The 111632-nt window shown below is 40.7% G+C and overlaps 9 protein-coding genes and 1 pseudogene across 13 annotated transcripts; 7 read left to right on the plus strand and 3 right to left on the minus strand.

The window, feature by feature from the left end:
* Nucleotides 1–24874: 24874 nt before the first annotated feature.
* On the minus strand, nucleotides 24875–27994 carry cenpx (centromere protein X). Its single transcript, XM_085352472.1, has 5 exons — nucleotides 27959–27994; nucleotides 26915–26966; nucleotides 26781–26834; nucleotides 26601–26689; nucleotides 24875–24911 (listed from the first exon to the last, which is right to left on the minus strand). The coding sequence occupies exons 1-5, from the start codon at nucleotides 27992–27994 to the stop codon at nucleotides 24897–24899; spliced, it is 246 nt and encodes an 81-aa protein (XP_085208598.1). The 3' UTR covers nucleotides 24875–24896.
* Nucleotides 27995–28715: 721 nt separating this feature from the next.
* On the minus strand, nucleotides 28716–29586 carry LOC146633757 (heterogeneous nuclear ribonucleoprotein A2 homolog 1). The gene is made up of 5 exons (XM_085352473.1): nucleotides 29577–29586; nucleotides 29366–29451; nucleotides 29158–29253; nucleotides 28922–29068; nucleotides 28716–28832 (listed from the first exon to the last, which is right to left on the minus strand). Exons 1-5 carry the CDS (start codon nucleotides 29584–29586, stop codon nucleotides 28716–28718), a joined length of 456 nt encoding a protein of 151 aa, XP_085208599.1.
* A 1285-nt stretch (nucleotides 29587–30871) lies between these two features.
* Nucleotides 30872–43477, minus strand: tmc6a (transmembrane channel-like 6a). The gene is made up of 20 exons (XM_085352474.1): nucleotides 43434–43477; nucleotides 39639–39757; nucleotides 39389–39520; nucleotides 39171–39287; nucleotides 38944–39073; nucleotides 38719–38806; nucleotides 38390–38641; nucleotides 38158–38297; nucleotides 37924–38068; nucleotides 37421–37582; nucleotides 36314–36465; nucleotides 36085–36163; nucleotides 35817–35914; nucleotides 35642–35737; nucleotides 35484–35559; nucleotides 35265–35398; nucleotides 34449–34625; nucleotides 34169–34247; nucleotides 31016–31090; nucleotides 30872–30896 (listed from the first exon to the last, which is right to left on the minus strand). The coding sequence occupies exons 1-19, from the start codon at nucleotides 43475–43477 to the stop codon at nucleotides 31037–31039; spliced, it is 2274 nt and encodes a 757-aa protein (XP_085208600.1). The 3' UTR covers nucleotides 30872–30896; nucleotides 31016–31036.
* On the plus strand, nucleotides 41009–42626 carry LOC146633759 (synaptogyrin-2-like). The gene is made up of 4 exons (XM_085352475.1): nucleotides 41009–41101; nucleotides 41916–42153; nucleotides 42303–42436; nucleotides 42519–42626. Exons 1-4 carry the CDS (start codon nucleotides 41009–41011, stop codon nucleotides 42624–42626), a joined length of 573 nt encoding a protein of 190 aa, XP_085208601.1.
* A 2570-nt stretch (nucleotides 43478–46047) lies between the features above and the next one.
* Nucleotides 46048–49457, plus strand: syngr2a (synaptogyrin 2a). Its single transcript, XM_085352476.1, has 4 exons — nucleotides 46048–46216; nucleotides 47638–47875; nucleotides 47996–48129; nucleotides 48212–49457. Exons 1-4 carry the CDS (start codon nucleotides 46118–46120, stop codon nucleotides 48413–48415), a joined length of 675 nt encoding a protein of 224 aa, XP_085208602.1. The 5' UTR covers nucleotides 46048–46117; the 3' UTR covers nucleotides 48416–49457.
* Nucleotides 49458–50571: 1114 nt separating this feature from the next.
* cant1a (calcium activated nucleotidase 1a) lies at nucleotides 50572–56418 on the plus strand. Of its 3 annotated transcripts, none has more exons than XM_085352478.1 (4): nucleotides 50572–50692; nucleotides 54452–55120; nucleotides 55197–55400; nucleotides 55490–56418. In XM_085352478.1, the coding sequence occupies exons 2-4, from the start codon at nucleotides 54475–54477 to the stop codon at nucleotides 55858–55860; spliced, it is 1221 nt and encodes a 406-aa protein (XP_085208604.1). In that variant the 5' UTR covers nucleotides 50572–50692; nucleotides 54452–54474; the 3' UTR covers nucleotides 55861–56418. The 3 variants fall into 3 exon arrangements, with proteins under 3 accessions (XP_085208604.1, XP_085208605.1, XP_085208603.1); XM_085352479.1 differs by lacking the exon at nucleotides 50572–50692 and adding an exon at nucleotides 51432–51488; XM_085352477.1 differs by lacking the exon at nucleotides 50572–50692 and adding an exon at nucleotides 52743–52859.
* A 172-nt stretch (nucleotides 56419–56590) lies between these two features.
* Nucleotides 56591–61090, plus strand: LOC146633762 (galectin-3-binding protein A-like; annotated as a pseudogene). Its single transcript, XR_014906142.1, has 6 exons — nucleotides 56591–56656; nucleotides 56873–56971; nucleotides 57879–58082; nucleotides 58860–58994; nucleotides 59093–59384; nucleotides 59510–61090. The product of XR_014906142.1 is annotated as a galectin-3-binding protein A-like (transcript).
* A 3182-nt stretch (nucleotides 61091–64272) lies between these two features.
* LOC146633763 (galectin-3-binding protein A-like) lies at nucleotides 64273–66985 on the plus strand. The gene is made up of 6 exons (XM_085352480.1): nucleotides 64273–64310; nucleotides 64488–64592; nucleotides 64809–65012; nucleotides 65178–65312; nucleotides 65434–65725; nucleotides 65851–66985. Exons 2-6 carry the CDS (start codon nucleotides 64508–64510, stop codon nucleotides 66905–66907), a joined length of 1773 nt encoding a protein of 590 aa, XP_085208606.1. The 5' UTR covers nucleotides 64273–64310; nucleotides 64488–64507; the 3' UTR covers nucleotides 66908–66985.
* Nucleotides 66986–73286: 6301 nt separating this feature from the next.
* timp2b (TIMP metallopeptidase inhibitor 2b) lies at nucleotides 73287–80156 on the plus strand. Its single transcript, XM_085352481.1, has 5 exons — nucleotides 73287–73602; nucleotides 78654–78754; nucleotides 78844–78952; nucleotides 79076–79200; nucleotides 79341–80156. Exons 1-5 carry the CDS (start codon nucleotides 73473–73475, stop codon nucleotides 79536–79538), a joined length of 663 nt encoding a protein of 220 aa, XP_085208607.1. The 5' UTR covers nucleotides 73287–73472; the 3' UTR covers nucleotides 79539–80156.
* A 1296-nt stretch (nucleotides 80157–81452) lies between these two features.
* On the plus strand, nucleotides 81453–101533 carry usp36 (ubiquitin specific peptidase 36). Of its 2 annotated transcripts, none has more exons than XM_085351641.1 (20): nucleotides 81453–81541; nucleotides 85186–85451; nucleotides 85606–85827; nucleotides 86276–86386; nucleotides 88723–88825; nucleotides 88903–88970; nucleotides 89564–89634; nucleotides 89742–89824; nucleotides 90376–90487; nucleotides 90585–90725; nucleotides 91246–91346; nucleotides 91444–91582; nucleotides 91692–92054; nucleotides 92346–92570; nucleotides 93033–93148; nucleotides 93310–94005; nucleotides 99539–99750; nucleotides 99982–100167; nucleotides 100264–100379; nucleotides 100847–101533. In XM_085351641.1, the coding sequence occupies exons 2-20, from the start codon at nucleotides 85199–85201 to the stop codon at nucleotides 100976–100978; spliced, it is 3450 nt and encodes a 1149-aa protein (XP_085207767.1). In that variant the 5' UTR covers nucleotides 81453–81541; nucleotides 85186–85198; the 3' UTR covers nucleotides 100979–101533. The 2 variants fall into 2 exon arrangements, with proteins under 2 accessions (XP_085207767.1, XP_085207768.1); XM_085351642.1 differs by having other exon boundaries at nucleotides 99542–99750.
* The last annotated feature ends 10099 nt before the right edge of the window (nucleotides 101534–111632 follow it).

Raw genomic sequence — 111632 nt, forward strand, 5'->3', positions numbered from 1 at the left:
ACAGCAGAGCAGGAGAATTACACTTGAAAATGCAGTTCTGTCTAACAGGTGTTTGAACAAATCTGTTGACTTATCCCAGATGACAAGAAGAAGATTACAAGAGATATGTTTGACACTTACTGTAAAGTATATTTTATCCTTAGAGGAACTTTAAAGGAAGAGTTAATGAATAAATCTATGTGCATACAGACGTATTCACGTAACAGTGTCTCTGTTCTGAATGCTTGCAACGCTTTGAACACTAGTTGTCTTGTATATGTGAAAAATGTGTCGACTTTAAACCTTCCCTGTTTTTTGGCATAGAATATTCATGTTAGAGTTGTTTTCTAATTTAGCATGAGCATCAGATATTTTAACTGGCTAACCTCCTGTTGCCTAATGACATAATCTAAAAGGACTGTTAAGCTGCTCCAGACTAGAATTTAAAACTCAGAAGATACTTAATTCATCCAGTTCATTGGATGAATTTGCAGCATTTCTTTTTTTGGAACCAAGTAAGAATTTTTCAGATGTTTTGGATGCGAATGAACAGATCTGACCAATCAGACCAGGGGATTTGGTAACAAATACATCGTAGCTCATAATGCACACCTTTACAGCATATAGAAATAGTAAACTTACACTGTTTTACTTCAGAGACACAGCTAGAGGCTGCCCTGGGTCAGTCGGCTCTGTGAAATTATTTCTCAGACTTCTCAAATGTGGTCGCATCTCCGCTAACGAGAACTCAAACTGCCCCACACAACATGCTGAAATGCATGCACAAAAGCATTTGTAATACAGCACCAACTCCTGGATGAAACCCAGAAATACACTCAGTGTGTAATGGCCTTTACCGACAGCTGCTAGCCACTAATTTAACAGCTAATGTGGCATTCGGGTACTTGCTAATCGTTAAACGGCTAACAGTAATGGGCGTGCCATCGTTGATGAAAGAATTAATAAATGATAAATGAACAGAGTTTTACTGTCGTCTTTGTTCCGTCTTCCTTCCCTCAGCCCCAACTGTTCGCAGCAGATATCTGCCCCTCGCTGAGCCTGGTTCTGATGGAGGTTTATTCCTGTTAAAAGGGGGTTTTTCCTTCCCACTGTTGCCAAGTGCTTGTTCAAAGCAGGTCACTTGATTGTTGTTTTTCCTCTCTATTATTATAGCGTCTTTACCGTACAATATAAAGCATGTTGAGACAACAGTTGTTGATATTCAGCGCTATATAAATAATCTGTCCATCCGTTTATTACCAACTTCTTTTCAGTGTTGTGAAAGTCAGCTACTTCAGCTGCTACTAAGAGGGGGGGGGGGGGCGCTGCCTGTGTGCAGCTGTGCTGTGTGAAGTTGTATCTCAGCTGGAGAAAGTAAATGGTAAATAAATGGCCTGTATTTATATAGCGCTTTACTAGTCCCTAAGGACCCCAAAGCGCTTTACATATCCAGTCATCCACCCATTCACACACTGGTGATGGCAAGCTACATTGTAGCCACAGCCACCCTGGGGCGCACTGACAGAGGCGAGGCTGCCGGACACTGGCGCCACCGGGCCCTCTGACCACCACCAGTAGGCAACGGGTGAAGTGTCTTGCCCAAGGACACAACGACCGAGACTGTCCAAGCCGGGGCTCGAACCGGCAACCTTCCGATTACGAGGCGAACTCCCAACTCTTGAGCCACGATCGCCCCAGTGAAGACAACACTTTTGAAGATGGTTATCTAATCCAACATGAATTCTTAGCACCGATTTGTATCTGAGTATCCTTTTTTTGACAACCCTACTCCTGATTCAATGACTGTGTGTGGTGAAAATGGTTTTAGAGCAGGGCTAGGCAATTCATTTTCCCAGGGGGGGCATATGAGAAACTGGCTGTTGTGGAAGGTTGCAAAAATAAACTGAACTAAAACAGTGAAACAGACATTGTAGAAACACTAACATTTTTATCACTATTTAATCAACAATTCCAGTCTGTTCCATTTCAGCCCCAGTCTATCAAAGCATGCACTTACCTCCATGAACAAATCACTCTCTGTCACAGGCCCTTTCACTGAGTGTATTACTGCTATGTCCTGCGTAATTTCAAACTATTTTGTTACTCACACAGATGAGTAACTGGGCTGTGTCAAAGACATCGCAGCTGTTGCCCAGAGCCAAGGAGAAAAATTCAAAACGATCCCCTTTGTCTTTATACTGAAGGTCCAAATTTCCCACAATGCACTCAATACATCTTGTTACTGTTCACCCGAAGAGGGGCACATTCTCAAGTCTTTGTGTGTTTAGTTAATGGTGATAGAAACTGTAATCCTTAAACACAGAAACTGTATTATGATTTTCCACAAAATGGAAAACAGTAAGCTATTCCCTGATGAGGACTTTATGAAATAGTGTTTGGTGGGCACTTCAAGTTATAATTGGATTGTTGGATGTTGGATTCCCATGATGCTTTGAGTATTTCTTCTTCAGTCACCTTTCTCACTCACTATGTGTTAATAGACCTCTGTGCATTGAATCATACCTGTTATTAATCTCTGGCTCTCTTCCACAGCATGTCTTTATCCCGTCTTCCTTCTCTCACCCTAACCAGTCACCCCCCCTCCCTGAGCCTGGTTCTGCCGTAGGTTTCTTCCTATTAAAAGGGAGTTTTTCCTTCCCACTGCTTCCCAAGTGCTTGCTCATAGGGGGTCATATGATTGGTGTCTTTTATTGTAGGGTCTACCTTACAATATAAAGCGCCTTGAGGCGACTGTTGTTGTGATTTGACGCTCTCTAAATAAAGTTGAATTGAATTGAATTAATAAATTCATTCATTGCTCTTACATTTCCAAAGACTTGAAGAAGGAGCCATCATATATACTTTCCCTTCCTTTCTCTTCTTTAAACTGAGAGTACAGCTAAATTATGCCCAAGACGTCCGAAGCCTCACACTAACAAAACTGCCCCCTCTTCAAAGTCACTGACCAGACCATAATCGTTGTATCTTTCTTCACTTTTGTCATGCATGCCTTCATGCTGCTCTAGCCAGTGCTTCATTATGTTTTTATGGCCTATTCCGGTCAAACTTGCACTGTGGTCGCACATTTCAAATTGTTCTCCTGACAGCTGTCTGCGCCTTTATAATAGCTACTTGAAAAGGAGGAAGGTTTTTATTTTCCTTCTGAGCATTATTTTTACTGATTCATGTGTCTTTTTTATGATGTTATTTCAGCTCCAAGCTGGTTTAAAAATACACCAAAAGCCCTATTCCCAAGCATTTATGTACCTAACATTTTTATTGCTCAATTGTAATTTTGTGGGCAGAAATAAGAAGGGAAGACAAAAAAGACACACATTTTTTGATTTCCTTCCAATAAATGTTTGGAATTGTAATAACTTCTGGGACAGACAGCCTGTTGCTGTCTCATGTGGCTACAGGATCCGGGTTGCGCTCTCTCTCGCTCTCTCTCTCTCTGTGGTATGCGTGTCCAAGGGGCTTGTTACTCTTTGAGGTCTTCGTTTGTTTAATGAAGTGGTAATCTGTCTACACAGAGGTTCACCCTCAAATGTGAAGTTCACTGTGTCAAGTGGCTCAGTTTATAATCTCCTTTGTATCTCTAATAAAAACAGCTTCTACTATGCCCATGTTTAGGAATTGTGTGTCAAACGATGTGATGTGTTTCAGCAGCATCGACTTTTCTCTCTCCTCCGTGATGGTACCTCGGTGATGGGTTCGCGTGCATGTGCGTTTGACCTGCTGCTGATACTGAACCCTATGTTTGTGGCTCTACTGTGCCGAGGGCCAAATGCAAATTGTATCCTAGAGGGCAGCTGGCAGGGAAGCTCGGGTGTTTGTGCAGCCATTTTTCAAGGATGCTGAGGACTTTCCAGCTGTGGCACCGCAGTTTGCCCTAGGACCATCACAAAAACAACATCAACATTCAAGTTACTGGGAGGGGGACTGAAAACATGATCCACTCCGCAGTGTGTTTGAAATGTTAACTAAAGAAAACAAGCCGGCTAATGGTTTTGTATTTATATATTTTCTTTGGAGGCTTTGAAGTCACGGCCCAAGTTGCATGTCAGCCCCGGGCAACTCGGAAAAGTAGCCTATACATGCATGCAATGAAAACAAAAAATAGCTTGATTTCAACCTCTGACTCGGTGGACTTAGTGATTTCACAAACACAAAAATTTTTTATATTCATGTATTTCTTTCCTCAGAGTATCAAGTTATATAGATTCTAGATTTGTTCATTTTAGAGGTGTTGCTCTAAATGTCCCATAAGGATCAAATAAAAAGGCAAACTTTATAGAGATACACCACTGACAAACGTTCTGTCCAAAACCACCCATGCGAAAACTCTATCTCTAAAGTGATTTACTCTTACGTAGTAAAAAAAGGCCTGACTTTATTTCACAGCTCACATATCTGGCTTTTATAATGGGTACATGTGTGTTTAATCCAAAGAACATAAGGTGGGAGAACACTAAATCTATAAATTAGCCTGAGCAAGTCACTAAAGTTTTTATGTATTATATGTAGCACAGTTTTATGTTCGTAGGTTTGTTACAACTGATTGTTATTCAAAGTATACAGAAAAGCAAAATATAATGGATTTAAATAGATCCTATGTACAGTCAAAAAGGCAAAAATATAGATCATATTAGCACCTTTATTCTTCAACACATCCCTTGAGTTAGGTGGGGGAAAATTAGTCAGTGTCCAGCAAAAAACTTTGAAAGACCTTCAGGTTTGAAGGACTGTTGGTCAAATTCACTTTAAAAACAATTACAAGAAAGTCTGCATCCTTGGAAGCAAACTTCTTCCAAGGTTTCCGGGTTCGTAAAGAAATGAAGGGTGTTTCAGGACAGTTTTTAGCTTAACTTTGAGATATTCTCCTTTATTTCAAATTTCAACATTACTGTTTAGTGATCTCTTCAACATTTATTTAGTTATATTTATTTATTATTGAATAAATAAATAATTCCTTAATTTCCTTTTACCCATTTCTGTTGATATTCACACCCTTGATATTTGACAGTTTTAATTGCTTTCTGCAGACGAGGTAGTCCCTGTGAAAACCTGTTCTGCAGATTACGTGATGTAATGGGGGTGTGTCATATACTACTCAAGTTTCAGTCACCTTTATTGTATTAAAGTGACTTATTATTATGAACACCAAACTGTACTTATAGATAAATACCACAACATTTTTATAAAGAAATGCTTTTACTTATCTGCTTTTGTTTTTGTTTTGTTTTTTACCAAACTTAAAGCCCAGTAGACCCCCGTGTTTCGGAGTATGTGTTTGTTTGCTTGTGTGCATGCTTGTGTGTGTATGTGTGCTCCGATTGGAGGTGGGGGGGGGTTATTACTGCTTCTTGTTGGTTGCGGCACAGTCCTGTCTGTTCTGTGGGACATCTGTGGGTTGCGTGATGGGCTTTGTGGAATGGTGCTCTGTTAGTGGAGTTAAACAGGCACAGTCACGAGCTCTACCGCACGCCATGGGCACAAGTGGCCTTGTCTCTTTGAGGCTTCATATACACGCACATCTGACAAGTACCTACAGCCTAAAAACACACAACGGCACAGATAAACAAACATGAAGCCGGTCTAGCTATGAAGTCAGGCAGATATCCAGATAAAATTTCAGTAATACTGAATGCAGGGAAATGTTTCACGAGAGGAAGCCAACCTGGCCAAATCTCAGAAAGCTATGATTGAGTTGTCTCGCAGCTGCCAGTGCTGTATATTTATTTTTTATTGGCCTAACAGCATGTTTGATACATTCTGACCACAATAGTGTGGCCGTTTCTGACTTTGCACAGCAGCCAACATCTTAGTTTTATTCCCAATGCGATGCTGTCCAACACTTTAATAGCTGCCTTTTTATAGTTATTGATTTAGTTTATTTGAGGATGGAGTCTGTGTGTAAGCATTTTATCTCCCTCCTGACCGTTTGTCAAAAAACAAGCCATAAACGTCCCTGGAGGCGGAGAACAGAACAGAGAAGCTACCTAACTGCTCTATTAAAAGTGACACCGTACCTTAGATAAGATATCCAGTTTGGTGGGAGATGGCTGCTAAATGCTTTGTACTCTGTACAGTTCTCTTTTATTCTATATCTGAAAAGCTGTGATTACCCATCACACCATATGTCAGACCCAGATAGATTTTAAATGATTTTTAAGGGCATATGAGGATAATGAAGACCAGAGTGTAAACAGGCCAGAGTGAAGTTAAAAAGGGAGGAAAAACTTGAGATCAAACAGTCAGTCATTTGACTTTGATGTTCATGTCTTTCGTTGTGAGTTGCAGTAGTTTCAGACTTTTTATTAGTCTTTCACAAAGACGCTGCACATCTTCTCTCTGCCACCTATTTTTCAGGTGCGCATTTCATGTTTTACTGGCACGAATGCTCACGGTCTTCCCTAACTTTTACCCATATATTGCTGCACGTGATGTCACCCGTTGGTTTCTGGACTTCACATTTTGAAGCTTCAGTGTCAGCGTTTTAGCCACTGCCATGTTTTTCAGAGCCATAACTTACCATACTATGGAAAAATTATGGTTACACAAAGGTAGTGTGTTAGCAGTTGTTGTTGCTCCATCAGCTAGCCATGAACGGCAAAGTTAAAGACTACAAAGTGAAACCGAGCCTTAAATACTATCTGTACTTCTCTTTTTTTTTGCATCTGTCCCAATACCACTGTTGGTTAATTTCCTGTTTCAGCTAATCTGTTATCCAATCAGCATTCGCCAAACAAACAGTAAAACCTACGGTGATCACACTGGATTTTGGAAGACTCTATGTAGCATTTTGCCACGGTCGCAGTGCCCTAAATTAATCATTAGGGTGGGGTGCTAAGGTAGCTTATCCTGGATAGCATCTACAAATTATATAGATACCATGCCCAGGCACAGTTACCTGCTACTTTGTGCTACAACTCTACTAAGTAGAACATTAGCACAAACTTTATGGATGGGCTGTACCACAAGGATGGCTATATTATTTGTAAGTTAATTCCATTAAAAATGGTGCGGAAGTACAGTGACTTCAATTAGTGGAGGTTAAACCAAACAGTAAGTCGGGGGTGTTATAATGGAAAATCATGGACAATGGTCTATCCGATTTTACTTAGGGCACCTCCTCCTTAACATGAGTCTAACATGAGCACCAAACCATCTGAACTATACCCACTTTGGTGCTGAGTATGGGAGGCCCAGCTGGCTTCGCAGGCAGGTTGTGTCCATCAGAGCTCTCGGCCTTTTATGAGATTACATGAAAGTGTGGGAAATACAACAAGCGTTTGATCAGCGTAGACCATGCTGATTTACTGGTGAACCCAACACCTCAGCTTGTACCTGGCAGAGCATCACCTACAGCTGCCTGAGAGAAAGATGAGAGTGAAACACACACAGCCCCCAGCATGTCTCTTTCACGTTCTGGCAGTTCACTACAATGGCTTTAAGTGGAGTTTTAATGCCAGATCTGCTGTTGCTATCCAACCACAGGGCCTTCTGCTTTATCTTTAATGCTAGAAACTAGTGAGCTAATGAAGAGGAAATCTTTAACTTGTGCGAGACATTCACATACAACAGTTTTCTTGTCAAACAAAATGGAAAAGTCTGTTTTTTATTTTTGGGTTATTACATCATGGTATTACACTTCACCTTTGAAGTTGTCTTATTTAAGCACAGTTTTATGACTTCCCACATGTTTGTGCAGAGTAAATAGTTGATGGATGATTGCAATACTTGCACTGGCAGTCGGCAACTTAGAGCAGTTTGTAAAGAAGCACCTGGGTAATCACCAGGGTAATATTTGAAAACACCATAGCTTTGTAAGAAAGCCAGCGAAAAGCTAAAAGGGACTCGCCATGCTTTTTGATATTTTCAGTAATGTACTGTCATGCTAAAAGGAAGTAGGAGATTTTACATATGAGAGCATTATACAAAAAAAATCATCTGGTTCTTACTAGGTCTTAAAATCATTAAATTAAGAGTTTCAGTAGGTTGTAGAATCATTAAATAATTGCTAACATGCTAACTGAGCCCTGTAGCCCTGTAGAGATGCAGCTCTTGCAGCTCTGACCTTGGGGGGGGGGGGGGGGGGGGATTTTCTGGGACGTCCACTCCTGAGAGGATTGACAGCTGTTTTGAATATTTGACACTTTGGATGTCTTACACTGTTGAATGATGGACTTCAAATTGTATGGAAATGGCCAATCAGAATATAGCTTAAAGAGAGATTGAAGAGCTAAAATGATTTGTTGTACATGCAGGACACACTGAAGGGCTGCATGAAGGCCAACTGTAAGATAAAGATGATCTATTACATTCACTTGAGATTTTTTTTCCCTATACTTCTTCACTCAGTCAATACCAAGGCTACTAAAAAAACTAAAACAGATTCATATGATTGTTTTCCACAAAAGCAGTTCGTTTTGTTTTGTTTTTTCATTGATTGCTAAAATTTAGCTTCTTTCCAAGTCTGGTGTTAATAATTGATTACATAAAAATGTGCCCAAAAGCCACATAGTAATTTGTTATATTCGTGCCCTCTGCTTTGTGTCCAAAAGATGTGCCTTTGATGAGTGAATGCCTGACAAAGATGGAGACAGACGAGAAAAGACAGAGACCCACTAGAAACCACAGTAGTCAATGGCATGCTTTACAAGAGACAAAACATCGAACAAAAGGAAAATAGGATAAAGGATGTAGTTGCTTCAAAGGTCTTACTGTAAGTGTAATTTTCAAAAGGGCTGGGTTGCCCCCGTTCTGTAATTAAGTTCTACACACTGGGTTTGTCTGGAATTAAAAGGACTATTGCCACTTTTCAACATGGATGTTTTTATGTGTCTATGTTTGTCTGTGGTGAAGGATGAAAGGGAGATGCCGTTCCCTGTCTCCTGAAAACTCTTTACACCAGTGGAAAGTAGACGAGGAAGAGACTCTGTGGTGTTTGAACTTGTGTCTCGTGCCGTCCTAGTCTTCAACAAGTCAACAGAGGTGGTTTCATTTTTATTGTGTTCTTGACACTATGATGCTTTTGTTTTCTGTCCGTAATACTGGCCAGATTGCCCTAGATCCCAGCACTGTCGAGAGGTCTTAATATCTTCTCTTCGCTCTCATGTCCATATAATTTGATCATATTATATCATGGAGAACTCGACTTTCATGTTGCAAGTTAAATAAAGTGTCTTACATGTTCCTATATTGCGCAGTTTCCAAGCATTTATACATATAATTCATTGTCTTTGCATAAATCTCATGCTCTGGGATGTATGTCTTCACTTTAACAGTAGTGCAGTGTCCTTTGCTCTGGAGGAACCAAGAATGACAATCTTTTTCAAGTCTCTTACAAAGTGAAAATCTGATGACAGTAGTTGAGACTAGCGGACTGTGAAGCATTATCTGTGGTTCCGTGGTTTCTTCCTCAAAGTACAGCTCCGGGGCAGATCTCAGAGTTCAATCACAACCCCTGCTCTGCTTCCAGACTACTCTTGAAATGACAATGATACACTAACGTCAGACACGGGTGTTTTGCTTGAAAAACCAAGGAAGAAAAATAATAATGATACAATAAGACGGGGCCTGCTGATTTTCCTGGAAGCCGAGATTCCCTGGAGCCGATGGAGGGAAGCTTCGTTGCTTTTCTAAGTCTTTCATACATGCACCAGACATTATGTCTTCCTCGTGAAGGATAGTCTGCAGCATTCTTCACAGGCGCTTAAGATGTATAATTAATAACAGAAATCAGTAATTTGAAATTACAGCAGAGGACACTCAGGTTTCTTTGAACCCATCAAAAATTGGATGAGTTGTGGTCCTTTAATTAGTCAGGACTAAGGAAACTGGGTTGGGTCTGTCTATCCTCTACCCAGCACATACCGCAAGCACCTCCACCCAACACCCCAGACTTAGAGGAAAATGAGCGTTACTCCTAATATGCAATCATTTTCCTATTATTTAACCCCATAAAATGTGAAGTGAAGTCATCATTTGACACACTGATCCTTAAAAAGATCTCCTCAATCAGAGTTGGCCTGTGATGAAAATAACATCACCGGCAATCCTGAACAGCAAAGACTGCTGGTCTGTCGTGGGGTTTTTCTGTCTGTCGGAGCTCTAAGATGAACCGCAAACCTCAACCAGCAGCTCACGTATCCCCCCCACCCTCACCACCGCCCGTCTCTGATTCCGGCCTTCGTGGTTTGTATATCAGGCAGCACAGATCAGCCATCGCATGCTCGTCTGAGCTCTGCCAGCTTTGTTTACATCTCTCCCTTCCAGCTACGACAGTCAGAGGTCTTTCAGAGAGACAAGCACTAAATATAGACCAGACCTGTCATTATCAGGATCATTTGAGAGAAAAGCTGCTGTTTTGCTCGGAGCTACTTTTTCCAATTATGCGATAAGCCTGCAACACAAACAATGACATGGAGTAGATTGTGGTAGCGTGACCTAAGTATTACGTCGGGCGAATTATCTGTGATGTGGCAGTTAAATTGGGATCTTCGATCCATAAAAAGAACTAAGAACTTGTACTTGTGGTGCAGATGCTTCCATCACTTAACGCCAAACAAAGCAACACAATGTCAGTCAAGTCAGGGACAGATTTTGAAAGTGAGTGTCCTTCTTTCATTTCTGTATTTGCTCTTCCTTTGAGTTTTCGCTGAGAAGCAGAACATGCAGCAGAACGTGCGACCAGTCTCACGTTCCTCTCTAGACTCTGTGGGTGGTCCTATTGGGTGGGTAAGGGGGGTTGATTATTCTGGGTTAATCTTTTGATTACAATTCAGTATGGTCCTCTTGAGAGAGCTTGAATGAACTAATTACACGAGCGAAGGCAGACAACTTCTCAGTACTTGCTTGGCACTGCTTTCTCAACATCTGTGGACATCCCATCGAAAAGATAAAAATACAATTAAAACTGTTTTGTCTTGTATTTATGTAACAATGCTTTTAAAATAATATGTAGATGGCAATGAATAACTGTATTCATACTTGGCAAGCCCAGCTGTTTGATTGTTTGATGTGTGGGTCTGGGAAGAGTCTGCGAAGGGTTAGGGTGATTTATAGAAGAAATGACATAAGAGCTTTGGAAAAAAGTTTAAAAAGATTAATAAAAAACCACCATATACGCAAATGTTTGGGCTGTGTGACGCAATCATCTTTTCAGGGAAATCCAAAAAAAGAGAAAAGAATGGAGGGTTGCATATGTATCATTTTTTGCAGGAGTGTGCAGCCAAGTTGTCGCTCCAACTACGAGCAGCCAAGATGATTTTTACAATTTGGGGGGATTGGAGGGATTCACCGTCTGTTGCTGTTGATGTGTGGCGATGAACAGGTGCGCACGGCTGCACGAAAGGCAGGAATGTTGTTTTTCCTGTGAGGATAAGGGTACAATTCATGGGGGATACTTGCTTCCAAACCCATTTCCATTCTTTTCTCCTCCCTCTTCACTGTCCCCTTTTGTGCCCATTTCCATATGACCTCATCTGTGTTTGATTTTTGCCTACTTGAAATTGGCCATGGGGTTAACATTGAGTCTTTTGATCAGTCCTGCCAGGAATTAGACTTGTTTATCTTGTTTATCTGATGATGGCCCCTTAATAGGGGGGCACACATTTGGCAGGGGCATGCCTTGATGTGGGCTTTGATAGCTGCAGGACACAGAGAGAAGAGAGGACCAGGACTCTGTAATGGTCGGAGGTGAACGAAAGACGATTGCAGATGTGGCTCAAGGGCATCTGAACCTTGTCTCTCTCAGCTTCTTGCCTCCAAAACTTATCTGACCCCTTACAGATGGTCCCTCATCATCATCAAAAGGCGCAGCTATGCAACGTTCTTCCTCTCCGCTTTTCAACCTAAAGAGCGCCTCTCTGTAGCTCTCAGAGATTGACAGTTATTAATCTGCACCCTGACGGCGTTTCTAGGCAATCTGTAAGGGCAGGAAATGGCACATAAGCAATGGGCTCCTTAAGCGAGATGTTTCCCTGTTGCTCTGTTCATTGACTTGCTGATGGAGATGGTGTGGGTAGATGGTCAGGCCCCATCCTATCACTTGCGTGGCTCGACCTCAGCCCCTTGAAATGAAAGCTTTCCTCTCCTGCACCACAGCTGGGCTCCAGGGAGCCTGCAGAGGGCCTGTTTATTTGTGCAACAATGTAATCAAGGGGTCTGTCGTTACAAGACCTAGCCTTTGCACCTTTCCTCTCTCCACCAGTTTCATTCTTCCTTTGGTTTCCCATCAGCTCCCCTCCCCTTCTTTTACCATCTCTCTTTCACCACCCTCAGTCTTTTTCTCTGAGCCTCATCATTATCCAAATCCTTTTGCTGACCCTTGTTGACCTTAGGATTTGTTTGATGTGGTCCTGGCAAGGAGAGAGATGAAGTAGTTGGAAGTTTATTGTTTAAAGGGGAGATTTCCATGATTGCGGTTTATAAAATAAACATATCTTTGCTTAAGAGGCTGTTGAAGTTTGCGTGTTTCTGTGTGTGTGTGGAAGCAGGAGACACATCGCTTGTGTCCGTCTTCCTGTAGGCGTTCTAGCTGACGCGGGTCGACGCATAGGCACTTTCTCCCGTTCCAATCAAACGCAGAGCGCCTCACATGCCAATAATTTTTCATGCCGCTGTTTAGATCACGAGATTCCTGCAGTTAAAAGGCAAGCGTAAGTAAACAAGATTACACATGTGGCCACAACATTGCCGTTCTTCTGTCCACTCAAGTTCCCTCTGTGGGAAAAGGGCGTGTTATCCATCCTTTTCATGTCGCGTTTCTCACGGATGTACAAGAGAACCTGCGAGGGCATTGAGGTTTTGTCCAAATACATAGAAATATTAAGCCAAACACAAGGCTTGAGAAGAATTCCGTCTCCTGTTATGCAAAACTATGTACACGAAGCCATTTTTTGCAACATCAACATTTTTATATTAAATGCATCAGCACTGAGTGACGGGCAAAAGGTGAAGCTGCTTTTTGAAATGATATTGATATGTCTACATCTAAAATTCTATCAACTGGGTGTTTTGAGAGAAAGTTCACAAGTTATGGCATGTCCTGATTTAAATTCATGTATGTTTACATCCTTAAGTTTCACTTTGCTTAAAGCCTGTGCTTCGTCCTGCTCTCTCATTGAGAACAAATTCCTGGTGCTCTGCAAACCTATGCCTCTTATTTCCCTGTTTGTCTCAAAAGACAGACAGGCGGGTTAGTTTTGGGCTGGGCTGCCTTCTGAACAGCATCTCCAGTCTGCGCTGCTCTGCACTGAAGAAGCAACTTGTTTTTCAACTGGTGGTTTTCTTGAGCCACAATGTTTGATGTGGGCTTCCCTTAATCACACAACATGCTCTCTAAACATGAACTACATTCATCTTTGCTCCGCGACTTCTGGTTTCCCCCCACCACCACCACCATCCTCGCTCCCTCCCCTGGTTTTCCGCTGCTTTTGTTGAGTTATTGTGCAACAGAGTAGCGAGACAAGAAGAAGACAGTGGCCTTGATCTCGATGAAGTGATTTTGATCCGGCCAATCCAGCAATTAGCCTACTGAGGGAAGAGTGAACCTCTAATCCTTGATGGGACACATGTTCTTTGTAGTCCTAATGTCTCCCTTCCTACTATGTCCTCATCCCTATCTGATGGGACGCAGAGTAAGTATTAAACCAATACCTCAGATTGAAGCCTACCATTAAGATGGAGATGCTGTGCTCTTTGAGGCTAAGGACTTTTAATTATAAGCTGCGGGCCCGATCTAGTTGTGTTTCCTCCATCTTGCTGAATAGAGGGTTTGCTCAGCGCTGACTGAAGACCTGGTGCCAAGCTCTGGAGTCAGTGTGTCACTGGCGGGCACTTTGTGGGTACGAGACAAGGCTTGATGCCACGCCGAGCGAGACTCTACAGGGCTCCCACATGGGGGCAGAGATGAAAGACTTTTATCTCCCCTTACCCCTCCCACTGTCCCCTTTCCCTTGGAGCTCCGACTGGCAGGGAAGTAGGTGAAGAATCAAACTAGAGTAACCAGACAGGTTGTTAACATATCATCCCGTGATGAAGCTTCAAGGGCATCCCGCGAGATCAAAGCAAAGCATTCAGTCCAAAAGCATGACATTGTCTTGCACAACAATCCAACTATCCTCCAATTCAGCTGTCACTGAATGAGGAAGTGGTCACGAACAGCAGTGGAGGCCCTCTCTCTGTCCCCTAATGGGCTTTGATGATCCAACACAAAGAAAGTGTCATTAAGGTCTTATGCAAAGTATAATGTCTTTTTTTCATTTGTTTATTGTTGTCATCAAACTGAGAATGACCCAACCCACACCTTTGTGTATTCACTTAATGATGACGGATATCCGACAGCTTTCTTTCTCTTTCTTTCTTTTTGCTTTCTTTCTTTCTCTCCTGCTGTATATGTAGTTTTCGCTTCCCTTTCCGGGGTGCTGAATATCTCCATTCCCTCGAGGATTTCTTTAGTTTTTAGTTTAGTTTTGTTTTTCAGTCAGCCAGCAGCTCTTTGATGTTGTTGCCTGGGTGCTGCTTGACAAAAGAGCCTCCATCAGCTGGACTTAAGGATGGGGAGGTGGGGGTTAAAAGAGGGGATTGGTGAATAAAGAATCAAAGTAACTGGAATGGGGTCTGAAGGCGGAGGACTCCATGTGAAACTGTGAACCATGTAGCCCTCTAAAATTTGGGCCCAGAGTTCACACTTGTTACTGCTTTTTCTTTCTTTCTTTCTTTCTTTTTGGCTCTGTTCTCTTTTGTGTAGCATGTCAGTGTCTCCATAAGTCTGTTTGTGCCTGGCACTGTATGTTCTCATTCTTTAATTCTGCCAATGGGACAAAATGGCCCATATATTTTACTCTTTGGAATCAGGTGTTGTGCACGACCACCAGCTGCTCCTGGACCTCATAAAAGTTTCTTCTCTCCGTGCGCTGATCGTCTTAATGCCACATCACTCTCTTTTGCTGCTCTCTCTGTCCGCATATCCACGCACAGCAAGGGCTGCTGGTGCCACTGCGGCCGCTGACACCCCCACAATGAAAGGGGGGACAGTCTGTGCTCCCTGAGCCCATCAAATCCCCACAGGACCACTCTGGTCCACTGGAGGCGAATTCAGGCAGCAGCCTTTGGTGGTGCCGACACAGCAGACCTCATTCACCAAGGGTCTCATTAAACCTGACAACATCCCCGCAGCCTGGGTTTTATTGTTCAGCCAGCTTAATGCTAAATGGCAATTAAAGGCATCACCAAGGCGCAGGTATTAATGCCTTTGAGGAGTGTACAATCTTTGGAAGATAAAAATGACAGCTCAACAATAATCAAATGTTTTCTTTTGCCACTGGAAGAAAAATTCACGAGTATAAGATATTGACCCTGTTTAATCATTATTCAGAATTTACACCCTACATATAATATACACAAACGCAGATTTAAAATTCTAGTACTTTATCAGTCTCCTCCTTAGAGTTGCAGCTCTCTGTGTCTGTGCATAGCAGCCCTGCAGCTTATGGATGAACTTTGATAAACAATCCTCCCTCTTGCGTACATGTGGCTACTTTTCGGTCCCACAAAAATGTTAACATTGACACTTCAAAAATGAGAGTCCAGAAAGTTTATCTTTTGCAAGGGAGTCTCAGCTTACTCCTAACTTTTAAACTTGTTATTTGAAGTGATATCAGTAAAGCTGACAGGAAATAAAAAAATTTCCCAAAACACAATCAGTGATAGCTGGCGCCCACAGCTGAGTCAATAAAAACTAAAGAGCCAGAACCTTCTATCAGCAGTTAGTTAAGGCTAAGAACAGAGCTAAAACTCATTGATTTCTCCGTACAGTCCTCATGTGGCCAGCAACACTTATCCGTAACTGCTGGATGTGTAATTAAGCCAGCACATTCATTACATGCCAGTGTTGCACTCACAGCTTGTTTGCTGCCCTCGAGTGGCAAAGAAAAATCCACAGTCTTGAAACTGTTAAGGGACGTTTTCAAGAATCATTAGTTTGTTTGTGAATCTGTAACTGCTGTAATAGAAAAATCAAAAAGAACAAAGAGCATAAGCTGCTGAACCTCAACATTTATGTCTTGGATATTTTCAGTGTGTGCAATGTGGAAAATGCAGGTAATGCGGTCAATCAGATCCCGGCGGCTTTGTTTCCAGGTTGTTTTCTGCTATAATTAGCAGATCAAAGTATAATGTTCTGTGTCACTTGTTTAACTCATTCCACATATACAGTCTTCATAGTCTGTTTAGATCCCATGCCCGCGAGGCCCACTCCTCTGTGGATTACTTTTGAACATACATCTTCACTTTGTATTTATTTGCTCGCGTGCAGTCACGAAACAAGCAGAGGGTAAAGAGCATGGGCTCCACATGCTGGAGGGGCTCAGCTATGTAAACCACTAAACTTGGGTTTGCAAACAGCTACAACTGGGAATGGTCATAGCACAGATGAATGAGAAGCGTGTAAACAGTCTGTGAACCATCAACATGTACCTCGGCAAGGAGCAGGGATGCAACTGTAACATCTGTCCCAACAATTCCACTGGAGAGTAATTAGGCCATATTTATCGGCAGCACAGGAAACAAGACCCAGAGGTTACCTTATTGCTGTCAGGTTTAACACAGCTGATTTGAGATTTGATTTGGACAGTAAGAGATGTTAGAGGCCTGGCTGCCTGTAGACGTATTTGTGAATCTCATGCAGCAGATTTTTATCGCTGGTTTTTGATTCAGAGAAAGTGCAGCAATGTACGATTTCACTAACTCTCCCCAGACTTCGAACACACTGCGAAATCACAAAAGGAAGTCTGGCAATCAACCGTGTCTATGTTTATATATCCCTTTCATTACCATGTTTTGAGGTTTTTCCATTAAAGAAATCACGTCTGTAGTCATATAAGATAGACTTAAGTAGTTTATTTAGCTGTGGATGAACAAGGTCTGCTTCCCTTCTCAGCATCAGCAGTGGCTGTGGTTTTACATTGCTGCTAAGCATTTAACCTTCCTTTTCATATTGTGACAATATTTCTTCAGCTAAGAAAGATGAAGGAAGGAGATACGGGTGCCGTCAGCAAATACAAGGTTTCATAACCTCAGAAGCACAGCGAACGGCACGTCCAGTTCTCTCTGTGTTTTGACTAGCTGGGTCAGCAGCACCGCACCGTAAGACTCCACTGTAAACATGTTACCCATGACCTCAGCGGAGTGAAAATGTATCCTATGAGGGCTACAAGTCGTCTGATTGATGCTAATTTATATCTAGAAGGAGTAGTTTTATCATTATTCACAGGCAACAGTTTTGTACACTCTGCTTTATTTTAATATTAAGTCATACAATTGCAGTTTTTTGTAATCTGTAGTCCACTCATTTAAAGTGCAAAAACGGCAAACATTTATCTTCAGTTTTTTTTATCACTGTGGTTCATTAACTAAAACAACAAATTGTCGGCTTTCCTTACACATTTGAACAGACATTTCACTTGATCCTCTTGTACTTGGTTTTAAAGATAGTGTAGTAGTTTTGTAATGATTTATCATTCATGTATTCAATTAAATATCCTATAAGTCTAACATTCAGTAGCATCTAGCTTCAGAAGCTTATGGCAGTAACAACTCTTTGACTGTTTGATTGCATGCAAAATTAACTTTCTGCTTCATTTTGCTGCCTGTTCAAGTTCAACTTTCACATAGATGCCCTAATATTGTATATTGTCTCTGCAAGATGTGTTAAACAATGATTGCACAATGCCCAGACCCAGAGACCCCCAAACCCTATGATTTACACCACCATGCTTGGTGTGAATTTCTTCTCAAAGAACTTTAGCCTGTCCTGATGACCAAAGGATTTTTTCCCGGCCTTTGCAACCTCTTCCTGTTACTGCATCCATTTCAAAAGTCACCTGCAGAGCCTGGCTTTACTGAAGTGGTATTGGACAAACTGACCGTTTAAAATTGACGGCACTCAATATATTTCAAATAATTTCGGGATCTTTTTAAATTCATTCTTAGTCTTACTGAAGGCCTTAGAGAGCTCTTTGGCCCTATCCCCCAAAAACACATAACAAAGGCTTTAAAAAAAGAAAGCTTTTAAAGACAGTATCTCTCTCTGCAGCGATCGTAATGTTTGGCACCAAATCTGGAGCCTGTGATTCTTTATAGACTTGCACGTGTGATAACAAAGTGGTATATTTACCTTTTTTGCAAGTCTGAGCTGCGTCCGTTCATTTTTATTTAAATCTTTTAATATAAAATATAAGTTACTATAAATATATTTTTTCTGCTGTGCTTTAATTCCATGTTTCAAAGAGGATCAATCCTCTTGAAGTATTTCTTCAAATAAATTAAGTCAACATCTTCCTTGAGATTTGATTTTTCACATTTTAGATTGAGTCAGTCGTTGTGCGCCTCTGCAATTTCATCGGCTAATAATTCAATTAGTTATTGATAATAATAACAAAATACTGAATCAGTCAATACCAATTTGCAGAGCTAGTGTTTTAAGTCAACTTGGATACTTTTCTTTTCTCACTAAAATTTAATAAATTTCATATTATATCATCGACGTCCCTATGTGACACTTTTTCTTTGTCAAAGGTCTTTACCCAAACCAGAAAACTGAAAAAAAAAATATATATATATTTATATATATATCAGCTAACCCAAATCAAAGCACATTCCTGATGAATTGTTGTTGCTGCACACTGCAGTTCAGCTTATTTAAACATTTAAATGTCAAATGGGAGACAGGCATTAGTGTGCACTGTATAGTTACATGGTTAGAGCCGGAGTGTTGGGAATCTGGAACATCTAACATCCTGCTGTAACACTGAAATGCCACATTAAAGCGCCTGTTTTCTTCTTTCAGCCTTTTTTTTCCTTTTTTTTGTCTTTTGCCAGGGAGCAATTGAAAGTAATCTAATTCCTCATTTCCACGCAGCTCCACAGCTCAGTGATTCAGGTTCCTGTGCCAGGGGTGGTAGATCCCTGGTGCTGTTAGTTAGTAAGATCAGCTTTAGATTGGACGAAATGGAAGAGGACCCGGGGACACCTGGCCTTTTCTCTTTGGGCACTCACACATGTCATGGCTGTGCCTCTTGACAGAATCAGAATGCAGGATATTGCCCTCCCATTGATGTGCGTCCTGAAACTCCTCCGCCTGTGGAGTGTATCCAACTGCTCCTCCAGGATATCTGGTTGCAGTAGTCTATGCTTTTATATGACAGAATCTTAGCTGTTAGAACAAATGGGGAACCTACAGATTTTAAGCATGCAGACAAATAGGGAGCTTTCTTGGCCACTTCTGTCCTTTGCAGCAAAATATCACCATATTAAGAATGACTGCAAACAAAGTCATATAAAAGAGAAAGGAGTCCTCTAGTCAGAAACCATAAAAACCTTTACACAGAAAGTCAAATTCAAAGAAATCTCTCTCCTCGTCTCCTTCCACCTCTCTCTGTCTCTCTCAGTGTTTCGCAAGATATTTGTTTCACGATGGGCTGAACATTTGAGTGGTTTTTGAACTTGCCGGTGCTTTTGTTTTATGTACAGAAAAGTTAGAGCACCAGCTCTTTGAAGCCCTTTCAAATTTATTGTTGTTTTTCCAGGAGAGCTACTTTTTCTTTTTTTTAATACAGCTCATTGTGAGTGGATCTGCTCTTTTGCTGTTTTTGGAGAGGGCTTATATTTTATGTCTGGGGAAATAAAAGCATTACCCTGTCTGTCGGATAAAGAGAACATACTTGCCTTCAAAGATGAGGCCACTTAAGTTAGTACCTTATTAGAAATTGCCACTGAGCCAAGAAAAGAAAAAAAAACGGGCGATTTGCCGGCATCGCAGAGCCCTACAGTATCAAACATCACTGCACACCCGACAGTTTGAGCTTCTCTGCAGTCTTACAGAACACGTTCAGAAATAGGTGTCAAAGAAACGCATTTTTAAAAGCAAAGCTTGCAGTTTTGAATTTGCTTGAAGTGAAATGCTGCTATATATACACCACGAAGGATATGTAACAGCATATGTAAACATTTCAAGTTGTCTTTTTCATATATTTTTTGGCTTTATTGGACAGATACAGTGAAGACAAGACTGACAGAAAGAGAGAGAGGGAGACATGCGCCAAAGGGCCGTGGGTCGGATTCAAACCCAGGCCGGCCGCTCTCAGCCATGCAGCATACGATTGCCTGCTCATCCAGCTGAGCTAAACCTGCACCCTGCTTTTTGTTTTTTTAATATGTGACAACAATAAAGACTACAATATGTATTTAATCTATTTTATTTTAGGAGTGTATCATGATTTATCTGTACCTATAAACAGTAACCACCAGCAGTAACTGTCCTGAGTTGGGATTTCAAGTTTTTTCACCTTTAGGACCCCCATTTATGTGAGCACTTGTACTTTAACATTTGCAGTCTGCAAATGTTAGCAGCACTAGCACTCCTCAACTGATCGAGTCAGATTGTTGATGCCCAGTTCCAATCTAACACCCTTTTTTTTTTTACAGCTTTAAGCTGACAAGCATTATTCTTACACTTACACTAGAACTAGTTACACTAGTCAATCACAGAGTTTTACTACTGTGTGATTCTTCTTCTTGGGGTGCTCTTTTAAATCATGTGACTAAAATTAATGTTGTTGCCAGCATGCTGTGTTACAGCAGCCTGATAAAGAATAAAAATAGAACCGTCTACAATAAACAACACATTTAAAATAAAAGTGCCACACACCTGGTAAAGGCCTTATACAATGAATATAAAATTAAAATGTATGAAATTTTATGCAACTCTATCTATAAGTTAGTCACTTACTAAGACTCACTCCACTGTTAATGCAGAAAAAACTACCTGGGCGTCAGTGTAATACCAAGATAGATCTCCCTACTTTGAACCTGTATCAAGGGATTACTGCCCAAGTTTGCACAACATGGCAGACAGGAAGCTGTTAAAGACAGGGACCAACACTGCATCCTGACCTCTAACCCTTAGATCCTGACCTCTCCTGCAATCTGACATGATCCCTTGTCTACATGAAAGCTGTCCTGTTGACTCACCAGGGCTAATTTAGAGTTCCGGTGCCCCCGACCACTGTGAGGACAGACAGTCGACACGCTGGCCTCTGGAGGAAACTTTAGACGGACTATTTTGACCCAACACAAACACACACACACAAAAAAAGCTAACGTACGCTTGACTTTTCGTTACGCTGTCCTCTCTCAATTTTGAGCTTTTTGAGAGCCAGGCGCATGTGAAGAAGCGCAATGCTAACACCGTCAGTTCGACTGTCTGTTATTCGTCTTTGTTTTAATTTGGACGTCAGAGTCGGGCAGCGGTTCACCAGTTTTGCCCACATTTTTGGTGTTATCGTAGCGAATATTAGCCCTTTGCCAAGGGCTTCACATGTCAGCTGATGAAGTCTTTTAACAAGTCTAACAAAGGCCAACCTCACACTGTGCCACCTGCCACCAGCTAAAGAGATTTTGGTCATTACTTGGCTTCTTTTTAAATATCATCAAACATCGGCCCTTTCATCATTCCAAGTGCGTGACCTTCAGGTTTACTGCTTCTCTAAGCATGACTGACACATATTGTGAAGCTCAGTTCTGGAGTATTTTTATATCACCACTTTTGATGGGACCTAAAAATAGAGTTCTCTGCTGACCTCTGCTCCTCAGCAGCTCATTTGGGGTATGAGTCCACCTCCCGCACGTCACCTCAAACGAACTGCTTCTTTATTTTTAGATGCTCCCAAAATTAATTAAATGGTCTTGTTTCGCTGAGTTTGTGCAGTGTTATGTAAGGGGATTACTTTGTTGTTATTTCATATCCAGAGACCAAATAGGCCACCACACAGAGGAGGGAGGTGGACACAGACAGTAAAGGACTTAGGGTGGAAGAGGAGGGTGATGTAGTTAAGGTAGTAGCGCAGGGCTCCAGAAATAACCCTGCCGCCGGCCTAATTGTACATCTCTCTTGCTCCCTATTCCCTGTCCAGCTGCGTGCCAAGGTCTTTGACCTCATCATCCACCTCACTGGTTCCGGAAGAATCCTTTCCGTCCCCTAGGGCCCCTGTGGCTACCAAAGCTCCAGCCGATACACGGAGCACAGCAGCAAACCATCTTCTGCCTCAGACTAACAGCCAAGCGCCACAACCATTTAGGAGTGATCCCAGCAGAGCGCCCAAGTGGCTCAACCCGCCAGGTATGTTCTTATCATCCCCAGCACGGGCCCGTGGCCGCTTAGTGGGGCCCGGGGCCTCCCAGATACCCACATGTCACAGCAGTATGTACAGTCAGCAGAGCTGCTGCCTCAAAACACACATGAGTTTCCTGTAAAACACACACGCAGTAATCGTCTGCTACCATATTTTGTCTTTTTCAGACAGCACCATAAACACTGGTAACTTTTCACGAGTGTGAGAGTTACCCATGGGGTATCTGAAAGGAATGCTCCCACTCTGTCCTCTGAAGCATTCCTCCATGGTTAGGCAGTTTCATGCCCACGAGGGGGCCACAAGGGCCTCTTGTCTCCTAATTTATCACAGCCTCCGATGAAGCACAACATCCATGCAAGCACATAGAATAAACGAACGCACAGACATCTAGGAACAGACGCCATGCGTTACATGTTTATTTATGCAAGTGCCTCCCAACATGCATAGATTAAATAAAATGGCAACAGGCCGATAACACCTGTCGCCACATTTGGATTATGATTCTCGACTTTCAGAATGGCTTTTTTCAGAACTAAATGTTTAAAGAAGCTGAAGGACTGCTGCCTGAAAAGGGTTCAGACTTGCAGCATTAGTAATGGCAATGTTCTACTTGGCACTTTAAATGGTTTTTAACACATAATCATGGTAAAGCTAAATATTTTATGGGCCATGTAAGCCCTTGACTTTGATGTAAGCTCATACTCTTTGACTGGTTGAATGTTGCCATTGCAAAAAAGCCAGCAATCAGGGAGAAAAGGGCGTATTATGATGACATGTCATAACCTTTTGCTTTGGGCCTCAGAGGAAAGGAGCTTTGAGATGTCAGAAATTTGGAGACAGAGACTCTAACAGAAGAAAAACACCACCGAGTTGTAAATGGAGAATTAAGGAGAAAAATCTGACATAATCCTGACATACTCTCGCAGGGACACTTTAGACAAATGCAGACAACTCCACCCCAGACAAACATTACCATGAACCACAAACTTATCAGAGCTATGTAAACATCCAGCTCTCTTTAAAGTAGACAGCCACATAGATCAGGCATTCCTAGAATGACAATAACCTCAGTTATATTTAATCATAATGGGTCAGTTTTGTCATTGACAGTCCCACTGATTATTAATTAATTTGCCAAATTTAACAAAAAAGATGAAGATCCATCATGGCAGTCACAGGTGCTTCTACTGACATTGACTGTGGATGTATTGAAGCCATGCCGAGTGCCCGATCCCACGTGCGGCGCTGTCCAAAGACCAGGCAGGAGCTGGAGACAGATCAGTCTCCGTCTCCTGGGAAAAGCTTCTCACTGCGGAGCTTCTCCAAAGCGTCTGGACTGGCTGTCGACACTCCCTGCCTTTAATGTATGATCAAGAAAAGCTTTAACTCATTACTCTCTACAATGCCCCTCCCCATTCTTGTCCTAACTGCTTTCGTATGTTTAATAATACCGACTTCAGATGAATTTTTTCCACTAACACGCATAAGGAGGGGAGGAAAAAAAAAACAGTGACAGATCCAAGATAATAATCTTTTTTATTTTGTGCACAAGAATCAACTGTTGGGAAAGATCCATTTCAATTTGAGTTAATCTCCACAAAGGCTACGCACAAAACGAAACCCTTTACAATTTTTTTTCTTCCTCTGGTGATGACTTAAGCTGTGCTCAAGTTTTTTTCTTTTTTTACAAGAAAGTGTGGTCTGGAAGTTACCCCTGGGAAACACAAATCCAGCGTGAGCCTTACTAAAAAGATGCTGGGTCAAATTCCAGGTGTCGTGTCCTTGAACACCTATTCAGGGCTGGATTCTTGGTTTTAGCCTAAGTTGGTTCCAGGTGTAAACGTGAGTAGCATTCGTAAGTCACCCAAGAGCCCCACAAATAAGTACTGCGAGGTGTTGCACAGCGATGCTGACTCACAGCGAGGACGCGTTGGTCAAACACACCGCTGGTGGAAAACCATCAGAGCCGCTCAGGTTAGAAAACCCCACATTACCCTCTTCCTTGTAGGCCCAGCTTCACCCCCCGCCCTCTCCCTCCCTGTGCTGTGATGAAAGTAGAGAGAGCACCTCCACTACTCGCCTCTTTTGTTTATTTACCTTCAGAATTACAGCCTGCTCTTCTTGGACCATGTTCCAATGTGTTTTGTTATGTTTCCCTTCAAATAGAATATCTACGCGTGTGGTCTCTGGCCGTGTTTGGCTAACACACGCACACATACGTGCACACACACTCCCATTCAACTTTCCCTCTGTGCCAGAGGTCCCCTTTGCCCTCCCCCCCTCCTCTAACTAAACATCGCAGGACAGCAAAAGGGAACTTCAAAGTGGCCGGAGGGGGTACTCCTTTTTTCCTGGCACTTGTCATCATCTAAGGGACTGGCTGCTCCCCTTATTACTCTAATTGCTTCCAACTGCTCCGGGAGGCTTTGATGAAGGGCGCCACGGAGCATGCTGGAAGCACCTGTTGTTGCACACAGGAGCACAGGTGGCCCTTATTGGTGGTGGCGTGGTAGCGTGCGGATTGCAATGGGGCTTCCTGCTAAAATCGTGCAGCTCCAATAAAAACATAATCTCAACGTTATCTCAGATTTGGGGATTTATGAAACTGCAGTCATACTAAAAAATGAAAAGTTTTAGCTGGTGGAACTGTGGAAGGGGGGACTGTTGATCGAGAGACATCTCAGCAGCACTCTGGCTCCATCTTGTGGTATCACTGTGCTAGAAGTCCAGAAGCTGTGTTGGAGAAAATTGAAGAAATTTGAGATTGTCAGACAGCAGACATAAAAGTCTTTTGCAGAAAGGTTAAATACATTTGAGATTAATGATAGCTCTCATAGCATCTACACATTTAAGGTTTTCGTTTACGTATCCCCAGAAAAAATTTGCATTACCACTCCATTTCAAATCATCACATTTTCTACTCAACCATCTCCAATGTGCCTAAAAGTGTGAACATATATAATGAGTGCTGCAACATTTCAGCTTCATATATCAAATATCTTTCCGGATTTTTTTCTTTTCTAAAAGGCCATTCCACCTACTTTCAGGCCTTTTTTTTAATGGATTAAAATCAGAAGCAGTCATTGAGCATAAAGACCTCAAAACCTATTAAAGATAAAAGCTAGAATTTTTCACCGCCTTCTTTAACCATCAAAACAAAGCAGGATCTGTAATTTGGGACTGATACATGAAGAAAATCTCAGAGTATTTGGCTGTTAAAACATCAACAAAAAAAATCAAGCTCTCCTATAAAGTTCCATATTTGAGCACACGCTAATAACAAATGCACATTGCAAAAGATTAGTATACAGATGTTTTTATCAATACTGCAAAAACACTTTATAACATTCTACGTCTTAAAAATGGCATTTGATAAAAAAGCTTTGTTGGATTGAGAAAAATAAGTTAAAAACATCAGCAGATAGTCTGCTCTGAACAGAACACAGTTTTGTAATTTACAGATGGTACAGAGATTAGATTAGAAAATGATTTGTCAAATATGTGCATATCTTTCATTTTAAAGGCCTACTCTAGCTACTGTTTCAAGACTTGCTACCCTGGAAGAGTTTTATAATTCAGTTTAATTACAAGACACCAAGTTTAAAATATACTTAGAGTTACTGAAAGCTAAACAATGTAGGATTTTCATATATATTACAATTCTTGTAGCATTCATTCTGGTAGTCAGTACCAGAATACTACCCATGTGACATGAGCTACTAATCCCTTTTTAATTAATCTTAATTGTTTTACTATAAATACTTAAGAATGATATTACAATACTTGTTGAGCTTTTCATAACTTAGTGTATTTTAAACTCCAGGGCAAAGTGCATGCTTACAAAGTTATTTTCTCAGTTATAATTAGATTACCATCTGGAAATTACAGAATGTTCTTGCATTTGGATGAGGCCATTTACTGATATTTTTGTTTTTGTTGTACAATATTGCCATATTGGATCATTACTGCATGAAAGGTGAATGAAAACAGCATTTTTGCAACTAAAAATTTTATGTTAAAAAGTACTCTAAATACTGTGCTTTGCATCACTGTGAAATATGCCTAAATACCAGTCAGACATAGTCACTAGCTGTCTATTGCAGTGTCTACTGCCTTAGATTTCAAAGTGAGAAACAAAAAGCATGAAGGAAGTGAGTAGATGGACCATTTAAATATAGATAATATTAGATAGTTCAGCAGAAGACCCATGATGATTTTGATTTGTAGAAGCTGTTCCCGAACCATACACAAAGTGCAAAAGCTAATGCAACAAATATATTTTACTGCAAAGAAAAATAAAAACTTGCCCAGTAATCCCATTATTTTTAAGTATTAGCTGTAATCTGGGCTAAAGATAAGACTATGCAAACAAGCGGAAATAAGTGAAACGAAAACATTTCTTGAGCCTGTTGAGCCACATACCAGCTGAGGCAGGATCTTTTCAAAATGTTCAATGTCTACTTGGTCACAGTCCTCAGATTCGGCTTGTTTCTGTGATCTCACAGCAGCCTCTGAAAAAGGAGATAACAGCTTCAGAGTGTTATCATTAGCCAGTCTGTTATTGTGTCTCAAATGTTGTGCAACTGTGTCAAAGCTCCTTACCTTGCACGAACACTTTAAGCATCTCTACCATGAGCAGTGTGGCATCTCCGCTTACTGCAACACAGTGGCATTTCATCAGCACGGTCACATAGAGAGCAAGACGTCACTGATAACAGCATAGTTATCCCACTCACGTTTTGTTTTGTCTTCTTTGAAGAAACTAGACAAAAGTTTGCTTACTGTATCCTGTGTGCAGAACAGAGCACATAAAGTGGGAGAGTGTATTAGTCATAAGGTTTTCCACTGAGTAGCTGGCCAAAGAAAGTACACTCAACAAAAATATAAACGCAACACCTTTGTTACTGCTCCCATCCCCCATGGGATGGACGTAGAGACCTAAAATTCATCCCAGATACACAATATAACCATCCCTCCCAAACAGTGGTCACCAATAGCGCAAAAAACTGCACATTCCAGGGTGGCCTTTTGTTGTGGGCAGTCTGAGGTACACCTGTGCACTACTCATGATGTCAGATCAGCATCCTGATGTGGCACACCTGTGAGGTGGGATGGATTATCTCAATATTGCAGATGTGCCCACTACCACACATTTGGACTGATTTGTGACCACTGTTTGGGAGGGATGGTTATATTGTGTATCTGGAATGAATTTTAGGTCTCTACGTCCATCCCATGGGGAATGGGAGCAGTAACAAAGGTGTTGCGTTTATATTTTTGTTGAGTGTATTAGTAAAGCACTAACAAAGCAAAACAGACACGATTTAGTAAAAATAACAAATGAACGCAACACAGACACAACAAAACCTGCCTGCGTATCCACTTTTGAAAAAACCCGTATTTGGCTTTCAAGCTAAGTTTGTCCGTCGAATTCCTTCTCGAGTTTTCGCCAACCAAACGTCTTTGGTGAATTTGGCGATTTAAAGGGCTCTCCGCTGTCCGCGCAAAAAACGGAAGTTGTCCTGGAAAGTGTGGTCTTAAAGCAATCGCTAGGACCCAGTCTTTTATTCGGCGTGGTAGTTACAATGTTATTCCCCGCAATATCTGAATATCTTAACAAGATGTAAAGTGTTAGCTGTCGTCTGACAAAACATGTTGTGTTTATATGGTGGGCGTGGAAACACACAAGTCGGCGACAAAGAAGTTCGCTTTTTTTATTAAAACACGAGGGGGGACAAGCAGGCATAAACACTTAAAAACAAACGGCTGATTGCTCCTACCTTTTTAAAGGAAATTTCTACGTCCTTTTCCGCCATGTTGTTTTTACGCTGTAGAAGAAACTTGGCGCTCTACGTAGCGATTGGCTGTTGACCCGTGACGCAAAACTCATGTAGACGGTACAGTACACAGGACTTTTACAGAAAGATTTGAAATTTTATATATATATATACATACATATATATTAGATGTATTTATAAATATTTTTCTTGCTATATATAATACACAACAAAATAATATAAACGAACAAAAATATTTTGGTTTTCGCAAATAGTATTTCAAATAAAACATTTACCATGGGAGGAAAAACAGAAAAACAGCAACACAGAAGAGCACGAATCCTTTGACTTCTTTGTATTTATTCCTGAGCAAAGAAAACCAACAATAACTAATATTTTCTTACAACTTCACAATTTTGTCTTGTTACCATAAAGTCAACAATCATGTCACATTCACCAACAGTGGCTGGACAAAGGAATACATGACTAACTTCACTTATAGTGTGACATCTGTAGGTCCTTTACAAACATTTAACTAAAATGTCATAAACACAATACATTTCCAAAATATACAATAAACAAAAAAATATTGTTTAGCCAGAAATTCACAGTTATGGGTAAGTAAGTAAAACTTATTAGTAAAACTAAGAGAAATACATACATAAATACATGTGCATTAGGTTGTATGTTCTCATGTATGGTACTGACATAACAACCAATGCCCTCAAGCTGGTCAACTTTGGATCAAAGCTTTGTTTATTCATTCATCTTCGTCTAACCACTGAGCATCTTCGAGTAGGTAGCCAAGACCCATTGAAGGCCGTGGTCGAGGTTTAACTGTGGCTCCATCAACCCCTTGCTCTGAATCCTCCTCACCCTGCAAGACATTTTTAAAAAAATATTATTTAATTATGATAGGCTGTGATTGGAAAAGTCCCTAACATAAAATAGTTGTCATTTGCTCACCTTGAAAGTAACAAAGCGCCTCACTTTAACTTCTGTTCCACCGATATTGTGAGGACCGACCCAGTCTGCCATGTCTGCTTCTTCCTCACAAGAAAACTTCACAAAGGCCAACGATTTTTGTTTCCCAGAGTTGGGATTCTTCCTAATCTAAGATCCAGTATAAAACAGAAAGTATTTATCGCAGGTCTCTTGTAGGAAAAAAAAGCAAACCAATAGTTTTTTTCTTTAGTCTTTACTTTGCATGATTTGACGGTGCCCCATTCTCGGAAGTAAGCTTGTATATATCCTTCATTTATATAGGGATTCAGATCTTCTACAAGCAGTCCATGTTCCTGTTAAATAGCAGAAATTCAAGAGCTTCATGAAACATTTAAACATAAAAAGATAAAAGGAAATAAAATGATAGCTTTGCTCAAAGATATGGGAATGAGAAAAGTTGTTTACAAGTTCATATTGCTCGGCCAAAAGATCTATGAGTTTTTTCGGAATACAGATGTACGGCCTTTTGTTAGGCGCTGTCTTCATGCCGCCTGGGGGAAAGATGAGCAAGAAAATTATAACATAGAAGGGTGATGCATCTAAAGCAGTCGCACAACAATTTGTAATTTCATTTTCTTTAAAGATGAGACATGAAATCAAGAAAGCCCTTACTTACCAGAAGTCATTGTTGAGAGTCGGATGTGAGACAAACCTGCACTTCAGATTAGACCAAGGTAAAGAATGAAATAACCTGCTGCAAAGTGGGTTAATATGTAAGGTAGGAAAACTCCTCCCACTTTCATTCTTGTGTTTTCATGAAGGAAAGTCAGGAAGAATTTTTGAATAACTGTTCAGAGTTACCTAACTTGTTTAGCAGCTAGGGGGAAACTGTATGGTGGCTAGGGACGGCTGGCATTACTGAAAACTTGTTAATGTAGCAATGTGCTAGTTAACTTACTGTATTTGGACATGGTGGTACGCAGGAGCAAGTTGTCATATTTTTAGACCGTTGGTTCATCCAGCTGGACTTTTCTCATTGAAACAGTAAAAAAAATGTAAATAAAATAATTATAATATTTTTATTTCTTTTGATGAAACATATTCCTTCAGATTTGGCAAATGTTCTTCAATTGTTCACTTGAACTCAAGGATGAACTGACTAGAACTTGGTGGTCTATACCATGAATATGACTCAATTTGTTTGTACTGGAAAAGAAGAACAACAAAAAGATCAAAGAACAACTTCAAGTCAGCTCAGGTAAGTTTTTACTCACATAACCTTTATGTGTTCTCAAAAGGTTTTACAGTCAGGCAAAAGTCGTTCTTCACTGACAACATATCCAACAGGACCCCACTTTACTTTTTCTTTCGCACTTCTGCATATTTTACCGGTTAAACAATGTCACGTGGAATGTGTTCTTAAGAAATCCATTGTGAAGGTATTCATGATGACTGATTTTAAAGAATCTTGGGTTGTGTGTTGTGTGCTAAGGTCTCCATATCCGGATATGTAAAATAAAGATCATTTTTTAAAGTAAAAAGACCACTTTTGAGCCGTGTCTTTTTGGCCGTAAAGAATCCGAAAGAACCGGAATTTAACACTTGCCATCAGATAAAAGAAACAACAGGGACAAAAACAAAGAAGAAATTTTATTTTGTCTTGTCATAAAATACATCGAAGATCATTGTACACTGTGATAATAAAAGCCTATAAATAAATATTAATAACCCTGCTGAGGTGCCAACTGTCAGTGATTCAGTTTTCAGAGATGACCAAGATTAACATATATTTAAAAACAGCAAACTTCACGGTTACTGATTTTACTTTTATTTTGTTCATGTTTGTAGCATGTTTTAGACGTTCCTGTTTATCTGGACAATCAACTCAGCTTTGAGATAATATCGAAGCCAAAATACTTCTCAGTGAGCCAAACTGCTGCGTAGTGAGAGATGTGTAGTGAGAGAGTGCACTTTGTTCACAGTGTTCAGCCAGAGACTGGGGAAGAAAAGAAAGTTCATCTTTTGACTTGAAATACCAGTGCAAAGCAAAAAAAACCTAAACAAAACAAAAATTATGTAGCCTCAGTGAAGAGCTGCAGTATTGAGAATACTCACCCTTGAGGGGAAGTGGGATGATTATTTGCATAAATCCTGTAATTTGGCGATGAGGAACTTTTTGTCCTTACCCTCCTTTGAACAGCATTAAAACAAAACACAATGCATTGACATTAATAATGACAAAAACTTGATTTCAGCAGTTATTAAAAAATAAATTGATTCAATAAATTAAAAACTGTAATAAAATACTGACTGAGCCAACCAGATGAGCTGAGAAAGGCTGTTTCAAAGTTTTAGAGCTACTGCGTGAAAAGCGTGGTCACCTCTGGTTATAAATAGTGTGGAACTATAAACCGACGATCAGAGAAGCTGACTGCTGTTATAAGCTCTGCTATGTAGGCAGGAGCCTACCCACGTCGGGTCTTTTTGATAGGTTTATGTTTGTGGCTAGCTTGATGTTGGTTGTTAACTCTGACTGATCTGTCCTGTTCTCAACCAAACACTAGATAGTGAAAGTTATATGTTATGTTTCTTATCTTATCTTATGTTTTTGGTGACTGTTAACAGGACTGAGTATGGCAGCTGTTGCTTCTGACTTAAGTTTCTGAAGGAAGCTTCATGGACGGAATTGTATTTGTGTAGAAAAGATGATTTGTCGTCCATAGCATAACACTTTGAATTAAATGTGAGCAAGCAAATGCTTATGAGAGATCTGAAAAATGTGGTCTCAAACAAACTTTTGGGCTCGGTTCATCTTGTCCTCCAGTTTTACCTAATAGATCTACACAAGCAAAATTTGCTCTGCCAGTGGATGATGGGGAATTGGCTGCTATCGAGACACACCCAAAATTGCAAAAATAACCACTTGACCTAGCTCAATTAGTTCTTTTCACTTCCTGGAATAAAGGAAGAAGCATTTCTCAAGGAATGTTTAGCAGGATTACAGTTGGAGGCTCAGGATAAAGCCCAAACCATCAGACAGAGTTTGAACTTTGGAAGTTGGAGCCGGGGTGGGGTTAATTAAAACAATTCAAACCCAGAGCCTGATCCATGTTTTGAACAATTTATCTTTCAGGGATCTTTGCCTTTAACAAGCAAACCAGAGGTTGAGCAAACTATAAAAGTCCTGAGGGATACTGGTAGATCTCGGTCACTGATAGTCACTGATTTGTTGCCCTTGAGTGAGTCAGCTCCTCTAATCATAAAGGCTTTTTTACCATCTTTGGCCTCCCAAAATCCAAAGTAGTTCAGACAGACAAAGGCATAAATTTCCTATCAAAACACACTCAAAAAGATGAAATTGGGTGGTTGTTACATGTACAACTTGTAATTTGAACTAAATAATTTCATGTTTCTATGGTGAACGTAATTAAATCATGTAGCATCTGCATGAAATTCAGCAACTTAATTTGTTCTTGTTGAGATGACATGATACAATCTAGTAAGAGTGGTTCGTTGCCTGGACTCACGAAAATCACATTAGATGTCAAACTGCAGGAAAATCGCTGGAGTTTTAAGAGGCAGACAACTACACCCACACCACGTGTATGGCATTGCTATTTATTGCGGTTTAACCTGTCAAGGACAAAAACGTACAGAAAATGCTGCATCAAGCCTTGTAATCATAGCTTTCCTAGTTTGTTAAGCCTGGGTTGACAGCTTGGTGGTGTGATGGTTAATGCTGTTACCTCAAAGCAAGAAGGACCTGGGTTCAAATCCACAATCTGGCTAGTTTGCTGTGTGTAATTAGAGTTAGGTTAATTGGTGATTCTGCATTACCCATGAATCTAAGTGTAAATGGTTGTTTTTCTCTATAAAATCATCAACCCCTGTATTGGTTCATTACGCAAGACTAGCAGTAATTGTTTTGCTTAACAAAGTAGTTATTCAAGCAACAAGATTTCTTTGCGTTTTCCTTAACTTGTGTAGAATGAATTAAAACAGATTTCATACTTAAATAAATCACTTCAACTCAATGTAAGTATACTACGTTGATCCAATGTAATCTGATTACGTTAAACCACCAAATGCCAAATGTGTTGGTTTGACATGGTCAAAAATTGGTTATTGTACTTGGTTAAATCACGTGGAAATAGGTGCCATGATTAAATTGTGTTCATCCAACAACAGATTCTTTTGAGTGCTCTTTAACTAGGTCATGCAGACTATTAGTAGTTAAACATGTGGTCTCTAGTGCCTGTCATCCTGAGTCCTAGGGAGCTCTGGAAAGGTGGCACCAGACTATTAAATCTATGCTGCAGAAGTGCTGTTTGGCTATTGGTAATGACTGGGATGAAGGAGTTCCACTAATGGTATGTGCAATACGGGAAGCTAAACAAGGATCCCTGTGTCTTAGCCCAGCTGAAGTTGTTTTTGGTTATTCAGTGCAGGGGTCTTTTAAAACTATTTAAATAACAACTTCTGCACAATCCAATAAAACTAATGTTTTGGACTATGTTTCACAGATCTTTGAACGCTTGTAGCAAGCCCTTTCAGTAGCACTGGAAGCTCTTTTGTCTGTTCAGATCACCATGAAGCGGCATTATAAAAAGCACATGAAAAGTCAGTTACAATGATCAAGACAGGAAAAGAATTAAAGCGTGTATTAAATGTCCAAATGATTGGGTGTCGGTAAAACAGGAGGAAGAGAGAGTGGAAATGTGGAGGCATGCATTGGAGAGAAGAGAAAGGAAAATCAGTACAAGTAAGACAGAGTATATGTGTATGAATGAGACGGAAGCAGGTGGAAAGGTGAAGATGAGGGGAGTAGAAGTGCTGAAGATGGATGAGTTTAAATACCTGGGTCAACCATCCAAAGCAAAGGACAGTATAAAAGGGAGGTGAAGAAGAGACCGTAGGCTGCAAGCTTTAGAGATGATGTCACAGACAAAAAGACAGGAGGAAGAAGTGAAAACCAGGAGGGAAGAGACGAAAGAAGAATTTTAACATAACCATATATACTCAGATGATGAATTCAAACTAGGATGCTGAATTCGTTTTTGTCATTTCTGTCTCTCAACTCAGAAGGAATTTTCACATCTTTAGCGATGCCTTTTTTTTCTCCGCTGCCATCATCAGGGGAAATGCTAAAAGCGGTTCAAATGCTACTTGTACATTTTAAAAGTACGCCATCAGTGTCAGCCTTAACATGGTGCGAGTGTTAGCGCTTAAACTCACAAATGCCGCTAACATAGACAAACTCATGCATACATTTTCAATCTGCTTTTCTAACCGGCTGATGATTTTCCTCTGGCCATCAACAACTTGAGCCTGAAAGTATATCACCATTCTGCAAAAACAAAAGCAAAAATAGCAATGGATCATTTCAAAATTTTAAGAGCGTAAAACCATTTCTGTAAGTCACGAACATTAAATGTTTCAATGGAGGAGATGCTTGCTGCTACGAATTGCTACCAACAAACAACGCTGACTTGCTAATTAATGAAATGAAATACATAGCGGAAACAGGAGCGTAATCATTACCACTCACAGAAAGACTCCACTGGCGAGGAATAGAAACACTGGATTCTCTACCAAACAGTCGTAGACCCAACTGAGCCACTTCAGGATTGGATGAGCATCCTCCAGGTGCCTGGTCGACATCTGCCCTCCCTCAAACATTGTTGTGAGATTCCTGAAAGGGCCGCACTTTTCCGAGGGTTTGATTCTGTGCATGACAGGCAGATGCATTTAAGGGGATACAGTAAAGAGTGTGTGTATATATATATATATCATCTTTTTTTAGCCTGATCCTTTATGTCTCGTGTTTTTTTGTTTACTCTGATCTGAATCAGTTGATGAGTTTGTAAACTCATTGTCTTTTCCTGTAGTTTTGAATTCGCAGAGAGAAAACTCCAAGTGAACTCAAGATGAATCACGTGGGAACCTTCAGCCTGCTTATCTACCAGATGTCTCTTGTCCTACTCTTATTTCCTGTTTTTGTTTTCTTCCTGTGTGATTGCAGCTCAGTGTTGATTCATTACAGCAGGTCTGAAGGCAAAAGAGTGTCCAGCCTGTTACTTCACAGTAGCAAGTGAATATAGAAAGATTTGAATACATAGATTGTAATCGTTAAGTTGAAACTATTGGTTTTGGTCTTTCTTGAGAAAATGTCATTTCCAGGCCATTTACCTTCAGGGTAAAAATATTCCAGTTGTAGTTTTAGTTTGTACTTAAGAGATTGTTATTTTACTTAAGGTTTGTTTTTAGCGAGCTGCGTGTTTGTGGTTTTGAAACGCTCACAAGCATTTTCATGCTATAAGCATGAAAACGCTTACGTGCATTCCAAGAAGATTGTTATACTTACGTCCATACTGTATAAATGATAGTCACGACAGTGCCAAGAAATGAGGGGAACCACAGTATGCAAATGAACAGCGTTGTCATTTGAGTGGCCCTCCAGGGCTTTCTCGAGGCCTGACAGTTGAGAATGAGACTTCTCTGGAAAACAAAGAGGAAGAGTCATCTTTGCAATGCAGTCTTGGCATACGGTACTACAGCCCCACTGCATACACACTCTACCAACCTTCTTCATGTAAAACAACACAATCAGTTTTATTAGTTGGACTCCAGGAAGAAGTGGTGCAAACAGAACTCCGATCCTACAAGAAGAAATGCAACACATGACCACTGATTTTCCTTTTTAACGCTGATATTAAAGCTGTGTTTTTACTGAATAATCACCATGTAAGAGTTTGCCCATATATGAGCTCCAACACATTACGAGCAATGTCGAACACTGGCTTTCTTTTCTTTTGCAGGATTGTCTGGGAAAAGACCCTAGAAGGGAAGAATTAGGTTTTGGCTTAAAACAGAAGTAAAACCAATCACCCGATCTTGCTCTAACTGGTAAACTTGCCTCCATAGGAACTCTCCCAAAAAAGTGTAAAGCACCGTAACGATGAAGTCCATCACAAGGAGCCGGTACAGTTCTTGGCCAACTGAACTCTCCCAACACTGAAAAAATGTAAAAATGTGGATGTTAAATGCTTTCAGATTCCAAAACTGTAGCTATAATATCGCATGTGTTAAACATCTGCGTGCAAAAAGCTTTCTTTAAGGAATAAAAACGATTGCATACAGTAACTGAGTGCTGAATCATGTAAGAGCGTGAGGATGTTACTAACCTCCAGACCATTGGCTGGAATGCTCTCCAGCCAGCGATAACATAGAACTCCAATAACACTGACCTTCAACAGCAGGTTCCTGAAAAATAAATGATCAAATACTTTATTATAAATATTTAAACTTTATAAAAATCAAATCACATAACAAAGACAATAATTTTACATCGTGTTGAACTATGTTATTCATTTGAAAACTTCTTTTGCGTGTTTTCCTTTTTTTTTTCCTTACCTGAAGACAGAGACATAGACACGTGTGCCAGGTGATTCATATTGCTCTGCCCAAACGCACAGGTTGAAGAAGCCAGGGAGTAACAGGTTAATGCCCGACACCACTGCTGACAAGACCAGCAACTCAGTGTCTTTGGGCAGATTTAAAGTGGTCTAAATCACAATGAAAAATGCAGACCGACAAGTTATAATCAAAACAGGAAATGAAGTTCCGCTTAAACATTATATGCAACTGAAGTGAGATCGTCTTGACAACCATGATATTTAAAAATGAAGTATTGCTATAGTATCAGTAATCCTCTTACACCATCTACCTGCAGTTGTGTTTGACATCATGGGGACGTGTCCAGGTTATACTGGAAGTCAATCTGCAGTTCTCTAACGTTGACTGATTCTGCGTTATTACTAAAGAACTGTCTTTAGACTTATTCAGAAAGAGAAGAGTGAAATTGGCGACACCGCTTTGAGTATGTACAGTGCTGTGAAAAAGTAGTTGCCCTGTCTTGTTAAATCGTGAATTAACTGTGATGAACCGAATGTTTTAGAAAGCTGAGCCAAGGGTGATATGATCAGCTGTTAGGTTTAGGGGCAATTACTTTTTCACACATTGTCAGGTAGGTTTTGGCAGCTTTTTTCCCCTAATAAATGAAATAATGTCAAAACTGCATGTTGCATTTACTTTGAAGGTCTGAAACGTGTGCAATATGCAAAAATCTACGAAATAAGGAAGAGGGCAAGTACTTTTTCACCGCGCTGTATATGCAGGTTTTCAGGACCATCTTGAGCCTTGTGAGTCGTGAGATGATAACACAAAAGTTTATTACTTCTATATTATTCCTGTTATTTCTATTATTATTTGTCCTTGCACAGAAAAGCTTTGAAACACCAGTATCTTTTTGGGGGGGGGTTGTGTGTGTGTGTGTGTGCGTGTGTGCGTGTGGGGTGGGGGGCGCTTATTATCACACAAAGTAGACAGACAAAGATATCAAAAGGTCTAGCAGAAAAGAAGAAGTAGCTAACCACAGTGGGTGGGGAATTAAAATTTACATACTTAAAGTGGTGCTTGACTGTGCATGAATGCTACCATTTCCTTTTCCCAACAATGTACCTTGATGTTGATTTTTTTTCCTGACAGGTTGTGCACTCCTATGGTGCCCAAGAAAATGCTTATTAAGCATGCGGTCCACGCCAACAGATGAACAATAAGGCGGTGAAGTTGTTGCATGCAGGTCTTTTTGTCTTCTCCCTTGATCATCTCAGACAGCTGCTCCTGTTGGAAAAGCACCATTTGTAAACTAAGCCTTTCAAATAGGGTGCTTGTTCTTTTTAAACTAAGGACATGGCCCCGAGGGTGACATAACACGTGAACATGTGATCAGGTTCCTGTGAGCAAACGATAACCACAAACACTACTATGTGTGATGTCAAACTGACAAAGACTGCTGCAAAAACTGAAATACTTGTTGCTAAGAATCATCAAGAGAGCATTCAGTGTAAAGAAACCCTTTTTAAATAACTTGGTTGGTTTGGTCTATTTTAAAAATAATTTCAACAAAACAAGAACCAAAAGAAACGTTTCACGCTTCAGTGAGTATTCATATAAAGTCGTACTTTGAGCTGAGTGCTGATTTTCTCAGACTGGAGTCTGACAGATATCTTCTTGCTCACTTTAAAGTCCCAGCAAGAAAAAACTTTCACAGCCAGATTCTTGTTAGATTTGAGGACTTGAAAGTTTTTTCCGAAGGATTTGGACAACCTGTCAAAAAACCCCCAAAAAAAACAGTATTAAAAAAAAGACACAACAAAAATAGAATTAAAGCATAAGTAATTGAGTTAGAGTTCAACCTGTACACAAGGATGATGCAGATAATGAAGAGGGTGAAGCCGATGGTAAAGAAATAGGCTGCTGGCATTCGGTATTGGTCTCCAGGTAACGTTTCACTGGAGTAATAGCCATAAAACATCAAGCTGTCAGAAAAGTAGCCCTGTCAACGAAAACATTAAAGATAGCTCTGGTTTCTTTGTCGCTGAAATAAGCTTGTAAATACAGCTGGGATATGATGTACAGCCATCTCACCGTGCCCGTGAGAAGCTCAATACCACTGAAGTCTGCTTTAGGACTAGGAGGAGGGTTGATGCCTTGTGGGATGATTAGGAACAAGCCAGTGATGACAAAGAGGAGAAGGTTAAGGAACAGGAGTGTTCTCAGAAAAAGGAAGTAGGACAGCACACCGGTTCCGTAACGTCCGCTCAGTGTCTTCAAGGCTGAATGCCACAATTTGAACGAACTGAAGACGGGCAGGCAGCTAAAGAGGCAGTGGCGCCAAGTCTGAGGGGAAAGGAACATGAGCGTGTCGCCTACACACATGGTGAAATCTTATCACTGTGTACGCTGTTTGCACTTACCATTGAAATGTACATGCTTAGATGAGTGTAGCAGGGTATATTTCTGCCGATGAATGAACTTTCAGTTTTTAAACTGAAAGCAACTTTTCTAGAAGAAGATAGGGAGAAAAATGGTGAGACGCCATCCAAATAGATTCTAAGATTCTTGAAGATGACGTAAAGTACTGATTGTGATTTCCATTGCACGACTCCTCTGGTCACGCCAGTGGTTTGTGTCTCACATACCGGATTTCGATCTTATCTGCCAAGCTAAGTGGCATTGCTCGCAGCTTGCGGGTGCCTTCACTCACTGAGAGGCCTTGGAGGCTGGACACCAGCTGGTCCATATTATTTTCAGCGGCGCACAAATTGGAATCTGTGGAATAAGAGAGGTCAGATCTCACTGTAGTGAGAGGGTTAAAAGTAGAACGAAAACACTTGTTAACACCTGTCAAAAAAATAGCAAATGGCACCTTCAGTGTTGATTTCCTCCGCCTCTGCCAGAACAGAGGCACCCTGGACTGGTCTGGAGAGGTGAGGAGATTCATGGGATGAGGCCTGATATCGCACTCGCCGGGATTTATTTAATTCTGTGTGGATGAGGAATTTCGTTTTGAACAAATGTTGCAGTTAACACGTGTGAATAAATCCTAGCAAACATTTAGACAGCACGGAGAGATTTTCCCCTCACCTGCAGTGCGACTAGGCATCGAGGCGAGCACCTTTACCGTTGCAGCCGACCAGCCGTGTCTCTGCAGATGGCTGATCTCTTCTCTGTCGTGTGATTCGTCACTCGTGTAACTGCTTCTGTTTGACTGTACATCTACGAAATGATAGGTTTTATAGGTTTTATAATCTGTAGATCAAAAATAAAACTACAGATAGAAATTGGATTCTAACATTTCGCTGGGGTGTAAACAGCAAACACTGAGTCATTGTACCTGTGCATTCTTTAAAGACTTCCATCTCCAGTATTTCAGGGCAATTTTGGGTGCTGGTTTCTGGCTCATTGATGGGATTGAAGGAGAAATCCTGAGCTGGTTCTCCATCTGCCAGATTCCTACAACAATGAACAGAATAATGACCAAAAGTCCCCAAAACCTTTGACCAACATGAAGAGGACTTATAGCTCATGTTGTTTTATATGAATAGCTTTTGGAGTTTTTCTTTGGACATTGGCTGCTTTTTCACTTATTTTCAGGGGAGTGCTTTTTTCATCTGTTACGCCGCCTAACTCTTAACTTTGCATCATTTATGCATAAAAATGGCCCCTAACTCAAGTGAGGAAACAGCGTTATGTCTACACATCAAAGACAACTCAGAAAACAACCACGACTGACCATTTTAAATTGTATCTTTAGGCTCTTGTATATTTTAGCTCAAACAGCTATTAGCTGAAAACTTAAAAAAGCATATCTTTGCATGTTGGTCAGTGAGTCCTTACGAATTTGAGGAAATTAAACAAGTGGACCACAAAAGAAGAAGCAGCGAGCGTAAAAGGAAAAGGAAATAATATATACAGCAAATGGACAGGATCTGAAAATCCATAAAAAATAGAAAAAAATTTCGAAGTAAGACCAAAAACAGGACCTAAAAGATGCATTCGAAACTTTATTTAATCCATCTTCTATTCACTGAAACCTCATCAGAAATGTTTTCAGTGTTTGTCCGAGATATGCCAAGTTGCACAAGAAGTGGAGTGAAAATCAGTGGCAGCAGGTCTGATGGAGCGATGAACCCAGATTGGAAAGTTTTTGGTTCAAATCATGGTTAACATGTACGCAAGACGTAACGACAGAGGTGCAGATATGAGTGTTTAGAGTTCTAAAACACAGTGGCGGCTCGACCATAGGTTACATTTTTTGTGTTGGGCATTTTGCTAGAATTGATGGAATTACGAACACAGTGTCGTCAGGTTTTGATCACCATGCAAAACTGCAATCTGGAAAACCTGTGATTGGCAATGGCTTCATTTTTAAGCACAACAATGCAGTAAAAGCAGATGTGGATAAAAAAAAGAATAAAAACACAGTAGAAACACTGTCAGTTATAGCCTGGCATCTCCCCATGAGTGTGCGCGTCGTGTTCATCATTTTCACAACTTTTCATCCACTTGGCAGATGCATTGCAAACGAGATTAACCTGTTCTTTTTTTCACACTAATGCATAGCATGTTGTAAGGCCAGTTTCCACGGCACCTACGAGGTGCTTTTCAGCAAGATTGTTCAACAAATCGAAAGTACCCAACTGTAATAGGAAGGCTTTTCTTTTTAACTTAAAACTGTCTGATAGGCAATTTTTGTGGAGTAAAATGGAAAACACTGGCAATCTACCCTCATTGGATAATGATTCTTTTGATTGGAGGAGATTTATAAAACAGACTGTTTTGCGCACCCTGTGCTGGGTGAGTGAAATTATATTAGTATCAGAGTTAGCCAGCCACATTACTCACTGCAAAGTAGTGACTAATGCGGGCTTTTAGATATATGTGCTTAAACCTGTCTACATGAGGCATGAACACCCAGTGTAGACAGGTTTAAACATTTTAATTAAATGTAAATTAAATGTAAACTATGCAACGACCGATAGTAGCAAATAACCCTGTGTCACCACACTGCCACCTGATGATGAGTGACATGTCTTAAAGGCTTTAAAGTTTTTTGCTCCTGTAGTTGAAATTTACATTTAAAAGTCAGAGAAGGTGCGCTTCCTTTTTCATAGCACAAAATTTTAAGCAGCATTTTCTCTTAATCATGCAATACTAAGCGTAGCTAATTGACTATATAAAAATAACTTGACAACTAAAGATGCAAATCAACACTATCACAAACGAGGAAGTCAATGCTTTAAAGTATTTATATTCATATATTTATTTAGTGTTTGCCGTGGCTGCAGCAGGAGGAGGTAAAACAGGTGGAAGGTTAGTAGTTTGATTTCTCTCTGCAATCACCGATCTGTAGTCCAGAGCAGTGCCCCACCTACAGGACTATGTGAATATCTTTTTTCCGGACAAATGTCAAACATGTTTATTTTATGTTTGATATTCTGTGTAGGCAAGCAAGTTGATGTTGACAGAGCTCTACTTCTTCAGAAAGGCGTCTCTATTTTGTTTTCTTTTTTTAGACTGCTTTCTTGCAATTTCATAATCTTGCAATGTTGCAATGTCATGATCTTGCAACTTCACCCGGGACTGAACCCTGAGTGTCTCCACTTTGCAGGTATTCGCCATTGTTGTTTTTGGAACCATCTCAGACCAAGGCTACTATAGCCCCACGAGTAAAACAAATGGCACCTGTATGTTTAACAACAATGAATGCGCATGCAGCTATGCGGTGGGAGTTGGAGTCCTGGCCTTTGTGGCTTGTGTTGTGTTCCCCATCCTGGACGTCATCATTTCAAAGATCTCTAGTGCCACAGCGAAAGATCGCATTGTCAAAGGAGATCTGGCCTTCTCCGGTAAGTCAGCTTTAACTGCTATGCCATATAGTTCATTAAAGGAACAAAAGAGTACAAAAGAAGGAAGTGCAGCCTGTCATAACTTGAAGCTTTCATCAGCTGTAATCTTTTCCCCTGAATTTGTTTCTCTGCTTTGAATCACCTGACAGCAGCTATGACCTTCCTGTGGTTCATCTGTTTCTGTGTCTTGCTCAACCAGTGGACCAGAACTAACTCCGAATATGTCATGGCCGATGCTGCCCGAGCTGCCGTTGCTTTCTCCTTCTTCTCAATCATCACCTGGGTATGTCTGACATACAACTCACAGTTGGTTTGGAATCTCTTGTGCGAACAATTAATGTACTAATTCAAATTTCTCTCAACAGGCTGTTTTGGCGTACGTTGCATACGGAAGGTATAATGTAAACCTGAACACCTGTGAGTGGCTGACTGCTTTATTTCCCAGAATCATTGGAAATGGAAATTCTGAATAGATGTTCTCTCTCCCACGGTGCCCTCTGTACAGCATAGACTTTGATTGTTCAAACCCCACACAGGTGAGATTTGGATTCGAGGCAGCAAATATTAACTTTGAGACTGACTTTCAGCAGCCAAACAGATTGGACATGTAGGCTACTAAAAGTAAAACAAAAGGAGCCTGTATGTGTTTGTTGTTTATTTACAGTTTACTTCAACCATTTTCAACCAATGAGAAGCTACGTCTGTAAAAGACTTTCCATTTGATTATTTAAAAAATGTTCGGATTAGAAAAAGCTCTGCTCCTCAGGCTCGTATTTTTAAATTGTACTAGAGAAAATGTGTGTTCCTCGTTAGTCATGGTTAAAACAGACACTCGGCACTCCTCTGGCATTAAACGCATCACCTATTATCCCAGGCCTTGAACATGTGAATTATGTGTTTTTATAGGCAAACTAGTGCATAAATAACATGTTTACAGGAAATACCCTAATCTAATTAATGTTGATTTGTGGTAACAGTTTCATTATATTTTTTCTCTGACAAACCAAATTAATAAACTGCAAACTAGCGTTTAGGTAGCATGTTATTGTGTCTCATTGTCTATTCCCCCTTTTTGCTATTTTTATTTGATGTGAAGCACTTTGTAATTTTACCTGGAAAGGTGCTATAGAAATACATCTTTATTACTTACTTACGTCACAGAAAAATATTTTAAAAAAACTATATATATATATATATATATATATATATATATATATATATATATATATATATATATATACATATATATATATAGTTTTTTTTTTTTTAAAGAGACTTACTCGTAGTCGATATCTGTTTCACAAATGTTCACATTGTAATCCATGGTTTTTGATGATCACCGTTTATCTCAAACACGACGTCCAAGTCTGCTGTGTAGTGGAGCAGTGCTGTGTTGCACTTCTGAAAATAAACTATCTGCAAATGAGTATGATGCTTTATTTTGTCACACTGTCTAACTACTTCTCTGATAACCTCACAGTGTTGCTTTGCTACTTGTGACATCCTGCCACAACCTTTATCATAGCCGCTGGGGTATTAACAACTTCCTGATTTACGATCTCTTTTTTTTTCTTTAATCATTTGAATATGAATACAGAGCAAAGAGGAGGAGGTTAGGTTAGTCTTTCTTGACTCTTTAAACACATAAATGTTTCCTTTCAGTTGTTTGCTATACCATTTCATGACCATTCTTTGTATGGGGACAAAGTATATGAATAACTGTAACACAATCACAACAGCAATAATAGAAAATACGTCTAATTCATTTTTTTCCACTGGAAACATTTGTATTTGCATTCAAGACATCTGGAAGAATAAGATGAGCATTTTGAGTTATGGTTGACCCTCCAGTGGTCATAATAACAAACTACAACATTATATTAGGAAGCTAAATGAGTTGCAGGAAAAAATATACAGGCTTTTGAAATAAAGGCAAAACCAATGTATTGTAGTACTGTATTTCATGCATTTGAGAGTATATGTCATTGTTTCTTGTATAATTATTTTTGTACCATTGTTGGCAAATAGTTTGTGCTTTGTAATTTGTTTCAATGTGCGTGACCTTTTGGTTACCTATGAGTGGGTGAGTGAATAGTATTATGATTGGTTACTTCATGGTTAAATGGCTATTTCCAGCCCTGTGCTTGTTTTAGAAATGACCGTTCTCACTCTGGTGTAGTGAATTTGAGGGACTAGCACAAACCTTGCAAAAATAAGCTAATTATCGAAAGGAAGAGATCAGATGAGAACTGAATGCAGAAGGACAATAAACACACAGCACTGAGGTAATAATGTAATGCTGTACTAAATTCAGTAACCACTTTAAAGTGATGTCATTACTTCCGTTACAAAGGCGCAAAGGAATAAAACATAAAAATCAAACATGCCTTTTTCTCCTTGTGCGCTTGCACTACAGTCAACGGATGGCAAAGGGGAGGAGTGGAGATGTGAACAGTATCTTTATTTTTATTGCACAAAAGCGCAGGAGTATGCATTCGTTTTTGAGTTAAGACCCCAGCACTGTTCGTTGATGCCAAAGAAGAATATCCAGGCTGCTTGGAGCTGATAGGCAGATAGACTCCTGGTGGTGCTCAAATACTTGCCCTTTTGTTCTCTTAAGTTCAATTCAGTTTTATTTATATAGCACCAAATCATGACAATTGCCTTTATATTGTAAGGTAAAGACCTGCAATAATAGAGAGAACCCCAAAACAATCAGGTGTCTTCTGTCTATTATTATATAACAATCAAAATAGCTAATGATTAAATGCAAAGAGGTGCATGGGTGACTGAAAACGGAAAACTAATTGCATCGTAGAAAGCCCCCAGCACCCTAGCACTATTGCAGTAGAACTAAGGAAGGGTTCAGGGACACTTGATCCTGCCCTTTCTGCAAAACAGTTTCTTTTTTCATCTCAGTGTGAAGTGATAATTTAGTAGAAATCTGTTGATTATGAGTGTTTGTGTGAAATGAAAAAAAAAATCAGCATGTAACAGATATGCAGCTGTGTAAAAATTTATTAGATTTTTTTTTTGATGAGGGATTTTTTTTTGTGCTCATCTGTGGCAAACGTTATTCAAATAACCATTTGTTACAACTAAGGTATATAGAAGAGCACGCAACACTTTGAACCTTGGCATAGATGGGCTACAGTAGGAGAAGACCCCATGGGCATACTGCCAGCTCAGCTAAGAACGTGAGGATGAGGCTACAATTTACACAGGCTCAAGAAAACGAGACAGCTGTTACCTGGACTGATGATTCTTGATTTCTGAACATGAAAGCGTCTACCCAGACTGTCTTGTATCAGTGGTATAGGCTACTGCCGGTGGTGTAATGGTGTGGGGATATTATTATTTATTTTATTTTTTGTGCAGATTTAGGGCCCCTTAGCAGCAGCTGAGCATCATTTAAATGCCATAACCTTGCTGACCATGTCCATCCCTTTATGACTACCATCTTCTGACAGGTAAAGGTCAGAAACATCTTAAACTGCTTTCTTTACCTCACATTCAGTGCTCGACAGTCATTAGATCTTAGCTCAATGAGCACCTTTGGGATGTGTTCGAATCGTTCACATGATTGGTTAATCCGAATCATGGATGTGCAGCTTGCAAATCTGGAGCCACTGTGTGATGCTATCATGTCAATATGCACTAAAATCTTTTCAGCACCTTGTTGAATCTGCACCATGAAGAATTAAAGCAGTTCTGGGTGGGAAAAGGGGCCTTGAACACCAAACACGGTAAAAGCAAGGTTTACATAATAACACGGCCTCCGTAAGATCCACGGCGTTGAGGAATTAAACTTCCGGGAGTCCCGTGAACGCATCGCCGCAGGGGCGGCGTTAAAAAAGTTTTGAGGAAGTTTTTTTGACAAATCGAAACTGCCGCAGTCGTGACAGGAAGACTTGTCAGTTTGTCCTTAAACTGTCTGACTGTCGGGGTTTTCTTCACGGGGAAAATGCAGAACAGTGCTTACGGGGCCTCTTTGGCCGGTGGCGCCTTTGATTTAGCGAACTTTCTAAAACAGCCTCAAACTATTTTGCGCTTCCTGAGCTGGGTGAGTGACTTCACGGAAACGTTAGCATCACAGTTAGCCAGCTGTCACTGCACCTAGTTTAGCTTAACAGATGTGCGCTGCCAGCGCCCACCCAAATTAGTGAAAATTTTGTTTTTTTAGCTTTTTGTGCGGTCAACGCGGGACATTATCTGAGTGTCACGTTTAAACATTTTAATGAGCTTTCAGTAAAGTGTAAAAAATGGTGTTTCTGTGGCTCTGGTTGATGGTAGCTAATAATAACTAGCAACTGACCAGTGCTGTGTCACTACACTAACTGCCACATGATGATAAGCGATCTGCAGACTTTTAATTTAAAGTTTCTGTGTTCCCGTGGTTTAAAAACGAGACAGGTTAAAACAACAGGAGTTGTTTGCTTTTTTCTTGCAGTTTTATAGTTTAGATAATTGTCAGAAATTGAAGCTTCCGCCGTCATCTGTTGTCAAGTCAACTCCAGTTGTCAGGTGATTGGAAATGCTTAATGTGCAGGCACTGCAGTGGAAGCTTAAGTATGCAGTGTTACTAAAGCATACCTTCACAGTGCTTTGCAAGAAAAAAAAAGCAATACTAACAGAAAACAGACAAGTAAAAGTTATGCTACAGTATTTGCTTTCCGGTAAGTGCATTTAAGTTCAGTGGGCCTATTAGTGAAAACCTACATCTGTGAACAAGACGGGTAGAAAACAAGGATATTTTATTTAACTAAAACTATGAATCAACTGTTTTCAAAAGGTTCCTGCACTGATTTTCCTAAATCTCGCTTCTGACATACACCCTCCATACAATAATAATCAAAACAAAGGCTAAAACTAGCACTGAAATTTATAAATATTAAACTAAAACCTTTTCAAACAATATAAAGTAAACTGCAATAAGTCAATCCAGTCTGGAAACCGAAAGAAAAATGAAAAGTCACTATGTAATACAATTCAAAAGAATGCAAAACTATAATAACTAATGTAGGAAAGTTTAAGTGTTCAAATGTTATAAATAAAACCAACATGGTTTTGCAGGCAAATGGTTGTCCATAAGTTCATATTCTCTTCAGATGTCTTCATGTAGAGTATTTATAAGAATGCTTAAAACCTGTTCAAAATCATACAAAATGCATGAAGTCTTCATGAATTAAGAAGCTAGAACGTGAGTGAACAGTGACTCGGTGATTCGGTTGCCTTTTAAAAGTAGTATTTTCATTTTGTGTCACGTAATTGTGTAATGTTTTTCATGTTAGCTGTGTTATGAAAAAGGGGATGTGGGTCACGAATAGCTGAAAAGGTGGCGTTATACTTGTTTAGATTGGATTGACAGATATTATTTTTTTGATTAAAGAAGCTTTCTTGTAATGTGAGTCATGGTAATTTCGCAAACTCCATAGCTGCGTGGCTTAAACTTGGCCTTGACCTTTTTGTGTCCCGTCTTTGCAGATATTCTCTATCGTGGTTTTTGCAACCATCACAGCCGAAGGCTACACCAACACGAAGGAAAAAGCTGAAAACGAGTGCATGTTCCACAACTCTGACAGTGCTTGCAGTTACGGGGTGGGAGTCGGAGTCTTGGCCTTCTTGGCTTGTGTTTTGTTCCTCATGCTAGATGCCTACTTCCCGAACATCAGCAATGCCAAAGACCGAAAATACATTGTAATAAGTGATCTTGCTTTCTCTGGTAAGAGTTGGTTTTCATTTTTTCACCACATAGTTTAATGAAGGAACTGTGCCATAAATCAGGAAGTGAGACTTAAAGTTAACACATGAAACATGTTTCTCTCCTGTGAACACCTGACAGCGGTGTGGACGTTCCTGTGGTTCATCTGCTTCTGCGTCCTGACGAGCCTGTGGTCCAAGACGACAAACGAACAAGTCGTGGCCGACGCTGCCCGAGGTGTCATTGCCTTCTCCTTCTTCTCGATCATCACCTGGGTGAGGCTGAGGCAGAGTTCGCATTAGCTTTGAATTTGCTGTGATAAAAGATCCTAGCACTAATTCAAAGTTCTCTCTACAGAGCCTCTTGACCTACTTTGCACTTGCAAGGTATCGCCAAGGAGTGAATGAATTCGAGCAGGAATACAGAGACCCAGCCAATGACCACAATGCTCCTTACCAGAGCAGCCCCTACTCCAGCACCAGCGGGCCCTCTGGCTATCAGCAGTCACCTTTCTCCAACACCCAGGAGACTCCAGGAGCGTATCAGCCTCCATCTTATTGAAAGACTAAGATTCAAAGGCAGGAATCAAATGAGGAAGTTTTTCTTTTTAAATATGTGTGCCAGTTGTTTCTTTTACAGAGCCGGACCGTTCTGTGCACTCCCCCTTCTGTTCCTGCTGAACGCGTTTGGTTTTCTGGGTGCACTGATATCTTTTTAGTTTCCTGCAATGGTGGAAGTTTTGCTGTGTTGTTCACAGCGGGTAAAGTCTAAAGATGTTCTTTTATTTGCTAGCGGGTGATTGTCTTGGTTTAAAAAAAAAAAAAAAAAAAAAATGAGAGAGAGAGCATGGCCACGCCTGAGTTGCCTTTGTACCAAAACCGCTGCAGATTTTTCAGTGCCTCCTTTAGTTACTATTGCGAGTGCAGTTTGCTGCTGTTCCTATCAAAGCACTAATTATCAGAAAGGTTAGACTTAGTGTAGTTCATTAGGAAATCTGGTTTGCATTGAAAATTTTTACTGAATATGTAACTGTTCAGTGTTTACTTCAATAACTGCAATTCAAACATACAGCTGAGTATACTGCTCTTTCACCACATTGCAAACTCATATTATTCAATTAGTTGGTAGATCAGAAGTATCGGAAGTCTATAACTACTGTAATGCCACGTGTTTGTGTCTTTTTATTAAGTAATCAACCACTAAATAGGCTTTCATGCACTGAAAAACTCAGTTTGTTTCTGTTTGACATTTTAATTTGTCACATTCGTTTCTTTTTATAGTTTGGCTTTTACAGGTGTTTTGATTGATTTGTATTGGATTCTTCTGTTGAATTCTTTGCTTAGGATTTTTAAAGTAATCAATGCCATAAATGTCTCAGCCATAGGTTTAGCAATTCTTTGATGTTGTGGCAAATTTGGTATTTATTTTCTTTTTTAATACTGTTAAATTCAGGTACATGACAATCAAATTGAATCATTCTCCACATTCTTTTTCCCCCTTGCTTTTTCTTCTCCTCTGCACTTTTGCTTTGTCACCGCTTTGCAAATGTTCCTCATTAAAGTGCCTTGCACAGTGATCCTGTATCAGACGGAGTGTGCCAAATAAAAACAGGTTTTAAAACTCTGAGTCTGACTTCTTTAAAAGAAAAGGCAAGACTGTGTGTAGTTCCTGCCTCTGCCCCTTTGTCAAATATTTGAATAGTAAATGTGGAGGAACACTTGAGGTGTGGAGACAGCAGGATCCAGACAACAACTGAGGTACTAAGATTTGAGTAATGCATTATAGGTTAAAATAAAAGTAAGTAGAAGTGAAAGCTGCTCCCTTGTCTTAAGAGGAGACCACAACGGGAAGCTCCACGTTTGATTTGAGTTTTACAGCAGTAGTCCTTCCTGATGCAACCCTGAAGGGGATTTTTAAAAAGTAAGGCTTAAAACAGGATAAAATAAAAATATCAATTAAAAATGAACTGCAATAAAGCAAAGAAATATATTAAAAGTTAGGTTTTTGTCTTAATTACGGCAGAATTTTCATTGTAACAAACTTAAATAGACACCGGTTTATACTTTTATTTGAGAAATCTACACAAAATCTAGAGTGAATGCTCATATTCTAACACCTGTCTTCTCTATCCAATAATATGAATCATAATAAACATGGAATAGTAGCTTCTCTTACAGTACTGTAAGCCTTTATCATAAAGGCTTGCAGGCATAAAGGTATAAAGCCTTTATACCTTTGAGCAAAGTGTGTATGTGACACGTGTTCTGAACTTCTTAAATGTGATAAACACAACCTGTAAAAGAAACAAAGATAGATGTGATCTCGTGGCCAAGGTAGCAGCCACACAACCCATAACATAAAAAAAGATTCTAAAATGCATCGTAAAAAATAACATCCACAACACACAATATTTAAATAGATAAATGAAACATCTCAAAGTCTCTTTTGTATTCTTTATTCTGTTTTTTTTTTTCACCAATAGAGAGACATGTTTAAATTTTGGTCTTTCTTTGCATTATTTAATGTATGTAAAACTAAATTAAATTCTAAAGAAATCCATAAAACATTATAAAAGTATAATAATTCTCACAGGTAGGCTGAAACTTTAAGTTATCATATTTCCGACAGCCCCTGAAGGCAGCGTTCTCCCCCCTCCCTCTGCATCGACTACACGTAAGCACGACATGGTGCTGTCGTCATCAAACTGACATAGGAAGTAATGATCGGCTGTCCGGACAACGCAAAAAGAGGAAAAGGGGCCGAGGAAGGAAGCGACACAATAATGACATCCAAGCTCCGACCACCGGCGGACTGAGAGCTGAAGACCCCACATCTGCGGTGAGTAACGAAGCGGGAAGAGGGGTTTGATCGGAAACGTTTCAGGTGGCCGTTACTGACGGCATCTGCATTTTAACCTCTGCGCTCCTGGCAGGAGAGAGCCACAGCAGCTAAAAGCACGCTTGCAAATGAGATGATCGCGTGTGTCAGTCCAAAAGCTTCGCCTTCTTCACCGAGAAAATCAACTATGATGGTCCGGCAGACATTTAATTCCCTTACAGGTTTAGTGTCTCAGCGCTTAAAGGCCTGGAAATAAAAACTTGGGTATTGTCCTCGTTCACCCGCAGCTTGTTATCTTCTGGGAATCTGCAGACAGCGCAACCACGTAACATCAGGTCCATAGTGTGTGATGCACATTTGTTTGTGGCTCCTTGACACGCAGGGCATTTAAAACCCGAGTTAAAGTACTCAGTAAAAGTGTTTATTGGCCTCACACACACTTTGAAGGTCAGCCTTACCAGATGTCATCGATTATGGGAGCACAGAGGCAAGTTTATGGTCAGAGAGGCGCTTGAAAGGACACTCACTCAACATTATGCACAGTTGCTACCAGGCAGGGGTGGGTTTAGAGAACTTTAAATTATTCAAGTAACTTAGAGACCTGCAAACACAGATTAAAATGCTTGACTATAATGTGTCTGATTGTAATTCTTCTGATCTATTATCCAGTTTTAGTGAGCCTGTGTAAACCGTAGCTTCAGTTTCCTGTTCTTGGCTGACAGGAGAGACATCTGGTGTGGTCTTCTGCTGCTGTAGAGATCCAAACGTTTCTGGCACAACTTCACCTACTTCCAAGGTGCGTGAAGAGGTCCATGGCACACTATGGACCTGGTGAGGTGAAGACTCCAGCAACACATGAAACACTAGGGAACAACTTTATTAGCAGGCCAACACATTTCGGCTTGTGGCCTGAATGACCCCGATGAAGGCCACAAGTGTTCCTGGAGTCTTTATCTCACTTGTTGTGCTGCTGTAGCCCGTCTGCTTCAAGGGGCAATGTGTTGTGCATTCAGACATGCATACCTTGCTTCTAATAAGTGCTCATTTAACGACTTGAAGCAGCCCAGACTAATCTCCTCTGAGAGGCATTTCCACCCACTGCCACTCACTGGTATTTTTCTCCCTTGTGGACCATCCTCTAGGGATCACAACCCTAGAGATGGTTGTGTGGAAAAATCATCAGTTTGGCACCAGCAACCATGCCAAGTTGAAAGGCACTTCAGTGACCTTTCTTCCCCATTCTGATACTCAGGTTGAACTCTTACGTTTTTAATTTTACTTGTTTAATGTTGTCAAACGGTTGTTTTGAGGTGCGGTGCAGCTGCAGAGACACAAATCTATTGGTTCATTTTAGGAGAAATGCCGTCAGCTTTTTAACTAAGTGGAACGTGATCATTCCAATGAGCAGCCTTTCACCATCATCACCATCAGCTAGGATGCCAATTCTAAGCAGTTCAGTGTTATATTAGAGGGAAACATCTGTGCTTTTCTTTAAAAACAAAGGCTATTTCAAATTCATCCCAAACTTTTAAGAGTCTTCTTATCACCCAGCGCTGCAGTCTTGTCTATTAGGTCATCTTCACTGCGTGGGGAATCTGAAACATGAAAGTATCGGGCTGAGAAGCTGAAAGGTTGCTTTTTAAGAAGCTGTCTGTGCTCTTAATATGTTTCCAACTAAAGTCCAGAAGGTGTTAATCACTTATTAACAGACATTACTGCGTCTCAGAGTCAGTGAGGTTTCCTGTGCGACTATGCTGCTCGCAGTCCTCAGTGTAATGATTACATCACAGGAACGCCTCTGATTGTAGGTTTGCAGCTAACTTCTATTCATATGTCCAGGGCTGTGGCTTTTCACCTTTATGCCGATAGTCGCTGAGCACTTAATAAAGGTTTTCGTAACCCTCGGTAGCTGTTCATTCATAGGCGGTGATTAATAACAAACTGAATGAACTGCGTTGTCTCTCAAAAGGCTTTGCCCCTTTGGACTTGGTGATAATCCTCCAAGTGTAGGTAAAGTTCACAAGCTTTGTAACAACATAGTCATGGTTGCAGTGCAAATGATCAGTGGGGAGAAAGACAGCTTTCGAGCTCAGGACTACTTGTGGAAGGACTCGTGGAGTAAACTTAATGACACAGGATCAGCGTGCGGGCAGGAGGAGACGAAGGGGTAAGCCGCGTCATCTGATTGTGTTGTGGGGCACAAGCAATTTTTACACCAACAGTCAATCAGCAACACTGTTTCTATTCTCAGCTACTCACTGAGTTTAGGTACAGTGGCGGGCCTCAGAGAGGGAGACCCGATGCTGCTGCCACAACGGACGGCTGTTTGGCTCAGGGCCCTCGTATGAAAGAGCCTTTCAGCTCCTGCTCCCCTTTAAGAAACGCGTTCAGGTTTCGGGGTATGATCCTGCGGCAGCTGGGCCCAGAGGAGCTTTAGGGTTGCAGAGCTTTTCAGGAGACCCTCTAACAGCGGACAGTTCCACTGCTGTGTTTGGGTTGTGTTGATTCAGCTGAAAGGTCACACGCACTAGTTTATTGGGTGTGTAAGCAAATAACAGGAATGTAGTTTTCCCAAGTTACAGGCCTTTCAGCTCTACGTGAGCTTGTAAAGTAAAATAAAAATGCGTTGTTTAAATTATTCCCAATTAATCCCGCTGTTTATCTGTTATCTCACTATCACGTGTTTTAGCCGAAAACAAAATATTTAGGACGCTGCAATTCAAAAAGGGGTGAAAACTTCACAAGTTTGGATGATTTACCTGAAATAAAAACAGGGAAGAAGGGACAGAAGGTCCTGACAGATTAATCCAATTGTAACAATCTTTATTTTATATATTTTTAATGAATACAATGGGCTTTTGGACAGCTGGTAGGGCAGGATTTTTCAGTTTTCTGACAGCTTATTGAATGACTAATTTGTACTCTCTGTCCTTCTTCAGCCATCTTTATATATTTGAACAACGGCTCATGGACACAAAAAATCAGATATATTCAGATATGACAGAAGATGTCTGAATATATCTTTAAAGCGGCTGGACTTTCTGCAGTAAATCAATAGATAGTTTGAATTATTGGCCACTGTACATTTCAACACTCATGTTTACCATATCATTACACTACATGTGACGGCTCATCAGTGTGACAGTTGCTCAGTGATTGTGTACTTCCTGAATAACTTGTTCAGCCGCCCTCTTATTACCTCAGAGCAAGCTCCTCCCATCACCACGTCGACAAGACTCATTGTCGGGCGCTTGATGGCCTGTATTTGTATTTGATATTCACCTAGAGCGGTTTCTTCCTCCTTCTAAGCAATCAATGTTCAACCAGTGGACTCGCTTTTGTCCGCTCTGACTCTAACACTTAGTAGGATAATTAAACCAAAAAAAAAGAATGAAGCTATAACCTGAAATGAGTCATCTGCCTGCCATCGCTTATGGAAGTGTGTAAGTTGAAGTTAATTATTTTAATTGCGTTCATTCTCTCATTTGTGGATTAAGAGAAATGACGAAAATGAGCCTTTTGGTTAAAAAACTAATTGTCGTTTTTCGATTTTTTTTGTTAATACTTTTGCGGCCCTCGAGGCCTGGAGTTCGACACACCTGGGCTAGAGCAACTTTATGTGAATAGATGACCTCACTGTGGCTTGGTGCTGAAAAAAGGATCTCCTATAACCTCCATGTTGACACCAGAGAACCAGACTGAAGTATTTTCCAGTGGCCTCTCTGACAGTGAACTCACATTCTCTCTATTTTTCTGTAGGTCACTCCAAGCCTGGTTCCCCCATGCCTGCTTCTCCAGGCTATACTCGACTTGAGCATAATGAGCCTATGAACCCGCTGCGTATCTCCGTAGGAGGCCTCCCCATGTTGGCTTCCATGGCCAATGCCACCGACCCCCGGTTCCGCCTTAAGTGGAGGCCCATCGTGGCAGTAGCTGGCTCTGTGGCCTTAATCCTGCTGCTTTTCATGCACTTCAGCTCGGGTTTACGGTACCGCTCCTACGGCTCACGCAGCTGGAGAGTCAACCCGAGCGACGGCCACCAGTCGGATTTGCAGTACAACGACACCTACCCCCTCAGTCCACCCGAGCGCACGTCGCAGGGCACCCGCTATCGCATCGGCGTCATCGCTGACCTGGACACCAGCTCTCTCAGCGACAAGAAGATGACGTGGATCAGCTACATGCGGCGGGGGTACCTGCTGGTGTCAGAGAGCGGTGACAAGGTGGCCGTTGAATGGGATGTTGACAGGGTGGTGCTGGAAAGCCACCTGTCGGAGAAAGGCAGGGGCATGGAGCTGTCTGAGCTGGTGGTGTTCAATGGGAAGCTTTACAGTGTCGATGACAGAACGGGTGTAGTCTACCATATAGATGGAGAAAAGGCTGTACCCTGGGTCATCTTACCCGATGGCGATGGCAGCGTTGCAAAAGGTTGGTGTTGCACTTTTAGATGATTTGTTTCCACTTTTCATTTGCTTTGCATTTTCATGGTGCCTTCGTCTGATAGGATTCAAAGCCGAATGGCTGGCAGTGAAGGACGAGCACCTGTATGTTGGCGGTCTCGGGAAAGAGTGGACCACCACTGAAGGCGAATTTGTCAACAACAATCCAGAATGGGTGAAAGTTGTGGGCTTCAGAGGCGACGTACAGCACAAGAACTGGGTTCCCAAGTACAAATCCCTGAAATCCGCCGCAGGGATAGAGCAACCAGGTAAAGACGCAGATCTGATCTTGCTAACAGCCGCCTCCGTTTCCATCTCCGTGCTTTACTCATTACCGTATTTCCCCGAATCTCCTCAGGCTATTTAATTCACGAGTCTGCAGCATGGAGCGACACCCTACAGCGCTGGTTTTTCCTTCCTCGCCGCGCGAGCAGCGAGCGCTACGAAGAGACGGCGGACGAGAGACGCGGCACGAACCTCGTCCTTAGCTGCTCGCCAGATTTCAACGACATCAAAGTCAGCCGAGTGGGTGTACTTAATCCTACCCACGGTTTCTCCTCCTTCAAGTTTGTCCCCAACACTGATGACCAGATCATCCTGGCGCTCAAGTCTGAAGAGGACGCTGGGAAGATTGCCACGTACATTATGGCCTTCACACTTGATGGGCGCATCCTTTTGCCTGAAACTAAGATCGGGGATGTAAAATATGAGGGCTTGGAGTTTATATAGAGGGCTCACACACAGAGACACTCACACTTGAGGCCACTTCACTGTGGTTCTAGTTTGTTTACAGTCACTGTTGAACTTTTTGCACTCGCTGCTTCCTCATTGAGTCTAAAACACATAACTCCAACCGTTGAAGTGACATCGTCAATACAAATAAAAGAACTAATGGCTGAAAGAGTAAAGTTTCAAGAATGTGCGGATCGGGTTGTGGTGGACTGCGTTCTTCCTAGGCCAAATGTGGGCTTAAAAAGTACTGTAGCCTTTCTTATAATGAATGTACAAAAGCTAATTTATCAGACTGTGATTTGCTTTGGTTTTTTTCCCCTGAAAAATTCATCTTTATGCACACACTATACACACTCAGAAAGTCTAAGGTTTTTTCCCCTTTGCTCCATTTTCCACAGTATCACTCTGTCCACACGAGTATTGTCAGTGGGATAGCAAAAGCCTTGTTTTTAATCCTGTATATTGTTTGAAGACTGTTTTGGTGATTTTATCCTATGTAGTTTTGTTTGGTTTTTTGTGCGTGTGTGTGTGTGTGTGTGTGTGTGTGTGTGTGTGTGTGTGTGTGTGTGTGGAGGGAGGTGACTGAGTAAAATCTTAATTCCTATTTTCTGAGTCCTGTCATATCTTTTTACATGTTCAAAACACAATCTGCCAAAGTTAGACATTGTCCTCAAACAAGTTCCTGTTAAACCAAGAGCAGTTGTGCAATCAGGTATGTGCTCACAGACCTCAAACACAACTTCGTAACCACAGGAAAGAAGGTAATGCGTTTTTATTGCACGTAAGGATTTAGGTAAGTTTGTATTTAAAGTTTCAGCTTTTAATTTTTTGTGCTATCAGTTTGAATTTTAATAGATCTTCCTCTCTATCTCATGGAAATATATAGTAACTCTTTGGAAGTACTGAGCAGGTTGATTATTTATTCTTTGGAGGATAATTTTAGGACGTAAAGTAATGCAGATGGAGCATGTGTCATTTGCCGCTTCTTATTTTTTTGTCTTTGTGTTAGAGTCGTGCACTAGCTGTTGGAAATGCTCCCGCCTCGAAATAGTCTTTGTCTTCTCCTACTTCTGTACGTCTGGAAGGGCATACAAATTTGACATTTTGAGTGAGTAATCCAAACCACAAATACTTTTAAGTATATTCCTAGTTTTATAATTACACATAATAATAAAAAAGTGTAAATAATTACGTTAGTGTCAAAGTTATGTAATGACTATGATCATTTAGTTAGTTACACATAATGGCTCTCGGGCTTTGGAGACCTGAAGCTCTGACTGTGCTCTCTTTACATGCAGTCTTGTTTGACTATCTTTGATAAATGTACTGGCTGATTTGGAATAGTTTCTAACTGATGTACTTCATATCAGGCACCTTTTATACACAGAATGAAGTCATTTGTGGGATACAGCAGCGGTTGATTGCTTTCTCAGTGTTTTCAGAACAAATAGCTCACGAGGTTGTGTCTCCTAAAAAGGGAGGCAGATTTAGTCATTAACTAGATTTTAGAATTAAAGGCCTGTTTACTTTTTTGTTTGTTTTATCTCAATCAAGATACAGGAGAAATAGTGTTTTCACTCTGTTTATCCAATATGTATTTAATCATTAGTTATTGTCAGTTATTATTAATGTCTTGCTGCTGTGGCAGATGGCTGCCCCGCCCTGGTTCTGCTAGAGGTTTCTTCCTGCTAGAAGGGAGTTTTTCCTCCCCACTGTCACCAAGTGCTTACTCATAGACGGTCATTTCCTTGTTGTAGTTTCTTAGCAAAATATAAATAAAAATGTGTTTAATTAATTCAAAGGTTCAGAGAGCAACAAAAGCCAAAAAGCAAAATAGAAAAAATTCAGGGTTGGAATAGAGTGTCATAAAAATAGTTTTTTGTTTTATTTTGCTTTAATTGATCTTTTACAGGATGCAAAATGAGCTAACAATATTAATATTGTTCAATATGAAATAAAAATGTATGTATTTACTCTGGCTTTTTAAAAAAAGAATACATTATTATGTTGAATAGACAGAAATCATGAGCCACGGGAAGGTGATGTGAGGCTGTTTGGCTCTAAGAACGTGTCAGAGGGCCGTGTGGAAATCTACCATGATGGGAAATGGGGAACAGTGTGTGACGACAACTGGGACATGGCTGACGCCCAGGTGTTGTGTCGCCAGCTCAACTTCCTTGGAGCCAAATCTATTGTGACTGGGAAGGACTACGGACAAGGTGGCTTTTATTTCCACTGATCCACCACCAGAGGGCAGTGAAATGATTGAAATTGTAGTTTGTGATTTCAGTTTAAACAAAGCAACTCTACATGTATGTGTACGCTCACCAACCACTTTTAGGTACACTTATTTACGCAGATTTCTAAGCAACCAATCACAACTCGGTGTATTTAGGAAATTAGGCATGGTTGGAGTCACTGAAGTTCAAACTGAGCAACAGAATAAGGAAGAAAGGTGATTTCAGTGACTTTGAATGTTGCATGGATGTTGGTGCTAGATGGCCGGTGTGAGTGTTTCACAAACTGCTGATCTATTTGGATTTCACTGCACAAGCACCTGTAGAACAGTCTGAAAAAGAAAAAGTATCCGGTGAGTATCGGATGTCTGGGCAAAAATACCTTGTTGATGCCAGAGGTCAGAGGTAAATGGCCAGTGACACAGAGAGTGTCACTTAGTGTGTGTCACCCTGTTTCACCCTGTCTGCAATTTGCAGGCTCAGATTGCACAAACTGAGTCACCCTGCCTACAGTTTGCATGGGCTTGCCCAAATTGGACAATAGGATATTGAATATACTGTTTCCTGGTGTGCTGAGTTTTGATTTCTGCTACACAATGTGGATGGTAATGTTAGAATTTGGTGTAAACAACCCAGAGGTACAACCCAGTTTCAGCAAGGTGTACCTAACAAAAGGGTAGGTGAGTGAATGAGTGCTGTCTAATATGTTATGGCAAGATGATTCAGTTTTTTTGAGTGTTGTGTCCATTTCCATTGTAGCTCCTGGACCAATTTGGCTGGATGATGTAAACTGTAAAGGCACAGAAACACATCTCTTCACCTGTGAATTCAAAGGCTGGGGAGAAACTGACTGCACGCACAAAGAAGATGTTGGAGTAGTTTGTGAAACAGGAAGTAGGTATCAAAACTCTTACAAAAAAACTTTATGTAGAACCCATAGTAGCACTGATGTGGTATGTGGCATCAATGCTTAATTAATTATTCTTTTTCAGGCATTAATGTGGACATTAATGATTCTACACAATCACTGGACCACAGTATCGGTCTGTCTGACTTTCTCGGCCAAATCTTTGATGATGGAAATGGCTGTGACTTCCTGATCGTAGTGCAGAGTCCTACTGGGAACAAACAGGAAGATGGGACCCCAGAGATAAGTGAGAAAACCATCTGTGCTCACAAAATGATCCTGTCACAAATCCCATTCTTTAATGCTTCAGTGGGGATTACTAACATCACAGTCAACCTCAGCTTGCCCTGCCAGCCACATTTCACCTCCTTCATCAGGTATAATGAACGTAATGTTTTGCTGCATTTGCAGTAGATGACTTATTCTTTAAAACATCTAAATGTTTTGCAATCATCTACAAATGTGTACAAATTCTAATATTCGATAATCTGATCTTCATTAGGTACATTTACACCCGTAAGATAGATGTGACCCTCTCCTCTGCACTGTGTCTCCACCAAATGGCTTCTGATTTTGGGTTAAAGCAGCTGATGGAGGACATTGGCCGACTGTTTTCTAAAATCCTCCCAGAAGACTCCACCTTTCACAACCAGGTGTCTTTTTACAAGTATGCAGTGGAGACCAAGGACTTAGTGCTTGAGGAGAACTGTGTCCAGTACATGGCCTGGAACTACCAAAACCTGACCAGGTCTCCAGCTTGGTCCGGCCTCTCAGTGGGGCTTCTTAGGGCTCTTCTCACTCGCTCAGATTTGGTGGCACCAGATGAATATTTTGTGCTGCAGTCTGTAGAGAGATGGATCAGTGAGAAAGGCGACTCCATCGATTTAGAAACACAGGCTGATCTGTTGGGACGCATTCGTTTTCCTATGATTCCTGCTGAGAAGCTGTATGTGATAGAGTCCAGCTCTCCACTCTACAGCACTCATAAGACCGTGTATCGTGATAATATGTTGAAAGCTTTTCAGTTTAACGTGCTCTTCTTCAGTAATCTGACAAAGCAAAAGTTCGGCAAAGAAAATAATGATTACCAGCCCAGGATTTACACTGCTGAGCCCTGGAGCATCGTTTTAGAGGTTTCAATCAGAACATCATCCTCTCAAACCCACTCAAGACCGATTGACAAACGGCAGCGCTACAATAACCGCTATATCCACGGCTATGGCTATGAAACGTCTTCCTACAGTCAAACCAGATCCAAGTCATTCAGCACACCTGTTCACAACAGCCTCATCTTCAAGCAAATATTCTCATGAACAGGCAGGAATGTTCAAACCATGGTGTGAGATGTGAGTCTTTTCCTGTGGCAAAGCTGACACCCCAAAGCTACATCAGCCAAAGTGAAATCCTCTTTCGTAACCGGGTCTTGCTGGTCTGCCAGGGCCAGTATGTTTGTCAAATCCAGGACTTCAAAAGCAATATGGCTTCCGTCTCTGCGAATGCTACTCAGGTCCTTCCTTATCCCTGTGCTGGTGACCAGTTCACCTACCAGATTGTAGTGACACCAGAGTACGTGTGATGCAGCGTCAGCTTCAGGATCAATGCGTTCATCATTTTGTATTCTCAACAATTGACCAAATCACTCTGTAGCCCATGAAGTAATAAAGAAACAACCAATATTATCCATGTGAGTCATAATTGTTTTGACTACTGACAAGTATTTCTGACAAATATGTGAAAAAATATCTTTTGCCTCATATAACCATCCTAGCATAGTTTATTGACAGATAAAATGCGAGTTCGATACCATTTTTGTGTTTGTCTTATAAATTCAACATTTGTCATAAAAATCACCAGGCCAGGATTTACACTGTTAAGTCTGGGCGCTTATGTGGTGGCCCATCACACAGATGTCATTACAGTCAAATCATCTAATTCAGCACAATAATCCGATTCTTAAGGACAAGACGGCCAACTGATATTGTACGTGAGGCTAGACACTAAGGAAGGAAAAAAGGACTTTTATCAACTGGCTAAGCAAAGACAGAGAAGAGTTGTGCAACAGGTTAGGGTGATCAAGGAGAAGTGAAGAGTGTCCTTTAAAAGTGGAAGGAGTACTTCCACCTTTAAAGGAAAGACAAAGGATTACTAAGGAGGAAGTGAGGGCTGCTATAAAGAGTGGGAAGACAGCTGGTCCAGATGACATTGCCTTGCCTGTCACGTTGCCTTTCCTGGGGTTAGCTTCTGCTTCTGGGGATGGGGGTTGGGCGTGCTCTCTTACCTAAGCTAAGTTAGCCTTCTTCTGCAAGCTTTTCAAGTGCACTTTGAGGTTTGTGGGATTTTCCCCCTTTATAAATATTTTATCTCATTTCACTACAACATTCTTGCTTTAATCTAAAACACAGTCATAGTCAGAGTAATCCCAAATTGGACTCTGGATTTGGACTTTTTACTTCTAATTTTCATTATTTTGTTAGTTTTCTTTAAATATTATAATCTTGCTGGACAGTTTAGCTACTAGCCCACTAAAGGCCTTGACGATCGTCAAAAGAGGCCGGCTAAGTTGCCTCTTGACTGCTACTGAATAAAAAACAAACCAATAAACCAACATGCTCTATTACTTTTTGCTCTATTACACGTTCTCCTTCTCCCTCTCCCCTCTCCCTTATCTTTCCTGGTTGGCTTCTCATGTCTTTGTATAGTCTTGCTTATTCTCTAACCCTAAGAGAGTCTCCCAGACTTGTTCTCTAAAAACCTAAAGAAGAATTATGGATTTGATCAACTGGTCCCTTAACAAAACTGACAACTCCTGGGCTTGGGAGAGCCTGATTGTCCTGCAGAGACGTTTGCTGCCAGATACTCGATGGTCGGTTGCGTCGTGTGTCTGGAAACACTCTCGATGGTGGACTTTGAATGACATCTACCAATTCGGAACCATGATAAGAGAGTTCTGGCTGATTGGAGCTGGCTCAGACCTGGCTTATCGAAGAACAAGAAGCGGCTACAGCTGCTCAAAATCCCACAAGGCTGGCCAACATGATAGACGATGGGCAGGGCTGTGAGTACTCAGACTGTGTTTTTTGGAACACAATATGGATAAGATCTTGGAGAAGCTCATGGCTCTGCAATATGGACAACATCTTGAAGAAGAACAACAGGAATTGAGAGACCTGGTGACCAGTGACGGACATTAGACCAACTGTAAAATTGGAAGCAGTTTGTTCGCACTAACCAAAACAGCTATCATCTTCATCTCATACGACCCCCCTGGTGCCGGCTGGATGCTCAAGGCAAAAGCTGACAGGAATAACAATTCTCTCCTTTAGATAACAAGACTGTGTTGTGACTCTCTTCCCCCTCCTTCAAGGCCACCCGAGTCGACCGAAGATTGTTGACTTTTGCTTAACCGGGTGAAGGGACACTTTCTCTCGGCTGAACACGGAACACACACGCATGTACACTGACACAGACCTACACTCACCCCCCACTCCCTCCAAACGCCTTCGAAGCTTATGTCTTCTTTGTTGTGAGATGCGATGATTCATGTGCTATGTGCTGAGGTGTTTTTTTCTGTTCTCAAACTGATCTCCCCGTTGGAGCTCAGTCTGGGGGGAGATCTTTTTTTCTCCTCGTCTCTCCTCATGTTGTGTATTTTCCATTGTTATACCTCTCTGACCTGTCTACCCCATGTGATGTTTGTGTAATGTATGTACGGTCGGAAGGGTAAGATGGCGCTGGCAAAGGTCGGCAGCCTTAACCCAGTTTCCTTCGGGGTCAATCTTCAGGATCAATAAAGTTTTATTGAATTGAATTGAATTGAATTGGTATGCATTTGCTTTGGCATCTTTTTAAGCTAATGCAATAACATTTATTTCCATCCACAGTTAATTATTTGGTGAGCTCTTCTGTTAATATTGACAGAGTCGTACTGCTCCATAAAGTCTTCTCATCCCAGAGATTCTCAATAGGTTTTGGGTCTGGTCTCTGTGTTAGCCAGTCCATGCGTGGAAATGATATCTTATGCACACTGAACCACTCTCCGATAATCTGAACCTCACATACTAAAGCACCCCAAAGCCACCAACCCGGGTTGTTCTTGTAGACCCCAGACACGATGGGTGCATCATTTCATCTGCTTGTCTTTCTGACAAGTAGGAAGACAAATTTACTGTGGAACAGGGTAAATTTGGATTAGATGTCCTTTTTTCCATAACTCCAGAGCCCTATCTGTACACTGTGTTGCAAACTGAAGCCTTTTAAAAAAAAAAAATCCTCTCTGGCAAGTGATTTTCTTATGGCAGCTGTTTAGTCCTGATCCCCAAAGCCTAGCCTTGAGTTCTGCTGTTTAATTTGATTTAACCAAAACTCATTTCCAAACACGACCATCAAAGACGCAGCCACATTTCTTTCTGGAAGACAAAGTTTCACCACTGTCAGTTTTTGTAGTTTCAGCAGTCTCTTTAGTTGTTCTCTTTATTTAATGCACGCTAATATTTCGACCCTTCTAAAACAGAAAGATGTGTTTTTGCATGGTTGTTTGAGAAATGAGCAGCTACTCACTCCATCAGTTCCGTTTAAATAACCTCAAACATTTATCACTACAGTAAGTCTCCAATGAAGCACTCTTACCTATTTGCATGGTGGTGATTTTTTTGTATTATTATTATCGTTTTTCTTTTTTTAATCTACGCACCCCGGTTTGTTTACCCGTTTACTCTTGAAAACTGTAAAACACATGACTCTAACAGTTACAGAAGTGTAGTCCCATTTTATTCTTCACTTGAAAATACATGTCAAATCGGAGAATGCAGGGCTGTATTGCGATGGATCACTTTCTTCACAGGTTAACTGGTGAAAATTAAACATTAGTGTTTCCTTTCTTATACAGATGAATGATTTTTCAGATTATAATTATTTCCTCTAACTAACTTTTGGGGCTTTACAATCTCAAAGTCAGTGGTTGTTTCTTTTCCATTACTTGTCTGTTCTTTCTGCTTTTCTGCTGACATAGGGATCTTTATCCAATCACGAGTTCAAGTAAAGTGCAGACATTGTGATCCGACAAGTTTCGACTTACCCACAAAAAGTTATGCAACCAGTGTGGTCTTCTGCTTTAATGAGAAATGAAACTTAGGAAAGGTGCTTGGAAAAGAGGAGTTTAATGTGAAGTGAAGCTCACAGAATCTGGAGGAGCGCACGTTCATTTAGCCCCCTCTTCCCCTCTTTCCTTTGTCACGCGACTTTAAAAGGAGTGAACCTTGGGCAAGACACATTTGCGGACAGCGCAGCTCGATAACACAAAAAGGGTAATGTGGCTTTATTTTTTGTAAGGTTTTTAGATTTGACTTTGACTTTTTTTTCATGCACAAATTTGGTCGAGACATTTAATTTGAGTAGATTTTGCAGTGCGCTGTACTGAAAACAAAAGCAGCTGACGGAGCAGATTTCTCACATTATTTCTTTCTTGTTAATCACTGTGTCAGTCCTACACCGGAAGTCGAAAATGCTCACGCATCAAAATCTACGCACTCTTTGGATTCTTCTGCTTCTGCACATGTCTGCAAGGGCTTACAAATTTGACATCTTAAGTGAGTAATCACCAGTTTGCATACGAAGCAGTTCAAATAAATCCTATAGCTGCTATGCAGTAGATATGACTATGTGAGTATGATATGTGAGTATGAAAGTGAATTACAAATAGATTTTGAGAGTGACCAATTAACTTGGAATGAAGGGCTAGAATATGTGGTTTCCATCATCATGGTCTTTGCTCACATAACCTATTTTTATATATATTTCAATAGAAACACACCATGAACCGCAGGAAGGTGATGTGAGACTGTTTGGCTCTAAGAACGTGTCAGAGGGCCGTGTGGAAATCTACCATGATGGGAAATGGGGAACAGTGTGTGACGACAACTGGGACATGGCTGACGCCCAGGTGTTGTGTCGCCAGCTCAACTTCCTTGGAGCCAAATCTATTGTGACTGGGAAGGACTACGGACAAGGTGGCTTTTATTTCATTTATATAAATGATCCTCCAGCAGAGGGCAGTGCAATGACTGTACAGAAAATAGTTGAGATTAGGCTCAACATAACAACCACTACAAATCACAACTCTGTCATAGCTAGAAATGTAAACAAATTCCCTTCCCTTTAAATTTCCATTGTAGCGCCTGGACCTATTTGGCTGGATGACATCAATTGTAAAGGCACAGAAACACATCTCTTCACCTGTGAATTCAAAGGCTGGGGAGAAACTGACTGCACGCACAAAGAGGATGTTGGAGTAGTTTGTGAAACAGGAAGTAGGTATCAAAACTCTTAAAAAACAAACGTTTTGTAGAACCCATAGAAGCATTGATGCTGAATATGGCTTGATCACCGCTCATTCCCCCTTTGTTCATTACATTAATTATTCTTTTTCAGGCATTAATGTGGACATCAATGATTCTACTCACTCACTGGACCACAGTATCGGTCTGTCTGACTTTCTCGGCCAAATCTTTGATGATGGAAATGGCTGTGACTTCCTGATCGTAGTGCAGAGTCCTACTGGGAACAAACAGGAGGATGGGACCCCAGAGATAAGTGAGAAAACCATCTGTGCTCACAAAATGATCCTGTCACAAATCCCATTCTTTAATGCTTCAGTGGGGATTACTAACATCACAGTCAACCTCAGCTTGCCCTGCCAGCCACATTTCACCTCCTTCATCAGGTATAATGAACGTAATGTTTTGCTGCATTTGCAGTAGATGACTTATTCTTTAAAACACCTAAATGTTTTGCAATCATCTACAAATGTGTACAAATTCTAATATTCGATAATCTGATCTTCATTAGGTACATTTACACCCGTAAGATAGATGTGACCCTCTCCTCTGCACTGTGTCTCCACCAAATGGCTTCTGATTTTGGGTTAAAGCAGCTGATGGAGGACATTGGCCGACTGTTTTCTAAAATCCTCCCAGAAGACTCCACCTTTCACAACCAGGTGTCTTTTTACAAGTATGCAGTGGAGACCAAGGACTTAGTGCTTGAGGAGAACTGTGTCCAGTACATGGCCTGGAACTACCAAAACCTGACCAGGTCTCCAGCTTGGTCCGGCCTCTCAGTGGGGCTTCTTAGAGCTCTTCTTACTCGCTCAGATTTGGTGGCGCCAGATGAATATTTTGTGCTGCAGTCTGTAGAGAGATGGATCAGTGAGAAAGGCGACTCCATCGATTTGGAAACGCAGGCTGATCTGTTGGGACGCATTCGTTTTCCGATGATTCCTGCTGAGAAGCTGTATGTGATCGAGTCCAGCTCTCCACTCTACAGCACTCATAAGACCGTGTATCGTGATAATATGTTGAAAGCTTTTCAGTTTAACGTGCTCCTCTTCAGTAATCTGACAAAGCAAAAGTTCGGCAAAGAAAATAGGGATTACCAGCCCAGGATTTACACTGCTGAGCCCTGGAGCATCGTTTTAGAGGCTTCATCCTCTGAAACCCAGTCCGGACAGTACAACAACCACTATAACAACTATGGCTATAATCCTTACAGTCAAACCAGATCCAAGTCATTTACCACACCTGTCCACAACAGTCTGATCTTCAAGGACATCGTGATGAGTTGGCAAGCAAATATATTCATATACAGGTATGAATGTTCAAACCATGGTGTGAGATGTGAGTCTTTTCCTGTGGCAAGGCTGACACCCCAAAGCTACATCAGCCAAAGTGAAATCCTCTTTCGTAACCGGATCTTGCTGGTCTGCCAGGGCCAGTATGTTTGTCAAATCCAGGACTTCAAAAGCAATATGGCTTCCGTCTCTGCGAATGCTACTCAGGTCCTTCCTTATCCCTGTGCTGGTGACCAGTTCACCTACCAGATTGTAGTGACACCAGAGTACGTGTGATGCACCATCAGGTCCAGGATCTTTGTTTCCTTATTATTTCATGGAGTGAAATCAATTGGCTTCATTATTATCCATGCGAGTCCCAATTGTTTTGATTACTGATATTTCTGACATATATATGAAACATATCTTCTTCACATATAAGAATCATAGCATCATTTATTAAAAAAGGTGAAAAGGGGTTTCTGTGAAAATTGTATGAGTCATCTTCTTTTGAATGATTTGTTCCTGATTAAAAGAAAATCCTGGTGACTTTGTTTCCTTATTATTTAGTGTGTTGCAATAAGATGCTTTCATTACAATCCATGTGAATTTTCTTTTTCTTTTTTATTACTGACAGATATTTTTCTGGCAAATAAACAGTGATTTCCGCATTATTTTTTGTGCATTCGTCTTATTTTGAAAGATTTGTTCCTTACAAGAACAAATAAATCATAATGTGGAATGTAATAGGCAGTTTAGCCTGATATGAAACACAAGACAAGTATAAATGTTACATTAATCACCAAATTGATTCATACATTCATTCCACCAGACATAATGCATTCCGATTTATTAATATTATAAGTTGTTTCTTCCACAGGTTTTAGCCAAATTCTAGCAAATACATTACAGATCCAGACATGAACCCTGCTTAAATGGCATCTGCTGTCAGACAGTTTGTTACAGTCCAGAAGGAGAAGGAAGTATGACACTGATATGAGTAATAAAATGTCTTTACGGCAGATACTGCAGATACTCCAGTTGTTCTTTCCAAAACTAATCAGCAATTTTGTGTCATTTGTCTCACTGAAGCCTCGCCTCCCTGCAAGCTGGTTGTAAATTGTAAAGCTGTAAAGTATATGATGTATACTCTTATATAAGTACATGAGTGATTTATACTAGAAGCTAGTTTGAAAAGGCTCAGGAATGACTTTGTCATCATTTTTTACAAATATCTGAAGATGTATTTGTTCATACAGATGACATGTGAATGCAGTTCTGCACTCCACAACAGACTTTTGGCACATTTCTCAAAAACTGACAATATTTTTAACTGCTCTTCACAGGGGGTGTGCTTGAGCCAATGTACCTGCACAGATAACGGCAAGTAAGATGATACAAGCACCCTCCGCGTGAAAAAGGTCAAAGGTCACACTTAAAGGTCTTAAAAGTTAAAATGAATAAAAACAACAGATTTTAAGCCTGTCAGATTTATCTCCCGGTAGGACACCGAATACAAAACTGTTTACAGGGCTTTGATTAAAGGTTATTGCAGTCTCACGTCATGAATCATGAAATTTTCCCAGGTGATTGTTTTTACCACCCTCCAGACTGTCTTCAAGTCTTCCTGCATTTCATCTTCACACAACTGAGAGTCATTCATGACAGCAGCGCCTCTACATGCCCGGGCAGGTGGGAAAAACAACTAGAGCTGTACCGAACCAGTCAATCAAACTACGCAATCTGCGTGGGCTTTAGATTTAAAGATTACCAAATACTTAATCTTTAGTCTAGTATAAACTCAGAACAACCGTTTGGTTGATAGAAAATAGATCAATTCACAAGTAGCCCCATCCTAAGGCGATTGTTTAATGTACTCTAATATATATTTACAAGAAGGAAAGGTTTGCCTATTTCATCATAAGGGCAGACTTGCTTTGTGAGTAATATCTGGCAGCTTTTTCATTATTGTGTCACTTAACCCACCAAAAAATTAACCCCGCATGTCATGACATATTCTGTTTGTTTGGTCAGCCCCAGAATTTTGAAATTCCACATGGCTTTTATGAACAATGTTCTTCTTACTATGTAATCTTCATCATCTGAACATCCTCCAGAATTTCCCAATTTCCACCGATGTCAGATGCAACTAAGTGTGTCGTTATGGCAAAAGTGCACAACAACATAACAAACCAAGTTGCAAACATGCCGAGAATTAAGCATCACATTAATACTGAAATGTTCGGCAGCAAAGGGTCTCAGTCTCACAGCATCGCGGAGGGTTTTTGCCCCACTTTTCTTTGCAAATGTGAAGGTTCAGCTGTGTAGAAGATAGATTGCGCATCCAAATGCAGGAGTGAGGAGATCAAAACGGCGTTAATGCTAACAGAAATACAGGAAGTTCAAAATGTCACAGAACGGGAGCAGGGAAGTGGCAAACACAAGGTGACAGAGCTAAAAGAGATGATAGGACAAAGGCACAGAGGTGGCACATGGAGGCACAGAGGTATACAGAGGAGCTCAAGCTGGTTTGAGGTATTTGTGCTAATACGCTGTTTGATTTCACCAAATGTGGCCAAACATCTCCACTTTGTTCCAGAAGTCTCGTGGTTTGTTCAGATGCAACTTTACAAACGCAAGCTGCGTGAAAGAAGACACTTTCTCCTGGCAACCCTCACAACCAACATTTCTTCAGTCTTTTTCTAATTGTTCTGTCACGAACTTTAAAATTTAACCTGCTAACCGAGGCCTGTAGATCCTAAGGTGTAGCTCTCGGGTTTTACACAATTTGTCCGAGGATAGTCTGACCTTAGGGTGAATTTCCTGGAAGATTGCGACATTATATTAACACATAGCTAAATGCCCCAGACCAACAAAGTTCAAAATCTTCTGCTTTTCAAGGAGTGCTCACACTTAGCTGATGCTCAGTTAATCGAGTATATTTTATTAGCAGCACCTGACTGCTACTGACCCTTTTCATTTCTATGGAATAAAGGGTAGCAGTGAAGGTGTTCTTAGCGTTTTAGATGTTTCACGTGACTTTTTAAGAAAAAAAAGAACTATGCTAACAACTACTGGAATACTGAAAACACATTTCTGATTTCCTCTGAGTCTGTTGGATGTAGCTCAGAACGTAGCAGCTCATTTACTAATGAGAAGGTTGGTAGTTTGATACTTGGCTGCTCCAGTCTCTGATGTGTTCCTCACAGTATGAATGTGTTTGAATGTTAGATAGAAAGGTGTAGTCACTATATTCAAACCAGTCCCATGTCCCAATTCCCATGTGTAAGAGGAAACAGCTTTCTAGTGGATTTGGATTTCTGTGGGAATTAGCAGGTTAAACAAATTGCACAACATCTATTCCCCTCTTTAAGTTGCTCATCATTTAAGGAGCTGCCCACAGTACCAAAGTCACGAAATGGTAGTGCTATTGTCTGCAGAGGAAATGACTGTACATTTTGTACAAACTTGATATTTTACAAGTCTGTGCCTGTTAGGTAAAAGTGAAAGTTCCTGTAAACACACTCACCGTAGTTACCCAGAGAGGCACCACTTATTAAAATGCACTGAAGAGACTAAGAAAGCTTTTTGGATATTATCAGCAGACTCATGGTGACTAACATCTCAGTTGCTAACATCTGTGGATGTGGACATTTGACCTCAGAGTGTGTGGAACTTCAAACAGATGTTTTCTTCCACATCGGTGTCCCTGAAGCAGTTTCCTAATGCTGATTCACTGTCTTCCATTGTCACCGGTGAATTGCGAATAGCTGCAATGATGGATGGAAAGTTATTGGAAATACCCCGTGGGTTGTGGCTGAGGGTGCAAAGAGGGGCTGGACAGTTGGAAATCCGCGTGGCGGTCAGGTCATGTGCAATGTGTGCAGATAACAGGCGAGGGGTCTGTTTGGGAGTCAGAGGATGTGGGTCAGTGCCACAGCACCCACCAGTACCCACAATGAAAACCTCTTTTTTATGCCTTACTGGGCACTTCCTTTTGAGAGTATTCCTGGCCTTGCAAGTCTGTAATTTAGGGAATGGAGGTTCAGGCCATTTTTAAGCCCCTTTTGGCATTTGTAGCTGGTAATGTACACAGAGGGGGCTGCTTACATTGCACTTCTTTGACAAATCCGCCCTCTTTCAACGAATTAAAACCAAATGTTGATACAATCATCCAGATCTCGACTGGTGGATAAAACTCTGTTCTAAAGAGAGAGTCGTAGTGCGGGAAATCGCTCAGAATATACCCAGGAGCTCAGGACAAGGGTGTGATATGTGAGCAGAGCCCATCACATCAGTCAGCATATGAGTGTAAAGGAAGCAGACTGTTTGGACAGGAGGCAGCAGGCCTTGCCTTAAAGAAGGCATCTGGTGTTCCCCCAGTGCCCCTGGTAAAGTTGTATTAAACAGAAGCATATTTCTGGCAACTCTGTCTCAGATGTGTCACTTCCTTTTGTATGTTTGTCTTGATTTTTCTCACACCCATTTTCTGTGGTATTGTCCCTCTAAGCTCTATTGTTTCTGGTAAACTGCACTCTGTTTACGAGTCATAACGACTTACCAGAGTTCAAACAGTTTGGGAATTTTTCTTATCTCATTGGTGGTGATCTCACTCCAAAGGTACATGTAAATACAACGGTAAAATAAATGTCTGAATTTAACAAAGGTAATGAGTTACGCAGATGACACCAATTTGGTTGTACCATTTTGCTTTCTTCCTCTCCCGCCTGTGTTTTTTTTAAAAATTTTCTTTAACACAGACATCAAGTAAAAGACCTGTGGAAAAGAAAAACATGCAAAAATTGTTCAGCCATGAAAACCAGTGGAAATATTTGCCGGAGTGGCCAGAGGACTCACAGTCAGTGGCCAAATATGATGTCAGGGAGCGAGGCAGCCACAGCAGATCCAGTCCCCTCTCTGGCATTCTTCTTCATTCATCATCAGCTCTAATCGCTGAATACTGTACATCATGTCCTCGCTGTGATCTCGCCCTCCTGTGCCAGAATCAACACAAGAGGCCGCAACCCTAAAACTCTTAAGATCCTCAGTTTCCAGAAGCAGCGGTAAACTTTCCATTTATTTCTGTACATGAATACGGGATGAGGAACGACTCAGGAATTCGACTATAGCATAATGTTTCTTTCTCGGCAGGCTGGGGGTGGGAGCTGCTGAATTGCTGCCAGACTGAGCTCATTAACTTTAAGGGCATGATGTCACTTCTCTCCACCGTGCCACACCTCCTTCTGTCAGACAGTGTTTTAGGAGTTCCTGAAAGTGACTATAAGATACATAAACACTCTCGCTAAATTCCAACCTCAGATAACTGCGCAGCGTGGGCTACGGATTACTCAGCCTGACCCACGTTAGGATTTACTCATAGGCGAATTATCATGTGTGCAAATGTTTAAAGCATCTAAAATCAATATTTTTGTGACAGTGAATCAAATGTTGCCGTGACAAGACCTGGCAACGGGAAAGGAGTTGAGCGATGAACCTGCAGGGGACTGTGGCCTGAATTTCCCGCTACCCACAGCTTAAGTGAGATTTATAGCAATTTTTAGTAAATTGTTTGTCTGTCCAAGCCACAGCTTTGCCAAATGGTTTTGCCCTCACAGGAGTCTCATTGATTTTATAGGATAGTTTTTTAGCATGATAGAAGAATTATTTATGCCAAGACAGAGATTTCCTCCAGGAGTTTGTTAATGCAAAAAACTGGGCTAAAAGACACTAAATATCAGTGTTGCTCCATGATTGCTGAATGTGTTTTTAAAAGGTACGGCAACAAATGGCTTATATAGTTGTTGCTGTACTGGGGATTTCTCTCAGGATGTGATAATTGAACCACTTCATTTAATGAGACTATACAGACTTTTTTAAAACTTCCACAGTATTTGCTCCTTTTGGTCTCCTGTTAGTGGAGAAATGTAGTCACAAGACTATTCTGGTGTGCTGAGCCATTGCCTCATGGTGTCCAGTACAGAGACTATAATGAATATCATGTATTAACAATAGTAATGCATTGTAATACGTCATATTTATTATCATTAAAACAAACAAAGCTCCTGTCCTTATCTAACAATTTAAATGAGTAACACACACACACACACACACACACACACACACACACACACACACACACACACACACACACACACGTCCATCTAGAAAGGCTTTTCATTCCAAAGTTGTATTTTAAGTTAGTAGCATAGTTGTAAACGTCAGTAAGATTTAGTCTGACGCTTTCTTACCTCTGGAGTTGAATCCAGATGTTCAGGTTCCAAGCTCTTTGATGCCTTTTGTAGGCATTTATATATAATCCACTGAGAAATTGTTTATTTCATGGTAATACCTACATACTCTCACTGCAAGACTTGTACTTTTATGGAGTGGCGTGCAAGAGTGAGGAAACACTTCGCGTAAAACTTACGAAAAATACGTGTGTCACAGGGTGATGCTGTTTGTTATCACCGTCGTTTCCTAAAAACAATTATCCGCCTCCTCACGCATCAGCCTGAGATTTACGTAGTTTAAGGGGTGCGTGTGTAAAGTCGGCAGCTCCTGACCTCTGTCGCGCTCTTGCGCTCTCTGGCCACCGGAGGGGGGGGGGGAGGAGTTTGCTGCTGCTGCCTGCTAATAAAACGTGGCTGCTGCTGCTGAGGGTAGTGGAAAACAGACTTGGTGTGCAGTCTTTAGCAGGATTACACTTTCTCTCGTGCCCTGTGCATCATTTTATGCACAGCACCGTCGTGCGTCGACTTCTAGCCAAGGACAGCGACTCGTTTCCTTTAAACCCGACAGGCAGGTCTATATCTATACCCTCACTCACTTTTCCAGTTTCAGTTAGAAAGCGTAGTTTTCAGAGATGACCTGGACGATGAAGAGATGTTTTGTCACTCTGGCCATCCTGTGTCTTTGGCGAGTGCAACAACTGGCAGAAGCCTGCAGCTGCTCCCCGAGGCATCCCCAGCAGGTGTTCTGCAACTCAGACGTCGGTAAGTTGATTTTTAGACTAACAATCAACACATCAAGTTGTGTTTTTGCCATTAATGTATTAGTTAGCAATGTCTAGGATAAATTGGTTTGGGTTTCCCCCCCACAAGGAAACCATCGTATTCTGAGAGGGAGACTGCCCAGCTCCCGTGTTTACAGTTGCAGTGGGAGGAGGATGGAATTTTCTGTCCCCCAGTCTTTCTTTCCACTGCCCTCCTCTTTTTCTCTAATCTTCTGTTGATAGCTTCAATGCTCTTTCATAGACACATCAATATACTGTCTGGAGTTTTGTCTTCTTCAATACCATTTTAGGCTTTTTTTTAAATCTACAGTAAACCACATTATTCCTTGTTGTTGCTAAGGAGACTTTAAACAAAATCATTTGTGTTTGTGCTTGTTTATGACAACATGAATATAACTTCATTTTCTTTCACCAGTATCACCTCAGTGATCATATAGTTTACTGAAAGGCAAATTCATTTAATCCTACTCAAACGCTCCTGAGGATAATTTCCCTTTAATTTCGCCTGTTACAAAAAAGTACTTGTTGCTGCCTTCAACACAGAGCTTAAGCTAACAGGACTGTTAACAGTGACCAGCCTGTCCAGCTCCGGGTCTTTTTTCTTGCTTCTGAGATGGCTGAGTGTGTGGCATGTGGACAGAAGGTGACTTATTCAAAGATTTTTACTCACTGGATTCCATTGCTCAAGAGGATGAATAAACTTTATTATGCTACCTGAGAATGTACTCAAATGGAAAGTCAGATACCGCACTAAAAGGGAAGACAATTTTTCTTTCTTTTTACCCTATTTTGGTGCTTTAGGCTTTACAAAGTGAACCTATTAAAATAAGTTCTGTTTTTTGATTAGGCAGATTGTGCAGAACTCTAGAAAAACGAAGATGCTGGCAGTCATCTCAGCCTCACAGCTGATTCACCTCATTTCCATCTCTTAAGTCAGTTTCTAACATGACCTTGACCCTCCGCTCCTGCTTCAGCACCATGGATAGACCCTCACATAAACATAAACCACCATAGAGTCTCGGGGAATCTGTTTCTTGACCAAATATTCTTGAGTTCGTGTCTTCGGGGGTTTAGGCAAAGTTTAAGAGTGGGCTCAAGCTAGTTGGAGAAGAAAAGCGCCAGCAAAACTTCACCAAGTTGCTGGGTCACAGAGAGGGCAGTCAACTGTTGCACACTTGCACAACTTATTTAAACGTCAGAGAGAAGTTTCGGGAATTTACGAAATCGTTGGCATTCCACTTCACCAGCCCATGAACTGACTGCTACCTCAGTGGGTTGATGAAATTTTGCATTAAGCAAGCTCATTCAAAATTCTTATTCTTCTTGGGCTTAAAATGAAGGTGAATCATGTTTTTCTTTGAACCATGGGCCACTTGTGTTATAATAAATGATGTGTGTGTATTAAATACAGCATTCCTATGTAGATTAAAATAAGTCAAGATACTATCTTAATAAGTGCCAGACAGCTAACTGACTTGGAAGTATTGCTAAAGTTTCACATAGCTAGTGCTGGTTTTGGTTTTTGGAGATTACAGATACTTACTGAAGAGCAGTTCATTTCCACAGTGCAGGAAGATCATTACACCACTTGTGATGTCATTTTTTAAGGTGGGCCTTCGTATAACCTGAAAGTCGATATAAAATGAAAATTCCAGATGCAAGTTTGATACTAAGATTAATGGAGGCTTAAGCCTTGAGCCAGAGTTTTTAATCTCATAACAGTGGTTCTCTTTTTTTTTAACCTCAGTTGATCGCCATGGTAACTTATGGTGCAGACTTAACCAGCTTATTTTCAGAGATTTGGATAAACATGGAGATGGGTTGGTTTGATGTCAGTGAGCAGTGATAGTTAAGGATAAGTAGCACCTTTTAGTATCTATTGCAACTCCTGGGTGCTACAGGAACAAAAAAAGCACACACACACACACACACAAAATCAGAGACTTCTTTTATCCTTGTATCTGGAACAACAATGATTTTCAATTCAATTCAGTTTTATGTCTACAGGACCAAATCACAACAGTAGGAAACCTCGGGCAAAACCAGAACCAGGGAGGGGCAGCCATCTGCCATTATGTTCCTATTTACTGAAGTCAGCTGTTGGTCAACTTTGTGCAGAAGAAGAGTCTAATGTCTTGTCAGAACCCCCCTTAACTGGGAGTCAGCACAGAGGCTGATAGAGAAAATGTGATTAGGAGAAAAAGGTAACTGCCACTGATTGGTGTATATGGTTTTATCCAGCAAAGTAAGTCTGGCTTTGTAGAGCCTGGTTTGTAGTGCACGCCTAGGATCAAGTTTTGTTGTAAACAGTTCCACTGTCAAAACAGTCAGAGCAATCTTTCCTCATAAATGGAAATCTATCTTCTGGTTCCTTGGCGGAGGCAGAGGAATGTTGGGTATTCATAAACCACACTCATTATTCTTTACTTTTATTTTTCTTTTTAAATTTAAAAACTATCTGTGCTGCTTTTTGTGAAGAAAGAAAATGAGTCATATTGGTTCCTGAACAGAAAGTAGTGGGTACGACTTCTGGGACAAAAGCAGCCCATAAATTGCAAGCTGTGCAAACACAGCTGATATTAAAACCAGATTTCCGTCCTTTGAGCTGGACAGAATTTGTGCAAATAACCACAGCAGCTGCCTTAAGCTCCAGCACCACTTGCAATAGCGCGCTGGATTGATCCGTGCAGTGCGACACTTGCAACTCCCCTTTAGGAAACTGCATGTGAACGTTATGTCCATGGCCTCAGTCACATGCAGACTGTAAAAAAAACAGGAGAAAACGCTAAAAACGCTACATTTTTTTATGCAAGGCATAACAAAACTAACGGCTAATGTAGATGATGAGATTTTAAAGTTATCTTCGTCCATAGCTTCATGTGTTTGCGTTTTACATCAGATGCTCTTCCCTGAAGGCGATTTGTATCCCTGGCTGGAATCTTACCGGGGACCTTTTGCTTACCACACGCACACCAATGAGATGATGAGTATTTAAACTCTACAATTGTCTGTTTTTAAAAGGAAAACAAAGGATTACCTCAGATTAGTCTGTATCTCTTTGCACAGGATCAGCAGGATAGTCAGTTTGAATTTGTACTTGACTTTTTCGCACTCTGACCGCTTTGTGGCTCCTCGGAGAGGAAGACGAGGGCACATGCTCTTCAATTACATGACATGCATTTGCTTTTTTGTTCTTTGTTTTTAAAACCCTCCCATGACCACAATACTGCATGCAAAATATTGTGTTTATTGTTTGAGTAACTAGAAAATTAGATGGTTCCTTCGGTTTCCAGTTCTGTGAAACTTATGATTTTTAAAGGGCTTTGTCAGCCTGTTCCAGTAAACATCCAGGCTCTGGCAAGAACTTGCGTACACACTATATACCAGCACAGAGAATAAAGTTGTACTTCTAAACCGCTCGAACAGTTTGTGGAGGAAAAATCCATCAAATCAAATAGGTGGCTTGTCAAAGGAATATCACATTAATTAGCTTAAAGATCCTTTTTTCCCCGATAACTTGCCTTATTTTCTCATGTACATGTAACTCAAGAGCTACACCTAATTCTAAAACATGCTAAGATTATATATCAGTATGCGCATAAGACCCCATTTTCAGTATTTTTCACTTTATGCCTCTTTAACATCCTGTGGTTATTCCCACCTGCTCTAATTCCTGCTTTTAGGCGTAGAAGAAGAGGTCTCTGTTTGATTCGACACATTGGAGCAAAGGGGGATTACCGCTAATACACTCTGCTGAGAAGTTGGAGAGTTTCTCGGCACGGCTACCTCACTCTGCATCAAAGCGAGGGAGGGAGGGAGGGAGTTTGTGATATGTAAACAACGAAAAAGAAAAAGAGAAATCCGGTGACTGGTGTAGATTATCCCTAACACAGCTTTTCTTTTGTATCCCTCTTGACTTTAAAGGGCCGTCTTCTCCTTGTATACACAGCACATTGTTACGCTAAGAATACTTCAGCAATGTGACTGCCTTCCCGTGCTTGCTTCAGGACCCATCACTCCATCACTCCATGTGTGCGCACATTCTCCTTTTTTCTCTTGCTTCCTTTTGTCTGGGATTGATGCTTTAGACCCTTAAAAGGAGATGTTCTCTAAGCCTCATGAATGAGGGCACATATGGCTCACATCTTCATAGCTTCATATAAAAAAGGCAAATGAAAGGGCTTGATATTATTTGGCAAGGAGCGATCAGAGACAGTCAGTAGCTGCCACCTTGGGAAAGCAAGGACTGAAGTGGAACTTGAGAGAGAACATCTGGTTAGTGTTAGCTCTGTCGCTTGCTTCCTTGCAGTCCTGTGAATATACAGTAACTGCCGGGTGTCTGGTTGCAGCTGACATGTGATCATACTGTACTGCACTTCCACATTTTGAACACACATGGAAAGAGCAGCAACTTTGAAAAACACAAGTTGATTTGGGTTTTTTTTGTTTTTGTTTTTTGACTACTCGGGATTTTAGCTCAACGGCTCATTTGTATGGCTCTAATAGTAATTTTCCATTAAAGCCTGTTTTTTTTCCACATGAGCTCTTTTCTTCCAGCTTCAGAGTGCAAGAGAGAAAAGGAGGAGGCTACATGTGAAAGGAGGTGGTTGATTTGCATGTCAGCACCTCTCTCCAGACAGAAAGGCAGGCTGGCTGAGAGGCCTGGGGGCGGGGGGCACTCTAGTTCAGCTTTTTCAAAGACTGCTGACTGGCTTCCTCCTGTGTCGGCCCAGGAACCTGGGAACAGGCAGCATGCATTCCTCCCTCTGATTGCAGCTGATGAAACACTCATGCGCCTCTGTCTTCCCAGGACCTGGCACATGCAAACTTCTCAGATTCAAGCCACAGCAATGTGCTGCGGCCAACTCCAGCATGCCAAACCTGGGCAGGGCTCAGATCAGATACAGATAGATGCGGATTCATTTCAGTTTTAACATAACAAAGCAGCGTTCCAGTTACAAAGCTGGCATTCACACAAAATGAATGTTAATGCAATTTGTTTTTTCTCTTTTTTTTCTTGTCTTTATCCAGTTATCAGGGCAAAGGTAGTCGGAAAGCAAGAGGTGGATGTTGGCAATGACGTCTATGGGGATTCCATCAAACGGCTTAAGTACGACATTAAACAGATCAAGGTATTTAGGACAAAGCTATTGCATTTATCATTTTTCTTCCATGTGTAAAAACTTCAGTGGAATCTAAATGTTTTTGCTTGAATTCCCAGATGTTCAAAGGTCCCAGCAACGCTATCGATGCCTTCTACACAGCTCGCTCTTCTGCGATGTGTGGAGTGTCTCTGGAGACTGACGGCAGGAAAGAGTATCTAATCACAGGTATGACTTTCAGTGCAGTGTAAGGCACATGTTGTGTAATATAACAAACATGTTCTTTAATGTGGCTTCATATAGATTCTTATATATCCTCTAGATTTACACTTTGCTCTCCTTCCACTGTAGGAATGCTGGAGGCTGATGGGACAATGCACGTCACTCTGTGTGGCTTATTTGAACCCTGGGACAACCTGACTACCACTCAGAAGATGGGTCTGACTGAGCGCTATCAAATGGGCTGCGAATGCAGGGTACGGAAAATTTATGATTAAAAGTCTAAGGGAGTAGTTAAAGTTTACATTTACCAGATGATCACTTCCCAGTTGCATAAAACAAATCACCGCTAGATGCACGATGTTGTAACGATCACTGTGCTTTTTCTGATCCTCAGATCACCTCCTGCAGCTCCATCCCCTGCATGATCAACAGCCCATCCGAGTGCCTTTGGTTGGACTGGTTGATGGAGAAGACTGAAAATGGAAGACAAGCTAAACACTATGCATGCATCAAGAGGAGTGATAACTCTTGTGCCTGGTACAGAGGCTCTGCAGCGCCCAAAAAGGATTTCATGGACATCGAAGACCCTTAACTTTACCACTGTGCACATGTCTGCAGTTTAAATATGCCACCATAGAAATATCAAAAACAAAAATAAAAAACTCATCAAATTCCCCTTCTTTTAATTATCAAAAAAGCTGTAGAGTGGATTTTTAAAAAAGGAAAAAAAAAAAGGTTTTAATTGCAGATCTCATGTTTTCACTTATCATTCCTATGAGCTCAGCGCTTTTTGCCACACCGGCCCCTGAATCTGAAGCACATCCTCATAAACCACTTCTCCTCCAGCTGGAACAAAGGGGGGAAAACACCATAATTCAATGATACAATTTCTTCCTGAGCTATTAATCTGTAATTCTTTATTCAAGTTTTAAAGGGTTCTATAATTAAAATAACATGTACATAACATGTACCTACTGATCAAAGTTCTGTGAATCTGCTTTGATAAATAACACCAGGAAACAATCATCCTGGCAGAGCTATCACAGGGAACAGGAGCATGCTTTTTAAATGTGTGGCAACTGATTTGTGTTAAAGCACGACTCTTTAACCACAGTCGCTGCTTTTCTTATACTATAATCCTGAATAGACAAGAAGGCACTTTGAACATAATTATATCGCAACATTCATATTGTCTGTAATGAAAAAAACATGTTGGAATTAAAAGAGGATCAAATCCTCCATGGTTTGTTGTTTTGTTTGTTTTGTTTCTGCATATATAGATCACAGCTCTAGGCACTGTTATACTTTAGTACGTGTGAGCACATATTTTATTTAAGGTACTACATATAATAATTATTGGGAAAACACTTAAATTCTCTTTTTTTGATAAATAAAATATGTAAATGTAAGTGTATGTATATACTGTGGGAAAAAAATTTAATGGCCCATCGGCTTGGTCAGTGGAAAACAACAAGATCATTGAATTGTTCCCTTAATTTTTGTTGCAGTATATTTAAATAAAGAACACCATATATTTTCTTAACATTAGTAAAATACATTTTTGTTGGGAATAACAGATTGTAACCAATCATTTTTCTCGCACTGACGGTACTAAGATTGCCGTCAGTGTGGCGCAAATGTGACATGAATAATTAATATGAGAGTGTAAAAAGATTCGTCATTTGAAACTGTAGTCAAGTATGATGTGCTGGTTTCACATGGGACTTTTTTTTAAAGATAAGATGACTTTTGTATGCATAGCCATCTGAAACATTACTGTACATCTGACCCTTACAATTAAATTCATAAACCTCTTTCGGTGTGCTCAGTATTTTCATACCAGTACATGCAGCAAGCACACTTTGCTGCTAAATCTAAATGCCTAGGAATGTGCATTTAGTGCAGATCATCATGCATCATTTTAGCTTACTAAATCTGTAATTTAGAGACTCGTTTGAGGCAATCTACTGCCGCCTACTGGAGACAACAGCAACGTGACATTCACGAGCCAATCCATGTGCCCAGATCAAGCAAACATGAGTCCATTCAGCATTTCACAGCATGCAATCCTTTTTCACTGTAGATTTTAAATGCGTTACTATTCTAACATTAAAATGTCCTACTCTTAGGATAACACTGCTGGTCTTTGCAATGACAATCGAATGAAATGCAATCTTAGAAAGAAAAGCAAATGAAAAAGCATCATTAAAAATGTAAAATGGGGGGGGGGGGGTTGCCCTCCTCTGGGAATTTTCATGAGCATGAGTAGCGGTGTGATTCAGGCCCTGCCATGTTTCCGCGCGTTTTTGTTGTTATATAAAAACATAATCAGGTATCGCGCATCAATGGTAAACAGCGCTGGCTGGAAGTCACGTGTAGCCCTCTCCCGACAGATCGACGTCACGTTAAGCGCCGATTGGCTGAACCTTTCGGCTACAGCGTGACCTGTGCTCTGATTGGTCCGTGATTCCTGTCAGTCATTTTTTTTCTATCGCCCTCTCATAATGCAGCATGGGCGAAAATACTAGATTGAAGAGCTTCATCTGAGGAAGCAGAGGCTTCTAGTTTAAATTATTTTGTCCCGTTGAGTGAAAGGTAAGTGAACGGAAAGGCGTATTCGTGTAATATCTGTTCGCTGCTTGTTTACGTGGTGCTGTCGTTGGGCTAAGAGGCGAGATGTGGCGGTTAGGGAGGTTTGTTAGCTACCTGGGTGCTGGGATGCTAACCACATTGCAGCACTGAGGGAGGCTGGCTTTCGCCACGTTAAGCTAGCTTGGCTGCTAACCGCGTTGCTCCACTGTTAAACGATTGAATAGCAGAACACGAATCAGTCGACAGCAGGGACAGATAAACGATTAAATATCGAGCAGTTGCGATATTTAGCGACGCTTCCTGTATAAATTTTAAACGGTTCAGGGCGAGATTAGCTGCGGCTGTAGATAAGCAAACTAGCATTCAAGCTTTGGTGATTGGCCCATAGTGGTGGGACCAGTAGGTGAGCAGCTACACCGGCTACTTCATGGAGCTCTTAACGACCTTTAGAAAAAACAAGACCTCAAACTAGCTTAAATTATGCGTCCAGGTAGATTTATAAGCAGGTCAAAACAATAAGCTGTGGGATTTAAGAAGTGAAATCTCTACACTTTGAGTGTGCTTGTGGGAGTGTGTTGAAGCGAGTGAGTAGCTTTTTGTAGATCTATATATTAAACCTGGAGTAGTCCAGTTTTGGGGTTTTTTTTGGTGTCATTAGACAAACCTTTGCAGCAAGTTCTTTAAGAGTGATCTGAACCCTCAGTTTTAAAAACATATAGGATGGCCCAATGCTCCTCTAGTGGTGGTGGGTGACTTAGATATGGGAGAAGGTGAGGGCTGAATGCATGTTTTCATATTCTGGTGTTTTGTTTTAATAGTTTATGGATTTTTTTTCCTCTGTCGTTTGAGTAGTAGTTGAGAATGAATTATTTCAGGGATAAATTATGCTGAGTAAGTAATGTTAATTATCCAAAGCTTCTGTGGCTCAACAAGACAATAAATAAATAAAACATGTAAAGCTACCCGCTGTGGTGACCCCTTGTAAATAAATGCCCTTTTTTAATGATATATTGCCTCATATATATATATATATATATATATATATATATATATATATATATATGCCTCCTATATATTCAAAAAGAATCATTTTTTTAAAATGTTCTCATAGTTTGTTTTGTGTCATAATTCAACATTTTTGGTAGCCCTTGAAGTCACCTGCATCCAGCAGTAGTTTAGGCAGGATATGTGCACGATCTATGTATGCATAGTTTACGAAATGCAAATAAAGAGTCAGTATTGGGTAATGCAAGTATTCACTGGAGGGTACTTGAAAGTAATCCCACTGTCTCTACATTTTTTTTATTTTTTTTATTCTTTGTTTAAATATTAGTAGCTAACATAATTTGCTATTGACTGTCCATAAAAGCACTTAATAAACTAATTCAGCTGCAATCTATCCTACAAAAGTAAAAGCTAGTTTTGGTTGCTCACTTATTCGGAAAGGATCGCGCCGCATGTTTACACAGGATGCCCTTCGTGATGCAATCCCAGAAGGAACTCTCAGGATCAAACTGAGGTTCTCCGAACTTTCACTGTGCAATATGGAGTCAATCTATCCTTTACGAGTCAGTTTTCTAAACATCTAAATTTAAGTTCAATATCAGTTGTGTTCCTACAAATTGAATGAAATATTTTCATATCAGTGTGAGGATTACCTTTTAAAATCGGAAACAACCAGGTTATAAGTTTTTAAACCCCTGTAAATAGGCTTTAAGTCGTATTGTTTAGTTTGACATTGCACTACATATTGATTACATAGGCAAAATGGCTTAACAAGACCTTACGCATAATGACTGTCTGCCTGTGTACATCCCTTCCTTCATTGAATGGAATAGCCCTTTATTGTCATGGTACATGTACAACGAAAAAGGCAAAGGGCATTGATGGAAAGTGGAACAGAAAACAAAGCCATGCTAACATAAATTACCACATAAAGTGAAAACTTATTAAAGTTGGCTTTAAGATATCTGAAGTACTCTTAACATTAAAAAGCTTTACCAGTGTAATTTTATGCTTGATGTAAGCTTGAGTTGACAAGACGAGGAATTGTATTTGTTTTATTTTTGGATTTAATCGATTTTCTTTTTTTTCTTTTTTTTTTCTCAAATTAAGCATCGGTGTAAGTAATTATTCCCAGATTATCACTGTTTGTGAAAACCTTCACTCACCTTAAAATGACCCGTGTCTTAAATAGCATCATTTGTTAGTTATGCAACCAGCATATCCCAAACAGCAGTCAGAAAGTTTCTGTGTTATCAGTAATGTGACACAATCGGATTAAACATCCGTGTTTTGGTCAGCGCATCAGCAGAGCTGCCTGTTTGGACGGTTGCATCACTGCAGTTAGCTCCCTCTCCCTGTGGGCTCTGTGCTTCTTAGTTGTATCAGTATCAGCAGCACGTGAAGGTCAGCATGCCCTTGTGCATACAATGCATGTTCGGCCCTCCTTCCCTCTTCATGACGTCACTGCCTACTCTGATGAGTAAGTCGTAGTGCTGTATTGTCTCTATGATGTAGCCTTCGCTTCTGTTTGTTTGTTTTTTTTTCCTTAGATGTTTTGTTGTCTTTATCTGGGGGGGACGGTATCATTTGTATGGGTAAACTGAGAGAAGATTGAATGTTTTACACACTCACCATCAAAATATGGCGTTGCTATGCTGTGTAATAATAGCTTACTCGTAAGTTTAAAAAGTAAGTCACAGGTTCAGCGATTGATAGTTGAATGTGTTACTCGAGGGATTGCAGGTCACCTACTCTCCGACCCTCTAATGCTCCCGTAGTTTGGAGTTGCTCTCTGTTAACTGCAATGATCAGCTGTGTAAACAATGTGTCACTCTTTCCTTTGGACTTTGATCTCCTCATTTCTTCCCGCTGCAGTCAGCCGGCCAGTCAACTTGATCGACTAACACCCTTCATCAGCTGTTTAGTTTAGCAGCCTGAATCAGAGCTCCTTTACAGCTGCCTGGTGTAAAGCAGCAGTTCTCAACACTAAAATGGTCTTTGTGTACATTAAGCTGCTTTTTATGTGTAGAAACAGTACATGGAAAACACTTTTAGGTTTACTGTTATTACTTGTTACTGTAGATCTCTAACTGTTGTGACAAAGTTTAAGGAGCTACAGCTTTGCTGATTATGCACTCACTGGAGTCGAGAGGATGACAAAAAATTTGATTAGGTCAAAATGTGACTTGTATAAATGTAATTTGGCAGTTAACTACAGCTGCTCACACCTTATGTGTAAGCATAAATGCTCTCCCTCTCCTATCCCATACACTCCCCCACCCTATGTTACATCTGATGCCTTGCATAACTGCAGGGACAGCTGCCAAGACCCAGCTGGAAGCACTCAGTCCTTATCTCTCTTGTAAGGTGATGTCAGAAAATGTGCCTAGAGAGGTGCCCACTGGAGGGCAAACAAACGGGCTTAATTTATTAGCTATGAGAGCAATTTAACTTGTATTTGCAGGTTTAATTTTGCTCATGTTTAACTCTGAAACAAAGTAATTTTGTGTGAGCATTTTTTGCAGATATAAAAAAAAAAGGATGGCATGTCATTGATATCATTGAAATGGTACATTTTTATTTTTATTTTTTTGTGCAGTCTTGAGAAGTGATGCTGACACTCAATCTGTTTGTCCCCACAGTGATGTTCCAACAATGCCGATAGTGGATAAACTCAAGGAGGCTTTAAAACCTGGCCGAAAGGACACAGGCGATGAGGGTGACCTCAACAAGCTATTGGCCTCTTCTGCCAAGAAGGTCCTTTTGCAGAAAATAGAGTTTGAGCCTGCCACCAAGGGGTTCTCCTATCAGCTCGACAGCCTAAAGAACAAGTATGTGATCCTCAATCCTAGGACTGAGGGTGCTACAGCACAGAAAGCTGCAGAGCCTGCTCAAATTAAGAGGCAAGGTAAGCTCTCAAAATGAACTGAAAATTGAGCAGAATTTGATGGCCTGACATTTTCCATGTTTGACCTTTTGTTCTTTGATGCTTACCCTGAAAGCTCAGTTCTGGCGTTCTGTCCTCGGCTAATGTCACAAAATTGCCTGTACCCCTTCTTTAGTCTTAGAGAATGTGGTCGGGGGCCAGAGCGATGGGATCCCTGCTCCGCAGAAGATGCTCTTTCCGGGGAACAAGATCACCCTTAAGTGGGAGCGTGTGTACAGGGTGGGAGCCGGCCTCCATAACCTTGGAAACACCTGCTTCCTCAATTCCACAGTGCAGTGTCTCACCTACACGCCGCCACTTGCCAACTACTTACTCTCAAAGGAGCACAGCCGTGTCTGTGAGTAGATTTACTATCCTATTTACTTATTTTTTTTTATTTTAAACACTAACAGTTTCTCACACAGTTTGGGGAATTACTTTTACCTGGCCTATATCCCTGTGTGTGCCTGAAGAAGGAAAAACAAGAAGTGTAGCTTCATTTGGTTCAGCTAGTTTATTTTGAGCTCCCAATCATCCAGGGATTTCCTTACCTGGATGATTGTGCATGCATCAAGACATTTATTATTTGGAGCGTTTTTTTTGTTTTGTTTTTTTTTACTCGTTTTGATCATCTCATTCAAACAGACTCTATATAAAAGATTAACATATTGTAATATCAGCAGCTGGTTTGTGGAATGCCTTTTAACCCCTTAAATTTGAGTTAAAGGTATTGTTTTTGTATTTAATGCTAACACCTGCTTATACTTTTATGTTATTTGTAACTCCTCTTCCTCTTTGTTGTTCAGGTCACCAGTCAGGCTTCTGTATGATCTGTGTAATGCAGAACCATATCATCCAAGCCTTCGCCAACACAGGCAACGCCATTAAGCCCGTCTCCTTCATTAGAGACTTAAAAAGTAAGATCGCCCTCCTTTAACAGTGCCTGAGCAGTTTATGCCTTCTAGGTTTATCTCAGACGTCACATTTATTGGTTGGCTACTCTCAAGGGTAATGTGTTGCAACAGTGTCCCGTATGACAACAATGGGCAGTAACTGCAGTATAGAAGTGGAGCAGTGAGACTGCAGTTAGTGAATGAATCCCACGTAGACAGTAGCGATGAGGTGTGAGTAGTGCCCTGACACGGCGAGTTACTGTGCTGTAGTTTCATTGCACCCTAGTCCCCTCCCTACCTGGCTGCTTCCTCCTTATGTGATGCTGCAATCATGTCTCCACCTCCTGTGCCTCATTTTCTCTGCCTCCCTCCTTTCCCAATGCCCTTTCTGTCTCCTTGTGACTGCGGGCTTTAGCACAAAAATGTACAGGCCACCTGCTTTCTCCCCCCCATCAGAGCTCAGGATGCGCTGTATGTGTGTTCAGGTTTTTTATACATTGATTTAGCTAGTGGCCTCCTCTGTAGCTTAAAATGTGCCGCTAATGCTGGAACAGTTTAAATGCACACATTGAAATATCAACCTCGGTATTTCTAGTCCAACTCTAAAGGCCATTAATACAGTGCCATATCACTGCACAAAAACAAAAGAGCTTACTGCTGCCGATTCCTGAACTGCCACCAGATCTCACAGCTGAGGTTTCACAAACAAAATAAAAACACGACACACCAGTATTAATGCCCACAGCTTTAATGTCTTCAAGATGTTGCCTCTCTCCTCTCCTGGAAGTGCCTGGAATAGATCATTAGTGCTTGATGTATTATATTCCTTTTTCCCCACTCTCGGGTGACTCATTGTTGTGAATGTGCAGGGGTGCTATGCTGGGAATATGTTGATGACCACATTCTAATAGCTCATCCAGTTTTCCATTAGGAAATAACAGTAGGGTACATTATCTCTACTATGAGACTCTTACTGCAGATTAGACGCCGCTCTGTAACCATAACATGTTTATTGGGTCATTATGCCATGGTCTGGGTGAAAGCTCTAGTTTGATTGGCTGCAGGGTGTACTGTATTTCCTGATAAAGGACCTTTATGTAGTTACAGTGAAACAGCCAGCCCACTGTTTGAAATGAATGTGCTGACCTAACCTGTTTCTATAATAGTTACAAAAAAGTGTGACTGTTAACCTGGGGAAAATGACAACTTGGATGGCTGGAGTGTAGCTAAAGAGACTGGACACAAAGGACAGGAGGTGCTAGTTTCTAAAGGAAGAAACAAAGGACTGCTAGAGTTTTGTACTGTCCAGTTTGCCAGTGTAGGAAGAGTATAGTGCCAGCCTATAAAAGGAGTGGTATTTATCATATTACCTCGACATGCATGTATTTCCTTTGAGTGCCGAGAGAGAGCCGATGAATCGGCTCACTGATTGTTGTACATCACTACTATCTGTATTAGCCATTCACTTTATAAGTGTGCACATGTGCCGTGTCATATTTTAATAGTTAAATGACTATAATCAGTTATTCTTGTTATGAAGACTATAGAGAGAACCTAATTTTACGTTGTGGGCCAGTTCAGTTAAATCTCAGTGGGTCAGACAAATCGGTTAATCACCTAATGACCATTTAAAAAAACCTGATGTGTTCTCCTTAAGTCTTCATGTTTCTGCATTGTAAAGAAATGCTGCTGTAGTAAATGAAAGTAAAAAGCATTGCTGTTAGACTTTGTCTATAAGAAATAAAGTTGTAAACATTAAAAGCACTTGTAACTCCTTCCTGATCTTTGACGTGTAATTAAAACAACAACAAAAATAAAAAAAATAATAGAAAAAAATCTTTGAATTAACAGCAAAATTCAGTTTTTACATTTTGTTTGTGTATAAATAAAAACATTTCTGTAGAAAATTATGGAAAACAATAACTTTTCTGTTATTTAATAATGAAAATATTACTTCAATTTGTGACCTTTAATGGTTTACTTTGGTGTCTATCAGGCCATAAGTGATAAGCTGTCATGCTATAAATAAGAAATGAATTTTTTGTTAGGTTTTTTTATTTTTAATGAACCTCTACAGTTTCTTGCTTTGCTTTCACTTATTGTCAGAAATCACGATATGTAACAAATGTCTGTGACCTCAGTCAGATAATCTGGGTAGTCAGTGGTTGATCTATTTCTTTAATGAGCCTGTGGGTCATTGCAGTTCATCAACATTTTATCAAATACAAGGAACATTATTGACAAGTTGGAAAGTGAGAGACGCCTTTCTCTGAGCCTCCCTGTCTCAGTAAGTGCGAGGCTAGAGGAAAAATGTAACTCTGGTAAAGCATGAAATCTGACAGGCTCTTTGTCGTCCACAGAAATTGCAAGACATTTTCGCTTTGGTAGTCAAGAGGACGCCCATGAATTTTTGCGGTACACCATCGATGCCATGCAGAAAGCCTGTCTCAATGGCTATCCGAAGTAAGCATTTATGCTTCTTATGATATTTGTTTAGTCATTAGTCATTACATGAATAACTTTTGTCTTTGTGTTTTTAGGCTTGACAGGCAGACCCAGGCCACGACACTGGTTCACCAGATCTTTGGAGGTTACCTCAGGTCAAGAGGTATTGACTGATGAATAAACACGCAGCTCAGATTAAGTCTTAATGGTTTGATGCAGGTTAATACTCAATATACTAAATTAGGCTAATATAATCTTTTTAGTCATGCATGGAAAACAGAGAGGTGTCATATGTGTGTATCTTGGCTTAAGATGCAGGTATCCTGTGTAATTATTTTATTTATTTTTTTAGAAAAAGACACTACATTGTCAAAATTTATTTAACTATTCAATCTCTGTGTTTTACTTAAGAACCCACTGCTCAAATATTCTAATTTAAATTGAATTTAAATCTTATTAAAAGAGACATTCATTATGATTAACTTTCATATTGAAAGTGAGAGGTTAAGGAACAGTTCGTGTAATTTCTTTTATGTGGGTTCAAGAGTTTCGCTTGTTCTATAATGGAAAAATAGAAACGAGTTAAAATGTAAAAGGAATTTCCCCTTAAAGTTTGCTCTAATAGTCAGATGAGGTTGTTTGAGGTGCCTGACAGTTTCATGTTTACAGGAAATTGAACTGAGGTTGCTGCAGCTTCAACAGATTTTACTTACAAGTACTGTCAGAAGAGTGAGACTTGTTTTTTTTGCCTTTCAGTAAAATGCTCTATTTGTAAAAGTGTCTCAGATACGTACGATCCTTACCTGGATATCGCCGTTGAGATTCGGGTATGTTGCACGATATCTCCTTATTGTATAACGTTTATTTTCATGGAAATGTTCATGTTTCTGTCTTTGGAAAGTTTGGTAACGTAATTTCTGTTGTGTTGTTTTAGCAAGCAGCAAACATAGTGCGAGCCTTGGAACTGTTTGTTAAACCAGATGTTTTAAGTGGAGAGAATGCCTACATGTGTGCCAAGTAAGTTCCCCTCTCATGTAGTCAGAAATGATTCAAAATACTTTCACCAGACACTTCATTAGGTACACCTTGTTAGTACTGGGTTGGACCCCATTTTGGCTTCAGAGCTGCTTTGATTCTTTGTGGCACGTATTCAGCAAGGTGCCTCTTGGGCCATATTGACATGATGGCATCACACAGCTGCAGATTTGTTGGTAGCACATCCGTGATGCAGATCAGTATAACTGCAGTAGCTCAGTAGTTTCCGAAATAGACTGGTTGTTGATGGCAGACGGGCCAAACCACGTTCAAAGTAATTTAAATCACCTTTCTTCTCCATTCTGATGCACAGTTTCAACTTCAGCAGGTCGTTGTGACCATGTGTACGTACCTAAATGCATTTAGTCGTTACCATGTGAATGGCTGACTAGATGTTTACATTAAGCAGTTGAACAAGTGTATCTAACAAAGTCAGTGGTGAGTGTAAATCTTAAAATTTTTGGGGAAAAGGTCTTAAAATTAAAAAAAGATTAAAGAGTGTCGTCATAATTTTTATTTTTCGTCCTCTTCAGGTGCAAAAAGAAAGTGCCGGCCACCAAGCGCTTCACAGTGCATCGAACATCCAACGTACTCACCCTTTCACTGAAGAGGTTTGCAAACTTCAGCGGTGGAAAAATAACAAAGGTTAAAGAATTTTCACGACACGGACTGATTTTTAGCAAAACTGCCTCATTCCTCTATATATCTCACACCTTTCTGTCATTTTCTTCTTCTTTTTCAGGATGTTGGTTACCCAGAATTTCTAAACATCCGCCCTTACATGTCTCAGAGCTCAGGCGATCCTGTCATGTACGGCCTCTATGCTGTTCTGGTGCATTCAGGCTACAGTTGTCATGCTGGACACTACTACTGCTATGTGAAGGTAAGACGGTATAGATAAACAATCTTTTTAGTGTGCGTGTGACAGGAACGTGAAGGAAAATTGGCTTTAAAAATCCTTCCACTCCGTCTTGTGGATTCCGATCGGGAAAGGTGACAAATTAGGTGTCAGCGATCTGAATTTAAAGTTCCTTTTCTACACTGTTTGTGAAAGCTTGTTGTGAAACTTTCCCATTAATACGTCAGTTTTGTGGAGTCAGAAGTGACTATATGTGGACAAGAGAGTGGATTGTTAATAGCTTACCATAGCAGACCTGGATAACAAGCTGTATCCATCGAATATACCAGTACAACACATTTACACAGATAGCTGCCAGTTTTTGCCAAATATCGATCTTCACCAAAAGTCAGGGTCACATTGGTTTCTCTCAGTTCCTTTTTAAAAGCTAAAAGTTAACAAATCCCTTTCACAGCTAAACTAGTGATTAAGATTTGAGAGCTTTAGTTGTCTTTACAGGGAAAATGGCTTTATTTTATGTTTCTTCCCTCTTTTATCCTCACAGGCAAGCAATGGACAATGGTACCAAATGAATGATTCAATGGTGCACTCAAGTAACATCAAAGTGGTCTTGAACCAGCAGGCTTATGTGCTTTTCTACTTGAGGTGAGACGGTAGCGAGTGATGCAAGAGATCAAAAAAGATGTCTGTACCTCCTGGATGTGCAGTCCAACAAACTAGAGTCTGTGTTTGTGTGTTAAAGGATACCTGAAACCAAGAAAAATGCAGATGGGCAGACCACCAAGCAGGGGATGTTGTATTCCGGGAAGAATACGGCACCATCGGAACAGATAAAGAGGTCCAACTTGAACGGGCCTCTCTCTTCCCCACAGGTGAAAAAGGTATAAGAAATATTTGGCTTTTTGTAAAATAGTAAATGTATGTGTTAAACTTTCTAGCTTTTAACATTCTGGATAAAAAATGTAAGAAAAGTCCTCGTTTTCTTGATAGAAACTTGAGCCAGCCCAGCTGCGCAAGATCCAGTCGATGGACGGTGGTTTGGGTTTGCCCATTTCCAGGAACGGTGTGAGCACTCAGCCACAGCCCCGACTGTCCAACTGGACATCCTCTTCCAACGGTCTGCCAAAGCTGCCGGGTGGACCCGCAGTTATAGAGGAACCTTTCAAGAAGGTGAAGAAGCCCTCTTCGCAGAGCCAGCTGCCATCCCGCAGCAGCACTCCGACCCCTTCCAACAACGGGGTCAGCAGAACGGAGGGAGATAAAAAACAAGGTGGAGAAGGCAGAGGCATGGCAGCGTCTACCTCATTTAAGTCTTTGTCTGACTCCTCCTCTGCTGACACCACTGAGTCAAAGGTACAGTATAAAGTCAACAAGCATGAATACAAATGTTACATTAAGGGTGAAATCTTGACAGGGATTTTTAATTTTGATCATCAGGTAATAAAAAATACTCAAAATATTTGAGTGCTGTGAAAAGCAGTGGCATTTCTTTAGGGAAACATGCTTTCCTACAGAGATTCAGTCTACAGTAGCATGAAAACAAGGATTCTCTCACATTTCAGAAGCCATGTTTGATGTAAAAGATCAGATCTGCAGCTTCACAAAAGCATAACCGCCACCTGTGGTTTTCTCTCTCTGGACCAGGACTCCATTGGTCCCAAAAGTGCACCAGTAGGAGAGACTCCCTCCACTCCTCGGAAAGGCTCCAGCGGCCTGGCGTCTCCAGCAAGGAGCGTGGAGCGCTCTCAGAGCACAGAGGAGCAGAAGACGGCAAAAATTAAACCCCCGGCTCTCGGCAACATCACATCTGAAGCCACCAGCACCATGTCACCTCCACCTGCCAAGAAGCTTGCCCTGTCGGCCAAGAAGGTGAACGTCATCCCCATCCACAGCAGTTGCCTCACTTCCTGTCTTACTACAAACTCATAATAATTCTGCTTCCTGTCGTGTAACGCCACACCTGCTGTCACAAATTGCACCGTTGATTTCAATTAGTCTTTTTTATTCAGGCAAGTTAAAGAGTGGTGTTGTGTTACGTTTTATGCCTTTTATGTAATGTCTTATTTCTCCAGTGTACCGTCTAATCAACCACATGTTAGCACTTGTTTAAAGTTTGTCTTCTTTTCCTTTAGTTTGTTCTTTTTTCCTAATCATTTCTAATTCTTCTCTGCCATACCCTTTCTACTTTGTTTTCCTCTCTCCACCCCCCCCCCCAATCATCCTTTTAATCACCCTGTTTTTTTTCCTTTATTTACTCTCTTCCTTATTTTTGTCACACTCATGGCTATTTTCTTTAGACCACCAAGTTTTTATTTATGTCGATAACTGCAGGCTCGCAGCCGGAGTCCGAACAGCATTGATGTTCTGCCCCGTTTGCCGTCCAGTGACCCCATGCATCAAAATCAACTTAACTCCCTCACCCTTGCCTCACCCACTCCCACTCACAGGTATGTATATGGAAACCTGTTTCGTATTGCGAATACTCACACTAGGCATGGTTGAGTTGTACAGTCCTCTGCCACTTAGGGGGTCAGTATACTCTTAATGTGAGTGTATCCATTCAAATTTTGACACCCAAAAACAAAGACGATCCTTATTTCTTTTCCAGAGCTGATCCATTCCATTCATGTAAAGTCCAGTCATCACCTTTAGCCCATTCAACTGGATCCTTCAAACTGCAGAGTCCTCAGAAACAGTCCCTTTTCTCCACACTGCAAAAGCCAAGCGTGAGCCTTCCTCCTAAAACAAACGGTCTTCACTGTCCAGGCCCAAAGAGTCCCAAGTCTTCCAACAAGCTCAACTCAGTGGTTCAAGAACCAGACCTTGACAACCCTCCCGCTCAAAATGTCAAACACAAAAAGAAGAAGAGGAAGCGGCGGCATTCTGAGGTGGAGAGCGTCCCAGAGCCAGTCACATCCCCAGCTCCACAGACACAGTGCACTGCAGCAGAGTCCGATGGCGAGAAGAGGTGCAAGAGGAAAAAGAAGAAGCGAAAGCGGCTGGACGAAGACGGAGAGAAGGCGAAGGAGCGGGCGTGTGTCTCGTCTCATTTGGACACGTCAAGCCAGGAGGAGGACTGGTGTCAGAGTGGCATGTGGAGCCTGACCCCTCAGTCCAGTGCAGAAGAGTCTAAGAAAAAGCCTCAGTTATCCGCTACAACTCCATCGCAGTGTGAGTCAAACCGGAAAAAGCAGGAAACGGATTGTGTGTTGAAGAAGAAGAAAAAGAAGAAAAAGAAAGACAATGTGGGTCAGTCAGGAGACGCTCTGCAGGATACAGTGTCTGCACGCTCTACAACAGAAAGGTTGGTTCGAGTCTGGTTATGTTTGTTCTTCACCTGAAGTTGAGTTCGTGTGTAAAGCTCTCAGAAAGTCTACATTACTGGCTTGACTCTAGGAATCAAGAACTTTTCTTTTTTGTGATCAACATTTTATTGATTTAAAACGGGGTTGGGGGGGGGGTACAGACATATACAGCACAACTGTAAACTGCAGTAGCAAAGCAAACATTAGCAAACAAGGCATAGGGACAGCAAAGAAAAGACACAAAAACACAAAGTTAAAACCAATTATTGCCTCTTCCAGGAGATAACTCTGGATGAGAAGATTTTCCAAGCGTCAACAGTCGTGGGTCGAGCTTTATTTAATTTTGCTGTGGTATGTTCAAAACCAATAACACGGATAAGACATCGTCTCCAGAATGATTCCATACAAATGTCAGGACAGAACCATTGCTTTGTAATAGTCTTCTTTGCGGATGTAAATCCAGCGAACAACATTTTGCATTGCATTTGTTTTAAGGAGATTTCAGAGGTATCATTAAGGAGACAAAGACCAGGATTGGGAACATAAAAAACTTCCAGTACCTCAGATAACACAGAGTTCACAAAGACCCAAAAATCGGATACCACAGGACAGTCCCAAAACATGTGCAAAAACGTGCCAGGTGATGAATCATTGCAGATGTGACAGTAATACGTAGCCTGTAGTTTCATCTGGAACCTCCTATAGGGCGTAATGTATGTTCTGTGTATGGTTTTGAAATGAATTAATTGATGCGCCAGGTTCTTAGAAGTCAAACTCAGATTAGACCACACTGTATCCCAGTCTATATTAACCTGTAGTTCTCCCAGTTCCCTGACCCAAATAGATTCAATGGGCAGGGACTTCATACCATGTTCAGCTAATTTGTTGTAGATTTTGGAAACAGAGGGTCTGCCAGATTTAGGCAGGATCCAGTCCAACATGGGATGAGAGGGAAGAGGAGAGTCCCAGGGGACACCGTATGCTTTTAAAGCGGATCTGAGCTGCAGATATACAAAGTAAGAAGATGCAGGAAGAGAAAAACGTGTCCTTAAGTCCTGAAATGAGCAAAGGCCTTGGGCGTTGAATAGATCATCAAAAAGGTTTATCCCGAGTGAGAACCAAGAGGGTTGAACAAATGGTCGGCTGCCACATAGTAACTTTAAATTATGCCAGAGTGGTGAGCTTTTACAAAATTTAACTGGAGCACCCAGCCGCCGTTCTATCTTCCTCCATACCTGTATAGAGTTGGCAATAATAGGTCCAAATTCGTTGTTGTTGTAGAGCGTATTGGCGGGAACATTAGCAAACAGAAGATCTTGTAGTCTATGCGGTGCTGCCTTGGCGGATTCGATCATTTTCCACGCAGTAGTAGTCTCTGGGTTGACCCACGTACTAAGCGCCCTGATTTGGAATGACCAGTAATAAAACTCAAAGTTTGGTACTGCCAGGCCACCAAACAATTTGGGCCGCTGCAATGTTGACAAACGTATCCTAGGCCTTTTGCCATTCCAAATAAATTTAGACACCGCAGAGTGTATGTCTTTAAAATAAGTTAGAGGAGGAGAGAGTGGCAACATAAAAAAAAGGAAATTAAGCCGTGGCAGTATGTTCATCTTTACTGTGTTGATTCTACCCTGAAGCGAAGTTTTTAAATTGTCCCACCTTTGAAAGTCGGATTTGATCTTATTTAGCATAGTAGTAAAATTCTCCTTGATTATCTTTGGAATACTATTATGAATTGAAATGCCCAGATAAGTAAAAGTGCTTTTGATCTGAACACAACCGGGTAAGGAAACTTTCGTAGCTTTATCGTTCAAAGGCATCAAAGCAGATTTCGACCAGTTTATTTTGTAGCCAGATAGAGAGCTGAAATGGTCAAAGTTTTTAATCAATGGATGGATGGACGTCTCATAGTTGTCCAAAAACAGAATAATATCATCCGCATATAGAGATATGATATGATTATGACCACCAATTCTTATGGGAGAAATCGTGGACTGTCTAATGGCTTGTGCTAAGGGCTCTAGAGAGAGGCAGAACAGGAGAGGAGAGAGAGGGCAACCCTGCCTCGTTCCACGCTGCAGCGTGAAAGGGGGAGAGACCAGGTCCCCTGTTAAGACACTAGCAAGAGGTGAGTGATATAGTGTTTGAATTAGAGATGGACCGATCCGATATTACGTATCGGTATCGGTCCGATACTGACCTAAATTACTGGATCGGATATCGGAGAAAAATAAAAAATGTAATCCGATCCATTAAATATCACGAAAGCACCTCACAAAACTTGCAACACGCCGTAACTCACCTCAGAACGTTAGCACGTTGGAGCAGTATGCATCACGTGATAGAGCGGCTGTGGCATGCGGACCCGTCGGTGGTCTGGATAGCATGTGGAGCTTCGCTAGCAACCCAGCATTTCATCTCCGACAAAGTTATCCCGAGAGAAGTAAAGCAAGTGTGTAAGTCCATCTCTGAATGTTTGTAAAGCATTCCTGCCTTAAGCTTAACAAGCAACTGCGTCTTCTTGCTGCTACTTCAATGATGAAACTGCTTAACGATCAGCTGATCGGCTTTTCTGTCGCGAGTCCGTGTCTCTAGTTTGCTTTTGGCCCACTTTGCACCAGAAAGAGGAAACCAGCGGCTGAACAACAGCAGCACGTTTAAGCTTGATCAGCTATTGTTAGAATGTATTTAATATTACTTTCTACTCGAGGATCTTTTTCTACGTAGCTGACGCTGGTAACTGTGCAGGGGCGGATCTAGCAAAGTTTAGCCAGGGGGGCCGATAGGGCATTAACAGGGAAAAGGGGGCACAAAGACATACTTTTCTTTCTTATTCTCATTTAAAATGTCTAGCTTTTAATAAATAATTATCCGAATCTTACACCCAAAGTTTTAATTTGATGTAAAATGAATAGAAGTCAATTACTGTATATAGTAACTATTAAGTCTAATATATATACCCTAGTAAGCTATAGTACTTTTTCCTTTGGGAAGGTACCATCTGTGCAGTCTGCAATTTTGTTGAAGAAAGATGTTGAATCTATTTAATATTTCTTGAAAAATAATTGATTTCTGTGCATTTTTTTCACACTGCATCAAATTAAGGTTGATTACGTCGATTAAGCATCATGAGGTGGAGCGTGAGGGGTGGTTCCCTATTTTTTATTTATTTATTTTTGTTGTTGCTGGGAGTTGGAACCCTATTAGTTAGGTTGCTTAATATTTATGCTAAGTACTCTTTAAAATACCAGAATAGGGAGGATGGTGTAGGTTTAAGTTTATTAGATTGATCAGTATTGCTGAACTATGAAATATTTTTTTTTGCATACAGGTATAACAGAATAGCTTTAGTGTAGTTGTTGTTTTAAACTTGAGTATGAACTTATACAAAATGCAGCAAGATATTTAAAAAACAGTTTTGTTGATTAAAAAACATTATATCGGATTCATATCGGTATCGGCAGATATCCAAATTTATGATATCGGTATCGGTATCGGACATAAAAAAGTGGTATCGTGCCATCTCTAGTTTGAATCATAGCAACAAATTTCTGCTTAAACCCAAAGTGTTTTAATACCATCCACATATAGTCCCACTCTAGCCTATCAAAGGCTTTTTCTGCATCAAGTGAAAATACTGCACATGGATTTTGATAGCTGTTAGCGGCATCTATGATGTGCAACAGCCGTCTTATGTTATCAGATGCAAGCCGCCCTCGGATAAATCCTGTCTGGTCTGCATTGACCAAAACATGGATAACTCTTTCCAGGCGCAATGCGAGAGCTTTTGCAAATACTTTAAGATCAGTTGTGAGCAGAGATATCGGTCTGAAACTAGAGCACTCAAGAGGGTCCTTTCCCTTTTTTAAGAGAAGGGTAATAGGTGCTGTTTTCTGGTCTCTATGGAAAGACCCGTTCCGGATTGCAAAATTAAATGAGCCGAGCATGAGCGAGCCTATTGTATCCCAAAGTTCTAGAAATAGTTCTGGCGGAAGGCCATCCAGTCCAGGTGATTTACCTTTGTTAAGGTCTTTCAGCGCTCTATGCAGCTCATCTAGAGTTAATGGGGCCTCTAGCTCATCCTGATCTGCTTGTGGAATATGAGGTAGATCCAGATTCTCGAGAAAGCTATTACAGATAGTATCCTTAAAATTGATATCTGATTTATACAGATTTACAAAAAATGACGAGAAAGTGGTGTTAATGGACTGGGGATTTGTCGTAATTTTACCGTTTGCAGCTGTTATAGCTGGAATATGTGCCCTTGTTTCACATTCTTTAAGCATAAGTGCCAACAAATGACTAGGACGCTCTGATTCAAAATAGTACTTCTGTCTAGTTCTATGCAAGATGAACTCTGCTTTGGACAAGGTTATTGCATCATATTCTTCTTTTAGTGAAGCTAGGAGTGTAGACTGATCGTCTGACCGGCTTAGTTTTTGCAGATTCTGTAAAGATTCCACCTGATTTTCTAGATTGGACACCTGAGCACGTTTTGTTTTTGCCAACATGGAGGAGAATGAGATGGAAAAGCCACGAATGAAACATTTTGTAGTCTCCCATAAGACTTGTGGGTCGATATCCTCATTAGCGTTGATATCCAAAAAATCCTTCAGCTGGAGCTTAAGCAGGCTGAGAAAGGTAGAGTTTGTTAATAGGGACGTATTAAAGCGCCACCTGGGGGCCCTATTCTTTAAATTGGGCAGATCGACAGAGCATAACAAAGCTGAATGATCCGATATCAAGATTGGCTGAATAGAAATAGATGTATCACCTGAAACTAAGGAAGGACTAACAAAAACGTAGTCTATCCTAGAGAATGTCTTATGTCTATTAGAAAAGAATGTATAATCCCTAATGTCGAAATTCTGCATCCGCCAAAGGTCGATGAGATTAAGATCTTTTATAAGTGTATTCAACAGAGAAGATGAGAGATTAGCTACTGCATCTGGATGAGATTTATCTAAAACGGGGTTGACGACAGCATTGAAGTCTCCACCCAACACTATGGAATAATCATTGTATTCTAATAGTGTATTGGCAATATAAGTAAAAAAGTCCCTGTCTGGCTCATTTGGACAGTATACAGATACGAATACCAGTTTATGGTTTAAGATACTGCCAGTTACAAGTGCCAGCCGGCCGTTTTCATCACTCGTGCTATACCTGGTAGTAAGGTCGAATTTTCTCTTCAGCAAGATACAGACACCCTTGGTTTTATTTGGGGCAGAGGACGAAGCTAGTAGTTTGTAGTGTTTGTTTTGAAAACGTGCCACATCACCTTGTTTCAGATGTGTTTCTTGGATTAAAGCAATGTCAGCGTTTTTACGGTATAGGTACTCAAGGACACAATCAAGAACTTTTCTAAATGTGTTATCATTATTCATAACTCTCATAAAGGACTTGAAATAAGATTCTTTTTCATTAAATATTTGATCTTCTCACCCTTAAGGGTTAAGAGTGAGACAAAGTAGTTGCTTCTGCTATATGCCTTTCATTACCTCGATCTCTCATCTGCTTTTTCCCCAGAAGCAGTTCTGAGATGAAGCCCACAGGGAGCCAGAAAGATACAGGAGATTTATTAAAAGTAAAAAAGAAATTAAAAGTGAAGAAGAGGCTAAAAGAAGAGATGCAGCAGTGGGAGGAGAGCAAGCATTGTCCTGATGCTGAGACTGAAGCATCGGAGCCCCCGTACAAAAAGAAAACGATGGAGAAGGACAGAATAAACAAAGAAAGCACAGGTGTGTGAGCGAGAACTTAACATTACATCGATTACCTGTGGAGTGTCAATGTAAAATTTTGATTGGAGCCATTTGACAAAATCACTTTGCACCTCTGCAGCCTTTCAGCCTTTCTGTGGAGTGACCAGTCATTCTACTTTTGTGCAGAGTGTGACTCATTGCATTTTGAGAATGTCAGATTTAATCACAGTTCTGTGATTTTGTTTTGTTTTGTTTTTTCTCAATTCCCAGCCACAGTGGTAGTGTGGGACAGCCAAGTGAAGGACGGCTACAAGCGCAGCGTGGCACCAGCGGCTGATGGAAGTACATCGGATGGCTCGACCCGCGCCGCACCCGTAGCTTGGGATGGGAAAAAGACGAGTAGTGTGGTAGAAGAGCTGCTCAGGAACGCGTCGGATAAAGCCTACGGAGCCAATGGTGAGATGCAGAGTCATATTTGTGTTTTTAAATGCAATTTTAAAGAAAATGTGTTTTTAAAGACCCTAAAGGGTGTCAGTGTCTTGTCTTCACTAGTCCTCAGTTGGGATGGTGAGGTCTCTGCTGTCAGCAGAGATGCCATTGAAGATGCCCGCGATGCCAGGTGTGACACTGTGATCGACGAGTGGGATGAAGACTTCGACAGGGGAAAGGTGAGGGGTGAAATGCAACATGAAAAAAGTCATTGTCTGTCTGTTCAGTTCACAAGAATCTGTACTGCTGCATTAGAATTAGTTAGATTTCAGTGAAACTTGCACACAGTGATCACCTAATGGGTCTTTACTCAAAACGTGCATGAGGTCAAAGTTACATTTGTCATTTCACAGGCAAATTTAGTGCCACTAACCAGACACGTTGTTGCTCTTGGGACCTAAACAGTTACTTGTGACACTTTGCATGTATATTGTGCAATCAAGTACGATCCCTGGAAAGATTGTCTAAAAATGTGTTGTTGTAATCTCTGTTATTAAACAACACAGCGCCCCTATTTCTCTCTATGATGGCCAGTTTTTACCCTGCTTTCCTGTTTAGTATTTTGATTATTAACAACTGAAATACTTCTCCGAGACGATATGCAATTATTTAATTTTAATTTGTCCCCTTTTCCTCTTATTAACAGGTGAAGAAAGTAAAGCAGTATAAAAGAGAGAAGTGGAGAGGGGCCAGCAGCATGTTCCAGAAGATTCAGGACAGGCGGAACAAGTGGTCTGTAACACCCGGAGGGAAGAGAGTTTTTGGAGTCCGACGCTGAGAGTCCAGATTGCTGCTGAAGTCTTGCTGACTTGAAATTGAGACAGAAAATACTTTTCTTACCAAACTCATTTACCCAATCTCTCTCTCTCCCTCTCTCTCTCTCTCTATTTTCTTTTGTCTTTTGTTTGTTTAATCCCCCATATTCAAGAATAAGATATGTGCCAAAAGCAGTACACATTACTGCATCAGCAGTCTGCCAACACAACTTTTAAACTAATCAATGTGAAATATTGTTTTCAGCAGACAGCTGAATTTCACTATCTCCCCTTTAGATGCCGCCATGAGCAGCTTAAAGTTTTCTATGCATTCAGTATTTAATTGAAAATCCTTACATCACGAACATCACGTCAATATCGCGCTAGATTTGTGTCCTTTGAGCCCCGATTATTTCCCTGAAAATGTGCTACCATGAAATACAAAAAGCTTTACCGTAATTGTGAAAGGTAGGCTGTGACTCATTGGCCTCGCTGAAAACTGCGCTGAAAACGCAATCTGAGCAAAAAAAGTGACCTTTTTAACAAAAAATGAAATTATTCTATGTCAAATAACAAAGCTGGACTCATTCATTATTCTTGTTTTAGATTTCTTAAATATTTTTATGTTATTATTATTTTTTCTCATAAGTTGGGATTTTATTTTGTACTCTAGTGTCTGTACCACACTGCTTCTTTTTAAGGACCGAGTTTTGCCTGCATATTGTTGGTAAAATTGAGGTTTAAAATAGCCACTGTTTCCTCATTACGCATGCCTAAACTGGTTCAAAACCCATTTTAAATGAAGGGTCGTTTGTAGTTGCGCAGTTCTTGTTACACACGTGATTTTTCCCTTCCTTACCAAGTTCAGCTTTAATGTTAATACATTAATAATACAAAGGAATGCTCGGTGTCATCGATATGGAAGAAACGCATCGGATGCTGTTAGTTTTATTTTTTATTCATGAGTTATTGTTTTCTTACAGCTCGGTGCAATTGTTGTGTGCGTCGTAGAGGCCGGCGTTTCTGGAGGAACTCTCGTTGGCGCAGTTAATTTTCTACTGTGCAGCTATCCAACTATGTAGCTCATCTCATCAGTTCTTCATTTAGAGAAGCTCAGTTTGGAAACATGTTTTTGTTTTCTGTAAAGAAGGAAAAAAACTCCTTCACCACTATACTGCAATTAAAGGGTTACATTTTATACTTCTGGCACTGTGTTATGATGCGATAACTACATGATGAGATCTTCTTGTCCCCTTGTATCTTATACCTCTATGCAATTTTTCTGACAGTCATGCTCGCCGTCTAGAAACTGGGCTGAGACTCAGGAACCCAGAACCTCCTGTATTCCCATCTCCACCCTTGATCAGACCCCATTTCATGTAGGAGTCATCCCTGGACCTAAGCCGCCTCGTTGCATCCTGTACATCCTATAAACAACTGTTTTATACAAAATATATCAGGTGTGGAATCCATCTAATCATCTTGCACCAGTTTGGGCACAGATGTGTAGAGAAACTAAAGTTAAATAAACAAATGCTTTGCCAGTGTAGATTGTACAGTCCATCTTGTGCTACCAGTGTTTCCCCCACCCCGACAACGCTGTAAAGATTTACCCACGCATTTCTTTTCATTCTAGAGATGTTGCCTTGAATTGGCTATAAAAAGCATAGGTTTTAATGTTATAAATATGTAATTTAAAGAAGATCTTTACCGTGCTACTAAGAGTAGTACTCAGAGTAGTCGGTGGGTGTTGAGAATTTATCTACAAGTGTGTTTGTTCAGTTGTGTGTAAGAGAGACATTTGTTTTTCATGCAAGTCCTTCCTTATGTCACTGTAATGTGTACAGTACAAGAGGGGCAGTGTCATTTCCAAAGGATAGCTGTGAAGTGGACTGGCAGATGAACATTTACTGGCGTGAATGGACAGTCCACATGTTTGCATTGATGGTTCCATATTTTGCACCACCTTTTCTGACCAGAGAAGAGAGCTTTCATAATGAAAGTAGCTCTTACCTCGTAATAGCTAACTGAAAAGGTGCAATAAAGTTGTGACTTTTGTGAGCTGATTGTGGGGGTTTTTTTTCTCTTTGTCTTCCTCTGCTTTTTCCAAATATACAAATGGTATGTGGGTAAACAGCACAAATAGGGTCAGCATCTGTCTGTTTTCCTGTGTATTCAGCTGCTTTTCTGTTGTTTACAGGACTACTGCTTTCCCATGCTGTCAATCTCATTTCTGACATCATTACTCTAGTCCAATCAATTCTCGCCTGCCTTCTTTGAGCCAAAAGCCTCGGCTTTGCATGGTTTAAATCTGTGCTCCCTGCCATTCTCCCTTTCAGATTCTCTTTCATGCAACCCACCTCCTCCCCATCTCCACTTCAGTTACCTCAGCCACAGCTCTATTCAAGCCTCAGTCTTCATCTTTACCACCATTTGTGGAGGTCCTGTCTTAAATCCTATCACTGCTGGGATTCTGTTCTGCCATGATGGGTCATTTGGTGTCTAATCGCCCAATACGCTAATTTCTTTATCTCAGTAAATCATGTTTAGCTCTCTCCTTATTGAAATGTGATTTAAGTAATTTCGAACATGGCATGTTGGGGTCAGACCAGGGGTCCAAGGTTCACAGAGAACGGTCAGAAAAACAGCAAATATTTATGAGTGGAAGAAGTAAGAGGAAAAGGACTGCTTCAAGCTGATAGGAAGGCAACAGTAATTCAAATAACCACTCATTAGCTCCAGAGGAGCATCTTTAATTGCACAACATGTAGAGCATGTTAGCAGATGGACTACAGCAGCAGAAGACCACACCAGGTGCCACTTCTGCACCGTGTTCACTTTATGCCACAAAGGACTATCGTTAGCAGCGGCCACTGAGTTTGTTCTACTCCATCTGTGTTTTTCTCTTGGAAAACAGGGATGAAGTTGCTCTGGTGAGCAACTGAAGTCTATTCATTAGCTCAAAAGGAAGATTTATTTACGTCTGGGAGCTAAAAGAGACTGAATAACGCTCCAATAAACAGAGGATCACCTAAGTCTGTTTTGCTTCTCGCATTATATTTAGTAATTTTCTCATATTTTCACTGGATGTTGTATTTAATGGATTATATGAATAGTTGTATGCACACGTTACAGGGCCCGTCAAATAAGCAGCAAGTTATAAAACCTAGCAGCAGGACATTTAGTAAACTTGAAGCTAAGTTAGAGCGTGACATCACATCTGGGATGGGAGGGGCCAGCATGTGCACCGGCTTTTCTGGAGAGCTACATAACAGCGGAGCAGCCAGGCATCGGCAGCACACACCTCTGAAACGGCAAAAAGAAAGGGACAAACAGAAAAGCAACAAGCTAAGAAAACAAAAAAAAGTAAGCTTACGCCTGCTTTCAAGTTGAGAGCTGGGAGGTGAGGCGAAGCCAGAGAAGAGACGAGAAAGGGAGGGAAGGAGGGCGGCAGGTAACGGAGTTGCTGCGGGCGCTTCGAGAGAGACATCCCCGGACAGAGACGCATTCATCAGCCGCAGAAGCAGCAGCAGCATCAGCACCACCGGGATGGAGGGGGAGAATTACGGTTTGTCCTCATCGCACTGTTTCACGCATGTAGCAGACGCTTTGATCCAAAGCCTGACACTGCATGAGCGCATGCTTTTCAGCACTGCCGTAGCGTGTCCGTGTTCCTGCTGTGCCAAGAGATTTAAAAAAAAAAAATGCAGCCCACTGAGCTATGTCCACACTACTGTCTGTCTGTTTGGTGAAAGTGTTAAAAAATGACAACGTGTCACACTTCAAAGTAAGTCCTAGTCCGCAGCAGGCCTGTATGCCGTGTTGTTTTCATCCTACACTTGCCCGTGTTTATGTAGTCTAAGCGCATACACAGGAACAGGAAGAAGGATGCAATCTAAAGCCAGCTTTAAAACAGGTGGTCTCTGTGGTATGCACACATATAAAAAGGTCGACGCAATTAATGATTTAGCATCTCACTGCAGCTATGACAGCAGGGTGACAGCTGTGAAAACAATAATAATAATAATAAATCGGATTTTTACACTCAAAAACAACAGCAGGGAGAAACAGAAAAGTTCCTGCTCTTTTGGGAGTTTACATGATCCGGACTGATTTATTTATAGGATATCAGGCTGGGATCTATTTTGAGGCTGACATAGTTTTTCTTTTCTTTTTTCTTTTTTCTTTTTTTTACAGAATGCCTTCTTATACAACTACTTGTGTTGAAAAAAATGTGAGCCATATTTACTGGAAATTCAGCATCATGTCATCAAGTGTATGGTGACATCCCTGATGATGTCAGACCGGGATGAGCTAGCTGGTGGCTCAGCTTAGAATATGATAGAGCCTTCGTCTCAATTATTTAGTAGTTTAGTTTTTTTTTTTTTTTTTTAGTGAGCTTAATGCATCTCAAAATAGAACCTCCAGCAATGGCCTCATTGCAAAAAATTCTACTGATGCTCTGCTGAAGGGAGAAGGAGGGGGATGATGCTTCTCATCTCTTTTCCAAAAATGAGGGGAAGTTTTAGTCTAATGGAAGTATCACAGCTCCTAACAAAGGAGCAATTGCTATAAAGAGTCCATAGGTGGTGACTTTGGGTAGCCCGTGCAGGGTGTTTTCCTGTCAGCCCCAGAACAGGATAATGATATGCCGTCAGCGACTTCCTATTTGCAAAGGAGCTGAAAGAATCAGTTGGTGATTATGTAATTATCTGCTGAAGTGTGAGGCATAAGAAAAGAGACACGCTGAAGCACCCAGCGCATTCAGATAACACTCTCGCTGTCCCCGACACCTTCTTAGTCAAATCGACAGCTTGAGAATCTGAATGAAGAAGTGCAAAGCATATCATCTCCTCTGTGAGCAAGAAGACGGGAAGCAGATGGAAGTAAAAGTGGAGATGTCGTTTTATTTTGGCACAATTTTTTCCCCCCCACTGCAGTTTATTATTAGTCTGGACTTATATAACAAAACACAACATTCGTCTGGAGGCTGCCTATATTTCTAATGTAATTTGTATAATTTATTGCGTCGTGGCTTCACCTGCGTAGCTGCCTTCTTACATTTACAGCAGGATTATCATTGAAACAGGTTTCTGAACTGTGTTCCAGTGATGTTGCTAGGTGCTGGCGCCCTAAATCAACTACCTGGGGATTCACGAGGCGTGGCTGGGTTTCAAGACTTACTTAAAAGGCTTTGAGCTGCAGGGTGTCAAAATGTTTTTTTTCTTTTGTGTGCACCCCCTCCCATCTACTTGCACCTGTCAGCGCAGTTCGGTTTCTCTTTGCATAATAAAATGTGCACAAAGGAAACAGTGCAACTGCTCATAGGTGTGGTGCGCTGGTGCTCTAGGGTGACAGGTATATGTGGTTTCTGTGGTTATGGGTGTCATCTTTCTCTCTGTCAGTTTGACCTCTCCTCTTTATCTGAGTGATTTCGTCTGAGAAATAGAGATGCTTCTGCTGGTCTTAATGCTGCGTGTGTGTGTGTATTTTTTCTTGTTTTCTCTTTGTAGTTTTTTTCCCTTAAACTGTCACTCTTCAGCCATGTGACACATTTACTCCAGCTCTAAGCTCCTCTCATGTTCAAAGCATACTGACACTGTCACGGAAGCAGCAAACTCTCAGCGGGCTTATGCAGACACAACTTGTTCTTAATAACAAGAAATAAGTAGTTACATAAAAATCACACCAAAGATGCTACAGCTGTTCTACTTTCTTGATCGTGTAATAACTCCAGAAATAAGAAGCGAAATGAATTTAATGGTTTGTTTAATGGGATTACATTTGCACCGATCAAAAAGAGACGCAGATGAAGAGAAGTGCTCAAAGCTGAGCAACGAGTGCTGCATGTTGCTATTGTGGAGATATTGTGAAGCTCATTCAGCCTGTTCAGGTGTAGAAGCTCTAGCCTTCATATTCACTCTGGTTGTATCAGCAGAGACACTGGCTCCGCCCCCACTCAGCCAGTTGTTAGTCACCAGAGGTGATGCTATCATTAGGCTGCCATGTAGGAGTTCCACCAACACAGATCAGGAAGCTTCCTGTAGATTTTATCTTCCACCTGGGAAATGATTGTATCGAAAAAGAAAACACGTTCACCTCCGTAGCTGTCTACTCGTTTACTGATGACTGATTCACATCAGAATCGTGTAATCTTCTGGGGAAGTTATCGGTTTTCTTATTGCAATTTTTACTCATGACTGTTGCACTCAGCCCACATAGATTTCATAGTTAGATTAAATCTGGGTCTGCTAACTCCAGAAGACTTGTAGCCTGCTTGGGGAGGTGAAAATAAGAGTTGTTGTTGCATGCAGTGTCCACATGATGGCATGCCATGCTCAAGGAAGTGGTTCATCTGGGGCCAGTTAAACGCAAAAGGCCTTCATGCTGTACGTGGCAAGACTTACATATCAAAGCAAACTGCTTCAGCTGTTACGAACTGGCTCAATAGCACAACATAAAGTGGAGACTGACACCAGATCTGGTTTTATTTGGTATTATTTTGATTGACTTCAGCTAAAAATGACAGCCCAGAGAGCATGAGGCCAAGAAGTGGCATCCATACTTTGTTGGATGAACACAATAAGCAATTAAGCCTTGACAACACCCAGACTCTTGCACCGTCACTATAAGACAAGTAGGGGTTGGATCGGGTGTGACAGAGTACAGTCGTTAGCCTCCTAGTGGTTTAATCACTTAGGAATGGATGCATTAAATTATTTGTATAATTTAAACTCTTTTGATTTGTTTAGGGAATTCTTTTGCGATGCCATCCTACATATTGCAGAAAAAGTGCAGTTTACTTTGTAATCAATGCATTGCTGTAGATTTTTAGTTTACTCACATATTTGAGGGTCATTAGATGTTTTCTCCCATTTGGGGTTCATGAGGAATCAATCAGTGACTTACCATGTGCCTTTTTGACTAAAGCAATCTAAAGTGTGTTATATAACAAATCAGTATTAGCATTTAAACTGTGACAGTTTGGGCATCTTGGGGATCTCTCTTTGAATGACTGCATTTGCAGCTTAATTGCGTGTTGCACTTGACGTCCTCGTTAGTCCATAATAAACTGCAGTGCAAAAATAATTAATTCAAATGAACTGTTGTCGATTTGGCTAATTGGCTTTTATGAGTTTCATTAGAGCACTTAAAGTTTGCTCTGTGGACTAGAATAGCTCCATAAAAGTTCAGTGGAATACACAGATTTAAACATTTTCAGTGTGTTTGTGTTGTGCTGTCGAGCGAGGGGGGAGGAATATGCATTTAGAAAAAAAAAAAAAAAGAGGCGGAAGATTTGTGCTGACTTCACTGTGTGCCGTTCCTCTGGTGACAGAGCTGTTCTGTCTAGGTGATGTGCAGGTGCAGCATTTAAAGTACCCAGAACTGACTTTGCAGTTCATACAGAGGTCAAGTTGAAGCACTGTGCCCTCAGATAATGAACTAGGCAGTGCTTGTTAGATCATAATGATTTCCATAACCACGAAGCACGTCTTACTTTATTGCATTCCTTATCGAGTCACCCCTATATTGCTTTTCAATGGAAACATGATTGACAGAGAGGGCGGAGTTGAAGGATTAATGAATGACTCGCAGAGAAGGAGTAATTAAGGAGCGACTGACAAGTGGGGTAATGCAGAGTGGCAGGTGACACGAGTTCAAGAGGGAAGCTAATCGTTTGCATTTTGTTCCACGAGAGGAAGTGAGAATCTGAAACAGATCGTTGACGAGCACATTTTCGTTGCTGTTGTTGTTGTTGTGAAACCCATGTGCGTTATACAGCCCCAAAATGCGATCGTGTCACTGCGAATAACCCTCACCGAGTGTGAGAATAATCTAATCAAAACAAATGGCTCACAGTGTTTGGCCCAGGAGCTAGTTATTTCTTCTATCCTGTTGCCAAGCAACAATGAAATCTTGTCTCTTTTTTTAATGCTTTTCAAGCCAAAAACCAAGAGTGACTAATATGGAACTCCAAAGTGTTCAAAATTAAATAAATAAATAGGTCAAGATGAAATAAATAACTATGTGAATAAATAAGACACAGATATGTAATGTGAGAATGATATTGTGAAATAATGGAACACATTTTGAAAACAATGCTCATTATTGTGAAACATATTACATTCTGCTATATAAATTTTCTTATTATTGTGAAATATTATTTCATGGTCATTATTTTTCACAATAACAGAGATTATTCCTGAGGCATTTTATTTATTTCCAGCCGTTTATATTCCAAAATGACCTTTTTTCAAAGTCAGTCTTTATTTCAAAATCCCGTTTTTCCCGATGGTCTATTTATTTCATAATGCGACTTTTCAGCAGAATGACTTTGTCTGTCAATCAAGAAAGACAGGGCGGAGCCAGTTGTGTGATTGGTTGCTCCTTTACTCAGACATAAGTAATAGCACATGAATTGTCGATTTAGGTTTAATGGTGCAATGCATCGCCTATGCAGCTGGCGGCAGTATGCAGCTCAAAATAAACTTAAGGCACCGACAAATGCAAAACACTGGGCGCGAATAACGTTACAGGTGTATCAATTCTTGTGAAGGGCATGGCTGCAGGAAACAAGTCCGTTTCTGAGTTACTCAGAGAACTTGCTAACCGCTTAGATTGAACGTCTTCACCTCAGTCTGCGTATTGCAGCAGTGTACTGGAGATGAAGTGGTCCCTGGTCCAAGTTCTCATCACAACCGCACAGTGTTAACGTTAGCAAATGCTAACGCTATCACAGCTAGCTCCACTCCACGAAACGCTGTTCAGGGTAAGTAACGATATGTTATTATTGCTTGGTTAGTCTGTCTGTCTGGCAAAAATGAGCTTTTTAATCAGTTTAGTCACAGATTTTTTTTAATACTGTTTTTTATCATAGCAAAGAATTCTATAAATTAGGTAAGAGAAAATAATTGTCTTCTGGGTTAATGTCTGTATTACTATTTACATTGTTGTAGGTAATAGTTATTCATGACTGTTTTAAAGTGGCTTATCTTCTGTGCTAATATGGAAGACAAGTAATCTATGTGAAAGAAAAGAAAGCAATTTTAGTTCAACGTAGTGATTTTGTAAGTGGGTATAATTTGAAAATGCTTTTACTAGTACAGTGGATGTTCTTTAAATATTTAACATTTAAAGTGTGTGTCACTTTACAGACTCCAACTTCAGTTTTGGTTTGGTCTCACCGTTGTAGGTCATAACACAAACAAGTCGTCAAGTCAAGCAGCTGAGGAAAGGGCTTAAGGAAACCATGGTATGGCCGCTTCTGACAGAAAGATCAGACATCATTCCTCCTTTCTTACCAAGGGAATCAGAGACTGCTCCCTGTTGTGAGGTAAGGTCAGGTCACATCTTTTAACATCTGAATAGTAAAGCTATTTGGTTAATTTATGAAGGATGAACATTAATTGTTGACACAAAACACCAATATACTGTTTTGTATGCGTGGGTTAGTTGAACAGCTGGGTTACATTTAATAAAAATACACCTAATGTTGCTGATGCTCTTAAGACTACAAGATAAGTAAAGCTATAAAATGACTGTGGCCTGCCACAGAAGATGAAGATGAGGAAGAAGAGGAATGCTCTCGAGGATAAATGCAGAGTGGCAGGTTACCTTCGGTCCTTCATTGAAAATGGTAAGTCTGCTGCGATAGGTATTTTGCCATTGGTTTTCTCTGATTATACTTTGGTAAATTACATACAGTCCAGTGATCTTGGGTCATTAACAAAGTACACTATAGTAGAGCTGGGCGATATGAGATTTTTTCATATCACGATATTTATTTTTATTTATTTTTTTATAAAAAGGACAAGAGCGGTGAGGTCTATCGCAATAGTTTAATTTTTCTATTGAGAAAAAGTTATTTCGCAATACATATCGTTATATCGCCCAGCTCTACGCTATAGTATAATTTTGTTTTGTTATTTGCTCCATGCAATACATAAGAGTGGTGGCATTATCAGTTGCACTAGAATTGTATGTAGACTACTTTTAGCTTTGTTAACATAAAAATATCTATACAAGCTACAACAGCAATTTGAGTGGGGCAAAAATGTCTGGTGCCCTGTATGTAAGTGGTCATCTTTTATGGTATTTCTCCATAAAAGATTCAAAATAATGAATATAGGATGTCATTATAGTTTAAAACAATCTTCTGTTGCAGCATCTTGTGCACAACAAAAAGCCCTCATCAAGTTTTGGACAGGATGGGAAGTCTTGCCGAGAAATGACTGTGGAAGTGGTCAACAGCAATCTTCCAAAGTCTTCCACCGGTTTTGAAGTACTACGTCTTCCTGCACACTACTGTACCTATGAGTCATTTCTAATGGACATTCAGGTGTGTCTCAACTCTACTGACTCAGGTTTTGGTCTGGTTTACGATTGATTCCATAACCACATGGTAAAATTAGACCATTTCTTCTTTCTTGCATCACATTACTGTACTCGGTGTTCAAAGAAACGGACAATCTAGTGAGTTCTAGTTCTTTTTAATACACTTGACAGTGAAAAATACAGAGTACAGGTGTGCATTTATGGCTTTTTTAATATAAACTGATGAAGAGTTCAGATATCAAAATCAGTTGTTCACTGTACATTATAAATTACACAATATGTTTTGTTTATACTCGCTACTGATACAAAAAAAATTTCTAGAAAAAATTATTTGAATTAAGA

This window comes from Diplotaxodon limnothrissa, linkage group LG4 (genome assembly GCF_057381915.1).
Source record: "Diplotaxodon limnothrissa isolate DT_005_m linkage group LG4, D_limnothrissa_male_GT1.1, whole genome shotgun sequence".
In the NCBI taxonomy this organism is placed as follows: domain Eukaryota; kingdom Metazoa; phylum Chordata; class Actinopteri; order Cichliformes; family Cichlidae; genus Diplotaxodon; species Diplotaxodon limnothrissa.

What these genes read in the sequence shown, in the direction of transcription:
- cenpx (XM_085352472.1), bottom strand. Translation starts at nt 27,994, where the DNA reads ATGGCGGAAAAGGACGTAGAAATTTCCTTTAAAAAG. An exon ending in CAAAGAAGACAAAACAAAAC is followed by an intron (nt 26,835 to 26,914) that starts GTGAGTGGGATA and finishes ACTGTGTTGCAG; the next exon opens with TAAGCGGAGATGCCACACTG. An exon ending in GCTTAAAGTGTTCGTGCAAG is followed by an intron (nt 26,690 to 26,780) that starts GTAAGGAGCTTT and finishes CTCCTTTTTCAG; the next exon opens with AGGCTGCTGTGAGATCACAG.
- syngr2a (XM_085352476.1), top strand. Translation starts at nt 46,118, where the DNA reads ATGCAGAACAGTGCTTACGGGGCCTCTTTGGCCGGTGGCGCCTTTGAT. An exon ending in AAGTGATCTTGCTTTCTCTG is followed by an intron (nt 47,876 to 47,995) that starts GTAAGAGTTGGT and finishes AACACCTGACAG; the next exon opens with CGGTGTGGACGTTCCTGTGG. An exon ending in TCTTCTCGATCATCACCTGG is followed by an intron (nt 48,130 to 48,211) that starts GTGAGGCTGAGG and finishes TTCTCTCTACAG; the next exon opens with AGCCTCTTGACCTACTTTGC.
- LOC146633757 (XM_085352473.1), bottom strand. An exon ending in TGGCCGAGCAATATGAACTT is followed by an intron (nt 29,254 to 29,365) that starts GTAAACAACTTT and finishes GCTATTTAACAG; the next exon opens with GAACATGGACTGCTTGTAGA. An exon ending in GGCGCTTTGTTACTTTCAAG is followed by an intron (nt 28,833 to 28,921) that starts GTGAGCAAATGA and finishes AATGTCTTGCAG; the next exon opens with GGTGAGGAGGATTCAGAGCA.
- LOC146633763 (XM_085352480.1), top strand. Translation starts at nt 64,508, where the DNA reads ATGCTCACGCATCAAAATCTACGCACTCTTTGGATTCTTCTGCTTCTG. An exon ending in TGGGAAGGACTACGGACAAG is followed by an intron (nt 65,013 to 65,177) that starts GTGGCTTTTATT and finishes TTTCCATTGTAG; the next exon opens with CGCCTGGACCTATTTGGCTG. An exon ending in AGTAGTTTGTGAAACAGGAA is followed by an intron (nt 65,313 to 65,433) that starts GTAGGTATCAAA and finishes ATTCTTTTTCAG; the next exon opens with GCATTAATGTGGACATCAAT.
- timp2b (XM_085352481.1), top strand. Translation starts at nt 73,473, where the DNA reads ATGACCTGGACGATGAAGAGATGTTTTGTCACTCTGGCCATCCTGTGT. An exon ending in GTTCTGCAACTCAGACGTCG is followed by an intron (nt 73,603 to 78,653) that starts GTAAGTTGATTT and finishes GTCTTTATCCAG; the next exon opens with TTATCAGGGCAAAGGTAGTC. An exon ending in GAAAGAGTATCTAATCACAG is followed by an intron (nt 78,953 to 79,075) that starts GTATGACTTTCA and finishes CTTCCACTGTAG; the next exon opens with GAATGCTGGAGGCTGATGGG.
- LOC146633759 (XM_085352475.1), top strand. Translation starts at nt 41,009, where the DNA reads ATGGAAAACACTGGCAATCTACCCTCATTGGATAATGATTCTTTTGAT. An exon ending in TTTTGCGCACCCTGTGCTGG is followed by an intron (nt 41,102 to 41,915) that starts GTGAGTGAAATT and finishes TCCACTTTGCAG; the next exon opens with GTATTCGCCATTGTTGTTTT. An exon ending in AGGAGATCTGGCCTTCTCCG is followed by an intron (nt 42,154 to 42,302) that starts GTAAGTCAGCTT and finishes ATCACCTGACAG; the next exon opens with CAGCTATGACCTTCCTGTGG.
- cant1a (XM_085352477.1), top strand. Translation starts at nt 52,820, where the DNA reads ATGACACAGGATCAGCGTGCGGGCAGGAGGAGACGAAGGG. An exon ending in GGGCAGGAGGAGACGAAGGG is followed by an intron (nt 52,860 to 54,451) that starts GTAAGCCGCGTC and finishes ATTTTTCTGTAG; the next exon opens with GTCACTCCAAGCCTGGTTCC. An exon ending in CGATGGCAGCGTTGCAAAAG is followed by an intron (nt 55,121 to 55,196) that starts GTTGGTGTTGCA and finishes TTCGTCTGATAG; the next exon opens with GATTCAAAGCCGAATGGCTG.
- tmc6a (XM_085352474.1), bottom strand. Translation starts at nt 43,477, where the DNA reads ATGGATTACAATGTGAACATTTGTGAAACAGATATCGACTACGA. An exon ending in TTGAGCTTCTCACGGGCACG is followed by an intron (nt 38,298 to 38,389) that starts GTGAGATGGCTG and finishes TTTCGTTGACAG; the next exon opens with GGCTACTTTTCTGACAGCTT. An exon ending in TAGAAAAGCAGATTGAAAAT is followed by an intron (nt 31,091 to 34,168) that starts GTATGCATGAGT and finishes TGCTGTTCAAAG; the next exon opens with GAGGGTAAGGACAAAAAGTT.
- usp36 (XM_085351641.1), top strand. Translation starts at nt 85,199, where the DNA reads ATGCCGATAGTGGATAAACTCAAGGAGGCTTTAAAACCTGGCCGAAAG. An exon ending in TGTCTCAATGGCTATCCGAA is followed by an intron (nt 88,826 to 88,902) that starts GTAAGCATTTAT and finishes TTGTGTTTTTAG; the next exon opens with GCTTGACAGGCAGACCCAGG. An exon ending in TCACCCACTCCCACTCACAG is followed by an intron (nt 93,149 to 93,309) that starts GTATGTATATGG and finishes TTTCTTTTCCAG; the next exon opens with AGCTGATCCATTCCATTCAT.